Below are 122,469 nucleotides of genomic sequence, written 5' to 3'. Positions count from 1 at the left end.
TTGGGTTATAGTTTATTTACAATGTTGTGTTAGTTTCAGGTATAATGGGTGACTTTAATTTTACTTTTTTCCCTTTTTGCTCTTCTCTGCTTTCCCTCTAGTGGGGCTATGAGCATGTATTATCTGTGTAATTAAAATCATGTTGTAAGGGTTTAAAATTTTTGCTGAAGAAGATCCCCCTACGGGATTTCCCTGGTGATCCAGTAGCTAAGACTCCATGCTCCCAATGCAGGAGGCCTGGGTTCCACCTTTGATCAGAGAACTAGATCCCGCATGATGCACCTAAAGGATCGAAGATTTAGTGTGCTACAGCTGAGATCCACCGCTGCCAAATAAACAAAAAAACCTCAGCTCTAATACAAACTATTAAAAAAAAAAAAATCAAGTCCCCCAGTGTTCAATTGAGCTTTCCTTTGCAGGCTGTTTAAAAGGGAGAAAATAGAAAAGCAAAAGTACCCTCCCACTTTCAATTCCCAGCCCCTCTTTAGGGGGAGGAGTCAGTTTACTCTTTCGACAGGGATTATGGGTAGAAAGGCAGACCCGCACAATCCTCCATAACCCTGGTGGCGTGCGAGCCTGGGTCTGAATGCCAGCTTCACCACGTGCTAGCTGTGTGCCCCAGATGAGTTACTAAGTTCAGTGTCCTCCTTTAAAAAGGAGGCAGCTGCCACCTTGTAGGACTGCTGTGAGGATTAAGAAAGACAAGGCCTGAACCATTGGTAGCTATTACTATAAGAGTTGAGATAAAAATTACTCATTTTGGTCGGAATACAGTGCATGACCTCATCACACAAAACTGATGGAGGACAACTGCTGGGAGGGGCAGGACAGGGGAGCATCTTGGGTGAAAGATCTCCACACAGGCCCCTCACATTGGCTTCTGTCTGCTGGAGCGGCTAAGGGACCAGCTTCCTAAGAAGGGATCAGGCTTGCCAGTGGCCTGCCATTTGTTTTGGGCAAGAACCAAAAACAAGCTTGTGACGTTTAGCTATAGAACCTAACTACACAGCTGCCACTTCTAAGCCCCACGGCTTCAGCCTACTTCTCCCCAAGCTTCCCAGCACCACCCCGCCCGCAAGCAGCATGAACTCAGCACGTGAGCTCTCCTGAGCTCCTCACTGAAGCACCTCTGCGACTTCGCCTCTGCTGCAGCTGCAACACCTCCCCAGGAGAATCCATTTCTGCCGGAACCAGCACAGCCCCCAACCCATCACCTAGCCCACTCTGGGTTTGTATCATAAGCCCTGATTGAGAAATCCTCTCCCATGAATACACTATAGTCTGCACTTGGTTAGGTAACAGAAAGAACTGGTTCAGAAATCATAAAAACGACACCAGGCACTTCCCTGGCAGTCCAGTGGTGAAGACTCCATGCTTCCACTGCAGAGGGCAATGGGTTTGATCCCTGGTTGTGGAACTAAGATCCAGCATGCCAAGCAGCTTAAACACACACACACACACACACACACATTACCTTAAAGGTTTTTTTACATCAATGTAAAACACATCGGCAGCCAAGACACAGTAGCAACCTAAGTGTCCATTGACAGAGGAGTGGGAAAAGATGCGGTACATATATACAATGGAATATTACTCAAATGCAATAATGACATTTGCAGCAACATGTCCATGGATGGACCACAGACTGTCATGCTGAGTGAAGTCAGAGAACAAGAAATATCATATGATATCCCTTATATGCAGAATCTAAAAAGAAATGATACAAATGAACTTATTTACAAAACAGAAACAGACTCACAGATTTAGAGAATGAATTTATGGTTACTAGGGGATAGTTCGGAGAAGGCCCTGGTGACCCACTCCAGTCCTCTTGCCTGGAAAATCCCATGGCGGAGGAGCCTGGTGGGCTGCAGTCCATGGGGTCACTAAGGGTCGGACACGACTGAGCGACTTCCTTTCACTTTTCACTTCCGTGCATCGGAGAAGGAAATGGCAACCCACTCCAGTGTTCTTGCCTGGAGAATCCCAGGGACAGGGGAGCCTGGTGGGCTGCCGTCTATGCGGTCGCACAGAGTTGGACACGACTGAAGCAACTTAGCAGCAGCAGGGGATAGTTAGGGTGTTTGGGATGACATGTACACACTGCTATATTTAAAATGGACAACCAACAAGGAATTACTGTGTAGCACAGGGAACCCTGCTCAACATTGAGGCCTGGACAGGAGGGAAGTTTGGGGGATAATGGATACATGTATACATATGGCAGAGTCGCTCTGCTGTGCTAAAACTGTCACAAGATTGTTAACTGGCCGTGTGTTAGTTGCTCAGTCGTGTCCGACTCTTCACAACCCCATGGACTGTAGCCCAAGAGGCTCCTTTGTCCTTGGGACTTCCCAGGCAAGAATACTGGAGTGGGTTGCCATTCCCTTCTCCAGGGGATCTTCCCAACCCAGGGATCGAACCCAGGTCTCCTGCATTGCAGGCAGATTCTTTACCATCTGAGCCACCAGGAAAGCCCCAATATAAAATAAAAAGCTAAAAATAACACAAAACATTGGGCCCATCTTTTGACTCTAAGCAAAGCTTTTCACTGAGCTTTGCATTTCCTCTGTTGGAGTTCTCCTTTATCCTCCTTTTGTAAACTACGTCCTTACAAAAACCAATCCCAGGGTTCCAGGTTTCATTTTCTTTACCATGGAATACGAATTTACAGATTTTCAATGTGGATGCAGAATCCTCAAGGACTGTCCTCCCCCAACCCTTTTCAGTCATCTTCTTCACATTGAATTTGGTGGGGTCTTTTTTGGGGGGGAGAGGGTAGTTGCACGACCCCTGAAGTAGGAGCATGGAGTCCTAACCACTTGACTGCCAGGGTATTCCCTGAGTTCAGAGGCATTTTGAGAAGGGGGTGGCAACTCACCTTTGCCAGATCTCTCCAAAGTATTCAACTTAGTTTTCCTCGATCCTTTCATTTTTTGATCGTATTTCACTGGTTAACTAAGTCACATCACTACAGCACAAAGCCCAACTGGCACAAACAGGTTTGGGAACACATCTCTGTCTGTGTGTACACTTGGTCGTGTCTGACTTTTTGCAGCCATGGACTATAGCCCGCCAGGCTCCTCTGTCTGTGGAATTTTTCAGGCAAGAATACTACAGTGAGTTGCCATTTCCTACTCCAGGGCATCTTCTTGAACCAGGGATCGAACCTGCGTCTCTTGAGACCCCTGCACTGGCGGCCGATTCTTTACCACTAGTGCCATCTGGGAAGCCCATACCTCTGACTACCGGTGGGCATATACTCCTGGTCACTAGCTTTGAGTGTCACAATAACTCAAATGTCACACAGAGTGTTAAAGAGAGAATAGAGAGGGTCAGTGAAGAGTCTCTTGCAGACTGGTGTGCTCTCACACTCATCTCTGATATGTTCATCCATGTCTGTGCAGAGAAGGCTTTGAAGCACTGGGCAGCAGAAGGGCAAATGTCCATGCAAGTCCCTTTTTTACAGCTGGTGAGGGGTCTCCCTTACTTGATCTGGGAATACCTACGTGGAACAAGTACTGTTTTTGAAAATTTACCATGTACCACTCCCTGCATACATGAGCTCGTTCTGATCCAGTATAATTTATTTGCACAAACTATAGATTTAATTTCTGCAACAGTGCCTTGAGGTTAAGGACCTGAACTGAGGCTATGCAACTGGAAAGTAAGTAGATCAGGTTAACACAGCGTAGTAAATCAAGCTCAAATACCTCAATAAAATAAATTTTTCAAAAAAAGAAGAGGAAAGAAAGTAGCCGATTGCGGAACATTCTGTAGGGATTCAATAAAGGAAGATTGAATCCAAGGGTTCCTGACTTTCTGATCATGCTCACAGATATTCCCCATATTTCCCAGCTTCTCTCCTCTAGAATGAAATTCCATTCTGACTACGATCCCAGGCTCCAGGCTACCCAGCCATAAGCAAGTCAAAAGTAACACACAGCAATGTTTCTGAAAATCAGCCTTTTAATCTATTTGAACCCAATGAGTGGGGAAAGAACTAAAACATTTTTTTTCCCTTGAGATTTTCCTTATGAGTCAGAGGTGTCTCTTCCATAGGAAACTGACATCCCCTATGTCCTCAAGGATTTTTTTTTTTAATGCATCAACGTGGGATTTCAATTCACGTGCATGCCACACACTTCCCCACCCTGCCCTGCCCACTCTGCACAGGCACACATATTCACACACCCAAGGGACTCCTTTTGTAATGGGGGAAGTGAATGCAAAAAAAAAAAAAAAATCCATCTGAGTGGCCACAGATACCAGAAATAACCAAATACAGTTTACACTTACTTCCATCAACTCAAATGCAAAGGGAAGCTTCTCTAATTGGAATCTAGAGCCAAAAATCACAAAAGGCAGAGACTTGAACCATCCATAGAGATAATTTAAAAATGCCTTCTACTGGACACTCCCCTTAATTACAAAAGTATGCAAACAATCTTGATATAAATGGAAAACAGTGGGCAGCTCTCTCACTGGGACAGAGGGGCATACCTAAAATTCCCTGGGTGGGATTCGTGCCTGGACCATGGCCCCTCCCTTCCAGGACTAAAGGGGAAGCAGAAGGGGGAGCAGTGGGGTGGGGGCCCACCCAGGAGCCAATGAGGAAACAGTGGAGCCACCCCAGGAACCAGGACTGAGTTGCTGTGTGGCCAGCTAATGGGGAGCTTGGTGGGGCAGGCGGGCCACAGCTGGGTTCAGAGAGGTCCAAGCACTGTGCACCCTTGGGAGCCCAAGGTGGACGTGCTAAGATGGGAGACGGGCTGGTCCACTTGGCTTCTCCCACCTAAGGCTTTGAGATGGCTGGCAGCCATCTGGGAAAGGCCAAGACATGATTACTTTAGGGTCGCAGAAAATGATGCTTCCCATCTGGACATCGATGTACAAACCATGTCTAGTTCTCAAAGGATGACTTCCCAGTCACAGCCTGCCCCTCCACCAAGCCATGCTGGGGCCACACAGCATGGGGGCTGAGGCACGTTGGCAGGGGGTGCAGAGGAATGAGATGAAGAGAGGAAGGGGAAGTCGCCAAGCGCCCAGTGACCAGTGGGCAGACTTGAGTCTATGCAGGCTGCTGCCCTGCCACTGGGCTTCTACTTCTGGGTAGGAAAGGAAAGGCGTGGGAGAGAGGGCCTTGAGGCCTGGGCTCTAGGTCAGGCAGGAAGGGATGGAGCAGAGGCAAGGGCTCCATCTACAGCGCCACATTTCAGGGCCCTGCCTGGGAAGTACCGTACTTTGTTGAAGGAGCCAGGTGGGAGGTGCCCTTGGGCAGCCTTGTCCAGAACCTGGAGCCCAGGTCTGCAGGCTGCCTGCCCAGGAGAGAACCCAAGTGGCCAGTGGGACCAAATCGTGAGGGCTGCGAGATTGTCAAAGCCTGGCTGCGAGCTGATCGGCATGGGTCTGGGCTTCCCCCCAACAGGGAAGGGACTGCACCTCTCCCAGGAGTGTGTCCCCAAGCTGTCCTGGCCTTGTCTCTGGTCTTGGGGCTCCTCAGGGAAAGAAAGGGGTGCCCCAACTTCAGGCAGTGTAATTTATCTAAAATTAAACTTGGGGAAAAGAGGTAGCGTCGAACCCAGGAGCCACCCCCTCCCTCCCCTCACCCCCACTTTGGGACACAGCCAGGTTTTGGGCCAGACAGAGGGCAGGAGGAGACGGGGTGCAGGGCAGGGCTGGTGGTCTCCCGGGTCCTTGGCCGTGGGGCCGGGCAGGTCATCAATGCATCTTGCCCAGCTGGATCTTCTTCCAGGCCTCCGAGGCTGTAAAGATACACGAGTCCAGAATGCCGGCCACAGTGAAGGTCCCACCAATGATGGCACAGATCTGAAAGTGGGGGGAATGGTCAGAGGTCAGTGGGGAAGGCAGCAATGGCCAGACCTCCCTAAATCACAAGATGAAGAGCTCAGCAAGTACTGACGCTCTGACCCGTTATGTCCACCCCGTGGTAACCAGTGGGATGTGGAACACATCCAGGGCTCAAGTAAAAACAATAATAAAAATAATTATTGGACTTCCCTGGTGGCCCAGTGGTTAAGAATCTGCCTTCCTTGCAATGTGGGGGTTCAATCCCTGGTCAGGGAACTAGATGCCACACGCAGCAACTAAAACCCAGAACAGCCAAATAAATAATTAAAAAAAAAAACAACTGCTGTTATAAGGGGCTGGTTATGAATGTCACCTGTATGTCTGTACTTCCTCAATTCACATAGTAAGGTAAGAACTACAGCAAAGCAGACAGCACTCACACACCCTTCTGTGCCAGGCCTGGAATGCTGATGTGCCCACCTCGCTGAACCCCCAGCCAGCTCTAGAGGGAAGGACTACTCTTACAACCATAGTGCAGCCGCGGAGACTGAGGCACAGGGCCACTCAGTCACTCGCCCAATGACACAGCATTTAGTGGCTGAAAAGTGAAAGTCACAAGTATTAGTCGCTCGGTTGTGTACAACTCCTTTTGTGACCCCACGGACTGTAGTCCTCCAGGCTCCTCTGTCCGTGGGATTCTCCCGGCAAGAATACTGGAGTGGGTTGCCATGCCCTCCTCCAGGGGATCTCCCCGACCTAGGGCTTGAACCCCGGTCTCCTGCATGGCAGGCAGATTCTTTACCATCTGAATCAAACTGGAGTTCAAAACATGGCCCTTGGCTGCTTCCCAGGTATGAACAGCCCACCTCACAGAATTACTCACTTTGCTTTGAATTTGACAGGACTCCTACTTGTGACGCATCAACATAATGCTACATTCTCCTCAAAATGTTCTGGCTTACCTATGAGTGCTTTCTGGGGCTATCAAAGAAACCAAAGTGCCTAAAAGATTTGTAAGGAAACTTTAAATGTACTTTTTCCCTAAAGACATACTTAAACCATTCATAAAAACCAGTGTTACCCACCACGCCGTATGCCCTGGAGGGAGGCACCTCTTCTCTCATGTACACATGGGGTCCAGAGAGGGAAAGAGTTTGTCCAAGGTCACATAGCAACGGTATGCCAGAGCCGAGTCTCTGCCTCCCGAGCTCTCACTTCTCCCCCCATGCCACATTTAAGCAGGGAAATGACCACGGGGCTCAGGAGAAGCCACGCTGGGCCGCCCTGCAGGCCCCTGGCGCTGAGCACTGGAGGATTCTGGGAGACAGCAGCGCCTTCCTGGGTCCTCGGTGCCACGTGGACGAGGCCAGGAGACACAGTGGAGGCAAGAGGGAAGTGTGCATTGCACCAGCATTTATTTTTGAAATTATATTTCCACCAGATGAGCTAAGCGGAGGCCTGTGAGGCCCAGACAGACAGAGCGGGTCTGTATGGATGAGCTGTAAGCAAGCAGCTGGCATTCCAGTAATAACAGCCCCAGAAACCGGAGCAGCCCCCCAGGGAGAGAGGAGGATGGAGGTGCTGGGGGGATTATTATGAAGTGTTTTCAGCGGGCAAGGCCTCTCCCCGCCCGCCTCAGAGCATGACGCAGGGCCCCTTTTCAAGGAAGATGACGGCAGGGAAGCTGGGTTATTTCGGTAGAGTGGATCAGATGATGGGCAATTTTATACCACAAAAAGCTTTTAGAGCTTGGATCAGAGGATAGGAAAATGTGACTTAAGTGCAATGGAGCAAATAATAAAAAAATAAAAAATAACCACACACACATATCTATATTCATCTGCACACTCTGGAGCCTGTGTGTGTGATGATTCACACACACCTGGCACCCAGACTGAGCTGCTTTCACGGGGCTGGCCCAGAGCAGAGACAACACATGCACCGAGGCACGGGAGCAAACGCAGAGCTGGGGGAAACTGAGGCCTGGGAGCGCGGCAGGCTCTGTGGGCATCCACTGCTGCTGCAGCCCTGTGCCCCATTACCCTGCGTGCACTCAGGCGCTGGCCACCAGTCAACTGAGGGGGAGCTCTGGCGTCTTCAGGGGGAAGGTCCTCAGGGGCTGAGAGGATCTAGCTGCCGCCTGACGTGGCCACCGCCCCCCGCTTTCCTCATTCTGCCTCTGGTCTGCTGGAGTGCCCCACCTCTGCACATCCACAGGGGGTGAGATGAGGCAGGGGTCATGAGGAGAGGGTCTTGGGGTGCTCCCAGGCTGAAGGGCTCCCTGGACTTCAACAGATGGTGGCCACAGAAAGCCCCAGCACCAGGAGCCTGCCACGTCTGCACTTGTCCTAGAGGGTGGTCAGGCGTGGCCGTGACCCTCATCCCCAGGAGGTCTCTATGTCTGAAATGCAAATGCGGCCATGAGGCTGTACCAGATGGTTTGTCTGCCTTCAAACTTGGGCCCTCCCTTGCTGGTGGTAAGATGACGGCTTCACCAGATCTGGCTGATGGTTGGGGGGAATGACCAACCACACGTGTTAGCAGGCGGATCCAGCTCTTGAGATAAAGGCCTCACAGAAGGGAGCATGGTGACTTGGCATCTCCCTAACCAAGGAGCGGGGACAGGGCCCAAGATGAACACGAAGGAAAACGAAGCGAATCATGTCCACGACACTCATTCCCCTGCCTGCTGCTCTGCAGAGCTGGGAGAGCCGGGCCTCTGAGTGCAGAGTCTGGGAGGTGTGAGCCTCCTCACGGTACACAGCCAAGGTGGGGAGATAAGGACTGAGGAGCCCGCAGCAGCCTTCCTGGCTATGGCAGCGGGAAGAGCTTGGCCTTTGGAAGCCGAGTTGTCTCATGGCTGTCACCTTTTAACTCGGCACGAGAGCGCCTTCCCGGGCCCCAGTTTTTTGATCTGCAAAATGGGCAAACCATTCCTACTTTGCCAATGATTGTATTGTAGGCAATGCCTCTGGAATGCCTAGCACTTAGTAAGTGCTCAGTAAATGGGACCTCATCTCACCTTCCAATTGACTGGAAGGCTCCGACCTTGTTGCTAAGATCTGAGATTTTTCTAAGCCTGCTGCTGCTGCTGCTAAGTCACGTCAGTCATGTCCGACTGTGCGACCCAGTCTAAGAAGAACAACATATAAAATATCACTTATTCCCCAGAGCAGGTCTTTGGGGCTAAATTTCCATTCTCTACCTGACTCTTTAAGCAAAGGACAAGGCAATTTATGGAAGGACAGGGCGGTGAGGATGTCCCAGGTACTGCAGGCAGGTTCTTTATAGTTGCTCAGGTCCCAAGCCCTCTGAAGGTCCATTCTACAGATGCAAACAGGTTTGCAAGAAGCATATGTCACAAAGAACACGCCTGGAGGCAAAGCACCGCAGACCACAGAGGTTGTTTCCAGGCCTGGGCCAGGCAAGGAGCGCCCCTTAACTCCCCATGCCCTACCCCAACTCTATGGCTTAAAGCTCGCTGTCCTGAACGCCCCAGGGAGAGAAGTCAGCAGAAGAGCCGGAGCTACATAGGCTCAGGACATGTTCACTGAATAAAGGAGGGAGTGAGAGAGAAAGAGCAGAGGAGGAGTGAGAGAATGAATGAATAAATCAATGTCCCAAGGAGAGGAGGAGGAGGACTCCACGGCCCAGGCAGGGGGCAAAGAAAACTTGCTCTTCCAGGTGTGGGCCAGGGGCTGGTGGGTGGAGGAACAGACTCAGGATGTTGGAGGCCGCTCCTATCGCTCCCTGAGCTTCAGTTTCCTAATTTTTACAAACAGGAAGGCTGATCCCCATCCCTCCCCATGTCAGGACTGCTATGGGCTTGCCTGTGTCACACACCCCCCCTTGACTGCCTGTTCCCTTGGCTTCCTGCATCTCCCACCTTTAGGCAGGGGAACAACCTCGGGGGTGGGGGTAGGGAAGGGGAGAGTGGGGCTGCTGAACTGGGAGTGGCCACCCCAGCAGGCACACGCGAGCCCGCTCTGGTCAGCAGGCCCGCTCCGGTCAGCAGGCCCGCTCCAGAAATGGAGACGAGGACAGTTCAGTACGGAGGCCCCAGTGAGTCTGGGAGATGCACGCTCCTTTGCTTCCATCAGAAGCCATCCATAATGCCCCTCTGTTCTCAGGCTGACGCTTCCTCCCTGTGGCTCCCCCAGCTGCCCGCCCTTCCACTGTGGGGAGAATGAAGTCAGCTCGTCTACCTTAAGAAGAAGGAGCGTGTGTGTTCCCTTGACATTTTATTCATGGCTCTTGATGCCTTATAATATGAAGAGGACACGTTCCAACCACACTGGCTGGTGGCCTGAATCCCTCTGTTGTTCCACCAGGCTCCGGAGTCAGCATTCCTGGGGGCAGCTCCCAGCTCTGCAACCCTGGCTGGGAAAGCCAGTGGACCTCCCAGAGCCTCAGTTTCTCTCATCTGTGAACGGGGTCCACTAGGAGGCTCTGTCCAGCTGCCTGATGTACCACTGGAAGTGCCTGGGAACCATTCGTTCACTTTGCTCCTGCAGGCAGCCCAGCTTGCAGGGCTCGGGGAAAAGGCACAGTCTGAGGAAATAAATAATGAATCAGAGTCCCATCAAATGCTGGCGGCGGCAGTCAGGCTGGAGCCTCAGATGAGAACACCGAGGCTGTGGCTGAGAGAGGTGGGGGCTGTCGCGGAAGGGAAGCTGATGACTGGAGCTGGGAGAGGTGGGAGTAGAGGCGGGGAGGAGAGGGTGTGGTGATCTCCAGCCATGGGGTCATGCCTGCCGAACCTCCCACTTGCGCCCCTTATTCCAGGGGGCTGGGGGGAGAGAGTGGAGCCCTTTCCTTGCCATTTTTACAGTGGCTGCAGCTGCAAAATACCCAGCACCCTGGAGACTTCCCTGGCAGTCCAGTGGTTAAGACTCGGGACTTCCAAAGCAGGGGGTGTGGATTCAAGCCCGGGTCAGGGAACTAAGATCCCACACGTCATGTGCTAAAGCCAAAAACACAAGAACCCCAAACCCTCCCCGTCACTGCCCCCTCTGTTCAGCACCTACTATGTGCCAGCGCCGAGACTGCACTTTTCCTCTGCTTTCCCACCCCATCGTGGCAAGTGGTGGGGCAAACAGGCTGAGTGCCTTTTCATAGTGAGGAAACAGAGGCTCCGAGACGGAATGACTTGCCCACAGTCACACAGCTATACCCAGTGGGCAAGCAGGAGGAACACCCAGGTCTGGGAGGCTACAGGGGGTCTGCTTTTCTTCAGTTCTCCCACCTGCTTCTCCCTGACCTGAAGGCTCCCCTCAGTCCTCATCTGTACGTACAGATGGCTTTCTTTTTTTTTTAATGGATGGTTTCTTTCTATTTTGTTTTCTCAGCTCTGTTAAGTCTTACATATCAGATATCCTGAGGTAAGAAGTCTCTGTCAGGGAAGTTCATGAAGAAGCTGTGGGGCTGTAAAAATAAGTGTGGTTTATACAACGTAGCCCATGCCATTCTAATACTCCTTCCTTGTGTCAGAACCTGCCCTAGAAAATAAGTGCCAGGCGCTTCTGTTCCAGACCCAGCTGGAGCAATTAGGGCCTGGTGCACAACCTTCTGGAAGAACGAACTTGGCTCAAATGCCCGGAAGGACCCGAACTGAAGGTTTTGTTTTTGTTTTTTAACCCATTTCCAGACCTGAATAACCTAGCTAATTTGGGGTTCTGCTCTGCTCCTCAAGTAACGGAAACTCTCTTGTGGGCCAAGGCGTGTGCCCTCCCCGTGTTGGCTCGCTGTTTCACACCGCCTCATAACTCGCTGTGCTAGCCCCACTCTGGAGGAATGGTGATGGAGCCCACCCTCCGGGGGAGAGAGACGCACCAAGGAACACCCGAGCGGGAGAGAAGCGAGGCTCTGAGACGGCTGCTGCAGCAGTGCAGCCGCCAAGCTGGCCTTCCCCAGCACACAGTCTCAGATGGAAAACCTCCTCAGTTTTCTCTCCTCTCAGCTTCTGTTCTTTTACCATCCCATGTGCCCCGCACCCCATGCACCTGCTGCCTTTTGTCAATGGAAAAATCCTTGCAGGTGCCCAACAGATGAGTGAGAAGTAACTGGATAAAGGCAGGAAGACCTGCACATCAGCAGCTGACCAGCCTCAGACGGACAGCTTGCCTGCTTGCTTGCGTCTACACAGGCGTGACTGTGACTTTCCCACACGTGCTCGTGATATTGGCTTGTTTCCTGCTACAATATTTCTTCTTGAGTCCCAAGATAGAAGTCACTATATCAGATGATCCTGGTGTCTTATTAAGGGCTCCGTGGCTTCTGGGGGTTCTGTAGCTGGGACATCCTTGAGAGTCTTTGTTTTGGAAACTGCAGGCTCCCAAGCTGGTGGGGAAGGGTATGGCAGAGGCATGTTTGGAGGGCAAAGTCCTGGCCTTGCCATATCCTGGCTGTGTGATCTTAGAAGACTTTCTTTACCTCTCAGGGCCTCAGCTAATTTCCAAATAAAACAGGAATGATACCATCTATCTTGGAGGGCTCCTAGTAGGATTAAAGGAGATGACTGTAAAATTACCTGGTACCCAGTAGCTGCTATAAGTGCAGCTCTATGATCACTCCTTTAAGCAGCTGTCCCTTGTATATTTCTGAGCACCTGTATCCAGGCCAAGTCCCGTGCTAGATGTGGGTAACAAAGAGGTGAATTAGACCTGGAACTCCTCACACTCAGGCCTGGCAGCTATGAAGTGCAATCAAAAGACTGGGGGATTATTTCACTGGCAAGGAGCATCGCGAGGTCAAGGATGCTACCTAACTCAGCCATCCCTGCTGGCCAACGGGGACGTGTCATCACAGCTGCTACTTTCCGGTGGACAAAAACTCATGACCATACTGACCCAGTTTGGTATATACTTGGTGACTTCTGGTTGCTCCCCCCAAGTAGCATAAAACACACAAGGAAAGCAATGTGACACCTCCAAAGCCATCTAATCTGTCACCACTACCCACTTGAAGGCCATCTCCAAAAAGGGGCTTTGGCAAGTGGCGAGGTAGGGAACAAATGTGTGCATGTGGGAGGGGGCACTCTAAAGGGGATCGCTTGCATGTTGTTAAACACCATCTGTTTATTCCCTCAGTGGTGGAATTTTCTGGAACAACACAAGGTAGCGGTCTGAACAAGGTTCTCCGGGTATCCAGAGAGAGGACCCTCGGGCAGCCTGGTGGAGAATTTCGGAAGGAGGATGCCTCCTCTGCTCAGGCTGAGAATGAACAGGTCTTGTAGACCATAAGAGCCTGGAGGGGCAGCCCTGAATAAGGCAGGGCTTTGTTACTTAGAATGCTTCAGGGAGGTCCCACCTGCCTCTCCGCTCCACACCCACTCTGCCGCCCCGGACTGCACCCACCCCTCATTCCAGCCCACCCACAGCTGCCTCCACACAGCCGCCACATGATGACATCCTGGCTTAAGTGCCCTCTTCAACAGCCCCTCTGAGGCGCTATTTGCAGAGGCCCCCTTTGGGGGTTCGGGGGCTTTGCACACAAGTGTCTGATTTTATAAAGAGAGAAAGAAAAGTCACAGCAGGTGCCTCCACTTCCCTCTTGGCCCCACCCTGCCCAGCGAGGGCTCCTGGAGGTCTCTGTACATGTGTGTCTGCGTGTGAGCGTCATCCCACATCTGCCGCCCAGTGACAGGGGCCTTTGAAGCTCCACAATGACGCCATCTGCCAGGGACAGCCGGCGGGCTCGCACTGGACTGAGCCCCACAGTTGCCATGGCAACCAAGATGGCAGCATGGGGCCCTCAGAAAACCCAGCAGGCTAATGATGTCAGGAGGTACCCTGCAGAATGGTCCCCATTCAGGTGGAGGTGGGCAGGGCAGGGGTGGATGAGCGACTGGTGGCCAAAGGGAAGAGAAGAAGGCCTCCAGGCGATGCAGGTCAGGCCTGTGCCTTGGGGGTCTGGGGGACCTCCAGCTCTCAGAAGTCCTTCCCCATCAAAAGAAGCTACAAGGCCTCCACAAGACACGCTGTGCTGTACGCCTCAGCACACACTACTCCCTTTGCTGAGACTCACTCAGCTTTGCTCACCAGCCTAGAAAACGCCTCCTCACCGTGCAAGACCCATCCTGAGGTGTCCTTCTCTGAACTTTCCCAACAGAGAAGAGTCTTTGTCACTGGGGTGCCTGGTCCACATCAGAGTCCTGGCTGATCCAGACTGCAGCTCTGTGGGCTCAGCCATCTCCCTGGCCTGCCAGGAAGCAAGCTAAGGTCAGAGACTGTGTCTAGTTCACTGTTCCTGCTGCCCAGCACAGGGTAAAGTCTAGCAAATATTATTTAGCAAATAAATGAAGTCACTTCACTTCTCAGCCACTTGGCAAGAAATTTCAACACTCAGAGCCTCAGCTGTCAGGAATGCAGGAGCAAACAGAAAGCAGGCCAGGAGAGCCTCCTGACCCCATGGCGAGGTGTGGGCACGGTCATCTCTCCACCAGTGTCGAGGCTGCAGACCCCAGGGCCTCTGAGATGCACACCACGTCCACACAGGGGTGCCGACTTGCGTCTTCGCTTCTGTCCTATTCTGGGCCTGCAGTAGGAGTACTGGCTAAGACTCAGCGCCACGACCTACTTGGGCTGCTACCCCGTGGGGCCTTGGGTAGAATCACCTGCTCAAATTCCCTAATTTGGAGCCAAAGGGTTAGTGCATCTCCATCCAAGTGGCTGAGCCCATTCACATCAGAGAACATATGTGGGTCCTCCTGCTTCGTGTCCTCCCAGTCCTTATGGGGCAGGCCCATCCTTCTACCAGTTTGATAGCATACGATTGGGTCTTGCTGTTTTGAATCTCATTCCTCTGGTTTCTAGTGAACCTTGGCATCTTTCCATTTTCAGTGTGGTCTCTTCTGTCAGCAGTCAAGTCCTTACCTATTTTCTTTTTGATCACTTGACTTTGTCTTATTGACTTGTAGGAATTTTATCTCTTTTGGCCACACCATGTGGTTTGCAGGATCCTTGTTCCCCAGTCAGGGATTGAACCTGGGCCCACAGCTGTGAGTGTACTGAGTCCTAACCATTGGACCACCAGGGAATTCCCTTTAGGAACTTTTTGATATATAAATTCTGAAGCATACCTCTTTCTTGGGCTGTGCTTAGCTGCTCAGTCGTGTCCAACTCTTTGTGACCCCATGGACTATAATCCACCAGGCTCCTCTGTCCATGGGAATTCTCCAGGCAAGAATACTGGGGTGGGTTGCCATGCCCTCCTCCAGGGGTCTTCCCAACTCAAGGACTGAACCCAGGTCTCCCCCATTGCAGGCAGATTTTTTACCATCTGAGCCACCAAAGAAGCCCAAGAATACTGGAGTGGATAGCCTATCCCTTCTCCAGGGGAACTTCCTGACCCAGGAATGGATCTGGGGTCTCCTGGATCGCAGGCAGATTTTCTACCAGCTGAGCTACTCAGGAAGCCCCACATCTTTCTTGTATGTGGGGCAAATATCTTCTTCCAATCTGTGTCTGGTATTTTAGCTTTATGTTAAGTACCCTTGGCTAATGAGAAGTTTCAAATTTTTATGGAGTCAGAGAACAGCAAAAGGCTATTTTGAGGCTCATATGAGCACCAAACTTTTAACATCCTTTGTATCCACATGGTTTTCTGTAACTGCAGAGCAGCCCTTTCCTGATCTGCTCTGAGTCCCACAAGGCCGTGGGAGGCAGGAAGAGTGGGGACTGTTATTCCTATCTCATAGAGGATGAGACGGAGCGCCTGTAGCGGCCATCCGGCCTTTGGCCTCCGTGCATCCCATCCTCCTTCTTCTAGTGACTGGCCTCTGACTTTTCTCTGGGGAGCCCCACTCCATCGCAGCCTTTGTCCTTGCAGTCTGGGTGGGGCTGGCCCGCTGGAGCACACCATTCATTTTCCAGGCCACAAGGATGGCATGGGACCTGAGCCAGGCCAATGACAATGCTATTCCATCCAGTACTTGGGGTAGAATTACTGAGAAAGAGGCACTTTCTACCGGTAAATTCTATTTGAAAATGAAACCAGTACTGAGGAGAGCAGGACGATGAGAGGGCTTTTCCAGACATCTGTACCTGGATCTAACCATACCTGAAGCCCATGTATCCTTCAAGCCAGCATATTGTGGGGTCCTGTCTCTTCTGGATCAATAACAGGGTCCTAACACAGACCACGTCAGAGCAGGAAATTAAAGAGCCAAGACTGGACAGCTAACTCTCTTCTTTTAAAATTCTCTCATTATTAAAAGTACAAAGAGACAGAAAGGCAGTTTCCAATCTAAGAAGGAGGGAACACCACACCATCTCATCCACCTCCACCACCTCTGGCTTACTAAACTTCTCAAGGCCTCCTGGCCGGGGCAGGGCACTGTGACCCTGCTGTTCTGACCCCAAGGACACTTTGAATGCGAAGTCAGGATAGAACAGTTGACAGAAATAGTCAGTACCAAGGAAAGCTGACATCAGCTTGAAACTGCCCCACAGAAAACTGGACTTAGTGGAGACAATGACAAAAAAGAAAAAAGAGAATAGGCGGAAGGAAAGAAAGAAAAAAAAAATCTGACATTATCAGCAGCTAGCATTGAAAAGAATGAGTGAAATCCTCACTGTAAAACTTACACAGAAAGGATAAGCTCTGCTAAGGAATAATTTCCACCACAGTGAAAAACAATGGAGAAAATCAGGAACAGGAACAGCTAAAGATGGAATTGCTTAAGGGATGGAAATGAATGAGTGGCATTCCCCTCTGGAAAAGATTTTCTTGATGAAATGCCATTGATATTGATGCACCTCTGAGGACATTTCTAAACACTCTTGTGTGGACAGGCTGAGCACCCCGCCCTGCGGGCTGTGTCCTGCTTCTCGGAGGCGGCGCCTGCGCACTCACCGTGGTGATGAACCGGTACAGAGGCTGCCGTCTCTCCGTGTACTTGACCGTGATGGGGCTCAGGTCGTAGCGGAACCAGATGGCAGGGATGATGCGGCCCGTGTGGCTGTAGGCAACGTACTCCTGTGGCGGAAGGAGAGAAAAGGGTGGGGTACGAGACTCAGACTCCAACCGTGTCTCAGGGCGGTAACTGCACAGGGTCCCCAGCAGCCTACTCCTCCACGCAAAGCCAGGCTTCGTGGACCCCTCCTCCCACACCCTTTCTTCCAAAGCTCTGCCATCAGCGTCCGGAGGGCCACCACTCACTGGGGGCATTTGGGACCCCTTTGACTGCTTAGAAATGGATGGCATGACCTTGGAAGCAGCACCAGAATCAAAATAGAGGCGTCTGAGAGCAGAGCTGTTGAAGGACCACTGCAACGTGGGCTCAGTCTGAGTAAAGGTCTATTTCCCCCTGCAGCTCCTGGGCCATGCAGAATCTACTGGCTTATCCAGTGGCTGTTCACCAAGCATCCCTCCTGTGTGCTGGCCCCGTGCTGGGTGCTGGGGACCTCAGGTGAGAACACCTTGCCCCCTCCCCAGAGGCGCCCACAGTCTGGAGAAGGAGGCAGATGTACAAACTCCTGCCACACTGCAGCGCTGCAAGTGCCGTGACTGAGGAACATGGCGTGCTGAGCGGCCCGTCAGTGAATGGCCGTGTCTCAGGGATGTGGGAAGGCCTGGCGAGGAGGGGACAGGCTAAGCCACGCATGGCCTCCTGAGCACTGTGTGTGTGAGAGAGATGTGGGGAAGGGGCTTCTTCAAAGAAGGAACACAATGAACTGGAAAGCCAAAGGGCAAAGCCCCACCACCAGACTCCTGGAGAAGGCACTGGCTGGGACTGCAAGGATACCAAGGGGCTGAATTAACAGTGCATCCACTTCAGGATGCTGAAAACCTCGGGGGACTCGTTCGTCCACAGCAACTGGAAACCAAACTAAAGCCTCAACCCCAAACGCTAAGGGCCAAGCTTCTCAGGGACAACCTTGAAACCGGCCCTCTCTGTTGGACCGCCACCAGTCCCCGTGGGTGCAGCCCCTCTCGCTCACAGGGCAGAATGGGGCTGAGGTTGCAGAGAGCTGAACACACAGTCCTGGCCGCTGGGCCCTTGCCAAAGCCTCAGGGGAAGAAGCCTTGGGCAAAACAAGATCAGCTTTCTCCTGGGAGAGCTGATGGGGCAGGGTGACTGTCTGGGTCATGGCCCAGAGCTGAGGGACAGAGGAAAATAATAAAAGAGAGCAGCGGTAGGTACCACTTGCCAAAGCCTTTTTTGTGGGCTCAGTGGTTTTAAAAGCACTGCCTCATGTGACAGTGATCTTTTGAGGTGGGGACCATCCCCATTTTACACATGAGTAAACTGAGGCACGGGGTAGTTGTGTGATTTGTCCCAGGTCACAGCCCGAGTGAGCGGCTGAGCTGGGTTTGAGCCGGAAGTTTGCTCCATAGCCCACACGCTTTCTGCTCAGATTGCATCCGCCTTCCCCATCTGTTAGATGCTGTCAGCACTTGAGGGTTCCAGTGAGATGCCTGCCAAGAAACAGGATGCCTCCGCCCCAGACAGTTACCCCAGCACATCAGTGCAGGTGGAGCCAAGCAGAGGGACCCCAAGCCCCCTGGGAAAGAGAGGCTCCCAGCCTGGCAGTCTCAGAGGGCCCCCCGTTCAGACTGAGTAGGTGATGTGGTCGAGAGACCAGGTTCTGGAGCTGGAGAAGCTGGTTCTAATCCCCATTCATCCACTTTATAGCTCCAGGACCACCTCTCAGTGCCTCAGTGGCCAAATCTGCAAAATGGGGGCAATAAGAGGCCCAACGTCAGACCTGTTGTGATGACTGAAAAAAAACGGTGGAGTAGAGAGCTGAGCATGATGTCCAGCCCACGGTGATTCCCCATAAATGACAGCTACTACTCTTACTCCTGGGGCTTCCCTGGTGGCTCAGACAGCAAAAACTCCACGTGCACTGTGGGAGATCCAGGTTCAATCCCTGGGTCAGGAAGATCCTCTGGAGAAGGGAATGGCTACCCGCTCCAGTATTCTTGCCTGGAGAATCCCATGGACAGAGAAGCCTGGCGGGTTACAGTCCATGGGGTCGCAAAGAGTCTGACAGGACTGAGTGACTAATACTTTCACTTTCACTCTTACTATTACTATTATTAGCACCAAACAATATATCACTTTAAGGGGTTTGGGTGGTCCTTGAACAGGAAAAAAAAAAAAAAAAGAGGGAGGGACCTAGTGTAAAGGGGTCTTTTGGGGATACTTCAACCAATGGGCTTCAAGCATGCATGTCCCATGGTAGGGTCACCTCCAGGGAAGCTGAGGCTGTCTTGGCTTGAAACCACTGTCAGTCACCCTGTTCTGAGGGCTCTGACTAATCTTTGCTTCTCACCAAGGCCCGCCCACTTCCCCACGACATTGAGTGTTGGGGTCCTGGGACATACCAGTTAACCAACAGCCATCTGGTGTAATTCAAGAGCCTCACGATTTTGGATAAAGAGCTTGTGCCCCACAAGCCAGAGTATCTGTTGTGTGCTAACCAATCAGGGTCCCATGTCTGAAGGACCAGAGCCAGATACATGGCTGTGATGTTTGCAAACCCTAGATCTTTGGGAAAGGCTACCTGCCTACCCTTTCTCAACCAGATCACACCCTATCTCCCAGTTAGATTTCCTCCCCTTGACTCTGAGACTTGCCTCCCTTCTTTACCCAGGGCAAATGACCCCTTCAGGAAAGGCCCCTTGAAAGGAATCAGAGGGAATCACGCCGGACCGCTGCTTTCGGCCAGCAGAGGGCGCAAGTGCACGCAGCTGCCGCGCTACCTTGTTGGCCACGGTGTACTGGTAGGAGAACTGCTGCTTGCCGCTCTTGTCTTCGTAAACCGTGGGCACGATCTTCAGGATGTAGTCGTGGGAGGCGAGGGCTGTGGGAAAGAGCAGCATGAGGCCGGGCGAAGGGCAAGGCCCGGCCAGCAGGTCTTTTCACATCATTTCAATCCTAAACCTGCTTGGAACTGTACTGAGATGGGGTGGGGGCAGGAGAAGGGGTCAGAGGGGACTGCAGGATTTCACCAAACAACCCCCGTTCATTCTCCCTTTGGGCACCAGGGATTGCAAGGCTCCATCTGTCAGGATCTGCACTCCTGCACTGGACACAGAGACTAGATTCTAGAACAGTCCAAATGTCCCCCAAAGGGCATCTGCTGAGGAGGGGGGTGCTGGGAAAGGCCACTCTCCGGGGGGTTACCGTTAAGTGAAAAGACTCCAAGGGAGGATGGCTAAGCAAAAAGAACAGGAGGACTCACTCCTCTACATGCATGAATACACAGAAGAATTTCCTGAGAAGATACCTAAGAAACTACGAGCAGTTTTACCCTTGGGGCAGGGGAGGCAGGATTTGATAAAAATCACACTTCACCGTGCATGTTCTTGTCCGGTTTGAATACTTGTTACTTTTGAAACGAAATGGGTTCAAGATTTTAAAAAAGAAAAAGCCACCAACCAGAAGAACCACATTTATAGATTACTGATTAATTTCTTTCCCCATTTTCAATTAATGAGAGATGAGTTCTTCCTCCATCTGGCCCTGTGTCCTGTTCCACGGAGACTCTTACGCCATCCCTGCTGGTTGAGCAAGGCCGTGGAGGGCAGGGACTGAGCCTTCCTCATCTCAGTGTCCCTAGAATCCTGCGCAGGGCCTGGTACGGAGTGGACACTGGCAAATGCCTACTGAATGAATGAATGAATGATGGAAAGCTGACTGGTCAGACCCATGAATGGGAGAAGAGATGAATCAGCTTCTGATAAGCATGATGTAACCGGAATCAAACACTAGGCTGAGAGAATGCTGGCCCAAAGCCGCTAAATACCATCCGGGAAAAATGACATTCCCTTGGGCCTTCTGGGATGTGAGGAGAAGCTCAAAGATCCCTCTACTGCTGCCTTCTAGAATCTCCGGTCAGGGCCCATGCAGCTGAAACAAATACAGAGATTTAGGTTTGTGGGTTCTGATCCTGGTCTCCTGGCTAAGTCAGTCCAGAGTCCTCGGGCTCATCTTCTGTAAATGGGTAGAGGATGTGGATGGTGTTCACAGCCTCTTCCTGCCAATATGACATCTTAGTAAGGAAACGGCAGTGCTTCTTGAACTGTCTTGATACCTGACTCCTCTAAAACTCTGGGAAAAGCTCTGTAGTCTTAGGCTAAGCCCAGGAAGACCCCAACATCCCTCTGCTCAATCCTGCTGGCACTGAGATTGTCTGGAGCACCAGAGCCGCCCGGAATTTAAAAGGAAGACACCTGGGCCTCACCCCTGAAGGTTCTGCGCACTGAGGCTGGGGTGGGGCACAGGCTTTGCACTTTAAACCAGGAGCCCCAGCACCACACCTGAAACACCGTGCTCCAAATCCCCATCGCCCCTGAAAAGCATCTGAAGGGATGAGAGTAAAAATGCCCCATGAAAATCACAGCTGTTCAGTCTATACAAAACACAGATGATCGTAAAGAAAAAAAATAAATATCACCCACAAAGCCAGCCTGCCCAGAAAATCATATTCGTACTCTCACGTACAAACTGCCAGACTTCTGTTTATACATATATTTATGTTTAAATATGAGTCGGACACGACAGAGCGACTTCACTTTCACTTTTCACTTTCATGCACTGGAGAAGGAAATGGCAACCCACTCCAGTGTTCTTGCCTGGAGAATCCCAGGGACGGGGAAGCCTGGTGGGCTGCCATCTATGGGGTCGCACAGTCGGACACGACTGAAGTGACTTAGCAGCAGCAGCAGCAGCAAACGTAAATATAAAATCAGATCATACAGAACCTTCTTCTGAGAACTGAACACCACTGACATTGTGACAAGTCTGGGACACAGCATAAGGTCTACCGCCTTGGTTTTATCCATCGCCATATCCCCTCAAGCAGCACCGGCCACGTAGAAGGAGCTCAAGGACCTCATGCTGCCTGAACACCAATAAGGTTCTGACACATCACTGTCACGGCTGCACGCATCTCCCAGGAAAGACCACCTACGATGTGCTCGACCAGGCCCCTGGGGCCAGGCACCAATGTTGTGGCTCATTTTCACTCTTATAAACAATGATCTAATGACTATTATTTTCCTAAATTCTTGCATACTCTCGTTTCCTTAGCTTACTCTCCTTTGAGTAGAACTGATGACTCAATGGAAGTGACCAGTTTTAATGTCTTTGGTATAATTTGCCAAATGTCCACTGGAGACACTGCACCTGATCACACCCGCATGGGCTCCTGGTCAGAGGACCCTCCTCGGGACTGCCAGCTCCAACCTGATCCAGGCACACCCTGTGCCCTGTTGGCCCCCTCCTCCCCCTAAACATCTTTGTAAAAATCCAACCATAAATCACAAGGAAGCATAGGAGGAACCTCCAGGTACCCGCCCGTCTTCCAGCTTCAGCCATGAACAGCACATGTCCAATTCTGCGTCATCTCTATCCTCTTCCCCCATTTTATTTGTAAGCAAATCCCAGACCTCACATCAGTTCCTCTAAAACTAAAACTCACATCAGCCACTCTAAAAGACAGAGACACTTTCAAAGAAAGCCACCACAATGCCATCATCATCACTGCTAGATCATCAACAGAGTCCCTCTCCAGCATCTTCCACACAGTGGTCTGTTCTCGGGACAGAGAGCCGTGTGCTGCCAGGCGTGGTGGCTCCTGTACACAGGTGGTCAGAGAGGCTCTCTCTGAGGCGGTGGCATTCGAGCTGAGACCCGAACGATAACAAGCAGCCCCCATGGGGACGTGGGAGCAGAGTGACACGTGGTGGGTGGCTGGGGACCGGGCTTGGGAAATGAGGAAATGAGAGCCTGGCGGACCCCAGCGGTTCCTCCCCTGCTTTCATCAGCAGCCCAGGAGGAGGAAAGGCTTCCTGCCCACACCCTCCACGGCTCACATACCCTTCCTAGCCTGATCTTCCTCCAGTATCGGGTGGCTGAGGGGTCCAGGCTAACTGCAAGTGGGGGCGGACAGGCCCCTTGCAGGCTGCCCCCACGCAGAACCACAATGACGACCCCACCATATGAAGAATCATCGCCCTCCATTATAACCAGACATCTGCATGAAAACCAGAAAGTACAGGTATATACTGACACGCTGCTGGAGGTGGCACGAGTGGGCATGGACCCAGTCGGGAAGCAATATCCCGACGTAAAGCAAATCCCGTAAATATCAGAGGCATTACTGTGGTAGAAACAATAGACGTTTTCCATGAAAAGACGGTCCACCGAGATAGACTGTGGTGGAGTTGCTAGATGGCCGTGTCCATGACCAGTGGGAAACCTGCAAACTAACTGTGGTTACAATGCCAGGCCCAAACATCAGAAAGTAAACTGTGCTCTATGCTGGGGAAAAATGACTTCTGCTCATGGACAAGGGGGCCCAGTGACACGGAGAAATGAGAAGCCTGATTTGTTGGGGCGGGTCATGGAGGGAAGTTCTCTTTTGCTTGGATTATCCCAGTTCCATGCTTGGTTTGGCAGCGAGTACAGGCACACCTCATTTTATTGCTCTGCTTTATTGTGCTTCAAAGATAGTGCTTTTTTTTTTTTTTTTTTAACAAATCTGAAGGTTTGTGGCAACCCTGTGTTATCAGGTGATAACACTTGTTGGCAATATTTTTAAACTAAGGTATTTACATTATTTTTGAAGACATGATGCCACTGCACACTTAACAGACTGCAGTGTACTGTAAATGTAGCTTTTCTTTTTTTTTTTTAAATGTAACTTTTCTGTGCACTGGTAAACCAAAAAATTCATGTGACCTGCTCTATTGCGATCTTCAGTTCACTGGGTTAACCGGGAACCAAACTCACAGTATCTCCGAGGTCTGCCTATAAATGTACCTCAAGAAATAATTAAAGACATACGGGTGAAAAGCTGCACTCAGGGGAGGAGATGAGAACAGTCCCGGTAATCTGTCTCGCAGGACCCAGTGGGTAGACCCACATAAGCAGATAGGCCTTCCAGGCCCGTTCTGGGCAAGGCCCCATGGGTGTGCACACACGTGTGTAGGTGTGTGTGTGTGTGCTCGTCTGTTGGTGTGCAAAGACGTGGCACACTCTTTAATCTGTGCCAAGGTGCCGGGGAACCTGGGAGGGAGGGGGCTCCGGGAGGGGCTCGAGCGGGAGGAGGGGTGGGGTGGGCGGCTGCCCAGGAGGCCAGGCTGAGCGCCCCAAAGCCGCGTTCCCACGGTGCCACCTGGAGCCAGGACGAACTCTGGCTGTGTCAGCACTCCCTGGGGGATCTCGGGCGATCATCTCAACCGACAGCAATTATGGGACAACAATAACTTATGAAATGGCAACAATAACAATGGCGGCCAGGTATTCACAGAGCGCTGACGGTGTGTCTCGGCTGCCCTCCCCCGTCAGCCCGGACAAGTCACCCTCCTCCCTTCTCAGTCAGATGGGGTAATTCCGCGTCCTCACAGGCCAACCGGGGGAATGAAGCCTGAGCGGCGTGGCTCGCACCGAGGGCTTGGTCAACGCTCCCTCCCGTCCCCCTTCCTTCCCCGCTGCCCTGGGGAGCTTGGGCAGAAAGCTGTTCCCGGGGCGAGAGCGCAGTACGTACGGTTGGAGGTGAGTCTGTCTGCTCCCCCGAGAGCGTTGAAAGCGCCGTGGACGTTGTGGACCTGCGGAGAAGCACAGTGAGGATGCCGCACCTCTAGGCTCGGGCCTGGGGACGGGGAGAGGCCAGGTGCCAGCTGGTCTAGAGACCTTGCCCGCGTGTAAAAGGAGCACCCAGCACGGTCTGTCTCGGAAAGTCCTGGGGCACAAGGCACAGAGGAGGCACAAGCTTGCTTCCGAGCCCTCGCTGCGAGATGCTCAGTCCTGGGTCCTGAGGGTCGTCTCATTTAATGCCTTTAAGGATGGACCACAGGCTCATTACAGGAGCAAACCAAGGTTTGGAGAAGCACTGAACCCTGTCCACTGTCCTGCGGCTGAGAGGTGGCTGAGTCCAGCTCAGGTCTGTCTGACCTCAAGCCAGGGCTCAAGCATGGAGGCAGATGGGAAACTCAGGCACGGGCAGAGGTGGGTGTCAGCACACTCCTCCTGAGACCCCACCTCCCCCTCAGAGAGGGCCCAGGGCTGCAGGCGCCCACCCTGTCTGCAGTGAGAAACACACATGAGCTGTGAAGACACGCCTCCTCCTGGTGGCCGGCCTGGCTGTGTCCCCCCAGGCAGGGGCTGAAGGCCACCTCCTACTCTCCTCTGAGGCCAGTGGGAAACCAGGTCAGCCTCCAGGAAAACTGAAAGCAGGGCAAAGCGTGCCCAGTACATGGACTCTGTCCTCCTGGGCATGCTTAACGGGGGTGGGCGGGGTAGGCCTCCTGGAGGGCTTCCTGGGGGGAGTGACAGCAGGATTTGTAGGAAAGTGGGAAGTTACCAGGCAGGCAGCGCATGCAGACACGTAGGCCTGGAGACTGAGAACCAGAGCTCGCTTGGCCCTAGAGAGGAATGGGATGAGGGCTGAGAAGGGAAGAGGTCATAGAGGGCGGAGGGGACAGGCTCCTACAGTAAGGGCCACTCAGGGACAGTGGGTGACCCGCCCCCTGATCCCAGCCTCAGGCCACTGACGTCCATCAAGCACTTAACAGAGCTGCACACACTCAACAAGGCCACGGGAAGGCTTGTCCCTTGTGCCCGGAGACCAGCTAATGACATGGTTTCTAACCCCAGGACAGTGGCTGTGGAGGCCAGAGTGCTAGAATGTTCCCTCACATCGTCGCATGTCGGGGTCATACCTGACATTTGTTTGTATGATTATTTGATTAATTTCTGTCCTCCTCTCTAGACTATTCAACACTCCATACAGGCAGAGACCAGGCTCATCCTCACCAATGTGTGGAACACCCAGCACATAGTAGGGGCTCAATAAATATTTTTTGAATGGATGATGGATGATGAATAGGTAGATAAATCCTCAGCTAAGTATTTTACATTAAAAAAAAAATCCTATTTCCATCATAAGAAGCAAGTAGAAGGCTATTACTGCCCTTGTGTCCTGCAGCAGCAGACGGCAATGCAAGACCGGCCCTGCCCCTCCTCGTCCCTCCCCTCTCTCCTCCTGTCCCCCGTCCTCTTCTCTCTCCTCCTGTCCCCTGGGCTTGGCTGCAGCCCTTTCCTCATCTCCCCACCTGCAGCCTCGCCTCACCTTCCACAAGGCAGGTGGGTGCTCTTCCTATGACAGCCCCCTGCCCGTGTCAGACCCCACCTTCCTAAATCTAATGTGGGTTTCTCTCTACCTGAAACCCAGCTCCCCGCTCCCCACGCCAGGTGACACTTTGAGCCCTCTGCGCTGACTCTGATGAGCCTCTGGCATCTCACGCACAGAACACCGTTCTGATGTCATGGATACTTCTTGCTGGTCCACTTTTTTTTTTTTTTCTGAAAGTGATCTTGAGGGTCTTTTATATGAAAATGACTGATTGGACGTGCCATAGAGCGGGTGCTCTGAAAGTGATCTTGAGGGTCTTTTATATGAAAACGACTGATTGGACGTGCCATAGAGCAGGGTGCAAGATGCCCCTGCCCATGAGACTTCCCTGTCCTGAGCTTGGCCAAGTCCTTCTCACCCTTCATCCTTGGCTTAGATGTCACCTTGGATGTCACCTCCTCAGGGAAGCCCACCCCGACTTTCCAAGCTGGGGAGTACCCTGCCCTCATCTCCATATCACTGCCCAGAATCCTATGCCCCTCTTCTCTCTTATAATTGCATTTATTTACACTTAGTCTCTTCTTCACTTGAGGGCAAGAATCCACTGCTGTTACCCCAGGGCCTCAGGCAAAGCTTGGAGCAGAGCAGAGATTTTGAGGGGGTCTGATGAATCCATAACTCTCTGAGGCACAGTCAAGGAAGGCCTGGGGCCAGACACACCTACTTTTCAAGCTGTGCACCCCTGGGCAGGTTACTGAACCTCTCTGACCCTGTTTCCTCTTCAGGAAAAATAAATGCCACCCAGCATCCTTGAGGGGGTTTTTGTGATGGTTCAACCGGGCTTCATCTGAACACTGGTCCCCAGTGAGAAAGTGCAGGCTGCGGTGCAGGCTGAGGGGTCAACAGTGCCCACGAGGGAGTGTGGTCTGTTGCCAAGATGGGGTTTGGACTCTGGGGGCGCCTCCAGGGAGCTGCGTGACCCTGGGCCATGACTCCGATCTCAGTCTCCCTGTGCACACCAGGGCTCACAGTGCCCAGCTCCCCTGCCGTGCCAAGGGTCTGCTGACCTGGTGGGTCGCACAGGCAGCTGGGATGCTGCCTAGCGCCCACAGATGGAGGGACCCGGGCCCTCTGCCTGCCTGCAGTTGGTCAGCTCCTGTCCCGCTGGATGGTGAGCACCCCACGTCTATCTCCCCCACGGCTGTGGAAGTCCCTGCGCGCCGGCGGCATCTCACCCTGCAGGGCCTGGTGCAGAATGAGGCCACTGCTCATTTCACTCTGAGCCAGGCAGCTGTTCAAGAGCTTAACCTGCATGAATTTATTTTATCTTCACTACAGTTCTATGAGGAAGGTACCATTACTGTTCCCATTTTACAGATGAGATCACTGAGGGTTAGCAAGAATAAATAATTTGTCCATGGTCACACAACTTGTAAGTGGTGAAGCCAGGATCTGAACCCTGAAAGGCAGGCGGGGGAACCATCGCAGAGCAGTCCCTTGAACAGAAAGATGGGAGGCTGTGGGTGTGAAGCCTGTGTGAATTCACCTTCAGGCAGGGTCCACAGTCCTAGGACAGGCTGTGCTTTGCAGAGTGTGTGGACAGCGAGTCTGGCCCAGAGAGACCTCACCCGCACTGTTCCAAAGCCTCACCTCCAAGAGGAAAACCTCTGGGGCTTCCAAAGAGCCTGAGAAGGCAGTGCTCAATCACGTGGCGGGGCAAAGGTGTCAAGACAGAAGCAGGGGCAACGTGGAGGGGAAGAAGTGAGACAGTGCATGGGAGGCGGCCGGCGGTGTGGCCCCCGGGGAGAGCTGGGCTCTGCACCAGGCTGTGCCCTCTCTGGGACAACATCTAGTGTCTCTGGGGCTGCTGAGAAGGTAAAAGAGGACCATGCTTATGAAGGAAGGTGCTCAGCACACACAAGATTCAGTAAGCCTCAGCATGTGTGGCACGAACGTGTGAGGCAGGCAGTGGGGGCATGCGTGTGTTTGTGGATCCGTGTGTAAGACGTTCCAGTCCAGGGGTGTGGGTGTGTGTGTCTCTGGGTGGTGTATATGTGTGTGTGTATCTCTGGTAGGGGGTGTATGTATCGCTGGGTGGTATATATGTGTGTGTGTATCTCTGGTAGGGGGTGTGTGTATCTCTGGGTGGTGTGTGTATATCTCTGGGTGGTGTGTGTATGTGTGTGTGTACCTCTGAATGGTGAGTATATGTGTGTGTCCAGGGATGACTGCTCTGGTTTGGGGGTTGCCTACAAGAACGCTTGTACACCCCAGTGTGTGTGTTGTGTAAGACCCAAGTGTGTGCCTATGTGATGTGTGTTCAGTGTGTGCGCTCAGGGTGTACGTACGAGCACATGTATGTCAGGGCACACCTTTCAGTGTGTGTCTGATGAGTATGTCTGCTCATGTGAGCAGACGTGTGTGCACATGGGCATGAATGGTGTGCGTGCATGCGCTCGTGTGCTGACCTGGGCCCCGTGCACACATCACCGTGCCTGGAGGGGACCAATGCAGCGACCTCACCCACAAAACGGGATTCCCATCAAGCCAGACTTGGGGGAAGGAGCCGGGGTAGCTAGATCAGCACTGCGGCTGGAGCAGTTACGTCCAGTTCTGAGCCTTGATGCCCCCTTGCCCCGCAGGGCAGAGCAGCCCTCCCCGTCAGCACTGTGGTGCCGGGGGCGGAGGAGAGCCGGCAGCAGAGCTGCCTGTGGCCAACAGAGACCAGGCAGTCAGCGTCCGCCATCCCGGGGAGGAAACTGTCAGGCTGGGCCGGCCGGATGTGGCCCTTCCCATCAAAATCACAAGGACTCTCAGGACACTTCCTTCACGCCTCCTGAATGGACATGGGCACCGACACCACGGCGGACAGGGCCCCGGACTCGAGGCCGACACCCGCTGGGGGGACCCGGACAAGTGGCTCCTCCGGGCCCGGCTCCCACTGTCAGATGCGGTGCCCCCTGCTCCCTCCCGAGGCCAGCCTGGTGCAGAGAGAGCGCCCGCACTGAGGACTTGCTCGTGAAAGTCGGTCCCCTCCCCAGGCCCCAGTCTCAAGCTGAGGCTCTGAGAGCAGTGTGGGGGACAGGGCAGCCACGCTCAGAAGGAAGGTGGGGGGCATTTGGTGGAGCAGAGGCCTGAAGGGCGTGATCCCTCTGGAGGGCCTCTCTCGGTGCCCGAGCAGGACGGAAGAGGCGGTGATGCCCCCCTGCACCCACACCAGCTGTGGCCCGCTCACCTGCAGCGTGTCCCCAAAGGAGAGCTTGTGGATGACGTGGGTCATGTCCGGGTTCTGCGGCTGGGCTGTGGCACTGTGTGTGGACACGTGGAAGTTGCCCGGGACCTGGGGGAGAGATGGAGAGCTCAGGGGCAGCCCCAGCGGGCGGGGTGCCGGGCCTCACCTGGGCTGAGCTTGGCCATTTCCCAGCCGTGGGACATGGCTCTCTCTTAGCCTCAGACTCCTCGTCTGTGGAAAGGGGGTGTTAACAGTACCCACTGGAGGGGGCTGCCAGGCTGTGGGTGGAGGAGGCATGTGAAGGGCCCAGCTGGGCGCCTGGTGAAGGACCGAGGCTCAGAGAGGCAGCCGCCCATCATCAATCCCTGGCTGTTCCCTGCATGGCGGGTAGCCGTGCAGACTCAGGAAGCGTCCTCACACCCCAAACACCATCACTAGCCCGTCTACCGCATCACCGCAGACTGGGGCCGTTGAAGCTGAGACCACAGGGCCCCCTTTCCCCTCTGGTGCTGAGACCCTGCAGAGCACAGCCTGTGAGCGGTACTGCAGGATGACCATCTGCTCAAGCGAGCAGTACCAGAGAGGCCGCCACGGAGCCTCCTGGGGCCTCCCTCCCCACCGCTGCTCAGACCACTGCCCGTGGTGTCGTCCTGGCCCTGTCTTCCTCTCAAACAGACGTCCCACCCATCAGGAAATGCTGCCAGCTCCACCCCCGAGATGCCCAGCATCTGACCCCTCCAGCCTCCACCACCTTCCTGGACTGGATGTGGCGGCAGCGTCCCTGCTGGGTTCCCAGCTGCCACCCTTTACTCCCCCGGGCCCTTCCCCAAAGGTGCCCAGTGGGGACCTTTTGAACCTGGGTTTGGTCCCGGCAAGCCTCTGCTCAGGACCCTCCAAGGCTTCTGTTCTCAAGGTGAAGCCACATCCTCGCGTCCTGCTCTGCTTCCTCCCTCTGGCCACGCCGGCCTCCCTGCTGCCCCGGGAACAGTGTGGTACCATCTTGGGCCTTTGTGCTGCGCCCCCTGCTGGAACCCTCTTCCACATGGCTCGCCCTCTGGCCTCTGCTCCGGGAACCCCCCTCCACCATCCCCCAAGCCCCTGATGCTGCTAAAGCACTCAGCATCACGTGCCACCTTGCCCTAACTTGTTCTCATCTGTGTCCCCCCACGAGAACAGAAACCCTCCACTGGTAGGGTCTGTGCCTGACTTGATGCTGTATTCCCCAGACCCTGACCCAGAGCAGGTGCTTAATAAATATGTACTGAATGAAGGAAAGAATGAATAAATGACATTAATCCTTAAAATCGCACTTTTGGCTTTGGCACCCGGTAACTCCTGAATATTCACTGGAAGGACTGATGCTGAAGCTGAAGCTCCAATACTTTGGCCACCTGATGCAGTGAACCAACTCATTAGAAAAAACCCTGATGCAGGGAGACATTGAGGGCAGGAGGAGAAGGGGACAACAGAGGATGAAATGGTTGGATGGTATCGCCGACTCAATGGACATGAGTTTGAGCAAACTTTGGGAGATGGTGAAGGACAGGGAAGCCTGGCATGCTGCAGTCCCTGGGGTCACAAAGAGTCGGATACAACTGAGTGACTGAACAATTTCTGTTTTACAGAAAAGGAAACCGAGGCTCAGAGCAGTGAAGAAACTTGCTATTGTCACACGTCAAAACTGGGGCGACTGACCTCAGCAGCCCTGGGCTGATGCCATGTGGAGGCAAGCCCTTCAGGAGGTACCCGTCCTTCAGGAGGTGCCAGGCTCAGGGAGATGACCCAGATGAGAGCCTGGCCCTGGATGAGCCCTTGGCCTGCTGTGACACAGACTCAGGACAGAAAATGCAGCTGCCTGACCACACTGGTCCAGAGGGAAGCAAAGACTGTGGGAGTGATGATGGACGGCCCCCAACTCATCTGGGGGTGTTCTCAGGGAAAAGAAGACCCTGTGCTAAGGCTCTGAAGATGAGTCAGGAACAAGGGGGAAGGGCATTTGGGCAGAGGGACTGGCGTGAACAGGTATGGAGGTCAGAAGCTGCTGGGTCAGTGGCACGTGTGAGGAACAAGAAGAGTGAGGTATGAATGAACCCGCAGAGACCTGGGGCTGTGGCTATGGCAGGAGACAAAGAGACACAGGGCAGGGGTGGGATGGGGTGGGGGACTGCTTAGCAAAGGCCCCGAACGCCACACTGAAAAACTTAGGCTTTAGTTCATTCCAGCTCAAGAAAACCTTAAAAAGCTGTACTGGAGGAAGGAATATGGCTTATGGCTTAGCATCCACCAGCCCACCAGTCCATCAAAGTCTGCTTATTTGATAAGCACGCCTGTTTCCAGCATAAAGCTGTGGGCTTCCTGCAGCAATATTCCTGTCTTCACTGGGACCTGAGCTTTGGACTGACGGGAGAGGTACCAGGCCAACAGCCTGGCCTCAGTGAGTCACAGTCAAGTGTGCCCTGGGCTGCTCGGAGAAGGGGGCAACCTGCTGGGCCTGGCTGGGGGGGGCGACAGGAACAACAGCTCGGCAAGATCTCCCTGGTGGGACAGCGCTGCCCACTTCAGGGGCCCAATGGTAGGGCAGCAGCCGAGGGCCACACACAGGTTCTGGTCTGGCCTCACTTCCTAGCTGGAGGCCCCTGGGCAAGGTCAGTACCCACCACTCTGTGCCTCGGTTTCCCCATCAGGAAAATGGGAATAATAACCACAAAGGGTTGTGGGAGGGTTAAATGAGATGAGGAATACAAATCTGACGGCAGGTGTTACTGGGTTGGCATCATGGCACAAACACATTCGAGCCGAGAGAGAGAACAACCCTTCTGGAAGAGGGAAAAAATGTACTTGTGCAGGGTGGAGATCCTACTGCATTCTAAAAGTAAGTTAACCTTCATTGTTAGTTAAATGAACAATATTTACATGTGAAAGTGAAAGTCGCTCAGTCGTGTCCAACTCTCTTCGACTCTATGGATGGTAGCCTGCCGTGCTCCTCTGTTCATGGAATTCTACAGGCAAGAATACTAGAGTGCATAGGCATTTCCTTCTCCAGGGGAGCTCCCCAACCCAGGGATCGAACCTGGGTCTCCTGCATCGCAGGCAGATTCTTTACTGTCTGAGCCACCAGGAAATATATTTTTCACTATGGAAAATGTCACGTGATGAAATTAGAACTAAAGTCCCACTGCCTGCTGCCCCCAGAAGTAAGAAGCTGACAGCATCCGGTGTGCATCCTTCTGAGTTTTTCTAGGCAGTGACACGGGGCCCCCTGTGGACAAGGCCGTGGGCAGGGTTCAGAACTGGGCTTGGAGCCTGGGCCTCACGCGGCCAGAGTCAAGTGAGTCAAGGAGGCTGGCTCCACGCATCTGCCACCCGCGGCTGCCCCGCGAGGCTGTGACTCAGTGACCCACTCCCCCTCGGCACGGAATCCATCACAGGTGGCTGACTCATGCCAACACACGCTGGGCTGAAGAAAGCAGAGACGACACTTTTAGAGCTGTGACTTAGGAACCGACGTCAGTGTCTCTGATGGGCATTCAAAATCATATAGACGGAGCTGGGTTGGCCATCCTGTCCTCCTCCTGGGGGACTGGGTGATTAAGCAAGGAGTCCACGCAGCTGGGGGCTGCTTAAAACACGCGCACTCTGGGATCAGGCTGACCTCCTGATGAATGGATAAGGGGGTCACAGGGCAAGTGTGAACCTGTTGCTGGGAGATAGGGGGGGTGGGGGGCTGCAGACCTCACCGTCATCGCAGCTGCCTTTCCTATCAAAGCACCCCCTGACGGGGTGCTCCAGGGAGGCAATAACCCTTAACCCTGCACAGGAGGCTGGCCTGAGCTGTGACCGAGATGCCGGCTGGAAGCCACGGCGAGCAGGGGTGCAGGGACACAGCAGGGAGCTCCCTGGCTGTCGGGTGGCCTGGCTCCAGATCCTGGCTCCTGGCCCTTTAGCAGGTCACGTAATACCCTGTGCCTGTTTCCAACGCCCTGCTGCAAGAACTAAATAAGCTAACAGTGGGGAAGGGCCAGGTGAGAACCCAATAAGCGGCCACCAGGAGGTGAGGGCTGGTGTGACCCTGTTCTAGAATCCCAGCCCTCCTTGACCAGAGAAAGCCCGCTTCTTGGACATCATCCCTGCACACTTCGTGAGCACACTTGCACTGGAGTGCTGGCAAGTGCCAGCTGGTGAGATCATAGATACCCCACTGACAGGAGATAAGGCCAGCTGGGGAAGGGTACCGAGACTTGTCCTGTCCCCACTGCGACACGCACTTTACAGATTTTAATTTGTTCACATCTCACAAGTTGTGAGGGCAGTATCACTATCCCCATCTTATAGATGAGGAAATTGAGGCTCAGAGAGGCTAAAATTGCTTAGGCTTTTAACCAGTGAACATCGTTGCTAGGATTCTCAAGCTCTTTGTCTGACCCCAAAGAGCAAGTTCTCGTTCAGCCAGACCCAGCAGGAGACCCATCAGAGCCTGCTGCGGGGAGCCACCTGTAGCCTTGGCATGGCTGCCATGCCAGGGAGGGTGTGGCGCTGGGCTGTTTCCCAGGTGGTCCTCCTGTCTCTCACGGGTGCCTCCTGCTCACCGTCTGGGGTGTCCATATCTGCTTAGCCCACGTGATCACACCCCCCGCCAGGGAGACCCCACAAGAAGGAGGTGTGTGTGGGCTGTTCGTTCATCTCCAACCATCTTTCCACCCCACAGATAGGCCTTCTCTGTCTCAGTGGGTCTCCTCCACTGTAACACTCACTCCATTCTCTCCCCAGCTGCTTCATTAAATTATACACTGGCTTGAGGGTTTACCTGTCACCCCGTAACAGACCGTGAGTGCCACCAAGAGCAGGGGCCTCAGTCACTTCTCTTGGCACCACATCCCAGTGCCGAACGTGGAGCCAGGCACACAGCAGGCACTGGAGAGTAGGATGCGTGAACAAATGAGCGGGCGGGAGGGGAAGCAATGGTCCAAAGGAGTTAGAATGGGAAAAGGACGGGAGCAACATACAGACCATGATGGTGGAGGAAGGGGAGGGAGGGTGCCCCGAGGGACCCGTGCCAAGACCTGTGAGGGAGCGGCAGCTCTCCAGGCAGAGAGGGGGCCAGAGAGAGGGCGCTGGAGGCGGAACAAGGACAAGGACCTGGCCCGCCACTCATGCGCCCACCTCCATGTGCTGTGCGCACACTGGCCTTCCCTCATCTCCGAGGCCTGTCCTCCACTGCAGCCAGCATCCCAAGAACCCTGCTGTGCAGTGGTCGTGTTCTCTCTCGCGCAGGGGCTCTCCCTGCAGCACGTGGGTCAGTGGTCCTGTTCTCTCTCGTGCGGGGGCTCTCCCTGCAGCACGTGGTCAGTGGTCCTGTTCTCTCTCGTGCGGGGGCTCTCCCTGCAGCACGTGGGTCAGTGGTCCTGTTCTCTCTCGCGCAGGGGCTCTCCCTGCAGCACGTGGGTCAGTGGTCCTGTTCTCTCTCGCGCAGGGGCTTTCCCTGCAGCACGTGGGTCAGTGGTCCTGTTCTCTCTCGCGCAGGGGCTTTCCCTGCAGCATGTGGGTCAGTGGTCCTGTCCTCTCTCACGGGGGGCTCTCCCTGCAGCACATGGGTCAGTGTCCACCCCGTCCCTGGAGTACCAGCCCCCCTCTTTGCTGATGTTCTCTTTCAGACTCCAGGGCCCACTCAGCCCTGGTTTCCTCCTGCCTATCTGGCCGCTCCTTCTGCCTTTCCTGCCCACTTCTAAACGCTGGTGGGCACCAGAAGTCGGTCCTCAAACTGCATCTTTATATTTTTGGTGCCATGAACCCTTCGTCAGTCTGCCAACATATACATTTTAATTGCTTCAAGTGTTTCAAATGCATAAAACATATAGAATCATAGAGTAAAGAAATAATATTTTAAACAGTAACAAAAATAGATCAAACATTTGCACATGCCTCTTTATTAATGCAGCAAACAACAAGACCTGGTCGCAGGCCAACTAATGACTGTAATTTCAAAACTGTGATGAGTGTAAACAGCATCTCAAAATGATCTGTGACAATTTTAATGTGATATATGCATAGTAATTTCTATTGGTGACCAGGTCATGGGTGCTGTTAATGCTACTATGGCTTATTGCCTACGTTCAGCATAGAAGAGAGTGCTGAATCGGAGTTTAGCACTTATAAAAGTAAACATGTCATTTTTTTTCTTCCATCCAGGTTCACAGACTCCTCAAATTTGATCTGCATTCCTGGGACGTCTGTGGACCCCAGGTTTAGAACACTCTACACCTCTCCCTAGGTGATCTAGCTTAGACCAACGATTCTCAAACATGAGTGGCATCAGGACTCCCTGGAGGGCTTGTTACAACACAGATTCAGTAGGTCTGATGTGGGGCCTGAGAATCTGCATTCCTGACAGGTTCCGGGTTGCTCTGCTCTTGCTGGGGGACCCACTTTATTTATTTGTTGACATATAGTTGATTAACAATGTTGTATTAATTTCTGCTGCATCGCAAAGTGACTCAATTATACATACATACATTCTTTTTCATATCCTCTTCCCTTATGGTTTAATCACAGGATACTGAATATAGTTCCCTGTGCTACCCAGTAGGACCTTGCTGTTTATCCATTCTATCTGCAATAGTTTTCACTGCTAACCCTAAACTCCCAGTCCACCCCTCCCTCCCCCTTGGCAAGCACAAGTCTGTTCTGTCTGTGAGCCTGCTTCTGTTTTTAGATAAGTTTGGGTCATATTTTAGATTCTGCATATAAGCGACATCATACAGTACCTGTCTTTCTCTTTCTGACTTACCTCACTTGGTATGATAACTATCTGGGTCCATCCATGCTGTTGTAACTTGGGGACCCCACTTTGAGGGGCACTGACATAGACCTACAACAGCCACCATCTGTTTACAGATGACTCCCACATTTACATCTCCAGCCCAGAGCTCTCCAACCAGCTCCAGAAGCACCCCCTCCACTTCCAATTTAACGTCTCCAGTGAGAATCCTATAGGACGTGTGTCCAGAATTGACGGACTGAGTCCCAGCCCCCACTCCCACAGAATCCACGCTTTTCCATGCTTCCATACATAGAAAACGGGATCGCCTGGCTGTCGAGACAAAAGCCCAGGAGGTTTCTTTGATTGCATTCTCGCCCTCACCACCCACAACCAATTGATCAGTAAGTCTTGTTGATGCCACCTCCCTGGTCTGGACCCTTCTCTCCAGTACCACTGCCACAAGCATCGCCTGTGACCTCTGCTCTTGGCCCCCTCCTGTCTACCTCCGTGTAGATGCCCAGGTGACCTTTCTAAAGGTCTGCTGTCCAGGAGAACATTCCCTGATGATGGAAATGTTTCATATCTGCACTAATATGGTAGCCACTAGCCACGTGTGGCTATGGAGCGCTTGCAATGTGGCAAGGGAGACCAGGGGACTGAATTTTACTCAATTTAACAATAGTTAATTTAAATGGAGCTGTAGGCTACTGTACTGGATAGTGCAATTCTAAAGCATAAATCAACTACACTGCTTTCCTGCTTAAAACCTTCAAATGGGCCCCGACACACGCACCATAGATCCAAGTCACAGGGCACAGCCAAGACCCTGTGTGGTAGCTGATCAACAAAGGGAGCCCTGAGCCACACCTCCCAGCACGCACACCCTTGAGTATTTCTCCCAGTCCTTCCGTATTTCCACTGCAGAACCTGGGCTGGCAGCTAACTCCCATTAACCCACAAAATGTGGCAGAAGTGATAGTCTGTGCTTTAGCATTTAAAGAGACCTGAGCTGTGATGCAAGAAATCCACAGGGAGAGACCACATGGAGAGAGAGACAGGTCCAATTATCCCCAGCATCTGAGCTGAGCCTCCCAGTCATCCAGCCGGGACTGCAGGAAGGAGGGCACGCCAAGGGGGCACACCAAGGAGGGCACACCAAGGAGGGCACATGAAGGGGGGCACACGAAGGGGGGCACGCTAAGGGGGGCACGCTAAGGGGGCATGCTAAGGGGGCACACACTAAGCAGGGCACACCAAGGGGGGGCACATGAAGGGGGGCACACGAGGGGGCACACTAGGGGGCACACGAGGGGGCACACTAAGCGGGGCTCTAGCTCCAGGTGGTTGTTTCCAATGAGACTCAGGCTCAGTGCGACTTTTAAAAGCCAAATCTGAACAACCATTGACAGGAGGGTGCTAGAACCCACCAAAAATAGGTACCCCATGTCCAAAGACAAAGAAGCAGCCGCAACAAGATGGGAGGAGGGGTACAATCACAATAAAATCAAATGGGTAGGAGACTCAGAATCTGGAGAACAATAATACCAAAGAGGTTCTTACACTGTTGTGAAGGTTCTGAGTCTCATGCCAGGGTTCCCAATCTGGGAATCTGCAAAGGGACTGGGAATCCCCAGGGAGTTTAACTCTGAAGGCCAGTGGGATTTGATTACAGGATTTCCACAGGACTGGGGAAAACAGACTCCAGTCTTAGAGAGCAGACAAAAGCTTCTGTGCACCGAGACTCGGGGTAAAGGAGCAGTGACCTCACAGGAGACTGAGCCAGACCCACCCCCTAATTTTGGAGGGTCTCCTGTGGAGATGTGTGTTGGCAATGGCTCGCCGAGGGGACAAGGGCACAGGCAGCAGCAGTCCTGGAAGGGGTCGCTTGGCGTAGATCCTCTTGGAGGTTGCCATTAACCCTACCATAGAGCCTGTGCCTCAGGCCAACCACCAGGAAGGGAGAGCAACCCACCCATCAGCAGACAACTGAATTAAAGTTTTACTGAGCATGGCCCTGCCCACCAGAACAAGACCTAGTTTTTCTCACCACCAGTTCCTCCCATCAAAAAGCTTATACAAGCCTGTTAGCCTCATCTAACAGAGGGCAGACAGAAGAAGCAAGAACCACAATCCCGCAGAGGCTAGAAACAAAACCACATGACAGAAAGTAAACCAGGATGAAAAAGCAAAGGGTTTTGTACCAAATGAAGGGATAAGATAAAGCCCCAGAAAAACAACCAAATGAAGTAAAGATATGCAACCTTCCAGAAAAAGAATTCAGAATAATGATAGTGAAGATAATCCAGGATCTTGAAAAAAGAATAGAGGCAAAGATTAAGAAGATGCAAGAAATGTTTACCAAAGACCTAGAAGAACTAAAGAACAAACAAACAAACAGAGATTAACAATATACTGGAAGGAATCGATAGCAGAATAACTGAGGCACAAAAACGGATAAGTGACCTGGAGAACAGAAAGGTGGAAACCACTGCCCCAGAACAGAATATATAAAAAAGAATGGAAAAAAAAAAAAAAAAATGAGGACAGCCAAGGAGACCTCTGGAACAACATTAAATGCACCAACATTTGCGTTATAGGAATCCTGGAAGGAGAAGAAACAGAGAAAGGACCTGAGAAAATATATGAAGAAATAACAGCTGAAAACTTCCCTAATATGGGAAAGCAAATAGCAAACCAAGTCCAGGAAGCAGAGAGTTTCGGGCAGGATACACCAAAGGAGGAACACACAGAGACACACAGTAATCAAAAATGATGAAAACTAGAGACAAAGACAAAATATTAAAAGCAACAAGTGAAAAACGACAAATAACATACAAGGGAACTCCCATCAGGTTATCAGTTGATTTCTCAACAGAAACCCAACAAGCCAGAAGGGAATAGCATGGTGTATTTAAAGTGAAGAAAGGGAAGAACCTACAACCACGAATACTCTACCCAACAAGACTCTTGGTCAGATTTGATGAGAAATCAAAAACTTTTCAGACAAGCAAAAGTTAAGAGAATTCAGCACCAAAAAAATAGCTTTACAACAAATACTAAAGGAACTCCTCTAGGCAGGAAACACAAGAGAAGAAAAAGACCTACACAAAATAAACCCAAAACAATTAAGAAAATGATAATAGAATCATACGTATCGATAATTATCTTAACTGTAAATGGATTTAGTGTACCAACCAAAATCACAGACTGGCTGAGTGGATGAGAACGTGTTCACGTATGCACCGCCACTTGCCACTTCACTCTACTTAACCTCCCAGCTGTATGTAATGATTTTATATTGTTAGGTTAATCATGATCCCATTATGTCTTGCAATCATAATTATCTTTTGTTTTTTGTCTTGGTATTGATTGTGAAAACCGATAAACATCTTTTACTATTGTGATTATGTAACTATCATTCACTTAATACCATTTGTATCATGATTGGTCAACAGAAAATAATAGAATTCTTTATGATTAAAACTACCATTTAATAGAAAAATCTGAGTCTACTTTTTAAAATCCAGATGCATAACAGGATTACTTTGACATTTTTTTAAAAACACAAATGCCCAGGTATTGCTATTCTTCTCCAAAGCTCCAGAAGCATTTCTAATGAGCAGCCATGTTTAAAAACAACTGGACTAAATGAAAACATCATGCCGTACACTTAAATATATACAATTTAACTTTGTTAATTATACCTCAATAAAGCTGGAAAAAAGGTAAATGTAAAGACATACATATATACAGAGTATAGATTAGAAAGATTTAAGAAACATTAACCAAACCAAACACAAGGCAGTATGTGAACCTTGTCATTATTGTTTTGAACATATAACAGAAAAATACATTTTTTTAGAAAATTGGAGGAATTTGGACACCAAGTGGATGTTTGATGATAATAAGAGATTATTTTTTAGGCGTAATGATGGCATTGGGACTATGCTAAAAAGAATACTTGGTTTTAGTCACACTGAAGTATTTATATAAATACTGAATTATTTACAGATATAATGATATAATGAATGTCTATATTAAATAATCTAGAGCGAGTGAGTTGGAGAGTGGAGGAGGCATGGACAAAACAAGATTGTCCAGATGTTGACAGTTCTCAAAGCAGGGTGATGGGAATGTGTGTATGGGGGTTATAGTTTCCTTCTCCTTTTCTATATTTGAAATTTTTAATAATAAAAACTTTATTAAAAAAATAAAAGCCAGAGATCTGGACGCCCAGTCTTTGATATTGGCTCTGATGGATCCGAACGCTGTTACAGGGCAAATGTAACTTGTTTTGGGGCTGGGTGTGGTCAGTGAGTTTGCAACCTCTAATTGAGATGGCAGGAAGAAGGGCATCTGAGCAGAGGCTGCAGGAGGGCAGGCAGAAACCAGGGGCTCAACAACTTCCCTGGCGGTCCAGTGGTTAAGAACCCACTTTCCAAGGCCGGGGACTTGGCTTTGATCCCTGGTCGGGAAACTGAGATCCCACGTGCTTCGGGGCAACTAAGCCAATGCAGTGTAACTGCTGAGCCACTGCACTCTGGAGCCTCTGCAGGCCCGTGCAACTAGAGCCTACACAACTAGAGAAGTCCGTGTGCCACTATGAAGACACAGCACCATGGGAAAAAAAGCCAGTGGCTCAGTCTGTCTGGGACTGGGAAGGAGAGCTGGGGGACATGGAGACAGCTGTGCAACCTTGGCTGAGACAGTTAACCTCTCTGGGTCTGTTTCCTCGTGTGTAAAAAGCTGCCACCTCACAGCTGTTGCTCCACTGCAATAACACACAAAAAGCCCAGGAGAATGCTGGCCGCCTCCAGGGTTCCCCGGCTTTCCCAAATGCACCGTGCTGACAACTTTAACTTAGGACCTGAAGCTCCCGGTTTTAGTGACAGAACAACAATGATACCTGAATGACCCTTTGGAGCTGACTAGGTATTTTCAAACCCATCCACTCTCATGCCTCCCCTGCTTTACCCCTCATCACAGCACTTACCACCCACTGAAATGCTTTTTAGTTTGCACACTGTCTGCCCTCCTCCACTAGAACGGAAGCCCCACCAGTGCAGGAACACTGCCCACCTAGTCCAGGCACTGCCCAGAGCCGACAGCCCACCCCGGAACACAGCAGGTGCTCCATGAAAGTGTTTTGAATGAATGAATGTGTAACAGCTCATTTAATCATCACAAAGACTTTGTGGAGTGAATGGGGTCATATGATTATCATCACACCCTCAGCCCAAAGATTTAAAAACTGAGGTTAAGATGGCTCGAGTGACCTGGAGACCTTTGCTTGGCCAAGAGAGGGTAGGACAAGGAGGCACACTCGGGTTCAGGGCTGCCAATCCCACCGTCTTCTCACCACCCACTCCTTCCACGCTGGGGAGAAGAGTAGCTCCTTCCTCAACCAGCCAGGTGGGGTTCCAAACCTCAGGGAGCCTGAAACCCCCACTCAAGATTCTCAGCAAGAACTGCCAGGTACCTTGATGCTGGTCCTGAGCTTGCCAGGGGCCTGGGGAGGGAGGGCGAGTGGGTGCACAGCTCCACCATCCAGTTTCCAGGGAGGAAGGGGATGGTGGGATGGGGAACAGGCGAGAGGGGACCAGGCAGGGTCTCCTACCTTGTTGATGCTGAACTGCCCCTCGAAGCGGCAACCCACCCCGTTGTTCAGCGGGATCTTCATCGAGTTGTCGATGTGCCCCACTTCATGCCTGCCCATCTCATCCTGGATGTCAAGCCCGACCACTGCAGGGGGCAAGGAGAAAAGAGTCATGAACACCCAGAGAAACAGGGACCCCTCATGCATCCACTAGATGGCCAGGCAGGGCCCCCAGCCATCCAGGAGCTCACAGTCTAGAGCCACAGAGAGGAGGAGACAGGGACGGCTGGAGCCAGAGAGAGGCGGCACACAGCGTTCCTGTCCCCCGCCACGACCACCGCAAGCGAGAGAGTCAGGGGGTGCAGAGGTGAGGACTCTGCTAGCTTCGAGGCTGCAGGGGGGCGGCGGAGGGCCAGGCTTAGAAGGTGTCTTAATCCTGGTCTGGCCTTTTCCCAGCTTGCAACCTTGGCTAAGGCACTTCACCTCTCATGTCTTGGTTTCCTTCCCTGTGAATGGGGAGTGGGGGAGGGAGGGATAATAATTAAGGCTTCCTTGGAGAATCACAAGGATCAGATAATTAGTATGTGTTAAAAATGCTTACAATGGGGCCTAGTGCTCAGTAGGTGGCAAGTACCTAATGGACGTCAGCACTTACTAAGTCTCAGACAGTCTCTGCGTTCCCTGGGCATCATTCAGGGTCAGGCAGTCATTCATTCACAACTCACACCTTCCTTTACCCAGTGCCTGTTCCTGCCCTCTAGGAGAAGGGGCACTTTTCTGAGTTCCCAGGTTAAAGGGGAGATCTGGGGCCTGGAGTCCTGGTCCTGGCTCCAATGTGACTCTCCATCACCTACTATGACTCAGCTTCCCAATCTGCAAAATGGGCAGGCTCAGGCCAACTGTATTCCCTGAGATGGTCTAAGTAGCAAGCGCAGGATCCGTGTAAACTATGGAGATGCAGAGATCGCCTTGAGAGGAAAGCTAAGAAAGCAGGTTGTGATACAGAGAAAGAGCTGCTGGAAGCAATTTTCAGTGAGCTGACGACTATAAAAAGGAAAAATGGGAAGAACCCTGCATTCCTCAGTGGGGGACGGAAGGACAAGAGGGCTCATCCATAGAAGGGAGTGTGACGCACTATTAAAAATGATGCTCCCGGGTCTGTAGTATGTGGGAAATGCTGATGTCATAATGTTCAGATTAAAGGAAACACAAGCAGGTCTCCGTTTGATTCAGCAGTTCCACCCCCAGGGAGCTCATTCCCCAGACACACAGGCATTGAGACGTGTTGCAAGGCTCCAGCCAACCTGGTTGGAAATCATGACGATGGGAAGCAACCCAACTGCCCACCAACGGGGGACTGGTCAATGGCACAGCCCCCTCTAGGACACTGTGCAGAGGGTGCGAGGGAAAAGCTCAATCCATATGTGGGGAGAGGCAGCCTGAGCTCTGGGGGTGTCCTGTCCTGTCTGGAGTTCCTGGCTCTGCCCCTACTGGCCACGGCACCCTGAGCAAGTTAGCTAACCTCTCTGTGCTTCCGTTGCTTGCTCTATCCTAGTTAAAACAGAACTGACTATGGGCTAGACCCTCTTCCAAGTGCCTTTTCCATGAAAAGACACCCTCTGAACACCCCTGTGGGGAAGATATTATCATCAGACCCACCCTACACTGGGGGACACTGAGGCACAGAAAGGTTAAGTAACTCGCCTGAGATCTCACAGCTAACAAACAATGGCACTTAGACAGAAACCCACAGAGTCTGGATCCAGACTCTGGCCTCTCTGCGAGAACACCTCATCTTAGTGCACTGACACAACCAAGGGATTCGGGACACCGCCTGGCCCCGAGTAAGGGCTGAATCAACAGCAGCTGTGCTTATTATTTTACCAATATCATGAGTAATATAAGAAGAGCCCCAACATACAAACGGAAAAAACAAGAAATCTCAGAAAGGTCCCCTGTAGTCTGGTCCCAATTATGTTAAAAAAAAAAAAAAACCACCACCACCAAACATGACCTATGTCTGCAGACAGACAGACAGACACACAGGGGTGGGAGGAGGGGTCCCAGCTGCTGACAGAGGATTCCTCCAGGTGGCTGGCTTGTGGGATGAACTTACTTCTTTTACTTTTTTTTAATGTTACTTCTGTATTTTGAACTCATTACCTTTTTTAAAAAAAGTATCCCTGTTATTAGTTGTGTAACAGAAAAATATTATTTCTGAAAGCAGGATATGAGATTGCACAGGCAGCATGATCTCAGCCATGTTTAGAAGCTCAGGGACGGAAGGCCAGCAGGATGGAGCGGCGTCAAATGTCAACTGATGTTGTCATCGGGAGTGGAATTATGGGCGATTTCTTCTCTCTCTGCTGCTCCAGATTTTCCAAAGGTACAATGATGAGCGTGCATTTTTTTTTCTATAACACAAATCTGACATTCCTTAAAGGAAAGTCTGAGTGTGGGGCTCTGGCGGGGTGGGGAGGGCCCCGTGGGTCAGCTCAACCAGCAGCTTGAGGTCACTCAGCCCCTCCTGGGCTGGAACCCAGCCTAGAACCACCTCTCCTCCCACCCCTGCCCTGCTGGTCCCAGTCCTCGGCCTAAGAATTTCCTTGTTCCAGAGACATGGCCAACTCCCGAATGAGAAGCTGCCAGACCAAGTATTTTTCTAAGAGAAAGAGAAAAAATAAAAATAAAACCAACCCATTTCAACAGGTTCCCTGGCTCGGGGCCCACTGTGGATTCAACACTGTGATGTAATTCTCACCAAAAGCAATAACAGGGTTGAATCTCTCCCTATCTCAGACCCACCCAACGGTCTGCCCTTCAGGAGGAAGGGAGGGAGTGGGAGGAGAAGGAGGGTCTGCACAGGGTCAGCGCCAGGCTGGGCAGAGGGGCAGCTGGGAACCCAGCCTGCTCATGAACAGATCTAGGAACCAGTTCCTCAGAGCCTCCAACAACAAGCCGGAGACAGCACCACGCTGGGCTTCCCTGGGGGCGAGTGGTAAAGAATCTGCCTGCCAACGCAGGGGACGCGGGTTCAGCCCCTGGTCTGGGAGGATCCCACGCGCCGAGGGACAGTTAAAGCCCGTGCGCCTCAACTCCTGAGCCTGAGCTTCAGAGCCCGTGCGCCTCAACTCCTGAGCCTGAGCTTCAGAGCCCGGGCGCCTCAACTCCTGAGCCTGAGCTTCAGAGCCCGGGCGCCTCAACTCCTGAGCCTGAGCTTCAGAGCCCGGGCGCCTCAACTCCTGAGCCTGAGCTTCAGAGCCCGGGCGCCTCAACTCCTGAGCCTGAGCTTCAGAGCCCGGGCGCCTCAACTCCTGAGCCTGTGCGCCTAGAGCCTGTGCTCTAAAACGGGAGAAGCCACTGCAGTAAGAAGCCTGTGCACCGCAGCTAGAAAGAAGCCCCGCTGGCCACAAGCAGACGGAGCCCGAGCGCTGCAGTGAAGATCCAGTACAGCCATAAATACATAATATAGATTTTTTAAAAGAGATAGCACTCTGCCTGTTTTACAGTTGACGAAATGAGGCCGGGAGGGGTCATCTTAGCCAGGGCCACACGGTTTCAGTAAGCAAAGGAGCTAGAATCTGATCCCTAAACCAGAATCCCAAAGAGCTTTGTTTTATACAGGTAATTCATTCTCTTGGTTTTGAAACAAATTTTTTTTTAAAGTGCTCACTTTGGCAGCACATATACTAAAGAAACAAACAAAAGCCAGAAAAGTGCCTCCCACCCACCACAGACACATAAAGGAGTGCACAGTAAAAGGGGGTTTTCCCATGGCTAATAACTCTGCGCTCACCCTGTTCCAGGTGACTCCTCCTGGGTAGCTGGAGGTCTCCATGCCTGGGATTGCCTGGGAGGTTACGTGGCCTCCGGCCCTCCCCGCACACTACTCTGTAGCCATCAGCCAAGACCATGGATAACAACAGGCCAGCCCCCTTGCTGCCAGGAGGGACAAACCACGACGTCATTCACACACCACAGCTCCCCGTGGGATCAGGCTGCCATCAGACGTCCGCTGAACACACACCTCTGCCTGTCGTCTCACCTCCCTCATGCCCTTACAGGCTCCTCCTGGGAGCCCTCTCTCACTCAGTCACTTACGAAACATCTAGGCTTTGCTTCTTGGGAACTTGACCTCAGAAACACCCTACCCCTACCTCAACCTGGCTACTCTCTAGAGGTAAAGTGTTGGCAGTTTCTTAGATATAGTTTTTTAATTCCCCCGTGCACGACATCCTCCCCACAAAAAGTAGGCAGGGAGAGATTCCTGCTGCTCCTTATTCGCAGCTTGCCATCCACCTAATGTCCTGACTTATCTCACCACTTCTGCACACACGGCACTGTCTACAGGTGGCGTCTTGAGAAGCAGAAGGGTCCTGGGAATACTCACATTCGCAGTGCAAATTGGGGAGACTGATGTTCAGGCTGACGTCAATCTTGCCCCCGCTGTCCTTGTCCGGGTCATCGACGTACAGCTCATTCACGCTGCGGGAGACAAGTACGGGAGCCTTGATGAGACGGGGGGACCCATCCTGGCTGCAGGGGACAGCCAGGGACACTTCACTTGGTGACCATGGCTCTGATAACCTGGACTCCCAGCTGGGGGAAGCCTGGGCCTGCCCGGGCACAGGGGAGCCGGGCTCCCATCTCCATATGTGGTTGTGGCTTAGTTGCAAAGTCGTGTCCAACTCTTGTGACCCCATGGATCAGAGCCCACCAGGCTCCTCTGTCCATGGGGTTTTCCAGACAAGAATAGTGGAGTGGATTGCCATTTCCTTCTCCAGGGGATTTTCCTGACCCAGGGACCAAACCCGGGTCTCCTGTGCTGCAGGCAGTCTCCTGCATTGCAGGTGGATTATTTGCCGAGAGAACCACCTTGGGAATTACAACCCATCTCCATGGCATTCTCCAAATTCGGGCCTCACCACTCAGAAGGAGGGGAGGGAGACTGGACAGGATGGTGGAAAGAGCATGGTTTTCAGAGTCAGACGATTCATTTTCCACTTGTGATCCTGCCACTTCTTTATGGAACTCAGGTAGATAACTTCACCTCTGTGAACCCATCGATTAAACGGGGGTACCCCACCCACTGTTCATGGGGTGTCCTGAAAACTTAAATGCGAAATCAGACCATATTAGGGATCAGGGCCTGACACCGACAGGCACACAGGTCCAGACTCCCTCCTCCTCGAGCTCCCCTGACTCCCTCAAGTGGGGCAGTCTCTGGGTGCCCATCCTCTCCCCAGCTCTCACAAGGCCCTGGGCCAGGCATCACGTCCAAGACATGACTAGCACATAGATCCCTCTCCTGTGTCTGCTGTTACAAACTATCACAAACCTAATGGGTTAAAACAACACACATTTATTCTCTTCTACTTTTGGAGGTCAGAAGTCTGAGACGGGTCTGTGGGGCTGTACTCCTTCCAGGGAGAACCCGTTTCCAGCTTCCAGAGGCCTCGGCTCCTGGCTCCTTCCTCTACCTTCCATGCCAGCCACAGGGGTGCTCTTCTCTCTGATCTCCTCTGTCCCTCTTGTGAGGACTCCACCCGATTCCATCCACCCGATAACCCAAGATCATCTCCCATCTCCAGACCCTTGACATAATCACATCTGTAAAGTTCCTTTTACCTTTGTAAGGTAACATACTTGCTGCTTTCGGGGACAGGGACCTGAATCTCTGGGTGGGGCGGGGAGGCAGTGTGGGGCAGGTAGCTCCATGGACAGCTAGGCCACCTTGCTGTCGGGGACAACAGCATCACATTGGGACCTGCTGGCAAGATGCTAAGTGTTCAGTGTGCGCTGACCTATTTGATCACCAGCTGTTCTTTTATTAACAAGTATTTACTTGTTGATTTGGCTGTGCCAGGCCCTAGGTGCAGCACTTGGGATATCTGATCTTTGCTGCAGCATGTGGGATCTTTATCTGTGGCATGAGAAATCTTAGTTGCGGGATGTGGGATCTAGTGCCCTGACCAGGGGTTGAACCTGGGTGCCCTGCATTGGAAGCATGAAGTCTTAGCCACTGAACCCTTAAGGAAAATCCTTCAACCGATACTTTTTGAACATGTACTGAGAGAGTGAGGAATTGGATAGACAAGGTCCCTTCCTTCATTTATGACATTTGCTCCCTGGAAGAAAAGCTATGACAACCTAGACAGCGTATTAAAAAGCCAATTTGCCAACAAAAGCCCACATAGTCAAAGCTATGATTTTTCCAGTAGTCATGTACAGTTGGGAGAGTTGGACCATAAAGAAGGCTGAGTGCCGAAGAACTGATGCTCTCAAACTGTGGTGCTGGAGAAGACTCTTGGGAGTCCCTCGGACAGCAAGGAGATCAAACCAGTCAATCCTAAAGGAAATCAACCCTGAATATTCATTGGAAGAACTGATGCTAAAGCCCCAATACTTTGGCCACCTGATCCAAAGGACCCTGGATGTTGGGAAAGATCGAGAGCAGGAGGAGAAGGGGGTGACAGAGGATGAGATGGCTGGATGGCATAGTTGGATGGCATTACCAACTCAATGGACATTAGTTTGAGCAAATTTCAGGAGACAGTGAAGGACAGACTGGCATGCTGCAGTCTGTGGGGTCGCAAAGAGTCAGACACGACTTAGTAACTGAATAACCAACAACTGCCTTCACTGAGCTGAGACACTGTTTGCCTCCTAAATAAACACGTCACCCCAACTATGATGACTGCTTTGATGGAAAGCTTTGGGGTGCTGCAGGAGGGACTCACAGGGTGATGGACCCCTGGGGAGAGTGAGTTGGGAAGGTGTCTGAGGAGATGAGACATGAGGTCTGAAGGATGAAGAGGCTGTCCTGGCAAAGAGGGAGGGAGAGTCGTTGGGACAACCTGTGCAGAAACCTGGAAGCAGGGAGGGCAGGGGTCATTTGGGGAAATGCATGAAGGTCGCCATGGCTGCAAAGCAAAGGGAAATGGGCGTGATGCAGTCAGAGAAGGGGCAGAGGCCAGGTTAAGCGGGCACGAGGCTACAGGAGGCCTTCACACTGGATCCCAAGCACAGCAGTGTGGTCTGGCTGGCACAGGATCCCTCGGGCAGATTCAAGGATGGCCCAAGGGGTCCCTGTACACCAGGGAGACCTGGGAGGCTGCTGTTGTGGTCAGAGGTGGCAGCCTGGACCCGGTGTCCAGGAAGATGGAGAGGAGGGAGAGATGCAGCGTACAGGGTGCAGAGCAGCCAGGACTTGCCAATGGACGGGGCGTGGGGATGGGTGGACGGAGGCGTGTTAGCAGATGGCTGTGTTTCTTTCTGGAACCATGTGTTAGGCTGGGAGCCCCTGAAAGAGAGAGCCCAGGACTACTGGGGAAGGAAAAACACCAAGTTCCATACGGCTGTGCCGAGCTCAAGGTGAATTGGAGACATCCTCGATGACCTCCTGAGTGGACACCAGGCGGCTGTGGCTGAAGCCCACCTCTGATTCCCAGGTCACTCCCCACAGGGAGAGAGCACCAAATCCAGAGACCAGCCTAATGGACAGTGCGTGAGGCAGCCAGGCTGTGGTTATTTTAAACATAAAGTCAGGTCCTGTGGGTCCTGTCCACAGGCTGTAACATAAAGGACTGTTGGCTCCAAACAGCTGGACTCTAAATCCTTGTGAATGATCACTTCTTTGGGAAAGAATGAGTCAGGCTGGGACAAAGGTACTTCATTTTTACTAAGACCCTGTCTTTGTGTCCCTAGCTCCTGGTGCAATGTCGCTGATGTTCAATTAACAAGAAAAGGTAGGCTTGGAAAGATACCTGGGGCCTGTTTCCTTGGGAGTCACAAGGATGTGCTCAGAGATGAGACAGCAACAGGCCTGGCTTAGCCTTCAGATGGCTGGGCCTGCAGCCCATTAAGCCAGGAAAGGCCCAAACAGGTCTATACACGTTCATGTGATCCCATCTGCTCCTGGGAAATATTCTGATCTCCATTTCATTCTCTTTTTTGGCCATGTCACGCAGCATGTGGGATCTTAGTTTCCTGACCCGTGCCCCTTGAAGTGGAAGTGTGGAGTCCTAACCACTGGACCACCAGGGGGTCCTTGATCTCCATTCCAGAACCAGGAAACTGAGGCTCAGAGAAGGTGAGCCCCTTCCCCAGTGAGTCGGTCAAGGTGGAGCCCCAACTCAGGCCTGCCTTCTGCCAGGCTCTCCAGGGCTCACACTGCCTCCCCTCCCTCCCACCCTCAGCATCCAGGGTCAAGGGCGAAACTGAAGGGGGCCCTGGCCCTCTGAAGCCACCGGGTGTGAGAGAGGGCACGGGGCTGGGCTTGGCCCGCATAAGTGATCAGCAGCAACAAGTGAGCCAGTGGCAGGGGAGCGATCAGGACCACAGGAGCTTACGAGCCAAATGCTCCTTCTCAAGCCCTCAGTGCCCCATTTCTATAATTCGCAGCCCCACAGGGTTGCTGAGTAATAAGGTCGCTGGGTGATTAAGAGAACGTCACAGAGGGAGAGCCCCCTGCTTCCCTTCCCAGCTGCGTAAGACTCTTTCTTGAAGCTACTCCCCGCTCCTACCTGGGAGGCGGGGCCCCTGCACGTCACTGAGGGCCTGTGGGATGATGTCACCCCCTGGCAATCCTCCGGAGGTGACCTCAGTGCAGAGTGAGGTGCAGCCCAGGTGTGGCGCCAAGGTGAGCTCACCCCCGAGGCTCTGGAAGGCCTCTCCCGGGCTGAAGTACCGACCCTGGACAAACCGGCCAAAGGACTGGGGAGGGACCGGGAAACTCACTGGGCTGAGAGCTGGGGCCAGCCTGGTTACATAAGGCTGGGGCTGGCTGCTCCCAGGCACCTTTCGGAAGGGCCCGGGACTGCAGATAAACACGGTTCAATCACCTGTCCGCCCGCCCGATGAGGTCAACACAGCTACCTTCCACGTCCTGGGAAAATGTTCCAGGGACCCTGGGCTCCTGCCATGCCTTCCAGTGCCGCGGGCCCACCCCCAGCACCACTCACAGGCGCCTGCCAAGCCGAGCTAACCGCTACCAGCTGGACTGACTCTGACAGGCCAACCGAGGCTAGAAATCGGCCCACTGTATGTTACACACGTACCTGAAGAAAAGGAGGAGAGAGGAAAGGAAAGGGGAGGGAGAAAAGGAGAAAAAGGGGGCTGGTGGTTCCAGCGACTTCACAGGCGTGTGTGAGGATCGGTGCAAAGCTGCGGGCTGCCCTGGGCCAGGGGTGTGCGTCACTCCTCTGTGTCTCAGGGGCTAGCACAAAGCACAGGCCCTGCCGGGGCAAGAGAGCGAGACTGCACGACAGACCTCCAGGCTCCCAGGGTCCTAGCTCTGCCACCCACGGGCTGGCTGACCTCCTACAGGGGGCTTTCCCTTCTTCACCCGCTGTTTTTCCAGACGGAGGACGGGGACACAACCTCAGAAAATCATACATGCCCAGTGACTGACTGTCCGCTACGCTTACTGTTATTACCATAACGTTTACTGAGTTCTTTTAAAGTCCCAGGAACAGCGGCAGAGTCTACTTCACAGCCTTGCTGTGAGGAATAAACGTGTGTGCAAGACGCTTGGCAGTCCCTGGTACATTCTGTGGTGCTCAGTCGCTCAGTGGGGTCCGACTCTCAGACCCCATGGACTGTAACCCGCCAGGCCCCTCTGCCCATGAAATTTTCCAGACAAGAATACTAGAGTGGGTTGCCATGTCCTACCCGAGCGGATCTTCCCGACCCAGGGATCTAACCCACATCTCCTACCCTGGCGGGTGGATTCTTTACCACTGACACACCTGGGAAGTCCTGGTATACTGTAAGGCCCGCACAAAAGCTGGCCTTGCTAATCCAAGGAGACGTCCCAGTTCTGGGCACCCAGCTGGTGCCAGACACTATGCTGGGGCCTTTCACACATATTAGCTCGTTTAATACTCACGGCACACCACCGTTTAGTTACTGTTCTGTTTTCACAAGGATGAAACTGGGCTCAGAGGCAGATAAAAGACTGGCCAAGATCACACAGCTGGGAAACCAGACAGGCAGAATCTGAAGCTGGAGCCACTGGTGCCCAGAGCCATGCTCTTTCCACCGCATTCCACTGGATGGGACAGGATCAGTGAAATACCGAGAGGCAGGTGGCTCCCAGGAGGCCTCTGATGCAGGGGCCACCATCTTCCTGATGAACTCCAGATGCCCAGCCCACCTCACCCCACCCCTGGCCCAAGCACCTACCGGGCATGGAGGTGTAAGGGGTCCACTCCCTTTGTGCCCCTCCCTTTGTCATCTCTACCCTGCACCCCTTGGTGGGCTGCAGCATCTGCTCCCCACCCCCAGCCCCCACCCCAGACAAGGGCTCCCTGAACCGGTAACAGAAAGTGCATGCTCACGACCTCTGTTGGGGTGAGGCACATTCCAGGTGGAGGACGCCAGACAGCATGGGGGTCAGTGAGCAGCGGCCACGTAGGGAGAGAGGAAGAGAGGGATTGGGGAGGTATGGGCAGGGGAGGGTAGGTGGAATGTAACAGGGGGCCTTGAAATTCTAGGCTGAGGCGTGAGTCCGATGACATCTACGGAAAGCAATTTTATTTGCTTTTAGAAGAGTACTTGAATACTTCGGATTCCTGCCCAAAGTCGCTGACCTCCATGCTTAATCATTTGATTTAATGGAAACTTACACAGCAGTGAGGCTCGTGGTAAGGGCCTGAGGTGGGAGTGGTAAGAGAGGGATGAGGTTATGCAGGCAAGCTTTCTGGGACCGAGTTTGAAATCCTGACAGTTCCAGGGGCAAGTGAGTCCATCTATGACCTACTAGGCGGATGTCCAGAAAGCATCTTTTTCCAGCCACCTAGTCCTGCCCCTCGCCCCTTTCCCCACAGCCACTGCCCTGGGACCCTCAGCCCCTCTGTCCTGGGTCATCATCCAGCCTCCCCTCACCAGGCCTTGGCCTCCAGGGTCACCTCATCCCACACCCATCTTTGCAAGAGGTGATCTTTCCGAGGCACGAACCTGATCCCATCAGTCTGCTCAGAAGCCTTCAGGCTTCCCGCTGCTCCTCCACGTGGTCACCATGGCTCTCTACCCAGCTTGGGCTCCCAATCCAGACGTCAGAGTGGGTAACCTGGGCTCCTAGGGAGCCGTCCAGCCCCTCCTCCTGGCTAAGCTACTGGCCACCCCACTCTGGGCCTGCGTGTGAGGATAATGCCCAATTAATTCAGGGGAATGCCCAAGCTCCAACTTGGTGGGCAAGGGCCTCCTGCCTGTGCAGCCCCCTCCCCCTAGAATGGTGCATCCAAGTCTCTCAGGGAACTATTCCTACCAGAAAACAGGAGTTCCCGTGTCCCTGGGGCTCCAAAATGCTCTGAACAGGAAAGGGCAGGATAGAGGGGCCTGGTACCAAGTCTAGGCTTTGCCCTCAGACAGGCTTAGGCCTGATTCTTGCTCAGACAGCTCACTAACCAACCTCGCTGTGGTTTTAGCCTCCTGGTGCCTCAGTTTCCACAGCTATAAAGTCAGGCTGATGCCAACAGCAGTACCTGGCACCAGGGGTTCTGCGACCATTAAGAGATGAGCATTGTAAAGTGCTGACATAGGTGACCAGCACATGGTCACCCACTATAAATCAAAACTGGAAAGTACAATGTGTTGTATTAAGCTGTAAATGATCAGTGGAGAGATCCAGTGATCATATTTTTAATTATAAATCTTCATCAAGTTAATAACAGAGAAGAGCCAGAGCCTGGGCAGTCAAAGACCGGAATGTACTGTGGCAATGTCCTCTGAGGATGGGGTGCCATTCCCCTGCGAACACGGAGCCTCTGCGCACCCTGCAGGGCCACTTTCCCATGGATAATTGACGGCCGGGTCAAAGTCCAACCACGCAGACAAACAGGTCTCCCTCTCACCCGCCTGGGTCAGAATAGCCTATTATGTCACTGAGAACCACAGGCCAGTGCTGGAGCGATGTTGATCCACCAGCAGTGACCTCATCTCCTCGGGTTACAATTTCAGGGTGGGGAGTGGGGAGGCCGATCCATGGTGGTCACCAGATTGCCAGGGAGGGCCAGCCATCCCGAAAAGGAAAGCAACTGTGACCCACAGTCCTTCCTGGACCAGCAGCGCTTCCTGGGGGCCAGGGGTGATCAGAGAAGCTTCTGAGAGAGGAAGGACCCCGAGACACAACTCCTACTCCTCTGGAATGTTCCGTGGAGTCCTCGCCCTTAAGGACGCCCTCTGGGCAGCTCCTGCTCCTTGGTCACGAGGCCGCAGAGAGAAAGGAGGCATCAAGGTCACTGCATCATCGTGGACGGAGCCTCTGGCCCCACAGGCCTCTCCTCTCACCCCCCTGCCCTCTCTCCCCACGGGGAAGTGCTCATCAGCCCAGAGCCGGACACAAGGCAAGCACCGAGTGAACGGCCCCTGTGTTTGGATTCTGCCCCTCACCCCTCAAGTTTCTTCCTCTCCAGGCAGGTGGTGGGGCCAGAGTGTCCAGAATGCCCCCAGGAGCCAAGAAGAGGACGTCCTGCAAAGGGGAACGGGCCAGAGCGGCGGGGACACACCGTGCTCCTGGGGAAGGCGTGGGCCCCGCCCTGGTAAGCGGGTGAGCTGGTTGGTTTGCACGCGGCCGCAGGCTCCTCCTGCCGCGGTCACTGGCTCTGACGTCCAAACGCATCTGCTGGGTGGTCCCTCGGCGCCCTGCCTCACTATGGGTGAAGCCGAGGATCAGCTGAAGGAACTGCCCCTCAGGACTTCGGCAAAAGGCGAGGGAGGCCCCTTCTTAACTCAGGAAAGGACAAAGAAATGAACACTCACAAGAGCACTCGTTACACACACTGCTTTTTTCTGTTACACAGGGAAGAAATATGAAATGAATAAAGGTCTGAAGTGATATGGATCTACTGATATTAAAGTATATAAGGCTCTATGTTAAGGTCCTTGTAGGTAAATAATCTTGTTAAAATCTCACAGAACACCACATACCTTCCTTATCTCCCATCCTGCTTTTTCTTCAAAGCTCTACCACTGCCTGACACATTCCATTTTTTTTGCCTGCTGACCGTCTGTGTCAGTGCGTGCATCTTTGGCTCCTCTTGAGCGTGCAGCACAGGAGTGAGTCAGGCAGATCTGACCCGACTTCCGGGGTCAGGACCAAGGGTGATCCGCACGAACCTACGGCAGTGCACAGCGGCCACTGGCTCCACGTTCTGCTCTCCCTGTGTGCTCACTTTGCTCTATCCACCCCAGCTCTCTATACATACACTGGGTAGCTCCTGCCTCGGGGCCTTTGCACTTGCCAGCGTCCCTGCCTGGAATACGTAAAGCCTTGCACCTGGCACCTGGGACGTGGTCAGGGCTCCCTCCTCATAGCTGCCACGTGGGGACCCCTTCTCACCTCATCTAGAACATGAGTAGTCTGCACAGCAGCCCCCCTCCCAGGGAGTGGGGTGTGCCTGGGAGAGACCACCAGGTGCCTGGCACACAGTAGGTCCTTAGTTACACCAGCAGGTCTCAATTTCTGGCTGCTCTCCCTGCTTCTACCTCCAAATCACGATGCAATGACCCGTGAAATATCCAGTGGCCCAAATGTGCGTACTTGACTAGGAGAGAGTCCATTCTGGGGGGAACAAAGTCCTCTGTCTGACCCTTGCCTGGTCAAGGGGTTGTGTCTTAGGAAGCAGACAAGCCTCCTCAGACCTGGAAGGGCGCCTTGATTCTGGTGTACCCTGCCTTGTTTGGCCAGCAACACTGGGACCCAGAGAGGGGTGGCACCTTGTCCAAGGTCACAGAGCAGGTAGTAACTGAGCAGAGGCCTGACCCTGGATCTCCCAAGGCCTTGTCCAGTGTTCTTTCTACTGCTCCATGTGGCCTTTGGTATCATCAGGGCTACAAACAGGATCAAAGGAACAAGGAAGACAAAGTCTCCCACGTCAGAGGAGGACAGAAAGTTATTTTCAGAAGCGAATTGTGGCGGCTGGGTGGGGGAGAGGCAGGACCGTGGGCAGGGCCCCCCGCCTCTCAGAGCCTCAGTTTCCTCCTCTGTAAAGAGGGGACAACTGCGTCCCAGGGCCGTCTGAAGATGAAAGGCGGGGTGGCTGCACAGCTACGCTTCCCGTTTCCTATTGTCTTGTGGCTGACGGAGAGGCACAGGAAACCAAGAAATTCCATGAGTGAAAAAGAGAATTCCAGTGTTGGACAGGGGAGTGGGTGGCCACAGCCCAGCCCCGTGATGACTTTCAGGGTTGTAAACATGGAAATGAAGAGGTCTGGAAGACAGAGGTGAAAGCAGGAAGCTTCTGGGTCTAATTCATCTTGGAGGGGCATCTGATGAGGCCGTGACTGAATAATTCCAGTGGCATTCGATGTTACACAGGCCCCAGAGGATTTACTGGGTTATCTAGACAACAGATGATTCTAGGAATCCGGGATGCATTCACAACGCGTCAATCACTGCCAGGAAGCCCACGCGGACTCCGCACCCAGTGTGGGCTCAGGACAGGGGAGGGGACGCGGTGGAGGGGCTGCCCTCTGATGTCAGAACCTCGCCTCCACTTGGGTAGAAAGCTGCCCTCTTTTTTTCCTCTGAATTCTTCCAGCTCTAACATCAAATGACCCTGTGATGACTCAGAGGGAAAAAAGCCCACTGGCCAAACACAGAGACGGCAAACATGAGCAAATGATTTCTGCTCCTCTGCGGACCCAGGAGGCGCCATCCGGACCCCAGAAGGCAACCAAAATTTTCTCTTCGGCTTCAACAAAGCGACATTAGTTTTTACTCTAGCTTTAAAACCCTTTAGGAAACAGAGGAAGAAGTGATGCCACAGGCTTTGAAACTGGGAGGCGGAAGGTTCGGAGGTTTCTCTCCTCTGTCAAGCCCCTCCCTCTTCTTGTCTGGGGTCCCCGGAACCTCTGGAATGGCCCACCCCGGGGGGGGTATAACTTACATTTCTGTCGTTATGAATCCAGTGAGCTCCGAGAGGAAGAGGAAGAGGATGAAGAGGCAGCAGCAGACAGAGACTGAAAGAAACGACACAGACGCCCAGTTAAGGGGTGGTGGGCACTGACAGGAGGAGGCCGGCCCCCGCCCTCAGACAGACCCCCCCAAAGCCCCTTCCGCCTCTTGGCCTGCACGTGAAGCAGCCCCACTCCCACAAAGGGAGACCACCTCCGGCTGACCTGACCTGCCCATGTGGACAGAGCCCCAGGTTTGGTCAGATCCTTCAAGGCAGCGGCCCGGGACCCTTCCAGCGCCAGTGACTGATTTCACGGAAGACAATTTTTCCATGGAGGGGGATGGGTGGGAGTGGAGAGACGGGCCAGGCAGTCATGTGCGAGGTGGGGGGCGGCGGACGACGCCTCCTTCCTCACCCGCCGCTTCCTTCCTGCTGTGCAGCCTGGTTTCCTACGGGCCAAGGCCCAGTGCCAGTCCTTGGAGGGGCCAGCCCCGCTTCTCCCCACAAGAACATTTTAACACAGACATCAGTCACAAAAGGACATCTGCCTCAATGGCCCACAGATGTGTTCTGTTTCGCTCAGTGGGTATATATGTTAACACTTGGAGGGACTTCCCTGGTGGTTCAGTGGTGAAGAATCCACCCTCCAATGCAGGGGCGCAGGTTCGATAGCTGGTCCAGGATCTAAGACCCCACATGATGTGGGAAAACCAAGCCCACACACCGTAACAGGAGAAAGCCTGTGCACCCCAATGAAGACCCAGCGCAGCCAAAATGAACACAAAGCAAGAGAAAACCCTGGAATCGACATCGACCAATGTGCAGATGCCACATTACAGCCCAGATTTCTGGCTGCTCCAGAACAATCGAGCCCTGCTTCCACGAGGGGGTGGCCTGAGCTCACCAGTTTGCCTCAGGCCTCAGCATTCCCTCCTGCCACCCAGATTCCAAGGCTGAGGCAGGGTGTCCACTGCCATCTCTCCCCGCCTGCTGTGGACTCATCAACGTGCCCGAGTCCCCATCAGAGGTGAGAACCGAGGACACCCAGAACCACGCTTCCAGAGAAGGCTCTCTCTGTGGACTCATCAACGTGCTGTGGACTCATCAACATGCCCGAGTCCCCATCAGAGGTGAGAACCGAGGACACCCAGAACCGCGCTTCCAGAGAAGGCTCTCTCTGTGGACTCATCAACGTGCTGTGGACTCATCAACGTGCCCGAGTCCCCATCTGAGGTGAGAACCGAGGACACCCAGAACCGCGCTTCCAGAGAAGGCTCTCTCTGTGGACTCATCAACGTGCTGTGGACTCATCAACGTGCCCGAGTCCCCATCAGAGGTGAGAACCAAGGACACCCAGAACCGCGCTTCCAGAGAAGGCTCTCCGTGGGAGGGACTGACGGTCCTACAAGTCTAAACACAGAGAGTGGAACGGAGCTCCAGGGTCATCCCACGTCACTCATATTTGTCTTGCCCGCCTGGCCCCTGGCGAGGCTGGGATTTGTGACCCTGGAGTCATTTCTTGGGGCAGGGCATAACAAGCACCCCTGGGGCTGGCCCTCAATTCTTCTCCAGCCCCATCTCCCGACAGCACCCGCAACATCTAACTATCCAGCCACCCCGGGCCATGTGCTGGTCCCTAAATGCGAGGATCCTCTGTCTGGAAGGCACCTCCCCGTCTTCACGCCTCCTCCTTCGTCACCATCTCTGCCTGGTGAACCCCTACTCATCCTCCCAGGTTGAGGCCCAACTCAAATGCCCCTTCTGGTGGGAAGCTCCTCCAGGCCTTAGAGGTGGAATCGGTCCCTCTTTCTTCTGTGCCACCAGCCTCCATATGAACACCTTCCACATGTTATTGATTATCTGCAGCCCTGCCTTTCACTAGCTGGATAACCCGGAAGGCAAAAACTCCACAACCCCAGCGTCTGGCCTGGGACTGGGTACGTAGAAGATGATAATAGGCTTTGTGGAAGACAGGAAGCCAGGCCCCAAAATACAGAACACGGGCTCAGCGTGCCTCATCCGCGTATATCATAGAGGCGTGTCCCTGCTAACTCACATGCTGTGTGTCTCTGGGTAAGCTAATTAACCTCTCTCTGCTTGTTTCTTCATCTGCAAAATGGCACCAATAGTAACACCTGCCTTACGGGACTGCTTGAGAGTTTCCACAACACAGGCTCTGGGCTTGAAACGGTGCCTGACAGGTAATAACGGTGCAAGCATTAACTCATTTTAGGATTGTCATCAGGGAGACCCTGGTGGGTTCGCTGCTTTCAGGAAGCAGCAAATGGGTTGACCCTCAGTTTCCCACGAAGAAAAAAGTTCTCAGTCAGTCCCACCTACTGATTCAGCTGCATTCTCGACAGCCAGCACCGGGGGGACTAGGCCATCCTGACAGATGCTGAAGCCAGGTGTTCAGCAGCAGCAGCAGCGTTATTACTGCATCACCTGTTCATGGTAAAACGAACAGGCAAAGATGTGTTCGGAGGGAAGAAGGCGGAGAACAAGTGTCTGAGGGGCACCTAACATGCCCTGTTGTGGGAACATTCATAGATACAGATCACGTCATGCTGCCGTGTGGCAGAGGGCACAAGCCCTCATGGAGGGTGCAGAAATGAAAGCTCATAGAAGGGAAGGGTCTGACCCCAGAACACACCGGGTGGGGGGCTGAAACCTGACCGTTCTGGAGCCAATGCCCCAAGAAAAGTACCCTGAGATCTCAGAGCCCAAGAGAAGGATGGCACAGGGACACCCCAGAGTCCCCACCAAACCTCCAAACCCACACCCAGATAGGGGGCATGCTGGAGGGACTCCCCCATTCTTCCAAACTGTGAGAAAAGCTGTATGAGCAGAGTTTAAGGGTTTTACTCTAAATGATAAGAAAAATCATCAATCTGTATAAAAAGGCATACCATGCAAGTCTCCTTCTCACTCCCGACCCAGAGCCCCCTGCCCAGAGGTACTGCCCCTACAGTCTTGTGTCCTGCCATGAGCATAGGAGTTTTTCCTCTAAGCAAAGAGAACAGTGTCCACATGCTTTGCTCATGCAGCAACCTATGTCCAGGCAGGAGTCACATCACTTTATACAGAGTGGCCATGTGGTTTGTTCTCATGGCATAGAAATTAATGTCAAATGTCTTCTCCAGCTGCTGAACAAATCCACTGCAGAAGACTGGCTGGCAATCCAAACTTCCCAGACTCACAGCTTTCCCCTTCTTACCTGCAAATAAGCCACTGCAGCTATGATGCCTCCTGATTAAAAACAAAAACAAAAAAACAGCCAGCTGGGCAAAGCACCCTTTACCTGCATCTCACACCTTTTCTGACTCACATTTCAGTCATTTTCACCTCTCCCATCCCACCTTCAAGTCCCAGAAGACAATTGGTTGCTATAAGGATGAACAGGCACAGACTTAGGAGGTGATTTTGAAGGTCAATGCCAACTGAGAGGAATCCAAATTTTCTAACTGCCTTCCTTGCCCCAAGCCTGCAGATGGCCCAGGCATGGACCCAGCAGTGGGGTGAGCGCAGCGTTTGTTCCGCGGAGTCGCAGCGTCCAGCAGCCCAGGCTGTGGGTCCACTGTTCCTACACTGTTTCCAGACTGGGGGCCAGACAACAGCTCAGCACCACTAGGGCCTCAGGGCTTAGCAGAGCACCTGGCTCAGAGAAGGCAGGAAATAAACATCTGAGTCAAGTGAGTGAATGAATGAGAAACGTGAAGACAGGTAGGAAGCATTTCCACCAAAAAAGCCTTCTGATACTGAAGCGTTTTTCAGTCCATGTTTGGGCAAGATGCTCAGGCACGCTGACTCCAGACTTCTTCTGAAATTGACTTGGGCACGGGACAGTAGGAATGTGACCCCACGTTCGCTCCTGGGAGGCCGGTGGAACCAGTAAAGGGGGCCCTGGACCCAAGACCCCAGACGCTGGCAAGTCGGGGGGTTTGTCCAAGGCCACACGGCCGCCTCAGTACAGGAGGCAAAATTCAAACCTCGACCTCTGAGTCTCCAACACCCTTGCTGCTTCCTTCTGTTATTAATAGCGCTAAGGGTGACGTCAGGAAATGGCATGTTTCTGTGCCTGCCCTCCTGCTCAGCCATGCGCTCTTCAAGGACAATGACCGAAGCCCATTCATCAACGTGGTCCCAGGACTTGGCACGGGGCCCGGCCTCAGACCTGGTGGATAAATATTTGTTCACTAAATGGTCGGTAAGGGCTGGCTTCCCATGCTTACGCCTTTCCTTTTGTGCAAGGGAACTTGCCCTCTTGCACACTGTGCTCAAGCCTGCAAAGCAGACCATGTCCCCGGAGGGTCATTTGGCAGTACCTTCTACATTTTACAATGCACATGTCCTATGACCCAGTAATTCCTCTTCTAGGAAGGTTACCTTACAGAAATAACCATACAAGGATACAAAAACATATGGACAAGGCTGTCTGTAATAGCAATAAGCTGGGATCAAAACGCCCAGCCTCAGGAGGCTGGTTACATAAACTGGGGTGGCTGGACAATGGAACACAACACAGCTGGAAAGAGGCACGTGGTGGCCATCTACATGCTGGTCTGAAAGGTGTGCAAGACATCAGCTGGAAAAGGGCAGGGAGCGATGGTGTGCCTGGCACGCTCCGCCTGGAGAGAGCAGGTAAAATGATGACGCAGGTATTGCAAAGCCTGAATATGTTTTTTTTTTAATTCTAGGACACAGACCTGATTGTTAAACATATTTGACAAGGGAGAGGACTGCAGAGCCTGCAAAGAAATGGTCTGGGCTCTTGGATGGTTGTAGGAAGAAGACAGGAAACCTCATTGGAATTTTGTGACCAAGGTTCACAAATTTATTGAATGGACAGATGAACAAGCCCCTTTCTTCATGTCCCCCAAATACCTTTTCCTTGGGGATCAAGGCACGAAGTGCCACAGCTCCTGCAGTCGCTGATCCTCATGGGCCGTGGGCTCCAGGAGGACAGTAATGAGAAGAGGCGTGTGGTCCGAGCTTGGAGGGTTTGGCATGTGTCCTATGCTTGACAGGTGTGATCACATTTAATCCCCAGATCAGAAAACTGAGGCTCAGAGAGGTGTACCGACTTTCCGAAGGTCACCCAGCTGCTAAACGGGAGAATGAACCCAGCTCTGCCAGACCTGAAGCCTGCTGCCAGGCTGCTCTGTCCTCTTCTCCAGGCATGTGGAGGTCCAGGCTCCAGAAGGCACCTGGAGCTTGGATGACTGAAGCTGGAGGAGGGAGAGCTTGGCAGGGCTGGCTGGGCTGCAGGGAGTCCCCAGCGTCATCCCCGACCTGACAGCAGCCTGCTCTGGGAGGCAGCAGTGGCCTCTTGTCCGACTGCCCTGCTCCAGGGCCCCGCTCAGGGGGCTGGCCACGGGGAGGGTCCCTCTCCCACATGAAGTGCTGGAGAGGCGAGGGTGGGTACAGGGAGGCCCACCTCTTGCAAGCTGTGAAACTTCAGACAAGTCGCTTCGCTTCTCTGAGTCCATTTTCTCATTGGGAAAATGTGGGTAGAGCATTCCTGCTTGCAAGCTGCTTTTGGTTTGTTTTTATTTAAAATAAACTTTATCGCGGAATAATAATAGAACACAAAAATAGCACAGACAGTTCTCATACACTCTTCACTCAGCTTCCCCTTTGTTAACACCTTATATAACGCTGGTATATTGGTCAAATTGAAGAAATTAACACTACAACTGCTGACTAAGCTACAGATTTATTAGATCGCTAATTTCCCCTCTGGTGCCCATTTTCTGTTCCAGGACCTGGCCTGGGATCCCATTTTGCCATTCGTCATTGTGTCCTTAGTCTCAAATCTGTGACGGTTCCTCAAGTCTCTTCTTGGTTTTCAAGACCTTGCCACTTTTGAAGGGTGCTGGCCAGGTGTCCTGCAGAGGGTCCCCAGGCTGGGTTGGCGGGGGGGTCTGCTGCTTTCCCATGACTGCACCGGGCTGTGCTTTGGGGGGAAGATCCTACGGAGGTGAGGTGCTCCTCCCATCACACCCCACGGTGGGGGCCGGATGGATGACATCCACGTGACCTCTCTCTCACTGGCTGATGCTAACCTTCGTCACTCAGTCACGGGGCCACCTCTGGATGTCTCCACCATAGTCACTGTTTCCTTTCCATTCTGTCCTCTTTAATAGCGAGTCACTAGCCCACACTCCAGGAGAGGAGAGTTGATTTGTACCTCCGGGAAGTGGGTATATTAATATATATCATTTAGAATTCCTCTATAAGGAAGATCCATCCTTTCTCCCCCATTTATTTAGATCACTCCAGACTCACGGACCTTTTTCTTAATTCTTTGGCAATAAGCCAATAGTGCTATTATTTTTGTTTCACTTATTTATGGCTATGCTGGGTCTTCACTGTTGCACGCAGGCTTTCTCTTGTTGCAGGGAGTGGTGGCTATTCTCTAGTTGCAGTGCAAAGGCTTCTCAATGAGGTGCCTTCTCTTTAGCTTTGGCTCGCGGGCTCCGTAGTTGAGGTGCATGGGCTTGGTTGCTCCGTAGCGTGCGGAATTATCCCAGACCAGGCATCGAGCCCATATCCCCTGCATTGGCAGGCAGATTCTTAACCCCTGGATCAGCAGGGAAGTCCATACCATTATTTACTGTGTTACTCAAACTGCCGCAGCTTGGGCTTTGCCCTCTTTCGGGTTGGCTCCTGGGGCCTGGTGACATGCCCCCACCCTTTTTTTCCCTCTGTGCACTTTTTTTGTTTTTCTGCACAAGGAGTCCAGGTTTATTTTGTACACTTCTTGCCCCAGCCCTGCTCTCAGCCATTTCTCCCGGGAGCCTGGATCCTTTTAGTGAAGACTGGCAGTCAGAAACCCAAATCTGTGAGAGATGGTTACTTTTTTAAAGGGATAGAAACATCCTTACACCAAAAACTCACACAGTCTGAAAGGTGTGGAGAGAAAAGTCGTCCTCCAACCCCCAGGCCCCATTTCCCCTCCCAGGGGCAGCTACCCTTGATGATTTCTGGTGTCTCCTTCCAGAAACAGGTGATGCTATGCTGTGTGGGGTTACAGCAAGGCCACGGCTGGGCTGAAGGACTGACTAGACACAGGGCCCGGCAGGATGCCCGTCCTTTCTTCCCTCTGCCTGTCTCCCCGTCTCCCACCCTGGCCCAGCGTTTCTGCAGGGGGTGGATGGGCACAGGTATGGAGGGTAGCGTGAGGGCACGCAGGGGGCTACTCACTGATGGCGCCAGTGTACGTTGGCTGTGTGAGGTCCTTGGGCACCTTCCTGTAGATGTCAAACCTGCGGACAGCAGAGGGGATGGGGTGAGGTGGGCGCAGGGCACAGATGCCAGGCAGTGGGGGGAACAGTGCTAGCTGGGGGCCCCCCCAGGTCAGCAGTGGCCATCCTTCCCAGAGCCAGCTCCTCCAAGAGGCCTGAAGGACCCCCCAGGGCCCCACACCTGCCTAATCACAACTTATCAGCCCGAGGCAGATGCCCGGGACCCCTCAGATGCCTATGGCTCCTGGCTGGTCTTGCCCCCATCAGAGTGTGTCCTCCACCAGGGCTGGGACTCCTTAGGTGTCATCCCAGCTGCACCCCCAGCCTCTTGCCTGGGCCTGGGGCACAGCACGTCCTCAGCAAGCGTCGGGGGAGTGAACTGAGCTCGAGTGCTGACGCCAAGGGAACAGGGGAATGCAGTCTTTCCTGAGTTCTCTGACGCTGCCTTCTCGCCTGGCGTCAGCTCCCCGCCCCCTCTTCCCCTTCCTGCCTCCACCTTCTCCTGTTCCCACTCCCCTCTTTCCGGGCTCCTGTGGGGTCCTTGTGGTGGAGTCTCCTGAACTCAAAGGCAGGAGGTTAACAGAAAATCCTGTCCGGGCCGACATCAGCTCGTGACAGCGCTGGCTCCCGCAACTGTGGGTTTCTGCCCAGAGGCAAAGCACATGCCTTTCTTTCATAGGGATCCCACCAGAGCAGACAGGAGCTGGGGGGTGGTGAAACTGGGGACTCTAGAGTCAGGCAGACATGGCCAGTTGTTTTTAAGAGTTCAGGCCCTAGAATCAGAGGTGTCCTGGTTTCAAATCTTGCCTGGTCTTCTTCCTTGCTGTGTGACGTCAAGCAAATGATGTCAGCTCTCTTAGCCTCAGTTTCCTTTTCTGTAAAAATGGGGCTGCTACCACGAGACCCTGCTCAGCTACCGAGAGGAATAAGGAAAAGAAACGTCTGCGGAGGTGCTGACATGCAGCACTCCCAGGGAACACACTTCGGGCACTTAGTTTCCCCGCTTCTGCGCACAGAGGCTGGCTGCTCCATCCCCCAGGGCTGATGGGCTCGGGTGGTTTCTCTCGGGTGATTGGGAAACAAGCTTAGTGCCCTGCCAATCCCACTGCAATGACTTAGAAATCTTGCTTAAGGCCGCATCCTTGACTCCTGGGCACTCACTCTAATTACACGTGAAAGGTGCTTGGTTTCCCAAGACCTAGAGGGAGAAAAAACTCCTGTGGGCTGCAGAGCTGAAAGGTATCACTTTCTCTCCTACCTGCTCAGCCACCAGTCACTGGTGCTTAGGCCCCAGAGGGCACAAAAGTGGGGCTGCTATGGTCAGGAGGGAGGGGAGCCTCACGTGACTCAACTATCACCTCCCTCATTCTGAAAATGCTGCCCCTTTTACTTTGGGAGGCAGGTTAGAGGGGAGAGAGCATGTACTGGGGAGTGAGCCTGCCTGCGCTTGAAGGTGACCCTAGGACTGTGTGACCTTGGGTGCCTCACAGAACCTCTCTGTGCCTCAGTTTCCTTGTCTGCAAAATGGGGACAATAGTAACCATCTCACAGCATAGGGATTAGGACCAAATGACTTGGTGCATAATATGAAGCATTTAGAGCATGCCTGGAATCTAAAAGTGCTCTATGAGTATTTGCTATGACTATGAATGCTTCTTTGACACACACGTACGAATACCTACTGTGCACTACCCCTCCTTCACCTACTAGGGACACGGAGATAGAACGGGCCCTTGGCTCTGCGCACCTACAGTTAAGCAGCAGAGACAAAGGAGGACGCAGAAGGAGAACACAGTGGTGCTTCATCACAGGGTGGAGGAGCCTACAGAGGGCACCCAGGGCGACCTTGAAGCTTCCTGCAAGAAGTGACGTGTGAACACAGCAGGAGGATGGGAGAAAAGGGCAGGTGCCGGTCCAGGCAGTGATCACAGCGAGAGCAGAGGCTGAGGAGAGGACAGGCTCTAGTATGGTGGAGAGGCAGGAGGGCCCTAGAAGCCAGCTTCCTGGTCCAGTTAATGCCAGGGCACAGTCAGAAACAGGCCTCATGGTTTAAATAATATATGAGGCACCATTTCAAAACTGGAAGTTTTGGAGAAGGAAATGGCAACCCACTCCAGTATTCTTGCCTGGAAAAGTCCACGGACAGAGGAGCCTGCTGGGCTGCAGTCCATGGGGCTACATGACTGAGCATGAGGGTGGAGGGAGATGGGTTGGTTGCAATAAACTGGTAGAACTAAAAAAAAAAAAAAAACTGGGAGTTTTATGGGAAGTCGGAGGCCAGAGTGAGGAGGTGGAGGTTGTCTAGAGCAGACTGTCAGAACCAGAGAGGGGTGAGAGAGAGAGAGATGGGAGATCGTTACATGTGGGGGAGCTGATCAAGTTTATACATACAGTAAGGACAACGGGGGCCAGGCGCCTCACTGTTGGAGAAGGGACATAACATCTGGAGAAAAACATAGAATAAACCTTGCGGTGTCACAGTAGAAATGAAGGTATTGCTGTGAATTCATGGTTTTCAGCATACACAGAGAGATATTCATGTGTAAATACACACCACATATATATTTTTTCCTAGCTCATTCTGTAGAGAGGGTACAGGAACAGTGACAAGTGACAGCCAGATAGCAATGAGCACATCAAGCCCTCAAATCTTGGTTTCTAAATATCATTCTTTACCAAAAGGAATCAGCTCCTTGGAGAAATGGCTGATTTGGATAGGGAAAATGCAAGATGAACTTGGGAGTATCTTCTTATGTCAGAAAGCAAGAAAGAATGATGAGATGCAATAAAAGGACAAGAAGCCAGCTTAGGCAAAAACCACTACAATATTGTAAAGTAATTAGCCTCCAATTAAAATAAATATATTAAAAAAAAAAAAGAAGCCAGCTTAAAGGGGCTCCCACTGGCCAAAGAAGGGGCAATGTTAGTAGTAAAATGCTATGAGCCCCAAATCTACATAGATGTAAAGAAATAAGTAAATCAAAAGTCTGATGAGGAACAAGATACTTACATACCTTCTAAGTACCTCCCCCACAAAATCTCTATTAATCATCAAGGGGAAAAGAGTAACCTGACAAGAGGAGAAACTCAACAGACCATCATCTTAATCAAGTGACCAAAATGAGTGTCATCAGCAAGGAGACACGTCATGTGCCTCCTGATATGACGTACTGGGGAGGGCACCCCATTCCACCCGTGGGGAACTTGCTCAAAATGCACAACTCAGATGAATTACAAGAAGACAAATCCAAACTCAGGGTCACGATGCAAAACGACTGGTCAGCAGCATCTGTCTAAAGTATCAAGGACGTGGAGGCAAGTGAAGACTGAGGAGCCGTCAGAGGCGGAGACCAAAGAGACATGACAGCTAAATCCCACGGAATGTCCTGGGTCAGAAAAAGGACGTCAGCGGGACAACTGATGGCACTTGAATAGGAACTGTAGATTAGTTAACAGGATGGTGGAGTGTGCTTTCCTGGTTTCGAAAATGGTTTGGTTATATAAGATGTTAACATTTAAGAAAGCTTGGGTAAAGGGCATATGGGAAGTCCTGGTATTATTTTTGCAAGTCTGCAATTATTTCAAAATGAAAAGTTAAAAAAAATTTAATGAAAAAGACATTTAAAGCTTAAGGGGGAGATTCCATGTAAAACTCCCACTCAGTCTGCTTTCTTCATGTATGGTTGGTCATGCTGGCTTAAACAAATGTTGGACAAGTGTGCCGGGTGTCAGGTAGAGTCCAGCTTTGTTGGGGGAGGGAGGGGAGACAAAGGCTGAGTGAGCAAAGGTCTAAGAGGAGGGGTGAGACTTGGATCAAACTACAGGAGGCAGTGGCAGTCAAAGGGCGGAGGCGCTTCAGAGACAGTGAATGACACAAACCGAGATCACGGGCTTCTCATGCTGGCGGGTTCCCACGTATACTTGTATTTAATCCTCAATAACTCTAAGATACTGATATCTCATTTTTTCAGGAAGAAAACCGAGGCTCAGCCAAAAGCAACTTGCTTAATTAAAGGCAGCAAGTTAAGTTAATGATTAGCAGAGCTGGAATTCAAACCCAAGTCTAGGTTCACAGGCCACTGTCCTTCCACTGCCTGTGCTTGTGGGACTCAGTTTACAGCTCATTTATTGGTCAACTTAAACTCTCAAGTTTTCACTTATTTGCTTTTCTAAAGATGCTGTCCCACAGCAGGTGGCAATCTCCTGGAAGACAGGGAACAGTTCAAAATACATTCATTTGTTCAACTAAGTACCTAGGGCTTCCCGGGTAGCTCAGCTGGTAAAGAATCTGCCTGCAATGCAGGAGACCCCGATTTGATTCCTGGGTCGGGAAGATCCACTGGAGAAGGGATAGGCTACCCACTCCAGTATTCTTGGACTTCGCTGGTACCTCAGCTGGTAAAGAATCCAGCTGCAATGCGAGAGACCTGGGTTCAATCCCTGGGTTGGGAAGATCCCCTGGAAAAGAGAACAGCTACCCACTCCAGTATTCTGGCCTGGAGAATTCCATGGACTGTATAGGCCATGGAGTTGCAGAGTCAGACACAAACTGAGTGAATGTCACTAGATCTAGAACAGCAGCACTCTAGTTGGTAGAAAATGAAAGTGGTCAAAGTCGATGTGGCCCCTGCCCTGGTGAAACTGTCGGTCTAGCAATGCTACTGGCTCCCTGAGAAGGGTCAACTAAACAGAATGTTCTTTGATAATGATTCCATTCCCACGCCACAAATCCTAGGCTGGGGAGTGGTGGCAGGGTAAAGAGAGAGCTGAAAAAGACCCTGGGTTCAGAGCTGACCACAAGCCAAGTGAGTCAGCAGTGAATGCCACTAAGAAAATGGGCCACTGGGAGGCTGGTGAGAACCCAGGCATGTGACAGATCAGGAAGTGAGCTGTCCTCTCTGGCTCACACTAGTCAGTCCCTCTCTGGGGCAATGCGGTGATGTGATCAGCTGTGGCCACCCACTGTTAAGAGAATGTAGAGTAAAGAGTAAAGAAAAAGGGGCAGAGGGGAAGAGATGCTTAGTGCCCACCTCGTGTGGGCTGGGCTCGTGCTGGGCCCTGGACTGGCATGTTCTCATCTAACTCCCTCAGCCCACTTGTTAGCTGGGGACTGTTAGCCCATTTTACAGATGAGAGTCACAGGCCGCTGATTTGGCCAAGCTCTCAAGTCTATAAAGTGTCACGCCACGGATCTGAATCCAGGCCTAATTTACATTGTTGCTGCTTTTCTCAATGATGTGGGGATAACTAGGACCATTTGGGTAGAAAATATTTCTTAGGAAGAAAGATTAAAGAACTAGAATTGCTTAATCTTAAATGGAGAAAGCCCAAGGATGGATTCTTGATGTTTATCAAAAAAAACAACAAAAAAAAATGCTCTTTCCCCGCTCTCCCCCAACTCCAGGAAAAAACCAGGGCCTCTTGCTGCTCAGCTCTGCCCAATGCAGGCCCTTGGGGAATGACCTGAATGAATGAGTCAATGGATGAGTCTACACAAAGATAAGGTACACTGGCTGGCCCTCCAAATAAGATTAAGATGAAATGGATGGTGGGGATACATCCTCAGGGGTTCCTTGGACTGTATTTGGAAAATTTCACTTACAAATCAGGCAAAATGGGCTTAAATGAAAGCAAGAAAATAATCAACTGGACTTAAGACTGAGTAAGCTTAGGTGCCAGGAGAATGGGAGCAGTGCCTGGAGCCAGGTAGACTAGATCTGTCACCTGCTGGGACAGGACCCGAACACAGGAACCCTATGGCTTCACCACACTCCGCTGTGGGGTCTAGAGGGTGTGCTGAGATCATTGTGTCCAACCCATTCATTTTACAGGAGAGAAAGCAGAAGCTCCAAGAAGGAGTGACTTGCCCAATTTAAAGTATAATTAAACTCAAGAGTATTTAAAACAAAAAGAAGCTAATAAAAAGCTTGTGAAATCCTTGTTATCTCATGCTCTTGAAATGTCATATGCTAGTGACTTTCAACCAGTCAATTTTGGGTGCAATTTTGGCCCCCCAGGGGACATTTAGCAATGTCTGGAGATATTTTTGGTTGTCACCCTGGGGAGTGGGTGGTACCCAGCGGGGAGAACTCAGGATTGCTAATGCATCCTACAGCCCTACAACGCACAGGGGGCCCCCTACAGCAAAGGATGTGCATGCCTAAGCGCTAAGTCGCTTCAGTCGTGTCTGACTCTTTGCGACCCCATGGACTGGAGCCCACCAGGCTCCTCTGCATGAGATTCTCCAGGCAAGAATACTGGAGTGGTTTGCCATGCCCTCCTCCAGGGGATCTTCTCGACCCAGGGGTCAAACCTATGTCTCTTATGTCTCCTGCAATGGCAGGTGGGTTATTTACCCCTAGCACACCTGGGAAGCCCACAACAAAGGATACAGTCCCCCAGTGTCCATGGTGCTGAAGCTGAGAAACCCTTTTGTAGGCAGAGCAACAGGCAGTGGGAAGCTCATTTCCCACTGGGCCTGGGTTCTCTCCACAGAGACGCCTCCGGTTGCCTCTGCTCCGGCTGGGTGTCATGGCCATGGCCTTGATCACCTCCATGGAGACCAGGAATCTGGACTAAGTAGTCTTTCCCTGTCCTTTTTTACCCCGTGTCTGGGAAAGCACACTTGGAGAGAACTGGACAAAGGAAACCACAGGGAAAAAATAAAGTCCACCTAGATTTGTGACTTCTTATAAACGTGCAGTAAGAGTAAGTGGAGAAGACTCTTAAGAATCCTGTGGATGCCAAGAAGATCAAACCAGTCCATCCTAAAGGAAATCAATCCTGATTCACTGGAAGGACTGTTGCTGAAGCTGAAGCTCCAATCCTTTGGCCACCTGATGCAAAGAGCCAACTCACTGGAAAGGACCCTGGTGCTGGGAAAGATTGCGGGCAGGAGGAGAAGGGGACGACAGAGGATGAGATGGTTAGATAGCATCACCGACTCAATGGACATGAATTTAAGCAAACTCCAGGAGACAGTGGGGGACGGAGGAGCCTGGCGTGCCACAGCCCATGGGGTTACAAAGAGTTGGACACGACTTAGCAACTGAACAACAATGAAGTGAATCAAAAAGACAAAAACAAAAGTTGTTGGATCCACGCCTCCAACTTCATTACACTTTAGGATCAAACAAATTCTTTGGAATAAAACACACATCAACATCAGAACTAGAAGTCGATGAGGATATAGGGTTTACTTAACAGGAAATTCACTGTGCAGGCCACCTCCAGCCTACAGAGTGAGGGACGGCTGTATAACCTCACCCAAAATAAACAGGCATCAGTCTTCTCCTGCTCCCAAGCAAGGAAACAGCCACTGGAAATCTCTGACTAATGGATTTCTTCTGTAATTTCTTTTCATAGCAGAATGCCTCAGCTCTTGCTATTTTAACTTTTGCTGCTTGGGACCTGACTTCTCCCCTGTTCCTGAAGACGAATCTCAGAGTGCCCTGTGGTTCGCCATGTGTGGGCGGTCACCAGGCAGGCGCTCGTGATGTCACTGTTTCCATGGCCTAATGAAATTAGATGCCACTTAGGAGCAAGTCATTGGAAGTGGTGGGTCACTAGTCCCAAAAATAGGCAGCAAGGCTTTTAGTGGGTTCTCTGGCTGCTCACCCTTGCCCACCAGCTCATCAGAGCCCTCAGTGAGGCTCAGGGAGCTGGGTGAAAACTGCTTATTGGTTCACTTAGTCATCTCCTCCACCTTACTGAGAACCACTGGCATGTGCGTGCCCCATGTGTGTGCTGAAGGGCACACAGAGGTACGTGGACACAGCAGAGCTGAGCACGGTGGGAGAGAACTGTGCGAGCATTGGTTCTAATGACATCTAGAATCATTCTCACCACTCTGACTGCCAGTCCGCAGATCCTGTCCTTGACATTCAAACTATATACCACTCTGAGCTCACACACCACACCTCCCTCTGGCAAAAGGAAGGGGAAAAAGTCTGCCTCTCCAGCCCCACTGGAGGAGCTTAGCGGGGAATAACAATAGCAAGAGCCGTCACACCGACGCTGCCACCGTCCCCGTTGTGACGATCGCTGTGCACCTGGCCTTGGCTTGTGCCTGCATTAGCTCACGTCCTTTGTACAGCCCTGGTCAGTGGACACCAGCATTCTCCCCGTTCTCCTGGCCCCAGATTCCGGGCCAGGATTCAAACTGCTGCAGCCTGGCTCCAGGACCTCTGCTCTGTCCACTGCAACCCATGCCTGGCTGCAACAGGCTGGGAACAGGAGGGGTAGAGGCCTGTGTGTGCGGGATGGCTGGGTGATGATGCTCTGTGTATGCAGTACTAAAACACACACAGATCCACAGCCCGCCCACTGTGGCTCTCTCCCTCAATCTCAGTGCCCACGTGGAGGTTACCTATCTGCAGGGTGGCGTCCTAGCGCCAACTGCCTCCAGCTGTGATGTCTCCTGTCTCAGAATATCCTCTCTGACCACCAGGCCCTAGCCAAAGAGAAAGAGGGATAAATCTGACAGCTGAGCTTCCAGAAGGCACCTCTCAAGGCGCCAACACCCCCCCAACCCATCTTCCTTGGGCTCTGAGGGCATATACATTCTTGGCACAGCTCCGAGGTGGCTGCAGGGTCTTCTGCTCCTGCTGAGCTGGGACAGTCAGATTTGTTCTTGAATCTCCCGTGGGTCATGCAGGGCTTGGCCCATTAATGGCATTCAGTAAATTCCAGGTGAAAATATAAAATTACATAGGCACAGGTTCACCGTTACACCGTCTGTCACAGCAAACAACTGGAGACCGTTCAAATGTCCATCCAGTGGGACCAGTTCATAAACTACAAACCATCCATAAGGTGGAGGCTGGTGATAAAAACAAACCGACATCCTTGCTTATTATCTTTAAAAAGAAACAATAGAAGCTGTAACCAAAAGCTAACAAAAAATGGTTGCTTCTATTATTCTTAGGAGATGCATAAAATATATTAAATATTTGGGATAAATATGACAAAAGAAGTGCAAGACCCACATACTGAATGAACACAATGAAATACTGCTGAGAAAATTAAAGATGTAAATAAATAGTGTAATATACTGTGTTAAAGGGTCAGAAGACTCAATATTGTTAAGACGGCATTTCTCCCCAAATTGATATGGAATCAACTCAATTCCAAGAAAAAAATTCCAGCAGGCATTTTTGTAGAATTTGGCAAATTGATTCTAAGATTCATACAGAAATCACCGGACTTACAAGAGGCAAAACAACGATGAAAAAGAACAAAGTTGACTCTGACTTCAAGACTTACTATAAACGTTACAAAGAAAACATGGGAGAAAATCTTAGCACTCTTAGGTTAGGCGAAGACTTTAGATAAGACGCCAAAAGCATGATCTATAAAAGAAAAAAAATGTAAATAAGGCCTCATCAAGATGAAAAACCTCCACGCTTCAAAAGGCATTATTAAAAGAATGAAAAGATAAGCTCATAGGAAAAATATGTGTGAATCACATATCTGTGAAAGGATTTATATTCCAAATAAAGAACTCAAAACGCAGGAATAAGAAAACAAACAACCCATTAAAACTATGGGCAAAAATTTGAACATTTAAAGAGGCATTTCACCAGAGATTCACTGATGGTGAATAACCAAACAAAACGATGCTAATATCAGAGTTACCGGGGAAACATCAATTAAAACCACAGAGACACCAGCCTATACCTATCAGAATGGCTGAAACTGTAAAGACTGGTCACACCAAGTGTTGGTGAGGACACGGAGCAACTGGAACTCTCTGACACTGCCGGTGAAATGCACAGTACAACCATTAGGGAGTAGAGTTTGGCAGTTTCTGAAAATGTTAAATATATACTTACCATATGATCCAGCCATCCCACTCCTAAATGCCTGGGTAAATTCCAGGCATTTACCCAAGAGAAACGGAAGTATATTCCCAAAGACACGTATATGAATATTCATAGAAGCTTAGTTTGTAATAGTCACAAACTGGAAACAACCCAAATATCTATCAACAGGCAAATGGATAGATGGCACATCCACACAATGGGATATTATCAGCAGCAAAAAGCAATAACATTGACACAAGCAACGATATGGATGATTCTCAATGAAACCAATTGTGGTATGAGTCCATCTCACGGGTGTATGCATATATCAATTTGCTCAAACTGTACACTTTACGTAAGTCAGGTTTATTGTATGTCAATTATACCTCAGTAAAACTATTAATAGAAAAAATTTTTTCATGATAGCCATGACTAAAACACATCAAATACAGTAAGCAATCTATGAGTTCATAAAAATACTTCAAAAAACAAACAAACAAAAAGCCTCTTTAGATACCTTTGAAGACACAAGTCATTATTCTGAAAATTGGTAAATAATGGCAAAGCACGTATTCTGGGTTTTTTTTTGTTTGGTATACACAATGTATTTCTAGGAAACCAAATAGCTGATGAGGACAAAGTCCTATTTTATAGAATAAATTCAAAGAATAATGTGGAAGAACTAATAGAATTGGAAAAACCATCACTGTGCATCCTCTGATGAGATGTTGGATTTAGGGATTTATTACCTAAATTTCATAACAGACAGATCAGCTACCATCACCTGAACCCAATGACCGATCTTAGTATTTAAAAAAAAAAAAAGAAAACCCATTATTCTGTACCTCTCTCTCAGTGCGATGCCGTACATTCTCAATGGCTCGCCTAGAATAACCTCACACTTCACCTTCCATCTGATCCTTATCCTGTAGCAGCCTGCCCCCCTCACCCACTCTCTCTTCCTGCCGTAGCTAAGATCACCCAAGAGTCACGACGGGCCAGATGCCACTGGCTCCGCTCAGTGCTGCCTCTGCACCAATCCAGCTGACTGCCCTTGCCCTCTCCGATCACGCCCTTCTCTTGGCAGCCTGAAGCACCATGGCATCCTCACTTCAGCATCTTCTCTGTCTGTTCCTTTTCCTTCTCCTGCCCGATATCCAGGTATACCCCCAGCATCTGTGTTCAGGCCCCCTCTCTTTTAATTCCCACCCTCAACTTATGACTTAATTTACTGTGCCAAGCTCAAGAGAGACAGGAGAAAGTCAACAAGACAGAAGTGGCCCCATCCTTGTGGCGCTCACATGGTAACGCCCAAGGAGCTTCCCCGTTCCCAGAGGCATCACACCTGCCTCTTACACTCGACGTGGAACAAAACAGAACAGAAATCAGCAGCTCCTCACACAAAACCTGCTCTTACGATCTGAAAAAAGGTAGGAGGAACTTCCCTTAGGGGTCATGGAGCCCAAACACGCACATCTGCAGACACTCACAATGAAACACGCGAAGGATGCGTTTCAAGACGTCTAACATCTTGTGTCATACATAAGGATCCCTGATTCTTTCCAAAGAATCAGAAAAGAACACAGCCTGTGTATTCCGGGTTCCCAAACATCTGAGAAGTGGTAAGCTGTGCTGTTCTGGGCCACCACGATGAGCAATCAAGTCAAGTCAACTGACGAGGAAGACGACCATCCAGGAATTCTCAGAGTATTTTAGATGGTCTATCAGCAAAAAGACGGAGGCCTCACTGTGCTAGGCAATGCCCTTACCTGTCTCCTGGATCCAGGCTCATCGGGGGAGGATAACACTCACACACAGCAAGGAGGGGGCACCGGTCTTATAATTTATGTTTAGCAGCATTAGCTCTAAATCCTAACACAGTAGTGTTGTGTTCCTTGAACAGTCAGGCAAGTGGGCTTTCATCTCAGACCCTTTGCCCTTGAGTTCTTGTATCTGGGATGTTTTTCCCTCAGATCTTTTCCTGTCTTGCTCCTTCACTTCTTCTAGGTCTATATTCAAATGTCACCTCCTCAAAGACCTGTCCCGGCGACCAAATAAAACACAGCACTCTGCACACTCCTTACTCTGCTGCCTGTTTTTTCACCACACTTGCAATCACCACCTTGTGTTATGTGTATCTGCTCACTGCTCCACTCCATCACTAACAGGAGCCTGCCTGCCACTATATGCCCAGGGCCCAGAGAAGCACCCAGCACACGGTAGGTCTACAGAAGTGCTTTGCAATGGATGAAGGAGGCAGTGTTTCTCAGTCTGGTCCATGGAACTGCCTCAGAACCCGCTAGGAGGCTGGTTAAATGTGCAGATTCCAGGGCTCTGCTGCAGAATGGACTAAACCAGCACAGGGGTGGGGAGGGCAAGGAGTCGCATGGCCAAAAAAACTGCAGTTTAAGAGACATTTGGTGTGCAAGGACTGCTAACGTCTAAGTCGTATGTTTATTTCCAACTTCAAATGTATTTCCTAAGACATTCTGCTTGTACCCATCTGAATTACCACGGGTCAACAGAGGGACAGGCAAAGGGACTGGCATTTCCCGGTCCTACCCTGTGGGCCAAGCACTACTTGAGACCCTTGACCTACTTTATCCCACTGAACCCCTCCCCCCTCACCCACAAGGTACCATCAACCAATGTAGAAACTGACACTCAGAGAGGCTTAGCCACTGGCTGAAGCTCACACAGCCAGCAGGAAGCAGGGTCGGGGTTGGAGGCTGTACACTGACCCTCTGTGGCCTCCCCATAGCTCCATACTAGCGCTGGGGGCCTTGGCCATCTGTGCACAGCCTGGCGCCGACAGCAGGCTGGGGGCACTTGGTGAGCGAGGGAAGGAGGAAGGGTGCCGAGGAGCTACAGACTGCAGGGAAGTGCCACTGAGGCCCCAGCAGAGCACAGCAGGACAGGGGTCCCTCACCCCCCTGACCTCCCCCGCCCAGCAACAGCCCGAGGAGCCCACGCTCCCCCAGCAACAGGAAAGGCCTGATGTCGGGCCCGAGGCCGTCAGGCAGCCAGGGCTTGGCTGGGAGTCAGCTTCCCATGTGTCCAGGCCATGGAACGAGGGCCAGGGCTGGGGCAAACAGCTACGGCCCCCAGCGTGTTTCCAGATCACTGGAAACAGGACGCAGCCGGCGGCTCCACACCAGGACACGACAACATCCCGAGCGCAGACGCTATAAATGGAAATGTATTCTTAGAGGGGCAGGACCTGAGCGGAGTTTTTTAGAAGTGACCCATCATCGGATAAAAATACAGACGGCCTTTAAATGCTGAGCAGCAGGAGCTATTCGGGGATTAGATTCTCATGGCCATGGCTCCCCGCCAGGGCACGGCCTTCTACAGAGATTTAAAAGGAAGAAAACATTGGCATTGGGGTTTTTAAGTTTAGGAGTGAACTGGGGGGAAAGACAACTGTGCCAAGACACCTGTGGAAGGGGCCCCCTTCAAGGGACCCCAAATGCCCTTTGACCTCCACCTGCTCGGGGGATTCAGAATCACTCAGCCATGAGACCTCCTTTTGGACAACAGTTCAGCTACTGGGGAAGTGAAGGCTGAGTTCTGGCTGGTCCTGGGGTAGAAGCCTAGGACAGGATTAAGGTTTGAAGAGATTCGCAGGCAAGGAAGTATCACAGAGAAAAAGCTGGTGTCATGGGAGGGGAAAGAGCATGCACTGAGCACCTCCCATGAGCCAGTCTCTTAGCTCACATCTCCCCAACGCAGCCTCAAAACCATTCAATGTCTCAAAATGAGGTTCGCCCCCACTTTCACAGGAAAAGGAACTGAGGCTCAGAAAAGACTGGGTCGAGAGGCTGAGTTTTGGGCTGGGTCCCTGAGTGCAAGAAGACGAGCGGACACGAGGCCAGGGCAGTGGGGAGAGAGAAGCCCCGGACAGAGTGACAGCTCTGGCCAAGGGTCACGGCTCTGGATGCCCGAGGTCACGCACTCAGCAAGTGGCAAGGCCGAGGTTTGTGTCTCCATCTGTCCAAACATGAAGTTACGGCGCCAAGCTTGGGAGTGGCTGTGTGCTTTAGGAAAAGAGGTCTGGCTCACAAGTGAAAAGGTGGGATGTTCAGACAGTCCCAGGCAAAAAGACGCAGGAAAGAGATCAAAGTATTACCCTGTTTGCCTGGGGGAGAGCTTGCTTAGGGTCCCTTGGGCATATCCTGGTACTTTTCAGTTATTCCATAATAAACAGGTTACAAGCAGGAAAATAACGGCAGTCAGGGTCTTCACAAGACTTGTTGTGGGCTCACCACCCCTGCCTCTCTATTATCGGCCCCTCACCCCATGACCCCACTCTTGGTTTCAGAAAGGCTCCTGCTGCCCAGCTCTGTCCCTTCTACAGACTGTGCTCTCATCTGCAGCATCCCTCTCTCTGCCAGCTCAACTCCGCTCCATTGCCGAGTGCCCACTGTGGACAGAGCACTGTTCTTGGTGTTAGGAGTACAACAGCGGTCAAGACATAAAACTCTCTGCCTTCACTTAGCTCACATCCCAGGGGACACAAACAATAATGAACTCATATATGCCAGTGCCATGCAGAAAAACAAGCCATGCTAGGGAAACAGAATGTCGTGTGGGAGCTGCTTTAGGTGGGTGTAAGAGAAGGCTCATCTGACAAGGTGACATGCACACAGATATCTCATTCAAGTGGGACAGCAGCCATCTGGCTGTCCAGGGGTGAGAGCTCCAGGCTGAAGGGATGGTAAGTGCAAAGTCCCTGAGGCAGGGAACATATCTGGCAGGTTTCCCAAATGGCAAGGAGGCAGATACAGCTGGAATGGAAGATGAAGTCAGAGGCCCCAGGTAGTTCCTTAAAACTGAGCTCACACACCCTTTCCTCTGAGAAGCCATCTCCAATCAGCATCAGGCTGGCTGAGGCACCCTATTCCAGCTGCCACGGCCCCTGAGCTGCTCTCTCTCATCATTCGGCACACAATATACATGTGTGTGTCATACATGTGTGTGTCATACATGTGTGGCACATCATGTGTGTGCAATCATGAATGAACAACACAGCTAACTCTGTCTCATTACTACTGTTGGTGTCTTCCATCCACAGGTGAATGGATAAAGGATATATATATACACACACTTATATATGTATATATCCATTTATCCAAGGATATATAGATACACACACACACACACGAAGTGAAGTGAAGTGAAAGAAGCTCAGCCATGTCCGACTCTTTGTGACCCCGTGGACCGTAGCCTGCCAGGCTCCTTTGTCCATGGAATTCTCCAGGCCAGAATACTGGAGTGGGTAGCAGTTCCCTTCTCCAGGGGATCTTCCCAACCCAGGGATCAAACCCAGGTCTCCCGCGTTCCAGGCGGATTCTTTACGGGATATATACACACAAAGGACTACAACTCAGTCATGACAAAGTATGAAGGTTTGCCATTTGCGACAACAGGGATGGACCTGAGGTACCACACTAACAGAAATAAGTCAGCTAGAGAAGGAGACAGTGCCTACTGTCATTCAACGTGCGGAATCTAAAAAATACAACTAGGGAATACAAAAACAGTAAGAAACCAAACCTATGTTACTTTATTATCACTCGTTTTTCCTCTGTCCTTTATAGTGCAGCATCATATCCATTAAAAAAATACACTGGTGTCGTCTTATTTTCACAGATACGAACTCTTCAAGGGCAGGAGCTGGTCTTACACACTGTGGGGGCCTCAGTACCGGCACGTGAGTGGGGAGCATAATTTTTAAGCAATAAGAGATCCACCAAGTCTCAAAAGACTGGTGGTCTTTCTGGGCCAAGAGCTCACCTGAAATGTGCAGGCGACTCTCCTCAGAGAACTTCATGGCTTCCTAACCAGCCCCCAGCAATGAGACATCACAGAGGAGACCTACGGGAGGCAGCGGGGTGCGTGACTGGCATTGGGCGGGCAGGGGGCCTCCTCCCCACTCCCCATTTCCCCATCTGCCTCCACCTGCGCTTCCCTCACCAGCACACGGCTTAGCTGAGCCCTCGCTTTCAGAAAAGCCCACATGGGAAAATAAAAATTTAAAACCACTTCACCAGGGGGTGATTATTCACGGAGAGAGAACACTCTTCCCTTTGAAAATGATCCAGGAAACAGCAAGCATCCCAAATGGGCCCAGACACTGATCCCCGAGTTGCTCGCAGCGCCCAAGGAGGGGCAACGAGGCATTATATGCTCCCCAGTGGAAAACGCCCACCAAGGCTGGGCAGGTACTGGATGAGAGAGGTGGGCCAGTGGAGCCTGTGGCAACCAGAGGATCCACAGCCCACCTAAAGAGGGGAGAAAGCCTCCTAGCTCGGCCTGTGGCCAGAAGAAGGGCAGCCAGATCAGAGAAAACCAGAAAGAAATCTGGGGTCTTACATGAAATTACCAATTTGAACATGATGGTGGGGATCAGTGGTAGAGAATCCACCGGCCAGTGCAGGAGGCACAGGTTCTCTTCCTGGTCCAGGAAGCCTCCATATGCTGTGGCGCAACTAAGCCCACGTGCCCAGTACTGACGCTCACGCGCTCCAGAGCCCATGTCCACAGAGAAGCCACGGCAGTGGGAAGCCTCTGTACCGCAACTACAGGGCAGATCCTGCCCTCTGCAACCAGGAAAAAGCCGTGCAGCAGTGAAGACCTAGCTAACTCCAAAATAAAAATAAATACAATAAATATGATGGCAACTGGGATTTCCAGGGTTTTTTAAATTTGCTTTTTGTTTTTTAAATAAAATAATATGCACATCAAAGAAAACATTCCTATGGCTCAGATTCAGCCCGGGGACTGTTGGTGAACTTGGCCTTCAATCTTGAAGTATTTTTGTTACAGAATACACAGCAGGACTGAAAAGATAGCGAGAGGGCAGCAGGAGTTGGACGCTTAGAGCTAGGACACTGAGACCACGAGTCCCTGCGTGGCCAAACCAGGGCTTCTCAGGCATCGATTCTAGTGGCTGCCCAGATGCAACAGCTGGGACTGGATGTGGTGCATGTGTGCTGGGATGGATTCGCAATGTCTGCCAAGGCCGAGGAACTGGGGGCACTGGTGACAAGCTTCCTGGGTATTCAACAAAGTGATTTAGTTCAGACCATTTTAACGTTAGAAAAACGTAGGTTCAGGAAGCAACACTGAATTCCCTAATGTCACAAATGAGAACTACCTGCAAATCCTATCTGGGGCTCTTCCCATGACACCAAGGTGCCCCTACATCTACCAAAGGCTTACCTTAGAGAGGAGTCATCTCTAAGTCAATAATGCAAGCTAATAAGAAAATCTGATTTTAACAGTGATTCATTTTCTCCATAGCTCTGTCGGGACCCTTTCTAACCAGCAAGGGGGTCTGAGCCCTGACGAAGCCACATGACGATGCTCCCCAGAGCACGCACACTGCCCCAGCTGAGGGCCTTGAGCTGGCAGAGAGGCCTGGCACCAGAGCGAGCCTGGGCCCACCTGGGAGCCGAGGCCTGCCTTGAGTTCGGCCCGCCTCCCTCCCACTCAGCGTGAGTCACAGCGCTCGACTCCAGTGTGCTGGCTGCAAGACCTTCAGTTTTACTTGGCTCCTGAGCAGAATGTACTTTTCCAAAGGACACTGATTCAACTGAACTTGAGTTTTGCAATGCCCTGGCAGGGGCAAGGCCAGCCTCCCTGAGCACACACTGTCCCAGGGAATGAAGACCAAAGAATGTGGTTATCACCTCCCTCACCTCCTCCTTCCTCCTCCCCAAGCGGGAGGATCAGTCCATCCCCAGGCACAGTCCCTTGGCATGCCTGCCATCTCACAGGTAACCCAGGGACGCCCCCACACTCTACAACCCACCCCACTCACATCACTGCTGAGGGCGGTTGGAAGAACACGGCCTGGAGGTCAGGCTGGCAGCGGCTCAAACATCATGTGCATTGTGTATCTGTTTACTTTTTTAAAAACTAGACCACTGCTTAGAGCAGGTTTAGGTTCGCAGGAAAATGGAGCAGCAGGCACAGAGATTTTGTCCACATGTCCCCTGCTTCCACACCTATAGAGCCTCTCCCATTATCAACCTCTCCCACAGAGTGGGGCATTGGTTACAATGCAGGTACCTGCATTGACATGCCATTATCACCCAGAGTCCACAGTCTGCATTAGGGTTCACTCTTGGCATTGAACACTCTATGGATTTTGACAAATGGAAAATGACATACATGCACCATCACAGTATCATGCAGAGAAGTTCTGCTTACTATACAAATCCTCTTACTTTGCCTGAATAACAGAATCCCTCCCTCTCCCCACCACCTCAGGCAACCACTGTTGCCTTTTTCTTTTTTCTACACTCTTGCCTTTTCCGGAATGTCATACAGTTGGATTATATAGGTATATAACCTTTTCAGATTGGCTTCTTTCGCTGAGCAATATGCATTTAAGTTTCCCCCATCTATGTCCCGGAGAAGGCAATGGCACCCCACTCCAGTACTCTTGCCTGGAAAATCCCATGGATGATGGTAGGCTGCAGTCCATGAGGTTGCTAAGAGTCAGACACGACTGAGCGACTTCACTTTCACTTTTCACTTTCATGCACTGGAGAAGGAAATGGCAACCCACTCCGTTGTTCTTGCCTGGAGAATCCCAGGGATGGGGGAGCTTGGTGGGCTGCCATCTGTGGGGTCGCACAGAGTCAGACACGACTGAAGCGACTTAGCAGCAGCAGCAGCAGCAGCATCTATGTCCTTTCATGGCTTGGTGGATCATTTCTTTCTAGTGCTGAATAATAATCCAGTGTCTGGGTAAACCACAGCATTCCTGGTTTTTCAACCCCTGAGGTGTGGGTCCGCAAAGCCAGGGGCTCTACTGCCTCATTCATTAGCTGTGTGCCTTTGGACAAAATTTCCCCTGAGCTTTCAGTGTTTTTCATCTGCAAAATGGGAATAAAATTACTGACGATCTCATGGGAGTAAGGACTGTAAGCGGAAGGACATGTAAGGCACTGAAGACAGTTCACAGCAGGGAGCAAGCACACGGCAGATGACAGACGTCAGCTGCAATTTTCATCACTGATGAAACCACCACAATGGTGCGGCTGTCATTGCCCCTCGTGGGCTTACTCTTGCCTTCTCTCTGCAGAGCAGCATGGCGGGGTGGGGGGGCACGGGTTGCTTGAAGGCGAGTGGAGACAACCCTGGCTTCTGTCTCACACCAGCTGGCATTCTAATGCTGACTCTGTTTAAGCAACTAGCCGGACCTCTCTGAACTCCTGTGGATTACACCCTGACTCTAGTGTGATGTTGAGAAACAAATGGGACCGCTAACTGGAATGCAGAAAGAGCCCTTAGCACCCAATAGGCAATCACAAAAGGTGAGTTCAATGCTATGAGGGAGAGATCCCGCATTTTCTGTTAACAGCCTGGCTGAGCTCCTGACGCAGACAAGGCAAAGAGTGGTGTATTAGAGGATGGAGATGCAAGCCTGCTGGTTAGTACTAGGACCAGAAGGAGCGACTTCAAAGCAGGGTGCCTGTGGGGAGAGGCAACTGCTGTCCTGCCCAGCCAGGACGGAGCAGACGTCAGCCAGGAATGGGGGTGGTAAGTCCTATGCAGCCTCGCTGGCTGGCTGTCTTCTTGGTAGCGAATGACAGCAGAGGGCTGAAATTCAGAGGCAGTGGCCAAAGCCAGGCAGTGTTCCTGCACTTTCTGAGGGGCAGGACGGGGGACACAGGGTCAGTTACAGGACAGCACCCATCAAACAGCTCACATGTGCATGCAAGTTCCATGCGACTGCAGGGCCTGCGCCAGGACTCCTCTCCCACGAAATCACGCTGATCTTTTGTCTACCCAGGACCCACCTGCCTGGGAGACCCAGCTGCCCGACATGCACCCAGAATGGCCTGTGATGCCGCACACCTAACCGTGCGGTGTCGGTGACCCTGGGAGGGAGGGACTGTCACCAGCCCCATGTTCCAAATGAGGAAGGTCAAGGTGGTGCTGCTCGGGCACCGTGGAGCTGCACCCAGACCCCTGGCTCTCAGATTCCCCAAAGCCCAGAGGCAAGACTGGCATGTGCAGAATCCACCTCACAGTTCCCCAGCTCTGTTCCTGCACGGCTTCCCATTCATTCATTCACTCAGCATCCATTCTGCAGCTGTCAGCAGCATCTACTCTGTGCTGGAAGCTGAGCTAGGACCTCAAGACCCAGTGTGAACCAAACAAAGGGAGCCCCTGCCTGCCTGAAGCCAGAGTCAAGCAGAGGTCTGTAACAAATGTGTAGTCACAGAGGAGATGAGTACCAGGAAAAGGCCTCCCCACCGTAGAAGAGCCGAGGCTGCGGGGTGCACAGTCCCAGAGGGGCTGGCCTTTCTCTGTGAGTCCACATTCTCCACTTGCTGGGAGTGGCCTTGGGAATTTGCCCCACCCCCTCGTGCCTCAGTTTCCCAGTTTGTCAAGCAATGCCCCCCTCCCTGCGTGGCTCTGAGGCGGTCCACATGTTAACACATGGAAAGTGCTAATTTAGCACAGCGCCTAGCCCCATGAGTGAGTGCTCACCATTGCACCTATTACTACCAGGCATCAGGGCGCAAGGTAGAGAAGACCACAAGCCTTTTCTTCTTCCCAAAGGAGAATCTCATTCTCTCCTCACCAAATCCCTGGGAGGGCGGTCTCAGCAAAGATGGGACCGCTGGACCCAGGAAATCAGGTCAGAAAGAAGAGCACAGTGGGACTTCCCTTCCCCACAGTGGGACTTCCCTGCGGACCCAGGAAATCAGGTCAGAAAGAAGAGCACAGTGGGACTTCCCTGCGGACAACTCCACCTTCCAATGAAGGGGACATGGGTTCAGTCATGGTGGGGGAACTAGGTCCCACGTGCCGTGGGGTCTGGCCAAACATTTTTTTGAAAAAGAAAGAGGGGCACAGTGAGGTCCCTATGGGTCCAGAATGAGACAGAAGGGAGGGTCCCAGGCCCCAAGGTTGCAGCTGCTTCACACGGCCGGGAGTGCCCACCCCCCTCTTCTCCTGCCCCAGGCTCCCATCCCCACTCTGCCCTCTGCTTACCTCTCCCTGCCTGGCCTTTCCTTCTGGACCGTGCCCAGGCTCTCTTGACCTCAATAGCACAGAGCTGAGGTTCTGAATTCCAGAAGGACTTGGAACATTTTTAAAATATTTTTTATCTGGGCTCAGCAATGCAAAAAAGAAAAAAAGTATGTGCGCACATGCGCACACGCGTAAATGAAAGACCCATTAAGAATCTTCATACACAAACAGTAAAGCTTTGCCAAGCCATGCAGGAAGGATCAATACCACATCTGGGAGAGTAGTTATCCTGGGATAGCGGTGGGGTGGAGAGGGTGCGTCAAAGATGGAAATGGGAGATAGGTAGAGTCTCTATGCTATTTGATGTGCCCAATATAGTGTATGAAAAGTTCTAAAAAAAGCTTACAGGTACCAAAAAAGAAATCAGATGCTACAACACAAAAGTGAATGACTGACGCACACAACACGCATGAACCCCACAGACTGAAAGAAAGAAGGCCGGCACCCACACACCACAGGGTTCTATTTCTGTGACCTTGAAGGATGGACAAAACTAACCCATGGCGAGGGAAGCCAGGAGAAGGGTCCCCTTTTGGTTGGGGTCTTGACCAGGATGGGACGTGACAGAGCCCTCTCGGGAGCGGGCAATGTTTTATGTCTGGATCTGGGGGTGGGCATATGTACATAAAAAGCCATTGAGCTATATGCTTTACGGTGAGCTATACTTCAATTTAAAAAGTAATCAAAAAGCTAAGAAGTTAAAAGTTAAGAAGAAAGAACATCAAATAATTGGCCATTGAACCCCCACATGGGCTTAGCGTAAAAATTAAAGAGATTCTTTTTGAGTTTCTTTCCATACCAACTTGATGTTTGATTCCGTCATTTACACATCCACCCATACCTCCTCTGCGGACCATCTGAAAAAGGTACAAAAGGCAGATACACAGGGGAAGTGTTCCCAAGCCCAAAGGACGTGGGCAACCAGGTGGGAATCCTGATTCTGCCCTTACTCGCTGTGTGAGCTGGGCTGAGTGACGCGCCTCTCTGAGACTCAGTGATCTGATGAGCAAACATGGTCAGGATTAAATGAGATAGTGCTCAGCACTGTTCTGGGCACATACCAGGCACTCAAAAAAAATGGGGCCCATTACTATGGGTCATGCTTTCGCCCTCCAGAGCAATGTTTTACCAACTCCAAGTTGAGACTGACTAGGGAATTGAGGGGCTTCCCTGGTGGCTCAGCTGATAAAGAATCCACCTGCAATGTAGGAGACCTGGGTTTGATCCCTGGGTTGGGAAGATCCCAGGGAGAAAGGAAAGGCTACCCACTCCAGTATTCTGGCCTGCAGTCCATGGGGTCGCAAAGAGTCGGACACAACTGAGCAACTTTCATTTTCACTTTTGCGGGCTTTCCTGATAGCTCAGTTGGTAAAGAATCCGCCTGCAATGCAGGAGACCCCAGTTCAACTCCTGGGCTGGGAAGATACGCTGGAGAAGGGACAGGCTACCCACTCCAGTATTCTTAGGCTTCCCTTGTGGCTCAGCTGGTGAAGAATCTGCCTGCAATGTGGGAGACCTGGGTTCAATCCCTGGGCTGGGAAGATCCCCTGGAGAAGGGAACAGCTACCCACTCCAGTATTCTGGCCTGCAATCCATGGGGTTGCAAAGTCGGACACGACTGAGCAACTCTTACAGGGAGCTGAGAAATCAACTTAGTGGGCTATGACCAGCATTTTAAAAAATATTACATGGGACTTCCCTGGTGGTCCAGTGGCTAAGACTCCACACTCCCAATGCAGGGGGCCCGGGTTCGATTCCTGGCCAGGGAACTAGACCCCACATGCCAAAACTAATAAGGATCTGGTGCAGCCAAATAAACAAATACAATTTTTAAAAAATGCTACAATATTTAAAAATTGGAGGGCTGGAGCCTTGAGCCTGGAGGGCTACAGTCCACACCATCGCAGAATTGGACAGGACTGAAGTGACTGAGCATGCACACAAAATAAAGTAAAAGGCATCTTTCTGCACTGCCTGTATAAAGGAATCACTGCCGTGCTGAGGTTTCACATGTTGTCCACTGGGCTGCGATACAGAATGCCTTTCTTTTTCTTGGCAGTGCCTTGCAACATGTGGGATCTCAGTTCTCCAACCAGGGATTGAACCCTTGTCCCCTCGTCAGTCTTAACCACTGGAATGCCAGGGAAGTCCTTATAAACTGTATTTCTTACATAGGGTAGATGTCAAAAGTGATTAAGAGCCCTGTTCCACTGAACTCCACACAGCTCTGTGACACAGCAGGTACCACCTCAACGTGACAAAGCTTGGTTCTTGGAATCAAATAGGAACAATAATGTAATATGAGAATAATTCTAGTATCTCCAAGAAAGTCAGATGTTTGCTTTTTTTAAAGCCAACATGCTCTGACACTGAGGGCAGATGAGGGACAGCTGGTCAGAGCAGGTAGCTTCAGACGTGAGCACTCATGCTCAGACCTGAATCCCTGGGGCTGGAAGAAAGAGGTCTCATGGCTGCACACCCTGACGGTGTGGCCAGCTCAGCCGGGTGTCTGCCCTTCAGGAAGAGCGAGGTGGCTCCAGGGGAGTGTCTGTAGTCCCACGTGAGATGGTTTTAGGCGGAACCGAGACAGGGCAGCAAACCACCCGGTGAGGGAGCTCCCCGCACTCCGCTTCTCCACCAATCTCCTGAACGAGACTAGGAGAGAATCTCACTTTGGGTCCGTGGATCTTTTTAACACTGCATAATCTCACTTTTTAATAAATCCAAGAGCAGGCTTCAGGCTTTGAACTTTCCACCAGCAACAGCCGAATTTTCTTTGAAATTCACGTCTTTGAATTTTATGGATACTTCGCATTCACAGCAGATGATGTTGGTCTTACCTTTTGTTTTTAACTCATCTGTTTAAATCTTTAAAGTAAGTCCACATAAATAAAATAGAAAGTTTGTAACAGTATGGGTAGAGGTAGATATGGCAAAAGGTGTCAAAATGGCCCGGGAATGGTATAAATTTAATAAAACCTGCTAAAATCTTCTGAAATCTGTGGAGTCCTACCGTGGCTTTCTACAGCCTGACATCAATGGGCGTCACTAAAGGACACACCCTCTGCTGAGTAAGGGGTGACAGAGCTCAGGAGAGAAGAATCAGAGACCCTTAAGGAAGAGCAAAGTCAAGGCCAGCCAGCCAACCAGCTGTGGAGAACTCTTCATGGACCCAGGATTTTTTCAATAGAATGGTTTCTACCTCTGTGCCTTAGAACTCAGGTCACCATCACCAGGCCTTTCTGCAAATACACACTCATTTTGCACGGCAATAACGAAGTCTCTGGGCTTCCCAGGTGGCACAGAGGGAAAGAACCTGCCTGCCAGTGCAGGAGATGGGAGAGACACAAGTTTGATTCCTGGGTGGGGAAGATTCCCTGGAGTGGGAAATGGCAACCCACTCCAGCACTGTAGCCTGAAAAATCCCATGGACAGAGGAGCCTGGCGGGCTACAGTCCTTGGGGTTGCAAAGAGACAAACCACGACTGAGCACCTGAGCATGTAACGAAGTCTCCATTAGATTTGTCCTGCCATACTTCTTACTCTCCCCCTTTAACTGAGTCACCCTTCTAAACTTTTTGAGATCTGAGTCTTAACAGAAGCACACAGACAGTAGAGAAAGTTCCCACACGGTCCTCAGCAGTGTCCCCTCGTGGTACATCGTACAGAACCAGAGAACACCACAGAAGAGTTCTTGAAACCAGGAGATGAACCCTGGTACAATGCCATTAAGGGAAAGACACTTACCTGGGATTTTACCAGTTTCCCCTAATGTCCTTGTTTTTCTGGTCTAGGACCCAATCCAGGGTCCTCCCTAGTCTCCGCTCTCTCCTTGTCTGTCATGACTGTGACGCTTTTGAAGAGGGTTTGCCACTTACTCTGTAGAATCCCTGTCAAACCAGGACTGCCTGACGTCTTCCGGTGATCCAAGCCAGGCTGTGCATCTCGGGGACGAATCCCACAGGGCTGTCCCCTCCTGAGAGCTCCACACTGGGCACGTGAGGCTGTATGTCTCATCACTTGTGCTGCCAGCCTCGATCACTCGGCTAAGATGAGGTCTGCAGGATTCTCCCTTCCGTTGTCAGCCTCGATCACTCAGCTAAGATGAGGTCTGCAGGATTCTCCCTTCCGTTGTCAGCCTCTATCACTCAGCTAAGATGAGGTCTGCAGGATTCGCTCGGCCACTGTCAGCCTCGATCACCCGGCTAACATGAGGTCTGCAAGATTCTCCCGGCCGTTGTCAGCCTCGATCACTTGGCTAAGATGAGGTCTGCAAGATTCTCCCGGCCATTGCTACTTCCTACTTTGTAATTACTAAATATCTGGGGGGAGATACTCTGAGACTATAAAAGTATTTTGTCTCTACTTAAACTTTCACCCACTAATTTTAGCATCCATTAGCAGACTTTAACTGAAACAATTATTACTGTGGGGTTTTAATGGTGACTTTTAAATTGTCATTTCCAGATTTATTAATTGAAATTACCTGTGCCTTCCCTCTTTTCTTGTGGTCTTAAAATATATATATATTATATATATCTTGGCAGAAATTTACAAACTTTCCAGGAGGCAAAGCTGGCCTTGAGAGAAATCATCTCTTTCTACGTTTCCACTGGAAAACAGTCCACAACCCAGGCCTTCTTTCTTTCCATGGTTTCTCTTTCCTTCCTTCACCTGCTTCTGCCTCACCCATCACCTCGATTTTCAGAGCTGGTGAGCACCAGGTTGGCCTGGTATTGTCAAAAAAACCTAGCTATGCAGCATCCATGGAGTCTAAACTAGGATGGACATTCATTCACTCCTGGGTCGTAGCACATACTTCGTTTACCAATCCTGAGTGCCTACTCTAAGTGCGAGGTCTGCATGAGGCACCTTAACCTAAACACACTCTAATCTTTACACCACCTTTATCAGAGCTGCAAGCACCTTCCCATTTTACAGATGAGGAAACTGAGGCTCATTCGTCTAGCTAACAAACATTTAGTGTCCACAAGTGCCAGGTACCACTGATGGTGTTTGAGAAAGGAGAGTGAACAAGACAGGCAAGGCCCATGAACTGAGGAACTGGTGTTCCCATGGACGGGATGGACAAAACAGAGACGTGGCTGTTTTGAAGTGTGCTAAGTGTACACAGGAGCACACAGGGTGACGTGGGGAGGATCACGGGGACACCGCAAGGCTGAGTGGTCAGGGCGGGACCTCTGAGCAGAGACCTGCGGGGAGAGGACGAGTCGGCCATGCCGAGACCAGGAAGGGCCTCCAAGTGGCAGGGTAAGGGGGAAGCATGGTTGAGCTGCTCACCCAGCATCAGTGCCCGCACGGCTGGGGCATGGGGAGCAGGGATGGTGCAGGATGAGCTCAGCGGTGACAGGGGAGGGCGGGTCTCGCAGGCCCCAGCAGGCGGGGGAAGGCCTCTACTGTCCTCAGCAGTGGCTGTGCAGCGGCACACTGAGCGCCCAGGAGGGCGGACCCCATCTTACCCTGAGTGACCCCAGCGGTCAGCGACAGCGCCAGGTTCCGGCTGAGGCTGGCCCGGCCTCTGTCTGCCCCGGCCAGGCCCTTCCTCCTCCACACAGGACCGGCCCAGGCCCTCAGGCAGGGCTCCAAACACTGTGGAACTCAGGGTCTGGCTCTGGAGTATGTTTTTGTGCTCAGTGAGACACACGGGTGCGGCCGACACCCTGGCTCCGTGCTCACTCAAGATCACTCTGGGTCTCTCGGTCTGGAAGGACCTGAGCCCTGGACGCACACGAGGCACCAGCTCCCACCCAAGCTGGTCTCGATTCTGCCACACGAGCCTCGGGGCAGTCTGCTTCTTTTGCAGTTCTGCAACTTGCACACTCTTGTTCCTATTTCTTTCTGTAACAAGTTCACAGTCATGCAGCTTGGCAGAGTTAGGGCCCAGACTGGGGAGCCAGGAAGCCTGGGTTCAATCCCGCCTCTGCCACTAGCCAGGTGTCCCTGGGTAAGTTAGCTAGCTCCCGATGTATTTTAAGAATCAGGTGGGTTTCATTTTATTTGTTATTATTATGGTTTTATGACCTTGCTATGCAGCATGCAGGATCTTAGCACCCTGACCAAGGATAGAACCCATACCCTCTGCACTGAGAGCACGGACTCTTAACCACTAGACCACCAGGGAAGGCCTAGCTCCTGAAACATACAGCGTTCATAATAACAGACCCTGTACCACTTCACAGCAACGGTCGTGATGAAATCAGTTAAGAGATGCAAGAAGGCCATGCAGGTGCCCTGAGACCGCTGTTCAGGGTTAGCTCTGCCCGTCACCAGCATGAAGGGCCAGGTAGGTCGGCCTGCCCCCCGTTCAGAGTACCAGCCCCACTGCCGCACAGAGCAGGGGGACCCTGTCCTTGTCCTCACTCTGAGGACAGAGACGAGTCCGCTTCACCTGTCTCTCCCCTCCCTGGCATGCAGGGGCCTGGTCCTGAATAAACGCTGTTTGTTGAAAGAATGAATAAGTAATGAACAAACATGTAGGAGAATGAGGTGGGTAAATGTGCGTCAAAGGTAAGATTGAAAACTTGTAATTACTCAGGACAAACACTGTGAACAGCACCTCTGGCAGAGCTGGGGGAGGAAGACAAGGCCTGAGGCACAGCACTGCTGAAAGGCAGAAACACCGCGGGAACAGCCAACAAACAGTAAAGAACCCCAAAGGACTGGCTTTGGGGTAAGAGGAATCAGGCTCCCACGTCCAGGAACCACCACCTACTGGCTGTGCTGTGGTCCTGGCGAGGCCACCATGTCCAGCTGGGCAGGCTGTCCTGCCCAAGGACACCTGACCGAGGCAGGGCATGAGGGCTGGAGTCTCGCCCGCACTTGGTCAGAAGAGGTGTCAGGGCTGTATCAGGCTCCAGGGGCCCCACCCAAGGGGCTTTTAACATGACTCCCCCTAGAGGTGGCAGAGAGGCGGCCAGGAGCCCCTGGAAACCTGCCCCAGTGCTCCACACCTCCGTGCCCACCTGCAAAGTGGAGCCAAGGAGAGCTGCTGGGCCTCACCATGCGGGCAGGTGGCACCGTCACCTCTGCGACACTCGTTTATTTCCACGCGTTCTGTGCCCAGGGTCTAGAACAACGCCTGGCACACGGTAGACAATTAGTGTGTCTGCTGAACACACGAGTGAACAATTAGTGCATCTGCTGAACACACGAGTGAGTGACCGGGCTAAGGCACCACCTGACCCTTTCCCCACAGGTGGCCTGTATGTGAGTCAGGCCCTGATGGATGCAGGGGGCTCGACCATGAACCCTAGTACACTTGCCCACCCCTCAGTCGGGAAGAAAGGCAGAGAGGGCAAGGCTAATTGGGGGCTGGAATGCAGCCTTTTTCAGTCAGCTGGGAAAGGCGATAAGGAGGTGGCCATGGGAATCCGGGGACTGGGAGTGGGGAGGGACGGCCCATTCACACAGTGCAGGGAGGTTAAGGTTCTGGCCCCGGCGGAATGCGGGCTGGGTGTGGGGCTGGGCCTGGGAGCAAAGTTCCTGAATGACTGGCTGGCCGGGTCAGGGCCCCAGTTCCCTCTTGGGAACCTGCACAGCCAAGAGCAGTGTTTCATCAAAACAGGAAAAATCATAGAGGAAAAATGCGCATGTAAGGGCACTGGTATTTACAGGGAACAGCCCTGCCTCAACCCAAGGCCTGAAAGATAAACTGGAGGTCGGGGGGGGGGGTGGGGTGGAGAGGGGGGAGACACAGAGAGGGGATATGCATGGGAGCAGAGCCGTCCCTAATAAGGTCACCCGCTGTCCCCGGGCCTGAGGGAAGTGATGAACAGGGCCTGGGCTAGGTGGCATGAGCAGGCGATGTGAGATTCAAGAAGTCACAATCTCAGGGAGGTTCTCCTGGCGCCAGGACCTCCTGACCAGGTGCTGCCGTCCAAAGTGCTTCGGAAACAGACGTGCTCTCCCAGGTGTTACCTACAGGCAGGAAGTACGGACCTTGCCCCAAACCTGGCACGTAGGAGCCTCGGGATCCTGGGCAGATCCCTCACCAGCGCCCAACCTTCTTTGCTTTCTTTGGACAACAGGGCACTCCTCCCCTGGTCCACAGGGCACTCAGAAGGTCAGCTGAGAGTATGAACTTGGACCTGCTGGGCACACACTAGGTTTTCCCTGGGTTCCTCTGAGCTGCCTTGACACCACCAGCATCACCACTGTGACAGGCGGTGATTCGACAAAGGCTCCTGGGCCCCACCCCATGCTTCCGGGATACACAGTCCTGCCCTCTGTGACTTTCTTCTGTATCAACACAAGGACTCTGGTCGCGCCAAGGGCAAGTCGTGAGTGGCTCCTCTAGCGTGTGATGAAAGGCCGTAGCGCGTCACCACCCTCACCTGGACACTGAAGGAGGCTCTGACGTGAGCCGTTCACAAAGACCTGCTTAGAAAGCTTCAAGGGGCAAAGACTTCTCTAGGATAAAGGTCACCCCCCCAGCTGTGCCCTGTGAGGCCCTAGCGGCCTGGCCCGGCTGAGCCCTCCCATCCGGGGTCTGCGGGGCTCTGCCCCGCGGCCACCTGCACCTGGACAATGTTCCCTCCCTGCAGGGCCCGGGCCCATGCTGACCCCTCCACCCGGGCCTCCCCGAGTGATCCCGAAGCATCTTTCAGAAAGCCACTCAAGCATCACTGCTGTGAGGTTTCCCCTGACCTCAGAAGAGCCCCTGTGTTCCTCCTGTCTCACAGCAGCTGATTAGTACAAATTTAATTGGATGCTTGATGTAATTGCTGAAAATGGAGGCTCCATGACAGGAGCAGCTATATCCCTCCCGTTCACCATTGCTCCCCACCCCCAGTGCCTAGCACAACCACCAGCATCTGTACGTGTACATAATGAGTGAGTGAATGGACGAATGACTGACTGAACAAACAGCCCAGGGTATGAAAAATGAAATGGGGAGGGAGGTTGGACTTCCGGCGCCCAGACAGAGGAGAGGCTTGAGTTTTCTGCTGTCTCTGGGCTGGGTAGAGTTAAAAAAAAAAAGAAAAGAAAAGAAAAATGAAATGGGAAGGAAAGCAAAGAGCAGATGGAGAGCCCCAGATTTTATTACCCCCAAAAGGAGCTATAAAGGGACCAGAAAGCAACATGAGCTGGGAACTCATGAGGGCTGCCTGGGGTCCTGGGGTTGAGGGGACCCCAAGAGGAGGGGGTTGGGTGCCAGGTGGCCATGATGGCGTGCTTGCTGACAATCCACACATTATTTCATTCTGCCTCACACAGTGCCTGGCGCTGGGCAGTAGTGAGGGTTACTAGCCTATTGTTACAGATGAGGAAACTGAGACCCACGGGGATGGAGGACGTGCCCGGGATCCCACAGCTGGGAGGAGGTGGAGTCAGGGCTGTGACTATTCATTGCCGCACACAAGGAAGAGTCCAGACACTAGTCCAGTTCTAGACTCAAGGGGGGAAGTCTCTTACACCAAGCATCCCTGCAAGAAAATGAAACAAATTTCTTAGTATCTCCCTGAAACTGCTGGAACAGAGATGCGCATGGTTTTTAGCAGGAAAGGATGGTAAGAGGGGATGAACTGGACTCTCCAGGCCATCAACTGAAGAACCTACCCCAGCCAAGTTCAATGCCAAGCGTCTCATCTGCATCAATCCATTTAATCCTCAGAACAGCCCTTGGAAGCAGGCACTATCCTTAGGACCATTTTACAGATGAGGAAACTGAAGTTACAAGTTCCCGTTATTCCTAATTTGAGATGCTTAGTGCACTGCAGATATTCTCTTTAGTGTATTATTCTAGTGAAATTCAACGTACATCAATATGTTCCTCAAGCCCACGAGTGGCCTTGGGACCCCAATGCTGTGTTCCAAATGCTTTCTGATTCTCCATCTGTGAATTTCCTGCTCTGGGGTTTTCAGAGGCTCCAACCCTTGGCTCTAGTTCCCACAGTGGCCCACGTGTCTTCAATGTGAGGCACTTTTGTATGTAGGGCTTCGGTCTCAGGTAAGCCTCCACAATCTGTTTTCAGTCTCCTTGAGGGTGTGAAGAAGGAGCATTCTTCCATCAGGAAGAACAGTCCCGCACTGTTTTGGGAAACATCCTAACACAAGCCGATGGCTCTCAGCTCCCCTCTGCCCATGCCCCAAGTAGCTTTTACATTCACTCGGTCCCTTTCTCCTTCCTAAGAACCATCCCTGCTCAAGAACCTGCCATGGCTCCCCAGTGCCTGATGCAGCAGACACAAGCCCCGCGCCAGGTTCCTCTGGGTGGTCCACACTCCAGGCTCACCTCCCGCCCCGCTGCATCCCTTGCCCTTTCCCACACTGCTGCCCCTGCCTCCAGTCTCATCAAGCCAAGGAGCCCCATGGCTCCGCGTGGGGAGTGTTGCCCCCAGCCTGATGCTGACCTGACTCTTCTCTCGAGGGTCCCTCCTGCAGGAAGCCCCCACCCACCCATTCCCTGCCTGTGCACATCCTGCCTTTCATGTTCTCTCCTAGTCACATGCTGTTGCCGGTGTGGCACTGACTCCTCTCCAGCCCATATGAACTGACCTCACCTTTCTAAGGGGATTCTCAGCTCCTTGCGAGTGATGCTCAAGTTCACCCACCTGGACCTGGCATTCCAGCCTTGCCACAACTTCTCCAGCCTGGCTGCTACCCCAGCCTCATTCTCAACCCAGTTTCTCACAGAGAAGACACTGCCACCCCCTGGGGAACCTGGGGACAGGGGCTGGGGGTTCACGGATCAGGCACCTATTTGTTCTCTGGTCTCAAGTGCTATCCAGTTCCTCCCCGCAGGCCATGAACTAAGTCATCAATCCACTGTCCTTTCTGTAAATTGAAAAGGATATGACTTGCAATTTAATAAGTGACATTTGATTAGTTGCAGGTCAACATTTCCAAAACATCCAGTCCTTGTGGAAAATGTGAATCAAAGAGGCCTCTTGGCAGGAAGGTTGGACACCACAAGAGCCAGCGGCTGCTGGCCTGGCCCCCGCCGGCTGCACCCAGGCCCGAGTCCGCAGCAGAGACTTACAGGCTGCCCACGGCACAAACAGATGCCAGCTGCCCACTCAAACCTACCTGGCTGTGCTGAGGGTCAAGGGCACGCTCCTCATCACGCCCACGATGCATTCTCCGGTCAGTTCACCGCAGGCTGAGGGTTCACTCCTGCCCCTGCCTCTGGACGGGCCTGGACCCCTCACCCGGGCATCTACCCAGCTCTGCTCTCCACAAGGCCTCAAGGTGGCATGAAGGGGAGGCTGCCCAGAGCCCTGCACCAAGTTAGATGAGAAGGTCCCCAAAGACCCCTGGACATTTTTGCTCAGATAACTCTTGATGGTTTAATTGTCCATCTTCCTTGTGGGAATGGAAGCTCCCTGAGAGTGGGCACCATGTCTATGGTGTTCAGCTCTGCACCCTAGAGCCAGGCACAGAACATGGCACACAGCAGGTGCTCAACAGGTAACTGTTACATGAACAAACGGCCAAATACGCAGGCAGGGTGCTGGCTGGACGGAGACCATCTCCGCAGACATGCTTTGGGGGAACTTACGGCCCAGTCAAGCCACCAGTGGAGAAGTGAGGGGGAACGCAGGAGGTCGTGTTCCCTGGACCCAGAGCAGGTGTGGCTGTGCTTCCTCTCCCACGCCCAGGGCCCTCCTGGAAATCAGCATCACCATCTCTGCCCGGAGGTGTTTCCCGGGATTCTGAGAAACACCACCCGGGCCGGGGGTCGGGGTGTGGTGCAGGGGACCATCCCAGCCCGCTGCTGTGGTCACCCAGGGCGGCCGCCAGCCACGCCCACCCCGCCCCCACGGGAGGCCCAAATCCAGCCTGTCCCTCAGCAGCTTCATCTCTACGGTGCGGCAGACATTCCTGGGTTTCGGCACCAAATACAGAACTAAATAAAGTGGGGCGGAGCCACCCTGACCCCAGCGTCCTGAGATTCCTACTTAAGGGAGAAGAGAAGACACGGCTATAAGTAACGCACAGGTTATCTTTTTTCTTTCTTAAATCGCTTTTGCAAGAAATCGCATTTGGAATAATAGCAACAAATGAATACTCCCTGAATCCTAAGAATGTTACATGACTAACCGCCAAACAGGCTTAGACAGACCGCTTATGGGATTCTCACAACCACCCTGTGCGGTAAGTACCCCTTACTCTCCTCACCTCACACAGCGGGGGACACTGAGGAAGCCTGCAGAAGTCAATGATTTGGCTGACTGAGCAAACAGCAGGGCCAGAGCTCAAGCCCTGATTGTGCTGGGGTTTCCCCTCCTCTCCTGATTATTACAATGTCCCAAAGAGGTTTCTTAAAAATACAGAGGCTGGGGCCCTGCTTCCCCATACCACACTCTCGCGGTGGAAATTTGCATTTGAACCAGCAACTGCCCCAGCTGACTGTGCAGACTGTAACTCCCTGGACCTCAACTTTCCCATCTGTGAAAGGGGTGGCCCCTTCCCCACAGAGCCACGGCGGATGATCAGGGCATGTGAGCTGGAGACAGCCACAAGGTACTGAGCACAAGGTCCCCCTGCAGAAGGCGCTCTGGGCCACCTGACCAGCCCTTCCACTTCTGGAGCCCTGGGGGCTAGAAAGGGTCTCTAAAGACCAGCACACACTGCTGTGGGGGCTGCAGCTGGACTGCTGTAGCTGCTTCCAGCTGGGGCAGGAGCAGACCCAGGAGCCGCTCACACGTCATGGGGCCTGCCGGGCCCAGGGCACATTCCTACTCATTGTGTCTTCCGTGCAACACCTTCAGGCAACAAGAGCATGCGGCGAACCAGTTCAGCCTGTGGGAGGGCGGACACCACGTCTGCGCCCCACGTCTCCACGCCAGGAAGTGACACCGGCCGACAAACAGCTGGTCCTCCCTGGGGACCTGCACCCCTGGTCGAGCCCGTGTGCCCCCTCTCCTCCGGGCTATTACCACCAGCATGCTTAGGCAGATCCCAAAGTTGTAACCCCACTACCTGCAGGGGCAGAGTGCCAAGTGGTGGCCTGTATCAAGGTTCAAGCACAGAAATATCTGTGCCAACTAAATAATCGTCACAGCCACATGTGCTGGGCACTTAACACAGGGGGTGCTGCCATGCTGAGCGGTTTCCCGAGTTACCTCACTGTAGTCCCACTGCCCCCCAGGACAAAGGTACCATCACCAACCCTGCTGATGACGTGGGTAAGGTGCTGGCAAACCAGCTCTGCAAGGAGCGGGGCTGTGGCTCACTGCCAGAGAGACCGCAGTTCAGTACACCTTTTTCAGTGTGCCCGTCACTATCCTAGGCCCTGGGGACCTAGGCAGAGCAAGCCACTGGCAGCCAGGTGGGAGACTCGGAGACCAAGCTCCCAGCCCTGGTCTCCACTGGCTCCTTCCAAAGGGAGACCTCCCTGACGGGGTTCCCTGTGTCCACGGTGGGCAGGAGGCCTACAGAAAGACCCTGTGAGGAGGTGGGCTGGGTTAGAGACACTGGCCAACAGGAGCCAAGCCCTGCCGGCTCAGCCACGACACGTGGCACATGCCAGACTGCAACAGTGTCGTGGACGATTACATCATTTCTGAGTCTACTCCCTCCCTGGAGAGTGGCCCTAACAGAACCTTTAAGCATGGGGCTCAAAGTGGAGCCACGAGAAATACAGTACTGCCACCTCCCAAACGATGACAATATACCCGATTCTGATTCTTTGGCAGTTCACTTTTGGCCAGTGAAGCCTGGAGCCCCATTCTTCTACAGGCACTGGAAATCCAGATGTTTATGTGAAATCTCCTTATCTGAAATGCTGGCATCTACCTTAAAATTTTTTTTAGATGGTTTTAGATGGGAGAACCAAATAATCACGTCTGTGATTGGGCAGAATTTGATGCCCAATGCTGCCAGTTTACAATCTCTGCTTTAGGATCAAGTGTGACAGAAGTTTCATAAATGGGGAAAGGGAGAAGAGGGTCCTATCAGTGAATTAGGCCCCACAATGAGCCAGTAGCTGTGGGAGGCGCTCTCAACTCAGACTGGTGATCCTGTGAGGTCAGGGTGCACATCCCCAGAGAGCAGACTCAGAGGTGAAGTGAGCTGCCCAAGGACACACAGCGAGTGGCAGAAGCATCAGGATCGGGACCCAGGTGCACCAGTCTTCAAAGCCCAGCTGCCCCACATCTGTCTAGCACCTCTTAACAGTGGTTCAAGAACAAGCTGAGTCCTGGGCAGCTGACTCTCCATGCTCCAGGGCGTGTGGGGCAGGCGGAAGTCCAAGCCGGGTGACGTCTGTGCGGCCCCACAGTGAGGGGCCTGACCCAGGAAGGGGCGGGTGGGGTGGGGCAGGGAGTAGGTGAGTGAGCCCTCTCATTCCTCCTTTGACTCAGGGTTAACTCAGCTCTGACAAACCACCTGGCTTTGAGAATGCCCTAGTTTCGAAGCTCAGCCACCCGAAGCCAAGTTGGGGAAAGTGGGCAGGCCTGAGAGGGGAACCAGCCTGGCCACCTGGCTTGCGGGGCTTGGGGGCAGGGCCCTCCGCTCCAAAAGGAAGGGTTTGGCTCCACCCATCTCCCGGCCTTCCCCAGCTCCGGTGTTTAGAGTCTAATCAGCCTCCTGGAACCTGAACACCCATAAGTCTTCTCTGTAAAATGGGGAAATAAAAGCCCCCACTTTTGGTTTGTTGTGAGAACTGAATACAGTGGTAGACTCCCAGCACGTAGCACTGTGCCGGACGCCCGGGAAGTGCTCAGTAAATGTTTACCTCTATCACCATCCCTTCCAACCGTCCAGCACCTGTAGCCTCTCTCTGTCCTCCTTCCAGAAACATCTGCCTGCAGAGGACGGGTCAGGACTGGTTCTCTGCACTGGGAACAAAGAGGGGTCAAAACCCATGTGTCGTTATGCAGGAGCTGAGGACCTAACACTCACCAGGACGCAAACACCTCCTACGAAAAGTAGAAAAGGTACAGGATCCAAGTGCAGAAAAGCTGTATTCCCATAGCCCCTCTGAACCTCTGTTTCCACATCTGCAGAGAAAAATGATCATCCCCAGGCCCCACGCATCTTCTAAAGGCTTTCTAAACTCTGAAGCCCCAGTGACGCTCCTGTGATGATCATTATTAAGTTAGTTAAGACTTGTACTCAGTCTCAGAAGTACACTTGAATAATAACAGGGACCCTTCCTCAGGTTCCCCAGCTTACCTTGAGAATCACTGAGGAAACTCTGAAAGATGCAGACCCCCAGACCTATATGGGCTGGACTTGAGAGTGGGGCCCGGACAGCACCCTGGTGAGTAAGAGAAACAGCCAGATCTAGAGAGGACAGAATTACTGGACTGAAACTGAAAAGGGGCATTTAGGATGCCCACAATCAGGTGATCTAACAGAAAGTCTCGTTTTCTGGGGGCTGGAAAGTCTTGACGTTAGGGACTGGCTGTTACTTGGCTAACTGTGTGGCTCTGGGCCAGGCCCTCAACCTCTCTGAGCCTCTGTTTTCTCAAAATGGGAAACAATTAGGCTGAGGCCCCTGGCTGGGGTGACTGTGGAATGTCAGGTGTCTGCTCCCTCCCAGCTTCCCCACCTCAGCTTCCAGAGGCTCACGGGTCATTTCAAGCAAGTGGAGCTAGCGGGGATGAGGGGACCCTGGGAGCCTCCAGTTAGGACGGGCAGCTGGCCACCCACTCCCAGTATGGGCGGCCCTGAGTAATGAGGGGTTTCCCAATTCCTCAGGACACCTTCATTTCCCGTTACCATTACCCACTATGGTAATGGTAACAGTAGAACATTTCCCATTACCACTGCTAGAGAAATAAATCCTTTCTGATGCGCTCAGACTCTTATAAGAAAACTGAAAACATTTTTCCAAACACAGAGATATGGCAATGACCGCCCCCAATTCCAGGGGACCTGGACCCCTCTGCCAGGTCTTGGGGAGTTTCATCTGTTTTGGGTTCTGAGCTGTGGGAGATGTGAAGTTCGTAGAGCAGGGCCCCACCTCCCACAGATTAAGGATCTGATTCCAGCTTACCTAGACCTTCTTTCATATAACAACCATCCTGAGCACCTGCTGTGTGCAGACCCCAGACTCAGTACCAGGATCCAGGGATGACAGAGAGGTTTGGTCCCTGCCCTCCGGAACTTAGACTCCACTAAGACAGACAGATGTCAGGTGACAAATGGCACACAGATCACTGCAATTTTGCTAGGTGAGCTGATGGACACGTCCAGGTGTGATCAAAGACACAGCCAGGGAAGGGACAGGGGTCAACACAAATTGGAGAGAGATCTTCTGGAGGAAGGGCACTGGGTGGCCAAGCTAATCCAGGGAGCTCCTCCTGCACAAGCTCGTTCTCACCCTGCCTCCTTTTCCTTCCCTCTCAGTCCCTGGCACAGTACTCAGTACTCACCATAATCCTTCCTTCTCAGTCCCTGGCACAGTACTCAGTACTCACCATAATCCTTCTTTCTCAGTCCCTGCCACAGTACTCAGTACTCACCATAATCCTTCCTTCTCAGTCCCCACCACGGTACTCAGTACTCACCATCATCCTTCCCTCTCAGTCCCCACCACGGTACTCAGTACTCACCATCATCCTTCCCTCTCAGTCCTCACCACAGTACTCAGTACTCACCATAATCTGTGCAATTATTTGTTCACCGTCACTCTGCTTACCCTTCCCACTACCTTGGAAATGCCATGCTGGTAAAGACGATGTCAGTCTTATTGTCCCTGGAATCCTCCTCAATCAACCTTTGAGTGAGTGCATGAATGGATGAATGAATGAACCCTGCTTCCCTGGGCTTCGATCTCCTCAGAGAGAGAGAGTAACAATACTTTTGGCCACGTTGCTGGGAGATCCAGCCTGTTTTCAATGGGTGGGCTTGGTGCTGGCCTAACAAGGGAGTGGGTGGGACAAAGGAGAGGGGAGTTAGGAGCAGGAGAGGAAGCTGAGCTCCTCTACCCCGAGAACAAACCACTCGGGGAGCATCCCCAAGTCAAGAGCGTAAAACAACTTCAGTAAGACGTGGCAGGGCACACAGGGAGCCCTCCCCTCAAGAGCAGGCAGGGAGGCAGTCCCCAAGGACAGCACCCACTGTTGCAGTCCCCACACAAATCTCGTGTCACTTCCTGTGCCAGTGAGTGTGTGACAAGTTCCCAAGCACGCCGAGGGGCATCTCCTGATTTCCCGACTCCCTGAAGCAGGCCTGGGAGATAGGCATACCTGTGCACACACAGTCACATGTCCCAGGCAGGCAATGGTAAGCAGGGCAGGGAGGCGGGAGAGCATCAGGAAGACACGTAACCCCTGCCCAGCATGGTCACACCTATGGCAAGAAGCCTTCTCTGACCAAAGTCAGCAACCAGGGATAGAAGGCGGCCGTGAGTCCTGTGGGAGCCAGGGGTCATGCTCTGCTCCGGGCCTCAGTTTCCCCACTGGTTAAGTGACACCATTAGTTAATAGCTTGAGTCTCAGTGAAAACTATAAGGGGATGAGTGTTATGAGGTGAAAGGGTGATTTCATCCACCTCTCTCTGCACCAAGTTTTGGATCTGCCTGTGCACAAATTGTGGGCTTTCTGTCCCCCAAGCCAGCATTTCCCAAAGTGGGGCACCTAAGCCGCCCGAGTGACCATGGTGATTTCAGGCCAGGCAGGGCCCTGGTGGTTAAATGGCATCCGACTTCACAGTGAGAAGGCCAGGCCCTGTCCAACTCCCTTGAGGGCACTGAGAACATCAAAGAGAACATCTTGAAGCAGAGCTATCTGGCCGTCACCTGCTTGTTTCTCTAGCACTTGCTAACATCCCCTTTTAAACAGACCCAGCCACTGTAGCAGGCACCAGCTGGATAGAAAGGAATAAACTTGCAATTATTTATTTGTATCTGCTTGCCGTAGGAGTTACCTTTGTCCATTTTCAAAGATGTTATAAAGTTACCTTTAATAAGTAAACGTGTTACAGGAAAAAACCCAGTGTTGACATGCTAAGTCGCTTCAGTCATATCCAATTCTTTGCGACCCTAAGGACCACAGCCCATCAGTTTCTCTGTCCATGAGATTCTCCAGGCAAGAATACTGGAGTGGGTTGCCATACCCTCCTCCAGGGGATCTTCCCAACCCACGGACTGAACCCACATCTTTTATGTCTCCTGATTTGTCAGGGGGGTTCTTTACATTAGCACCACCTGGGAAGCTGAGTACTTTCAATAAAAGTTGCTGCTGCTGCTGCTGCTGCTAAGTCACTTCAGTCGTGTCCGACTCTGTGTGACCCCAGAGACGGCAGCCCACCAGGCTCCCCCATCCCTGGGATTCTCCAGGCAAGAACACTGGAGTGGGTTGCCATTTCCTTCTTCAATGCATGAAAGTGAAAAGTGAAAGTGAAGTTGCTCAGTCGTGTCCGACTCCTCACGACCCCATAGACTGCAGCCTACCAGGCTCCTCCGTCCATGGGATTTTCCAGGCAAAAGTACCGGAGTGGGGTGCCATTGCCTTCTCCGTCAATAAAAGTTACTGAATATATAACATATGCTGTTTAGGAACACACCCCCACAGTAGGGAAATGGTCCCAGGATGGTGGGAGATTGAAAATGCTGACTGAGTTCCTACCTCTGCTAGTGACATATGTGTCAAGGACCGTCCTTTTTCCCTTCTTTTGGGACCCACAGCCCAATCGGATCTCCTGACCCCTTCTGGAGCTGGGTGAAGCCAGGGCCCCAGGTCAAGGCAGAAGTGACAGCCACACCCAGACCTGCCGTGAGGCCCCCACTGCCTCCCTCTCTCCCCACTGCCAGGCTGCAGAGGGCATCCAGCACACTCTTGAGAAAGACCCACAGGATGGTAGACACCTGAGGCTCTGGGCGCCGTGTGGGGCAGAGGCCCTGCCGCCTCGGGACTTCTCAAGAGAGATGAACGTCTGGTGCATTAAATCACTGAGGTTTTCAGTCTGCTTATGAGAATTAGCTGACTGAGGCTAATACAAAGGGGGCATCTCTAGTCCAGTTTCCTGCCAACCTGGAATCTTCTATACCAGCCTGACATCACTGAGCAGCTAACAGATGCCAGGCACAGTCCCGAGGGTTTCACTGAGATGAGCTCAGTTAGTCCTCATGTCAGGACGGGGAGCCAGGCACTACCGAGTAGCGGGCTTATTATGTCTCAATGAGGTAATGGAGACCCAGAGGGCTTCTTGCCCAAAGTCACACGTTTGGGAAGCCATGAAGCTGAGACCTGAATCCAGGGCTGTCAGAGTCACAATGCCACGCAGCCCCTGCTAAGCACATCCCCCAGGGACTGCCACGCCCTATGTGTCAGTCCCTGGGCAGGGTCCTGCAGGAGATTGCATGAGTGGCACTGCCATGGCCTGGAGCCCCGCAAGCAGGCGGGAAGGGAGAAGGGAGGTGGCTGGCCCTGAAACGGACAGACACAGGATGGCGCAGTCAGGGAGGGCTGCAGCAAGCATGGCGCGTCACCCCCCAAAGAACAGGGGGTCTCTCAGAGGACGTGGTGCTCAAGGCCGCCCAGGAGGGTGGGTGAGAGTTCAGCCCGCAGAGATGAGTGGGGAGATGTGCCTCATCTAAGCCAAGCTCCTGGAGCCACAGGGCTTGGCTGGGGCCAGGTCCACCACTCTGTCTACGGAGGGGCCTGAAAGACTGAGGACGAGCGACGAGTCTTTCAAGCACCTCCCTGAGCTGGACGAAACACGCCTAGTCCTTTCAAAGTTCCTCTTACGGCTCCTCCAGGCCTCGCTACTGGCTCTTCTTTCAAAGGGCATGGGGTGTAACGGAAAGAACTGAAGCGGGCATGGTGAGACACCTCCGACCCACTCAGCAGTGACACAGGTGTCTGCTTCAGCAAGTCCTGCACCAGCGGAGCGGGAAGAGGCTCTGCTGACAGCATGTGAAACTCCGCGAGGATCCCAGAACCTGGTGCTCTGCTTCCCCGCAGGAGGGCCACTTGAGAGTGAAGGGGGGAAAGACTGCTGATCAATAAGGAGTGTCATGGGGGCAGCCTGGCAAACACCGTCGGATCCGGCTGAAGGTCAATGCCAACGTGACGCCACGCAGGTGTCAGGTAACCCTGACAGGACGTGCTGAGAAAGGCACTCATCCTCCACCCAGCCTAACCCTGAGAAAACGTCAGACAAACCCAGGGTGGCGGACATTCTGCAGGACACCTGGACAGGGTTCTTCAAGCCTGCCAAGGTCACGAAGAACAAGAAAGACTGAGGGAACTGTCCCCAGGCAGCGCTGGGGGAGACGTGATCACTGAATGCATTACGTCCTGGAGCAATGAATGGGCACTAGTGAAACAGCTGTTTTTAAGTTTTATCTTGTGCTGAAACTTTGCTTCTTTCAGGTTGGGGTGCACTGGTTACCCCACCTGGCTGTGAAAGCTATGGTCTGTGGGCTGGCAATGTACGATCTTTTAAAACGTTTCTTTCCTGCCCAATCTCCCCTTTCTGGTGAGGCTCCAGAAAGGTCTGCTACGTGTGTGCCTTCTCCTTCGGTGTGGTCTCTTGGGGAGCCAGTTGGGAGAAAGGAAAACCAATAGTATAACTGTTTGGATACTGAAAATTGATTATCTTTTTGAAATAAAAAGCCTGTCTCCACCCACCCCCCCCCCCAAAAAAAAAGGACATTAGCGGAAAAGAGGCAAAATCCAAATAAAGTCTGGAGTTTAATAATAACACACCTGTGTCAGTTTCCTACTTGGGACAGATGTGTGAACCACGGGGAACACTGGCGGGGCTCTGTACCACCTATACAACCCTCCTGTCACTCTAAACTATTCTAAAATTTAAAAGTGTCTTTAATTTAAAAAAGAGAGAGAAGCGACACTCCGATCTCCAGGGTACCTTCCCGACCCAGGGATCGGACCCAGGTCTCCTGCACTGCAGACAGATTCTTTACTGTCTGGGCCCCCAGAGAAGCCCGACAAAACATATGTCCAATGAGGCTGGGGGGCAGGAGTTGTCTGGCTGGCTCAGCGCTGTATCCCCAGCTTTGAGCACAGTGTCTGGCACACAGCAGGCACCCCAAAAATATGTTCAACAGACAATGTCTCCACCACCGCAGCCCAGGGCTGGCCTGCTGACTGGGGCTCCAGAGGCCACCAGAGCCAGGGCGGGCTGGGCGGCCCCACCCGGGTTGCAGCTGGTCCCCTGCCTAGGTGTACACATTTGAATACTGGAAACAGCCTCTGAGGCCCGGCCTCCACTCCCCCAACACAGCTTCCATGGCAGCAAACTGCAAACACAACCGAGCAGACAGCAGCTGGCATCGGGAGCGCCCACGGAGCAGCCCCCACACCAAGGTGATAACACTCCCCTCTGGGGCTTACAAGTTGGGTAAGAAAACCAGCTCTGGCATCACAGACGAGTGCTCCACTTGCCCGTGGTCTGTGCGACTTTGGCCAAGCCTCATCTCCTCTGCCCAGCATGCTCATCAGGCAAGTGGGAATGACCCTGGGTTCCCACCTGACCTGAGGGTGACCTGAACCAAGAAAGGCCTCCAGCCTGGCACTGGATAAGCAGGGGCCATCGTGGGCCCTGTGGGCACAGCACAGCGCTGGAAGGTACCTGAGAGAGACACCCTGGGGGCTGAAGGTATTCAGGGATTTGGAGAAGGGAGTGCCACTCCGACTGACGTTTGGCCAGCCCCAGACTGCTGAGGAGGAAAGGCAGGTCTGGTGGCAGAGCTGGCCGTGCACCCCCAGCACCATCCACAGGAGGAAAGCCCCAGGCCAGGAATCGTGCCCTGAGATGCCTCTGCCCAAATCTGGGGGCCCCTTACTCCTCTGCTTCCGGCTCCAAGTCCAGACCCACCAGACCCCATCCTGAGTCCAGGGCTCCACCCCAAGTCCTGTCCACCGGGCGAGCATGTGCTGGCTCCCTGGTACGTGTGGCACACAGCCCACCCGCCACCAGCCACAGGCCGTCGTCAGCCCTCAGAAGGCTTTGGTTTGGCCCAGCATAACGTTCAACAAAAATAAAATGAAAGCAGTTACTAATCATTTTCACGCAATTTATGAGATTTTCATCATTTCCTGAAAAACAGGGTGATCTGCAGGGCAACAAGCCACAGGGAGCTGCCCCTTCCCAACAGAGCGTCACTCTCTGACAGACTCCAGCCCCTGCACCCAGCTGCCCTCCCACCCCGTCTCTGACGGGCTCCAGCCCCTGCTTCCAACTGCACCCCCCACCCCAAGGTACCTTCTGGGATCCTGGGGGCATCTGCGTGTGTGACCCTGTGACCGCTTTGTCTCCCGCTAGAGGTTACTGCCTCGGTGTCCGGAGTCACCATGTGGGTGCCACTTAGAGAAGGGAGCCCATCTCCCAGCTGAATCACCCCAGGTGTCCTCACCAGGGCACATTTCTGCCCTGCACACCCCAGGAGTCCTGGCCTTACCATGTCTGCCCATCAGGTGCCCCTCTGAACAGATCCACCAGGGCCAAGCGTGGGGCACAGCACAGAGCGGCCAGACAAGGCCAGGATGAGAGAAACAAACCCTGTTTTCTAAGCATACTTGTCCCGCAATCCACACGGTTTATCCCATCCTCACAGAAGTCCTGCCGGGAAAGTGTGAGCACCCCAACACGCACATGAGGAAAAGGGAGGCTCAGAGTCAGGCGTCTTGTTCAGGGTCTGGAGCCCAGTGCACACGGGGAAAGGCTTTGTATCCAGGGCAATCTGCCAAATGGGCTGAGTGTGAGGGTCTGTTCCCAAGGGAGGCACTCCGAAGGCAGCCCTGGAGGGACTCGCAGGGAAGAAAGCCACTCCTAAGGGGGCCCACAACCTAGCCCTTGCCCCTGAAGACACCTGCTCCACGTCATACAGGTGCGCTCGGGCCAGCAAAACACCCAAACAAGGCAAGCGTCACCAGGTCCTTCCAAAGTGGGGAAGGGGTATTTTAGTTCAATTCTGCTGTCACAGTGGCTCCTGGTGTGAAAGCAAGAGAGAAAAGGATGGTGCAAACCTGCTGGGGAGTCATAAAAATCAACAATGTCTGGGTGCCAGCGAGGCAGGGAGCGCATGGCAAAGCACCTGGCTCTTGACTCAGACCCCAAGTTCAAGTCCTGGTCCCACACTTCCTCAGCTGTGCACCCGGGTCACTTCCCAGCTCTGAACCTTGGCTTCCTGTTTCCAAACTACATTAATAAAGGAAACAATCAGCAGAGTGAAAGGGCACCTTTTTCACTGGGAGAAAATACTTGTGAACTATGTATCTGAAAAGTGGTTAATATCCAAAATACATAAGAAATTCCTTCAACTCCACAGCAAATTACACACACACAAAACACACAACAACCCCACAACCAAACAACCTAATTAAAACTGGGCAGAGGACCTGAATAGACACTTCTCCACGTAAGACACACAAATGGCCAACAGGTATACGGAAAGATCCTCAACATCACTAACAATTCAGTTTCAGTTCAATTCACTCGCTCAGTCGTGTCCGACTCTTTGCGACCCCATGAATTGCAGCACGCCAGGCCTCCCTGTTCATCACCAACTCCCAGAGTTCACCCAAACTCACGTCCATCGAGTCGGTGACGCCATCCAGCCATCTCATCCTCTGTCGTCCCCTTCTCCTCCTGCCCCCAATCCCTCCCAGCATCAGTCTTTTCCAATGAGTCAACTCTTCACATGAGGTGGCTAAAGTACTGGAGTTTCAGCTTTAGCATCATTCCTTCCAAAGAACACCCAGGACTGATCTCCTTTAGAATGGACTAGTTGGATCTCCTTGCAGTCCAAGGGACTCTCAGGAGTCTTCTCAACACCACAGTTCAAAAGCATCAATTCTGCGGCACTCAGCTTTCTTCACAGTCCAACTCTCACATCCATACATGACCACTGGAAAAACCATAGCCTTGACTAGACAGACCTTTGTTGGCAAAGTAATGTCTCTGCTTTTTAACTTCACTAACAATTAGGGAAACGCAAATCAAAACCACAGTGAGATACCACCTCACACTTTGTCAGGATGGCCATCCCCCAAATAAATAAAAGATAACCAGTGTTGGGGACAATGTGGAGAAACTGGAATTCTTGTATATTGTTGGTGGAAATGTCAATCAGAGAAGCCACTACGGAAAACAGTAAGAAGGGTCCTCAAAAAATTAAAAATAGAAATACCAAACCAGTAATCAGGGTATTTATCCAAAATAACTGAAATCAGGGTCTTAAAGAGGTATATACAGCCCACCGCAGCATTATTCATAACAGCCGAAATGTGGAAATAACCCGCATGTCCATGGCCAGATGAGTGGATAAGGAGAATGTGGTGTATACCGCAATGCGGTGTTACTCAGACTTTAAAAGGAAAAACTCTGCCATGTGTGACAACATGGATGAACGTGGTGAACGCTGCGTTAGGTAAAATAAGCCAGTCACAGAAACTGTGTTAGTTGCTCAGTCGTGTCCAATTCTTTGCAACCCCATGGACTGTAGCCTGCCAGGCTGTTCTATCCATGGGATTCTCCAGGCAAGAATACTGGAGTGGGTTGCCATGCCCTCCTCCAAGAGATCTTCCCAACCCGAGGATCGAACCCAGGTCTCTCGCATTGCAGGCAGATTCTTTACTGTCTGAGCCACCAGCGAAGTGGTTAGTCATAGTCACAGAAGACCAAATTACTATGTCTGCTTATAGGAAGCATCTAAAATAGTTAAACCTACAGCAGAGAGTAGAACAGTGGTTGCCAGGGGCTGGAGGAGGAGAAGGAAATGGGAATTTGCTATTCAACAGGTATAAAGTTTCAGTTACGCAAGACAAATAATAAGTTCCAGAGATCTGCTCTACCACACTGCGCCCGTCATTAACAATACTGGATGGGGCACTTAAAAAGCTGTTAAGAGGGCAGATCTCATTTTAAAGTGTTCTGACCACAATTTTTAAAAATTTAATTAATAAAGTGATAGAATTAGAGTTTCTTGGGGGGATGAAACTGTTCTATATCCAGATTGTGGGGCGGTCACATGACATGAAGTCCATAGAAGAGTACACCCAAAAAAGCCCACTTTTACTGCATGTTAATTAAAAAGATAAACCACAGAAAAATAAGTGACTATAATCGTATCTATCTCGTGTGACCAGTGTGATTTTCCAGTTCAATAACAGGCCCAGCACAGAGCACACACATCGGCAGCTGAGGAACTGTCAGGCACCTCTGATAAGATGCGGACTGCCCCCTTTCCCCCTGAGAAATGCAAGCCGCAGACCAAAATTCAAGAGAAAAGTATTGCCAGCACCCGATGTTCAGGGACCTGCGACTAAAGTTTGGTAACAGCCAGGCCACTCATCTCAAATAGGGTTTCCACCTTCTGGATAAACAGAACACTCAGTCCATTTCGAACGGATCTTGCTTCCTATCCAGCTGTGCTGCCCGGAAGGTTCCAAGAGGCAGCGTTCAAGGAAAGAATTATGCTTTCAGGTGTCTGAGCTGAGCTGGTCCCCTGGGGCCCCTTTGAAGTACCATCTGTGTGACCCAGCATCTCTGGGGGTCAATTTCCCTGGATGTAAAATAGGAATAATGTCCAGAGAGTGGAGAGATTTGTAAAGCACCTTCCATATTCCCCTAGCTCTTGGTAGCACAGGGAACCCTGAGTCCCCCCTGCCTCTCTTAAAAATGAACTCATAGAAGCGTTGGCAGGCTTTTCTCCCTGGCTGGTACTTTCCCCGCACGCTGTTGTTGTTAAATCGCTAAGTCGTGTCTGACTCTTTTTAGACCCCATGGACTGCAGCCTGCCAGGCTCCTCTGTCCATGGGATTTCCCAGGCAAGAATACTGGAGGGGGTTGCCATTTCCTTCTCCAGGAGATCCTCCCAACCCAGGGATAGAACCTGGGTCTCCTGCGTTGGCAGGTGGATTCTTCTTTCCCACTGAGCCACCAGGGAAGCCCTATTTTTCCTGCACAGACCAATGTAATTAAGTTAACAGACCTGAATGTTAAAGTTGACAACAATTAGGCTAATTACCACTTCCTTAAAGGATCAATTAGAGCTGTGTTTCCCACACAATATTTTGAGAAATGGTAGTGGCCGCCCTATGAACCACATGGTGGCTTACAGAGTACATATGGCAAAAGCTGGACTGAATCAAGTGACTCGGGTTCCTTTTGTGCAGGACTTCTCAGTCTTTAGTAAGCTATGCGCATGCTACGGATCTCCCAGGAGGGAACCCATTATGGAGCAGCACAGACCAGGAGATGCTGAGCTAGTCAACCTTACGTACATCCAAAGCCCCTGGGAACCCTGGTAGACTACAGATGCAGATTCAGGGTGGGCCCTGTGACGCTGCCTTTCCAGCAAGCAAGCTCCCAGGTGATGCTGAAGTTGTTAGTGTGGGACCACAGTGTGAAAAGTAAGGATATCAATGGTAAGGTAACGCCCCAACCCTCACCACCACTGACCTACCATATTGACAGCTTTACTAGTGAAGAACCAACCCAGGGGAGGGAATGGGCTTTACTAGTGAAGAACCAACCCAGAAGAGGGAATGAGCAGGGCTGACCAGTGGGACCAGACTCCGCCCCCCAACTTCCCCTGCAGGGACCCACTCCAGCATCTGGCCTTCCCTGTGCTCTCAGCCTACTAAAGATGGTTCTCCTGATACAGAGGAATCTCCTCAGTCTGAGCTGTGCACTGGGATCACACAGGGGCCTTTATAAAATACTGATGCCTCAGCCTCCCACCCGTAGGTCCTGAGTACTGCGTCTGGAGAGCCACCTGAGTTTGGGGATTTTTAAAACTCCTCCAGTGAGTCTTAACATTCCGCCAGAGCTGAGGGTTACTGATACAAGGGGAGTGGGTATGGGTAAGTTTCAACCCAAACACCCTTCTCACATCCTGCTTGCCTCTCCACTACCGCCCAGGAGCAGTTCCAAAATTTAAAAAATGAACAGATTACCAGATGGGAAACAGAACTTAATGAATCCACAGCTGGCTAAAGATACTACAGTATCGAGGTCAGGAATCCAAACTGCCTCGGGAGGAGAGATTTTCCATCTCCTTCCATGTCTGGATGAGCACATAAACGTATGCCCTACACTCTAGAGCCCCAGGGGCTGGAGCAGGAAAACCTAGACCTTCCAGAGTGAGAGGCTCTAAGTCAAGGATCCTCAACCCCTGGGCCACAGACCAACACTGGTCCGTGGCCTGTTAGGAAACGGGCCCACACAGCAGAAGGTGAGCAGCGGGCGAGCTTCATCTGTATTTACAGCAGCTCCCCATCACTCGCCTTACCTCCTGAGCTCCAACTCCCGTCAGATCAGAGGCAGTATTAGATTCCCATAGGAGCGTGAACCCCAAACGTAATGCGCTTGAATCATCTTGAAACCATTCTTCCCCACCTCCCTGCCCGTCCGAGGAAAAACAGTCTTCCATGAAACCAGTCTCCAGTGCTGAAAAGGGTGGGGACCACTGCTCTAAATTACCGTGAGATCATAGTAGGGGGTCGGGGGGTCTTTAAAGACAATTTTAGAATCAGGTGTCAGACCACATGAGGCTAGTTTAAAAAAACAAGGGTTGGTGACTTTCTTAATGAGCACTTCTGGGAAAGGGTCAGAGATGAGAAAACCAATGAGTCCAACCAGAGGGGGATTCGGTTCTCTCTGAACTTGGTGAGTAGGAGGGGAAAGCTTTAGAGATGAGCCCACAGGATACAAGTGGGGCTCTGGGGCAGAGAGCAGCATTCCAACCCCCAGGACATGATCCATCATGTCCCTTACCTCCGCTGCACCTCAACTGGCTCGTCTGTAAACTGGGATAACAACAGTGTCTGCCTTGCAGGGTTACTGAGGGATTAAATGAGCACAGGAAGGATTCTTACAAGAGTCAGGCACTAGTAAGTGCTCAATAAACACAAAATACTGGCTTGATTTTCACCTAAAATGTTCCTCTGGTCTGATCTTTATTTCCCTTTTGCCCTCATTTTTAAATCTATTTATATTTTTTTTACACTTGTTGTAAAGTATGTGTTTCCATCAGCTTACCCAAGTTCTTTCTGGGACGAAGCAGGGCAGAAATGCAGGCACTCAGGTAAGCTGCTATCTGCCGAGTGCTGACTGTGTGCTCAGAGCCCTCAGAGTGCTGACACTGGTGTAGGGAGTGAGGGGGGCTGCAGGGACCCCCTGGGGCAAGGCCACACGGGGAGCTAAGGAAATTGTCCTTGATCAGAGCCACAGGCCCCACTCAACGGCTGAAACCCGAATGTGAAAAAAAATCACGTCAACTTCAGAAAGTTCCCCTGGGGCTCTGAGGAGATCTACGGCCTCTTGGAGATGCCCGACCACTCGGAAGGCGAGACTGAGAGGCGATGGAGGCTGAACCAAGATGCCAACAGCAGAGCTGGCATCACCGGCTTGAGAACCGTGTGGTCACACAGGGCCCCACGCTCGGAGGGCTGCGTTCAGACCTGGCTTAACATTCTGCTGTCACTGTCCCGACAACCTTTTCCAACAAGGGGTTCTGCATTTTCATTTTGCACTGGGCCCCACAAACTATGTAGCTGACCATACCCTACAGAGACAGCTCATTTGCCCCTGCATCGACCCTACCGGGGAAGGCAACAAAGGTTGCCATCTCCTGAAAATGAAGACACTGAGGCTCAGAGAAGGTTAAGTTAACTCTTCCAGGGCTCGATGGTCAGTGACAGGGGAGCATCATACCCCACGTCTTCGGGTTTCAACTCAGGGGCTGCCGCTGTGGGGGAGCTGGCCACCTCTGCATGCCTGAGCGTCCTGCTTAGGCTCCTCTGGGCCTGGGCAACGGGAACTGCACCCCTGCCCCCACCGCGGGCCAAGGCAGAGACAGCAGGTGTTCTGGCCCCTGCAAGCCGGAACTGGGTCCCGGCAGGGCCAACACCCACGGAACTGGGTCACCAGGCCAGTTCCACCACTTCAAGGTCCAGCGACTAACGAAACAAAGCCCTGGGAGCGAGGCAAACACAAGTCACCTTTGAAAGCCCGGGGGCCCTCCTCTGTGGTCTGCCTACTCCCCTACCCCTGAGTACAACTTAGAAAAGCACATGTTCAAGGAAGAAAGGGGGGAAATGAACGACCCAGATCTGAAAAGGTGCCCAGTAAAGGAAGAAATGGCATTATCAAATTATAGTTGGCTTCCCTGACAGACTCTGAGAGACACGTCCTCAGGGCAAGGGTGGCCCTGGCAATTTTTTCTAGGCACTGGAGTTACAACAATGAAGGAAACAGATAAAAGTCTTTGCCTGAGGCAGCTCATGTTTTCATGGGAGGCAGAAAGAAAATAAGCACAAAACAATGAAGTGAATTACATAGTGTTAGGCAACAGGTGCTTTGATGAAATAATACCAATAACGAAAAGAGTGATCAAAATTTCCTGGGTGCTTACTCTGCATCTAAATGCTTTGCACACAGTGGCTCAGTTAATCTTCTCAACAATGGGTACTGTTTTCATCCCCATTTCACAGACAGGAAAGCACACAGGAGGTGAGGTCCCACAGGCGCTAAGAAAGCAAGGAGTGCTAATAAGAAAGGGCAAGAGATTCCTTTCTCCCCCTTCTTCATTTTATTCTGTATTAAGGAGAGCAAAATGAGCAGGAAGCCTGGTTTTCTCCCTGGCCTCGAACTGGGAGAGGGGGAATTCAACCAGACTATGTCCCTCTCCATCTCCCGTGGTCTTTTTTTCTTTTGTATGAAGGGTTATTTAACTGCAGTATGTACATTTCACTCAACATAAGTTGAGCATAAATTGCACCACTATATACCTATAACAAAACTGATATACGTTCTTAAACTTCCATACAGTTGTGACCACAATTCAGTGGCTGGATTTTATACTCTCAATAGGTTTATACAAACTACAGAACAAGAGATGAGTCAAGTGGCAAGTGGCAAGACAACTTTTCAAACGTCACCTACGCGTACACGTAGAAGAGACTACAAAAAGACACGTGTAAAACTGCAGGTCGTCTCTGGGGTTGCTGGGGCAGCCCATATTGCTGGTGGAGCGAATCCTCTGTAGTTACTGTTTAGTGATTCTTTTGCGACCACACAGACTGTAGATGACCAGGCTCCCCGACCATGTGATTTCCGAGGCAAGAATACGGCGAGTGGGTTGCCATGTCCTTCTCTCTCCCCCATGGTTTTTAAGAGATCTGACAGGGCTGGGGACCCTCCAAGTCTTCCCTTTTCACCCACGGCTAACAGACCAAGCTCCAAGGCTTTGGAGCCAGCAGTCCCCAGTTTGAATCCCAGCTCCATTACCGCCCGGCCCTGGACACACAAGTCACATGTCGCCCAGCTCTGCAGTGGGGCATCGGGCGGAGGGCTGAGCACAGAGCAGACACTCAGTAAATGTCTGATCAGTGAACACTGAAGTGCATGGGACGGAGGACCCTTCCTTTGAATCTGAGCCCTGAAAGGAGCACATCTTAGAAATGTAGGTTACTAGGCTCATCCTCCAAGGTGCGAGTGGAAAGTGTTGAATACATTCTCACTGTTCTGGAGTAGCACAAGCTTTCAAGGAAATTGATTAAAACACCTCATTTAGCTGGGGCTCCCATGGCACCTGGACACACCCAATCTCCAACTCAAGGGGCACCAAGTCAGGAATTCTGTGCAACCTGGGACCCTGGCCCACCCTTCAATCTAGGGCAAGACCCTCAGCCCTCAACTTCCTTCCCTTAAAATGTGAGGTTAGGTGCAGAGTGAATGAATTGTATGCCCCAAAGCAGTGACTTCTTCAATAGGGTCAAAATCACCAGAACCTACTGAACCACACAGAAGACAGAGGCGAGGGCAGGAATTATCAGCCTGGGTAAGGGGAGGCTTTATGGAACCAGGGATCGAAGGGCCAACTACAGCTCTCTCGTGACCTGAATGTTAACTGTTGGTATGAGGTCTGCCCCTGAATTCCACCAAGGAGCCTTTCCTTGTGTGAAAACTACCCTGTTCGCAGCCCCAGGGCTGCGTGGAAGGGGCAGACAGTGCCCACTGCAGGCCGAGCCCGCCCGCCAGTGCAAGAGTTCCCAGGCCACTGTGCTCGTCAGGCTGACACCCCAATACGCCCACACGCCTGGGGGGCACTGCCAGGCTTTTCTGGCAGGAAGGCTGGCACTTTACCCTGGCTTCGTTCACTCCTGCAGGAAGGGACCAGAAGCCCTAGTCTGTGGGTGAGGAAATGGCCTCATGGAGAGGCGGCTTGTCCACTAATATCCCACTTCTGAACTCCACACCCCACCAGGCTCTGAATTAAGCGCCTCTCAGGCTCTCAGCCCTACCAGGTGGGACTTTATTTTTAGCCCCAATCTGCAGGTGGTGACAGAGATACTGAGAGGGCTCAGACACTTGCCCAAGTCATCCAGCTGAGCAGCTCAGGGGAGGTCTGTACCCAGAGCCTTCGCCCCAACTTCTAGAATATACCAACCTGCTCAGGGGAGGGGAGAGAGACAGGATTCTAGTTCAGCTCGCACTAAATTCTAACCCACTGCTATTTTTTCCCTGGTATACACATCCAGCAATGTTGCCTCAGGCCAGGGCAGCCCCTGGGGCTCCATACCTCAAGGGAAAGTCTGGTGGAGACCCTTGTCAGTCAGGCTTCCAGAAGGCCTAGTCTAGCACAACGTGGACCAGGTGGCGGCCAGACCCCACAAAGGGCTCACTGTGGTGACTGCAGAAAGCCGAGGCCAGACCCGGCTGGGCCCTCTCTGCAAAGCCCTGCCCACAGGTCCCTGATATGGTCTCCTCATCTCCCCCAAGGAGCCCCCAGACCCAGAGCACAGGAGTAGGACCAGCGGAGGGACAGGCCTCCAGCTGGAGCCAGTGGGGAGAGGCTGAGCCTACGGAAACCTGAAACCCTCCAGCAGCTGCCTGGTGGGAGGGGGCTGCAGAGCCCTGTGGACCCCTGGGGGCTCATCCAAGGTGCCCTGGCCGCACCTGTCACTGGGGTGGGGTTCAGGAGAGGCTCTGTAGAGGGGAGGAAGGAGATGGCTTCTTTGCTCTCTCGCGCCCATCTAGGGGAGGGAAGAAACCTGTTTCCCAGTATGGGGGGAAAGGGATGCGACTTTGCGAGGTGTCAGGGCAGCCTGGGGAGGGGGACCCCGAGAGGGAAGGGGTGGAGCGGCCCGAGAGGTGGGTGGCCTCGCTTCCCGCTGCACGAGGAGGCCCTCCGAGCCTCCGGCTGGCTTTGTGTGCGGCAGGGGGCCCGCCTGGAGTCCCCGAGGGCCGGCGGAGGCATGCACAGGGTGGGGGACTGCTTTTGCGTTTCAGGCGGGAGGGATCCGCAGCGTGCCCGAGCACGCCCCGCGCGGGTGTTGCCACACTCACCTCCTGAAGTCAAAGGGCATCGTGCCGTCGCCGCCGCCGCCAGGGATGGGAGCGCTGCAGGCCAGGTGGGCCGCGGCGCCGCGTGGGTCCCAGCCCGCTGCCAACGCCGCCTCCGGCCGCCCCGCCCCCGCCGGCCGCCCCCCGCCTCCGACACTGGCCGCTGCCTCCAGCCGCCGGGAAGTGACGCTCCGCTCAACGCATTGGGCACCGCCCCCGCCCCCGGCCGCCCCTTCCGCCGCACCGTTAAAGGGGCCCGGGGGCTGGGGTAGGGGGCTGGGTGCCGGGACGGAGGGGCGGGCCTTAGCGGGGCGCGCGGTGGGGCTCGAGGCTTGGAGAGGGAGGGAGCACCCAAAGACACAGTTATTCATGCCTTCCCAGCTCCCGCCCCCCACTGTTTTCCATCAATTCTCTGTGGCCTTGAGCAAATCCCACTGCCTTCGTTATTTTGCATTTGCAAACCAGTTTTCCTGAGTTGAGGCCTCCCTGATAGCTCTGTTGGTAAAGAATCCGCCTGTAATGCAGGAGACCCCGGTTCCATTCCTGGGTCGGGAAGATCCGCTGGAGAAGGGATAGGCTACCCACTCCAGTATTCTTGGGCTTTCCTGGTGGCTCAGCTAGTAACGAATCCGCCTGCAATGCGGGAGACCTGGGTTTGATTCCCTGGGTTGGGAAGATCCCCTGGAGAAGAGAAAGGCTACCCACTCCAGTATTCTGACCTGGAGAATTCCATGGACTGTACAGTCCACGGGGTCCCAAAGAGTTGGACACGACTGAGCGACTTTCACGTTCTTGAGTTGTGCAAATTAAATGGCATGGTACAGATTTGGGCTATGCACAGCATCTAACTCTGAGTAAAGGGCCTAATACCGTGACAGAAAGGTGGAGGTCAGGCAGGCCTAGGTTTGTAAAGTGGACCCAACCACATCCCTGCTGAGCCTCTCTGGGAAACACGCTGGGCTTCTCTGAGCCCACACCCCTTTCCACATCTGCAGGAAGAAGCTGATGATGCTTACCAGAGGAGGTTTTTCCTGGGGATCCAGTGAGAAAGTTGGGAAAGTGCGTAGTGTGATGCCTGGCACCTAGTAAAGGCTTGTCACCTGAAGCTGTTGTGTTTGGCCTGCTAGCTCTACTTCTCTGCTTGCATCTTCAGTACATGGTTCATTTCAGTGGTATTCACTGAGCCTGGCTCTGAGCCCAGTCTATTGTGGACGGCAGACCAAGACCTGTTCTGTGACTTGGCCCAGGGTGGACCTCTCTGAGCCTCAGTTTCCTTCTGTGAGATTCACAGGTAATCAGCATCTCCTTTCAGGATTGCTGAATGAGAGGAGCTGGTAGTTGTAATACAAGACCCAGGTGGAGGAAACTCATTTTGAACTTCCCCTTCTATGACTGGCCCCATCTCCAAGGCTTTGCTAACACAGAAGCCTAAAAAATCCCAAGGGAGGAACGGGAGCGGTGGGGCTCATGTTCAAAAAGCAGGGCCAGCAGGCCATGTCTTGTCTATAAATAGAGGGAAATGGTGGTACCTGTTCCTTTGGGAGGATTCAGAATGCATGGTGCCAGTTCCTGTCTGGTGTAGGGTGTGGGCTGTGAACCACACTCTTCCTCTGGACCCTATACAGTGTTGCCTCCTCTTCCCTTTTCTTTCATTCATTCATTCAGCCAGCAAGGGGCCTGGCACCCTTGGGAGAGAGAAGGAAATCTCAGCTGGAACTTGAGTCCTAGGAGCAGTAGAAACATAAAAGGGGCCTTGAGTAGCCACTGAGCCCAAAAGACTGTTTGCCTGGCACTCTATAGGAGGGGAGTCACACAGTGGTGAACATTTGACAATGAGTCCTCCCCCTCAAAGTCTGGTCCACAGCCTGGTGCTGGTCCACCAGCCAACTGCAAAGGCGCCATGGGGCACATTCTCAGCCCTAGCCCAGACCTATTGAATTAAGTGTGCATTTCACACGGTCTCCAAAAGATTCATTGGCACATTTAATTCCTAGAGACACTGTGATAAAGGGCCACGTTTTGGGGGGTTAGGGGACTTCTGCATTTGCTGTTTCTTTTGCCTTGAGCACGTTCATCTCTCTGTGTTGCACCCTGCTGTATTGAACAGAGACTATGCATGCCTCCCAGTAGATTCTCCCTTTCTTCATAACTCTTAGCTATGGTAACAGAGTCCATGCTCCAGCCAAACTGCGTGGTGTCACATTCTAGTCTGTCTACTTACTAATTTATCTTACTTCTGTACCTCAGTTTCCTCATCTGTAAAATTAGGACAATAATACTACCTCCCGCATAGACGTGTTGTAAGGATAAAATGTGTCAATGAATGTCAAGGATTTAGGAGAGTGCCTGGCACAGAGTAAATGTAAGAGAGGTTTGACTATGGTTGCTATTTTTGCATGAAGATGGAACTCCCAATTTTTGGCTGGGCATATGGGTGCTCAGAATGAAAGTTACATTTCCTAGCTTCCCTTGCAGCTAGGCGTGGCCATGTGACTAAGTTCTGGCCACTGAGATGTAAAGAGATGTAGCTGCTTCAGGGATTCTCGGTGGACGTTACCCACTGTGTCCCTCTCTCCCTCTGGCTACCCAGAGTGTGGATGCCACCATCCTGCTCCATTCAGTGAAGGTCATGTAGAGCAGAGCAACAAGATAGAGGGAGCCTGGGCCCCTGCCCTTGAATGACACAGTACCTGTCCTCGAACATCTCCCCAAACTTCTAAGCCAAAGAGAAACACACATGTCTGGTTTAAGTTACTGTTATTTTGTATTTTCAGACACTAACACCTGAACTTAATACTAGTACACCTGCCCAGCCTGGTTAATTTCTTGACTTGGTTTAACTACCATATGCAGAATAGGCCAGGACCCCCATTATATGGTCACATGGCACCCATAGGTTTTTAGGGGGAGAAATTGTCACAGTTTGTGATGAGATTATTATTAATTGGCTAGTGTCTACCTCCCTATGTTGACTGGAAGTTCTCCGTGGAGGGTGGATGTCTGTTTGCGCATCACTGTATCCTAGCAACCAACCAGAGCCTGCACATGGTTCGGCAGGTGGTAGGGGACCATAACTGTGTATTGAAGGCTGAATGGCAGTTTCCCAGAGAGGCAGGCCTTCTGTAAGAATTCCCAGAGAGAATAAGGGGAAGGGACACATCAACAAAGATCTCTGTGGGGACTCTTGAGGTCTGTAAGCCAGTTCCAGATGGCCTGTGTGCTCAGAAGACAGTGTAAGACGGGACAAAGGAAATCAGACGTTGTGTTACAGTAAATGAGAAAACCCTGCATCTCTTGACCAAGGGAGTAACTTACTACAAACTGAGTTTTAGGATTGCTAATCTTTCAGGACCCTATCGTAGCCAGCCTCAAGTGGCTGATATTCCCATGCCCTTGTGTAATCACCTCCCACAATGTGACGTGCCAAGCTGGGTAACCAAAGGGCATTGCAGAAATCACCTCATATGACTCTGTAGGCTGGGTAGTAAGGGCATTGAGGCTTCTCCTTAGGCTTTCCTGAATCACTTGTTCTGGAGAAAACCAGCTTCTAGGTCATAAAGATACTCAAGCACGGTTAGAGAGGGATTGGATGGCAAAGAACTGAGGCCTCCTGCCAACAGCCATGTGAGCGAGTCATCCTAGAAGTGGCTCCTTAGCCTCTAAGTCTTCAGAGCTGCAGCTCCAGCCCACAGCTTAACTACAGCCAAGGGAGAAGCCCTCATCCAGAGCCACTCATCTGAGTCGCTCCTGGATTCCTCCTGAGTCTTAGAAACTTTGTGAGATAATAAATGTTTAGTGTAAGCCACTAACTCGTGGGTATTCAGTTACACAGTGTAGACAGTCAATAAAGACTCCATCCCCACGTCCTTGTTCTACCAGCACCTTCTCCCTGACTTCTCCTGCCTCACCCCCAACAGGCTTAGTGCAATGGTAAAGCACTGCAATCAGATGACTCTCTAGCTGAGAGACATGGACACACAGTTTAACTAGCTGGTTGTCTGAGTATGCAGTGAAGGATAAAAATACCTTTCCTGTGGCAGGTAACCTCTAAAATCACCATCCCAATAAACCCACCTCCTTGTATCCAAACGCTTTCATAATCTCCGTCCTTACAATGTAGGCTGGACTTGTGATTCACTTTGAATGAACAGAATATGGCAGAAACAGTGGCATGTCACTCCTAAGACTAAGATACAGAAAGACTGTGGCTTCTGCCTTGAACACTGTTTCTCAGATCAACCATTCTGGGCAAGCCAGCAGCCCTGTGGAGAGGTCCTGTGAGAGAGCTCACTAGTGAATCTTCTGGCACCTGACAGCAACCATGTGATTGAACTTGGAGCAGATCCCTCAGCCTCAGTTGAGCCTTGAGATGACCGCAGCCCTGACCCACAACTTGACTGCAACCTCCCAGGAGACCCTGACCCAGAGGCATTCGGCTGAGCTGCATCTGGATCCCATGAAATGAGAAGTTTGTTGTTCTAAGCGACTAAGTTTGGGACAATTTGTTAGGCAGCAACAGGTAACAAATACATGGCCCTAAAAGCTTGCTGTAAAAATGAAGTAACATGTACAGGGCCAGGCATATAGCAGGTGTTAATTAAATGCTTGCTGAATGAATCAATTGATAAACACATGAACATTCTATAATGTAGAAAGTTCCCTGGCTCCAAATGCTCACTGGTCTCTACCCCCTCTTGCCAAACACATCACGGAAAGTTGTTTGAGGCAGGGAAATGCCCAAGTCAGATTTGTTTTTCTGTAATAGGAGCCTGGTTTGTGTTCTAGGGGTGTGGCTGGTTTAACTGTGGCCTGGATGAAGAGCTTAAGAAATAATAGTCCTTTGTCAGCTTGAAGAGGTGTTGAGGGTAACTTGGGCCTCATAACAGGCTTCTGAACAAATTCTCCTTTCTTGCTCTGGAAAGTCTCCTGGCCAGCTAAAAGACTGTCATTCATTCACTCATCCATTTTAAGTTATTCAGTGGACACCTCTCTATGACAGGTCCTCTGGCTGCAGAAAGAAGCACGACACGTCCCTGTGTTTAGGAAGCAAGGAGTAGGTAAGCAGAAGTGTGCTGCTATGACAAAGACTCGAGCTCAGGGGCCCCAACTCCTGTGCAGGTACAGTTTCATGCTAAGTGCTGTGTTAGGGGCAGCACCAGAGGTTCTAGGAGGCTGGTACAGCGTTCCTAATTCTACGCATGGACATAAATTGGTCTCAACACTTTCAGTTCAAGGTGGCTGAGATCATCTCAAATTAACATATCCTGCCTCGGGCCAGAGAGAGAGAAACAAAGAGAAAAAAAAAAAGAAAGAAAGAAGAAAGATAAGTCCAGACGTAGATTTGGTTTCAGGCACTTCAATAATTGCATCAGGAATCTCTCTCCCCATCCCTAGGCCCACCTTTTTAAAAATTTTTTTTTTCTTTTGCTGTGCCGTAAGACATGTGGGATCTGCCTTGGATGTGCAGGGTCTTAACCACTGGACCACCAGGGAAGTCCCATAGGCTTATCTTTTAAATTCTGACTTTGTCTCTAGAGAGGCTTTCCTTTTGTGCTGGCAAAATGCTTGCCTGGAGCTCCAGGCTGTTTTTCCAGCTCTGCAACTCCAGCAGCTGAAGGCAAGCTCTTTCCTGCTGCCTCAGGCAAAGGCTCCTGGGCTGACCCTTAGGGGTTCTCATTGGTGGCAGACCAGAATAGTGGGCTCAGGAGCAGGGATAGGCCAAGCCTAGACTGAATGCCCA

The 122,469-nt window shown here is 52.1% G+C and overlaps 1 protein-coding gene and 1 long non-coding RNA gene across 2 annotated transcripts; both read right to left on the bottom strand.

The window, feature by feature from the left end:
* Positions 1-3,951: 3,951 nt before the first annotated feature.
* Positions 3,952-117,115, bottom strand: ERGIC1 (endoplasmic reticulum-golgi intermediate compartment 1). Its single transcript, XM_019982892.2, has 10 exons — positions 116,733-117,115; positions 63,593-63,654; positions 56,378-56,450; positions 45,877-45,971; positions 41,508-41,632; positions 29,137-29,241; positions 24,315-24,375; positions 19,522-19,622; positions 16,666-16,788; positions 3,952-5,829 (listed from the first exon to the last, which is right to left on the bottom strand). The coding sequence occupies exons 1-10, from the start codon at positions 117,098-117,100 to the stop codon at positions 5,722-5,724; spliced, it is 1,221 nt and encodes a 406-aa protein (XP_019838451.2). The 5' UTR covers positions 117,101-117,115; the 3' UTR covers positions 3,952-5,721.
* Positions 52,001-56,371, bottom strand: LOC139177977 (uncharacterized). The gene is made up of 2 exons (XR_011562387.1): positions 53,880-56,371; positions 52,001-53,680 (listed from the first exon to the last, which is right to left on the bottom strand). It is a non-coding gene; the product is annotated as an uncharacterized lncRNA (long non-coding RNA).
* Positions 117,116-122,469: the final 5,354 nt, after the last annotated feature.

The sequence above is a fragment of the Bos indicus genome, chromosome 20 (assembly GCF_029378745.1).
Source record: "Bos indicus isolate NIAB-ARS_2022 breed Sahiwal x Tharparkar chromosome 20, NIAB-ARS_B.indTharparkar_mat_pri_1.0, whole genome shotgun sequence".
Lineage (NCBI taxonomy): Eukaryota > Metazoa > Chordata > Mammalia > Artiodactyla > Bovidae > Bos > Bos indicus.
Note: the sequence above shows the minus strand (reverse complement) of the source record. Positions and strands in the feature narration are given on the sequence as shown.

Bases quoted from the DNA above. Each gene is read 5' to 3' on its own strand.
- ERGIC1 (XM_019982892.2), bottom strand. From the start codon at position 117,100: ATGAATAACTGTGTCTTTGGGTGCTCCCTCCCTCTCCAAGCCTCGAGC. The intron at 56,451-63,592 runs GTGAGTAGCCCC...CGTTTCTTTCAG, and splicing joins AACGTACACTGGCGCCATCA to TCTCTGTCTGCTGCTGCCTC. The intron at 29,242-41,507 runs GTAGGAGACCCT...TCTCTCCCCCAG, and splicing joins GGCAGTTCAGCATCAACAAG to GTCCCGGGCAACTTCCACGT.